The sequence below is a fragment of the Brassica rapa genome, chromosome A10, assembly GCF_000309985.2.
Source record: "Brassica rapa cultivar Chiifu-401-42 chromosome A10, CAAS_Brap_v3.01, whole genome shotgun sequence".
Lineage (NCBI taxonomy): Eukaryota > Viridiplantae > Streptophyta > Magnoliopsida > Brassicales > Brassicaceae > Brassica > Brassica rapa.
This window is the reverse complement of record NC_024804.2, coordinates 7,124,216-7,262,174: the sequence shown is the minus strand read 5'-3', so window position 1 is coordinate 7,262,174 and position 137,959 is coordinate 7,124,216. Positions and strand designations below refer to the sequence as shown.

The 137,959-nt window shown below is 34.7% G+C and overlaps 14 protein-coding genes, 2 long non-coding RNA genes, 3 other non-coding genes and 2 pseudogenes across 28 annotated transcripts; 8 read left to right on the top strand and 13 right to left on the bottom strand.

Moving 5' to 3' along the window:
• The first annotated feature begins 13,952 nt into the window (after window positions 1-13,952).
• LOC103864854 (ubiquinol-cytochrome-c reductase complex assembly factor 1) lies at window positions 13,953-15,759 on the top strand. Its single transcript, XM_009142621.3, has 7 exons — window positions 13,953-14,228; window positions 14,327-14,540; window positions 14,631-14,797; window positions 14,888-15,012; window positions 15,123-15,183; window positions 15,296-15,344; window positions 15,516-15,759. The coding sequence occupies exons 1-7, from the start codon at window positions 14,076-14,078 to the stop codon at window positions 15,581-15,583; spliced, it is 837 nt and encodes a 278-aa protein (XP_009140869.1). The 5' UTR covers window positions 13,953-14,075; the 3' UTR covers window positions 15,584-15,759.
• A 3,360-nt stretch (window positions 15,760-19,119) lies between these two features.
• LOC103864856 (oleosin 14.9 kDa) lies at window positions 19,120-19,980 on the bottom strand. Its single transcript, XM_009142623.3, has 2 exons — window positions 19,591-19,980; window positions 19,120-19,454 (listed from the first exon to the last, which is right to left on the bottom strand). The coding sequence occupies exons 1-2, from the start codon at window positions 19,905-19,907 to the stop codon at window positions 19,322-19,324; spliced, it is 450 nt and encodes a 149-aa protein (XP_009140871.1). The 5' UTR covers window positions 19,908-19,980; the 3' UTR covers window positions 19,120-19,321.
• Window positions 19,981-23,125: 3,145 nt separating this feature from the next.
• Window positions 23,126-24,168, top strand: LOC103864857 (ethylene-responsive transcription factor ERF105). The gene has a single exon (XM_009142625.3). The coding sequence runs from the start codon at window positions 23,292-23,294 to the stop codon at window positions 23,943-23,945; it is 654 nt and encodes a 217-aa protein (XP_009140873.1). The 5' UTR covers window positions 23,126-23,291; the 3' UTR covers window positions 23,946-24,168.
• Window positions 24,169-24,791: 623 nt separating this feature from the next.
• On the bottom strand, window positions 24,792-27,440 carry LOC103864858 (putative lipase ROG1). Of its 2 annotated transcripts, XM_009142626.2 has the most exons (10): window positions 26,987-27,424; window positions 26,836-26,903; window positions 26,683-26,753; window positions 26,398-26,607; window positions 26,105-26,268; window positions 25,940-25,995; window positions 25,806-25,858; window positions 25,615-25,726; window positions 25,294-25,391; window positions 24,792-25,116 (listed from the first exon to the last, which is right to left on the bottom strand). In XM_009142626.2, the coding sequence occupies exons 1-10, from the start codon at window positions 27,109-27,111 to the stop codon at window positions 25,045-25,047; spliced, it is 1,029 nt and encodes a 342-aa protein (XP_009140874.1). In that variant the 5' UTR covers window positions 27,112-27,424; the 3' UTR covers window positions 24,792-25,044. The 2 variants fall into 2 exon arrangements, with proteins under 2 accessions (XP_009140874.1, XP_033137963.1); XM_033282072.1 differs by lacking the exons at window positions 24,792-25,116; window positions 25,294-25,391 and adding an exon at window positions 25,480-25,511 and having other exon boundaries at window positions 26,987-27,440.
• A 19,336-nt stretch (window positions 27,441-46,776) lies between these two features.
• Window positions 46,777-52,682, bottom strand: LOC117128871. The gene is made up of 2 exons (XR_004452222.1): window positions 51,331-52,682; window positions 46,777-50,790 (listed from the first exon to the last, which is right to left on the bottom strand). It is a non-coding gene; the product is annotated as an uncharacterized LOC117128871 (long non-coding RNA).
• A 572-nt stretch (window positions 52,683-53,254) lies between these two features.
• On the top strand, window positions 53,255-58,751 carry LOC103864942 (annotated as a pseudogene).
• A 5,321-nt stretch (window positions 58,752-64,072) lies between these two features.
• On the bottom strand, window positions 64,073-64,165 carry LOC117129466. Its single transcript, XR_004453113.1, has one exon. It is a non-coding gene; the product is annotated as a small nucleolar RNA snoR31 (small nucleolar RNA).
• Window positions 64,166-64,241: 76 nt separating this feature from the next.
• Window positions 64,242-64,339, bottom strand: LOC117129377. Its single transcript, XR_004453026.1, has one exon. It is a non-coding gene; the product is annotated as a small nucleolar RNA R30/Z108 (small nucleolar RNA).
• An 81-nt stretch (window positions 64,340-64,420) lies between these two features.
• On the bottom strand, window positions 64,421-64,530 carry LOC117129455. Its single transcript, XR_004453104.1, has one exon. It is a non-coding gene; the product is annotated as a small nucleolar RNA Z107/R87 (small nucleolar RNA).
• A 97-nt stretch (window positions 64,531-64,627) lies between these two features.
• Window positions 64,628-66,603, top strand: LOC108871734. 2 transcript variants are annotated; one of them, XR_001958417.2, is made up of 3 exons: window positions 64,630-64,992; window positions 65,247-65,387; window positions 65,777-66,603. It is a non-coding gene; the product is annotated as an uncharacterized LOC108871734 (long non-coding RNA). The 2 variants fall into 2 exon arrangements; XR_004452221.1 differs by having other exon boundaries at window positions 64,628-64,992; window positions 65,247-66,603.
• A 2,716-nt stretch (window positions 66,604-69,319) lies between these two features.
• LOC103864859 (U6 snRNA phosphodiesterase) lies at window positions 69,320-71,628 on the top strand. Of its 2 annotated transcripts, none has more exons than XM_009142627.3 (6): window positions 69,320-69,577; window positions 69,678-69,770; window positions 70,664-70,910; window positions 70,996-71,092; window positions 71,185-71,250; window positions 71,355-71,628. In XM_009142627.3, exons 1-6 carry the CDS (start codon window positions 69,406-69,408, stop codon window positions 71,550-71,552), a joined length of 873 nt encoding a protein of 290 aa, XP_009140875.1. In that variant the 5' UTR covers window positions 69,320-69,405; the 3' UTR covers window positions 71,553-71,628. The 2 variants fall into 2 exon arrangements, with proteins under 2 accessions (XP_009140875.1, XP_009140876.1); XM_009142628.3 differs by having other exon boundaries at window positions 70,996-71,096; window positions 71,190-71,250; window positions 71,355-71,412.
• A 236-nt stretch (window positions 71,629-71,864) lies between these two features.
• On the bottom strand, window positions 71,865-74,341 carry LOC103864860. Its single transcript, XM_009142629.3, has 8 exons — window positions 73,875-74,341; window positions 73,655-73,794; window positions 73,484-73,583; window positions 73,318-73,416; window positions 72,884-73,231; window positions 72,688-72,780; window positions 72,402-72,608; window positions 71,865-72,327 (listed from the first exon to the last, which is right to left on the bottom strand). Exons 1-8 carry the CDS (start codon window positions 74,190-74,192, stop codon window positions 72,061-72,063), a joined length of 1,572 nt encoding a protein of 523 aa, XP_009140877.1. The 5' UTR covers window positions 74,193-74,341; the 3' UTR covers window positions 71,865-72,060.
• A 4,348-nt stretch (window positions 74,342-78,689) lies between these two features.
• Window positions 78,690-80,561, bottom strand: ZCHP2 (uncharacterized zinc finger protein At4g06634). The gene is given in 7 exon segments (NM_001301909.1): window positions 78,690-78,711; window positions 78,713-79,110; window positions 79,672-79,815; window positions 79,895-79,984; window positions 80,074-80,279; window positions 80,348-80,406; window positions 80,476-80,561. Coding segments are annotated over 7 exon segments (1,005 nt in total).
• A 4,140-nt stretch (window positions 80,562-84,701) lies between these two features.
• On the bottom strand, window positions 84,702-86,826 carry LOC103864862 (polyadenylate-binding protein 1). Its single transcript, XM_009142631.3, has 6 exons — window positions 86,388-86,826; window positions 86,193-86,295; window positions 85,846-85,913; window positions 85,420-85,611; window positions 85,219-85,334; window positions 84,702-85,095 (listed from the first exon to the last, which is right to left on the bottom strand). Exons 1-6 carry the CDS (start codon window positions 86,544-86,546, stop codon window positions 85,050-85,052), a joined length of 684 nt encoding a protein of 227 aa, XP_009140879.1. The 5' UTR covers window positions 86,547-86,826; the 3' UTR covers window positions 84,702-85,049.
• A 9,237-nt stretch (window positions 86,827-96,063) lies between these two features.
• Window positions 96,064-97,502, top strand: LOC103864943. Its single transcript, XM_033282873.1, has 6 exons — window positions 96,064-96,193; window positions 96,279-96,385; window positions 96,607-96,870; window positions 96,960-96,986; window positions 97,090-97,113; window positions 97,200-97,502. Exons 1-6 carry the CDS (start codon window positions 96,064-96,066, stop codon window positions 97,398-97,400), a joined length of 753 nt encoding a protein of 250 aa, XP_033138764.1. The 3' UTR covers window positions 97,401-97,502.
• Window positions 97,384-99,787, bottom strand: LOC103864864 (protein FRIGIDA). Its single transcript, XM_009142632.3, has 3 exons — window positions 98,704-99,787; window positions 98,311-98,483; window positions 97,384-98,216 (listed from the first exon to the last, which is right to left on the bottom strand). The coding sequence occupies exons 1-3, from the start codon at window positions 99,605-99,607 to the stop codon at window positions 97,563-97,565; spliced, it is 1,731 nt and encodes a 576-aa protein (XP_009140880.1). The 5' UTR covers window positions 99,608-99,787; the 3' UTR covers window positions 97,384-97,562.
• A 5,280-nt stretch (window positions 99,788-105,067) lies between these two features.
• Window positions 105,068-107,465, bottom strand: LOC103864865 (calcium-dependent mitochondrial ATP-magnesium/phosphate carrier protein 2). 2 transcript variants are annotated; one of them, XM_033281450.1, is made up of 5 exons: window positions 107,306-107,465; window positions 106,610-107,156; window positions 105,737-106,528; window positions 105,547-105,637; window positions 105,068-105,431 (listed from the first exon to the last, which is right to left on the bottom strand). In XM_033281450.1, the coding sequence occupies exons 2-5, from the start codon at window positions 107,046-107,048 to the stop codon at window positions 105,254-105,256; spliced, it is 1,500 nt and encodes a 499-aa protein (XP_033137341.1). In that variant the 5' UTR covers window positions 107,049-107,156; window positions 107,306-107,465; the 3' UTR covers window positions 105,068-105,253. The 2 variants fall into 2 exon arrangements, with proteins under 2 accessions (XP_033137341.1, XP_009140881.1); XM_009142633.3 differs by having other exon boundaries at window positions 106,610-107,464.
• A 4,435-nt stretch (window positions 107,466-111,900) lies between these two features.
• On the bottom strand, window positions 111,901-113,461 carry LOC103864866 (succinate dehydrogenase assembly factor 2, mitochondrial). Its single transcript, XM_009142634.3, has 5 exons — window positions 113,206-113,461; window positions 113,026-113,133; window positions 112,817-112,943; window positions 112,440-112,508; window positions 111,901-112,343 (listed from the first exon to the last, which is right to left on the bottom strand). The coding sequence occupies exons 1-5, from the start codon at window positions 113,379-113,381 to the stop codon at window positions 112,197-112,199; spliced, it is 627 nt and encodes a 208-aa protein (XP_009140882.2). The 5' UTR covers window positions 113,382-113,461; the 3' UTR covers window positions 111,901-112,196.
• A 4,275-nt stretch (window positions 113,462-117,736) lies between these two features.
• On the top strand, window positions 117,737-119,978 carry LOC103864867 (annotated as a pseudogene).
• A 106-nt stretch (window positions 119,979-120,084) lies between these two features.
• On the top strand, window positions 120,085-123,701 carry LOC103864869 (NADPH:adrenodoxin oxidoreductase, mitochondrial). 5 transcript variants are annotated; one of them, XM_033281968.1, is made up of 14 exons: window positions 120,085-120,309; window positions 120,390-120,500; window positions 120,589-120,693; window positions 120,785-120,898; window positions 121,125-121,190; window positions 121,297-121,413; window positions 121,522-121,631; window positions 121,721-121,794; window positions 122,226-122,287; window positions 122,432-122,636; window positions 122,785-122,845; window positions 122,919-122,986; window positions 123,052-123,188; window positions 123,262-123,634. In XM_033281968.1, the coding sequence occupies exons 2-14, from the start codon at window positions 120,393-120,395 to the stop codon at window positions 123,490-123,492; spliced, it is 1,458 nt and encodes a 485-aa protein (XP_033137859.1). In that variant the 5' UTR covers window positions 120,085-120,309; window positions 120,390-120,392; the 3' UTR covers window positions 123,493-123,634. The 5 variants fall into 5 exon arrangements, with proteins under 5 accessions (XP_033137859.1, XP_018514144.1, XP_033137858.1 ...); XM_018658628.2 differs by having other exon boundaries at window positions 120,254-120,309; window positions 121,142-121,190; window positions 123,262-123,648; XM_033281967.1 differs by having other exon boundaries at window positions 120,254-120,500; window positions 123,262-123,701.
• On the bottom strand, window positions 123,534-125,427 carry LOC103864868 (GDSL esterase/lipase At4g10955). 2 transcript variants are annotated; one of them, XR_004452398.1, is made up of 3 exons: window positions 125,081-125,427; window positions 123,721-124,868; window positions 123,534-123,648 (listed from the first exon to the last, which is right to left on the bottom strand). XR_004452398.1 is itself a non-coding variant. In XM_009142636.3 (2 exons), exons 1-2 carry the CDS (start codon window positions 125,239-125,241, stop codon window positions 123,836-123,838), a joined length of 1,194 nt encoding a protein of 397 aa, XP_009140884.1. In that variant the 5' UTR covers window positions 125,242-125,427; the 3' UTR covers window positions 123,714-123,835. The 2 variants fall into 2 exon arrangements, 1 of the variants encoding a protein (XP_009140884.1); XM_009142636.3 differs by lacking the exon at window positions 123,534-123,648 and having other exon boundaries at window positions 123,714-124,868.
• Between the last annotated feature and the right edge of the window lie 12,532 nt (window positions 125,428-137,959).

Here is a 137,959-nt window from a genome sequence, read left to right as displayed (position 1 = left end):
GGTGACGCAGAATATTTACTGAAATAATTTTACAAAATATATTATTTTAACAAAGGTTAATTATTTTACTACAATATTGAATTTTTAATTTGGTGAACCAGAAAAGCGTAGGAAAAGAAATGAATTGGACTTCTATCCTTAACCTTAAACTCAATTTAAAAACTAAATGAATAATAAAGTATAACTATAAAAGTGATAACAAAAATTTAGCGTATATCATTTAGTAAAAAGGATAGAATACGAAATCGAAATAAGGATCAAATACATAAGTCTGGTTATAAAGCGGCTATCAAATACACATATTAAGAAAATGTTTAAGTTCTCTATATTATTTTTAATTATAATTCCACATTATTTTTTATTTGATCGATACATAATGTAAAAATAAGGATTAAACTGATTTTTATATATAAAAAATGTAAAACTGATATTTATATTGAAACAAATTTTAAAATACGAAATACTTTTATGGAATGGAAAGAGGATAGTATTAGAGTCTTTTAGACCAAAAACTGGAAACTAAAACCCAAAAAATAAAAAATAAAAATCAATGAGATTTTACACCACCAACTCGAGAGAAAATGTGCAAAAAAATTAACTTGGAAGCTAATCTGTTAAAGATTTATATCAAATAAATAATTATTATACAATAACCAAAATATAAAAAAGACAATGTATGTCTAGATTTTAAATATTTAGATACAAAACTTATATTAATATAATTATTCATTTATAAAATGAAAATATTTTACAACCAATAAAATAAAAAATAAAAAAATTCATCTGCGTAGCGCGGATAATTACCTAGTACTATCTAAAAAACGTTCTGCTTTTCAGGAAACCTTGGACTTTTGCTTTGTCAAACAAGTAGTGACAACAAAACAACTGTTGGTCTTACTCACTCTCATGTGAATACCAGTTCCTCTCCTCGCAAATGCTCTTAACACAGATAAATATGAATCTTGGTTTAGGTCTCAGGCATAAGAACGTTGTATCGTATCCACTGATCATCATGCTTTGAAAATAGTTGTATATATTGATATTGGGTTAGATAGATATGGTATAACAGAACAGGTTTGATGAGTTAGCTTCTTATCGTCTTGAGAAAATTTTGGTAGCTCAGTTTACAGACATGAAGATTTCTGGAAACATGATTGGAAACCATTAGGCATTCAAGGGAAGATTTTAAATTGAGGAGCTTTCTCAGACGATGAGCAGAATGATAACTGAATAAACAAAGATCAACTCGAAGAAGAATGGAGGATGAAGCCACTGATAATTGGTTCATTTTGCTATGCCGTATTGCCAAAGCTTACAAGAGAGGAGGACACTAATAAACTCTTCTCTAAATTTGTTTTCATGTAAGAAACATTCTAAACTAATTTTCATCTATGGTTTTTATTTTTCTATTACAGCTCTATATATGGTTGCGAGGAGCTTTGCTCTATGGGAAGAGCCGAAGATATTTGTGATTAAATCTTTAAATTAGATATACAATCTTTATACAACAAACACCAAATATATTTTACATCTAAAATAAGATTTCACTTTTATTCATAAATTTAAGATAAACAATGATAAATTAAATATAATAAAACCAAAAATGTCAATTATAACACATTATTTCTCAAATAGTTTTTAAATATTTAATTAGAAAAAAAAGAACAAATTTATACGCATTGCAGGAATGAGAGTCTCATTGTTCTGAACATTTAAATAAAAATTGGAGTATTTAAAATTATACATTATATTTTTGATGAGATTTAGTAATTTATATCTAAAACTTCATTTAAGTTCTATGAAATATATATTATATACCCAAATAATATAATAAAGTTAATAGAAATGTCAAATTCAAAAAATAACAATTAATGTCTAAACACTAAAATCAAATATTTTTCCTATCTTAGAATAAATATATCTTAAAATAAGAAATCTACATAAGGAAACTTTTGTAAATTAATATCTCTATAAATTAATAAAATTTCAAAGTCCCAACATTATTAATTTATAGAGGTTTTACTGAACAATGTTGAATTTTAAATTTGGTGAACCAGAAAAGCGTAGGAAAAGAAATGAATTGGACTTCTATCCTTAACCTTAAACCTAATTTAAAAACTAAATGAATAATAAAGTATAACTATAAAATTGATAACAAAAATTTAGCGTATATCATTTAGTAAGAAGGATAGAATACGAAATGGAAATAAGGATCAAATACATAAGTCTGGTTATAAAGCGGCTATCAAATACACATATTAAGAAATTCTTAAGTTCTCTATATTATTTTTAGTTATAATTCCACATTATTTTTTATTTGATCGATACAAAAGGTAAAAATAAGGATTAAACTGATTTTTTATATATAAAAAATGTAAAACTGATATTTATATTGAAACAAATTTTAAAATACGAAATACTTTTATGGAATGGAAAGTGACTAGTATTAGCGTCTTTTAGACCACAAACTGGAACCTAAAATCCAAAAAAAAAATTAAAAACAATGAGATTTTACACAACCAACTCGAGAGAAAAGGTGCGAACAAATTAACTTGGAAGCTAATCTGTTAAAGATTAATATCAAATAAATAATTATTATACAATAACCAAAATATAAAAAAATACAATGTATGTCTCGAGTTGTAAGCCACGAACCAAAATATAATTATTAACTTGGAAGCCACGAACAATCAAACCGATGATGGGATTATTTGATGAGTTATTAAGTTCAAACTAAACTGAGATTGCCTCAAGAATAATTCTCTTTGAAACTCGAGAAGAGTCGAGTTGGTCATACAAGCTTTGGTTCTAACTGCTAAGAAGAATCGATCATACTAGCTCTGGTCTAATTATGATGCAGATGGCCGGTCTCATTCTCAAAGTTGGTAGCCAAGTTCATCAAAACGAAAGAGCAACTACATCATCAAATAAAGAATGCACAAACATTTATGTGACGAATTTTATCAAAAATATCACATAATATATTCTATGTAAAATATTTTTCAAAAGCCAATACTAATATTGGTGACGGAGAATATTTACTGAACTAATTTTACAAAATATATTATTTTACCAAAGGTTAATTATTTTACTACAATATTGAATTTTAAATTTGGTGAACCAGAAAAGCGTAGGAAAAGAAATGAATTGGTCTTATATCCTTAACCTTAAACTCAATTTAAAAACTAAATGAATAATAAAGTTAACTATAAAAGTGATAACAAAAATTTAGCGTATATCATTTAGTAAGCAGGATAGAATACGAAATCGAGATAAGGATCAAATACATAAGTCTGGTTATAAAGCGGCTATCAAATACACATATTAAGAAAATTCTTAAGTTCTCTATATTATTTTTAACTATATTATTTTTAATTATAATTCCACATTATTTTTTATTTGATCGATATATAACGTAAAAATAAGAATTAAACTGATTTTTTATATATAAAAAATGTAAAACTGATATTTATATTGAAACAAATTTTAAAATACGAAATACTTTTATGGAATGGAAAGAGGATAGTATTAGAGTCTTTTAGACCAAAAACTGGAACCTAAAACCCAAAAAATAAGAATTAAAAACAATGAGAATTTACACCACCAACTCGAGAGAAAAGGTGCGAAAAAATTAACTTGGAAGCTAATCTGTTAAAGATTAATATCAAACAAATAATTATTATACAATAACCAAAATGTAAAAAATACAATGTATGTCTAGATTTTAAATATTTAGATACAAAATTTATATTAATATAATTATTCATTTATAAAATGAAAATATTTTATAACCAATAAAATAAAAAAATAAAAAACAAATCCAGCTGCGTAGCGCGGGTAATTACCTGGTACTATCTAAAATACGTTCTGCTTTTCAGGAAACCTTGGACTTTCACTTTGTCAAACAAGTAGTGACAACACAACAACTGTTGGTCTTACTCACTCACATGTGAATACCAGTTCCTCTCCTCGCAAATGCTCTTAAAACAGATAAATATGAATCTTGGTTTAGGTCTCAGGCATAAAAACGTGGTGTCGTATCCACTGATCATCATGCTTTGAAAATAGTTGTATATATTGATATTGGGTTAGATATATCTGGTATAACAGAACAGGTTTGATGGGTTAGCTTCTTATCGTCTTGAGAAATTTTTGGTAGCTCAGTTTATAGACATGATGATTTCTGGAAACATGATTGGAAACCGTTAGGCATTCAAGGGGAGATTTTAAATTGAGGAGCTTTCTCAGACGATGAGCAGAATGATAACTGAATAAACAAAGATCAACTCGAAGAAGAATGGAGGATGAAGCCACTGATAATTGGTTCATTTTGCTATGCCGTATTGCCAAAGCTCACAAGAGAGGAGGACACTAATAAACTCTTCTCTAAATTTGTTCTCATGTAAGAAACATTCTAAACTAGTTTTCATCCATGGTTTTTATTTTTCTATTACAGCTCTCTATATGGTTGCGAGGAGCTTTGCTCTATGGGAAGAGCCGAAGATATTTGTGATTAAATCTTAAATTAGATATAAAATCTTTATACAACAAACACCAAATATATTTTACATCTAAAATAAGATTTCACTTTTATTCATAAATTTAAGATAAACAACGATAAATTAAATATAATAAAACCAAAAATGTCAATTATAACACATTATTTCTCAATGAATGCGACTAGGGCTTCTGTGGCGACTAATGCCGATTCTCCAGATCATAAGCTTCCATTGAAGTTTTGATCTTCATCTGATTGACACGGTCTTTGGCGTGTGGATCATCTGGCTAAGGACGTCCTCAACACATGTTTCATCTCGATCGATCTTACCTGGCGTATTTCTCACGGCAGCAAAGCTGATCTGCAATTTTGAGATTCTCTTTGGAGTCTCAACCTCTCCCTAATCAAGCGGATCTGTTCAACGTCGATCTCTCTTGGTCTGATCACCGTGCAATATCAGATCTCCACTTTCTTCACTTGATCTCCACGTTCATTGACGTGTGATTACTGATTCCGGTTCATTGATGTGTGATCGCTTGACTACATCTCTTCCCCTCTCCGCTCGGTCCTTTATATTCCGGTTCTCCGCTCTTTGACGGGTTGTTGAGTCAGTTTGAGGCTACTACTTTTTCGGTTCGATCATACGTTATGATCTGAATCTTTCTGTTTCTACCGATCGTATTGAAGCAGGAATATTATAGCTCGAACCCTCATATAGGGTCCTCGTACCGTTCAAAATCAACCCATATGGCTGATATTAAGGGCAAGGGAATCCTCTATGAGGATGATGATGAACCGATCAAGTTAACGGATCATGATATCTCTCAAAACATTAATGAATTCAAGCTGTCTCTGATCAGCAAGATCCTTAACCCGAAAAAACAAAGTGTGTAGAAACTTCTCCAGAAAATGCAGGTTCAATGGGGCATGGAGGAACGCATCACTGCTATTGATTTGGGAAATGGAAAGTTTCTACTCAACTTTACCACCGAAGATGAGCTAAACTCTGTTCTTCGACAGGGTCCGTTTCACTTCAACTTCTGTATGTTTGTGCTGGTTCGATGGGAACCCATTGTTCATGATGACTATCCTTGGATAATACCATTCTGAACTCGACTGATTGGTATACCCTTGCATCTATGGATTGAGAACAACCTGAGAGAAAGAGGTTCCCGGCTGGGACATGTTCATCAGGACACAATAGAGCTGATTGAAGGCAGAATGCTCCTAGATATTGACTCTCGACGACCACTAAAGTTTGCAAGGAAGGCTGAATCTCCTGAAGGAGATGAGGTTACGATTGAAATCAAGTACGAGATGTTGTTTAAGCATTGTTCTACTTGTGGCATGCTTACTCATGAGAAGGAGTATTGTCCTTCGCTTCAGCATCAAGGCGTCTTTGTGCGGGTTCAGCTGCAGGAGAACAGGCCACAGCAGTATTCGAAAGCGTTGGTTAAGAAGGAGCCTAATGTGTTTCACTCAAAAGCGCTGGTTGAACCATATCATAAGCCATCTAGCCATGCTACGTGAGGCATGACAATGAAGGACGAAACTATGACTTGGATAACCCTCGTGAGGCTTATAAGGGCCATGTGGACAGGGTTATTCGCCGGCGGGATGAACCGTCTTGGAGAAAGAAGTATGGGGGTGCGCGAGTGGAGGCAAAGCCCTACAATAGGTACAGTGGAGCAAGTTGGCGTGAGAAGAAGTCCCAGCCCATGTCCCGCCATTATGGGAACGTGGTACGTGATCGACTGGTGCTTGTATCGATGGATCGTGGTGATGGTTCCTATGGCCATCAAATGCGGAGTGTCTCTCCACTGCCGAGGGAAAGTGCAAAGCGTGTACAGGCTGATCGTGAAGCTTCTCCACCGCAGTCTCAAGCGCGCCCGAGTCCTGATCAGAGAAGCTTGGGTGTGGCTGCTGGTACAAGGTAATTAGCTAGTGCTATTGTTACGCCTTCCCGGGGCGATAGCTTAGATGGGAACGTAACAAAACGTTTAAAAGGGACTCCTCGGTCTCTAGCGTTTGATACTTTGACAGAGCAGGATCCAAAACCGACTACTGAGGATGATCAGGTGATTGAAGCGCTCAACGATATGGATATTACGGAGCAGCTAGATGGTGGTTTGATGGATTGTGAGATGCAAGATGATGATTTGATGGGATTGGAGCTCGCAGAAATGGAAGATAAGAAAAGTCATGATAGGGCTGATCACGTTGCTGATCAAAATCGCAGAAGTTGGCTGGTAGATCGTAAAGACATATCAAGCATGGTTACAAGTCGAGTGCTTCTTTGGGCATTCAGAAAAAGAAATTTGAGATTCTTCTTCGAGGATCTCCACAGAAGAGATTAAAGAGTGATGGTTCGTCTAATGGAGATGATGGTTATATTTATTTTCCTGGTAGGCTCGGTTATCCTTGGTGGTTTTCTGGGTTTAGTGTATATATATATATTATAAGTATGAGTGAATGGCGGGTGTCGTCGAAGTGATGTTTAAGATATTATTCACGTCTATGGAATGATAGGCCTTATCTATGTATTTTTATTAGTTATGGAATATATTTCCACTGCATACAAATGGTGTTGATTGCTCGTGATATTATTGATATATGTTGGGGTGCGAGACTAGGCTCACTGAGTAAACTAGTTACTCATGACTCATTTGTGATGTAGGTAACCAGTAGGCGGGAGACCTTACTCTAGGACGGGAAGGAACAACATTAGCCAGCGGTAGTTTTATTATCCTTGCAAAGTCGTTTTGATATTTCTTATGTATAAAATTTATTGACCGAAAACCTAGAGGTTAATTTATAACAAATTTTGTAAGATGCTTTTGAATGATATATAAATAATGTTTTTAAACTACGGGTCATATGATATTAGTTCTTGTCCGGACGAACTAACTATCGGTTATTGCTTTTTCGGGTTGAAAGGCCTAGAGTGATATCTGATAGGAGTGTTGGTGTTCTTTGGTTGTTGGTCTAAGGCGATCGGAAGTTTTCTGAGAACCTCGGATCAACCATCGAGGAACATCGACTGTGTCATTTCTGGTCATCTACGATCGGGGGTGTCACAGTTCGTCTCTTGTAACTCGTGTGTTTGGTGGAACTGGAGGCTCAAGACCCCACCACCATAGCTCGAGGAAACAGAAAACCGGCTCATCAAAGAGTGATGGTTCGATGGGGTCCAAAAACCCATCCCACCTTGATCAATAAGGATGCTCAGTTGGAACTGTAGAGGGATTGGAAACGACGTCACAGTTCGACGTCTTACGGAGATGTGTCAGAAGCATCGCCCAGGACTTGTGTTTCTTTCTGAGACGAAGAACAGAAGACTGCTATTGCAAAACATTCAGGCTGACTTAGGATTTGATCATTTGTTTACTGTTGAGCCACTTGGACTCAGCGGAGGTTTAGCTTGATTTTTTATGGATGAATTTCACGTTAATGTTTTATTTTCAAATAATCGTATGATTGACATTGAGGCAGTCATTGATGGAATAAAAGTCTATATGACGTTTGTTTATGGAGATCATGTACTAGAAAGACGAGATCAAGTTTGGGAACGTCTTACGCGTTTCTTAACAACAAGAAAAGGACCTTGGTTCATGATAGGAGATTTTAATGAAATAACATGTCATAATGAGAAAGTAGGAGGAAGACAACGCCCTGATAGTTCCTTTCTTCCTTTCAAGGAGATGCTTAATGATTGTGGTATGATAGAATTTCCTTTCACGGGAGATATGCTTTCTTGGGTGGGGAAGAGAGCAGGAGGATCAACAGTTCGATGTCGTTTAGACAGCGCAGTGGGAAATGCGGACTGGCATGAGAAGTTTCCCCACTCGACTGTAAAGTACATGAGACTATGGGGATTGGACCATCGTCCGATTCTTGCAGACATACTCATAAAGCCAACGAGAAGATCCAAAAAGTTTAAGTTTGATAAAAGATGGTTGGATAATGAGGAGCTACGGCAAGTTATCCTTGAGGGATGGAAATCTCCTGGTCTTCCTCCCAATGCGACTATTATGGAACATATTTCCAGCTGCAGGAGAGCCTTGAGTGAATGGCAGAAGTCAATTCAGCAAAATTAGTGGAAGAGCTTAAAGAAAAGGTGGAAGGCTTGTATGCAGATGATAATGCCACAACTGAGGGAATTGCAGCAGCCCTGAAGGAACTCTTAGATGCTCTTAAAGCGGAAGAGATGTTCTGGAAGCAGAAGAGTCGGGTGTTTTGGTTGAGAGAAGGAGATAGAAATACAAAAAAAATTCATGCCTTGACGAAGCAAAGAGGAGCAAGAAATAAGATCACACAGCTCTTGGATGAGAATGGAAACATTGTTGAGGATGAAGAAGGACTAGTAGCCATTAGCTACTAGTTACTTTAGGCAGATTTTTCAATCATCGAATCCGGAGGAAATTGAGGAGGCGCTGGCTCAAGTGCCAACGATAACTGGTGCTATGAATGACAACCTTACAGCTCCGGTCTCTGAATGGGAGGTCAAATTAGCGTTTTTTGCCATGCACCCAAATAAGGCACCAGGACCAGATGGGATGACTGCGCTTTTCTACCAGAAATTTTGGGATATAGTAAAGGAGGATTTAACTCTTATGGTTAATAAATTCCTTTTTGAGGGGACGGTGGCGAATGGACTGAATGACACAAATATATGTCTCATCCCAAAGATAACAAAGCCTAATGCAATGGCTCAGTTTAGACACATTAGCCTGTGCAACGTCAGCTACAAGATAATTTCTAAAGTCTTATGCCAGAGGTTAAAAAAAGTGCTACCAGGTTTGATATCGGAAACCCAGTCAGCCTTTGTTGCTGGGGGACAGATTTCAGATAATGTTATGATCGCTCAGGAAATGTTCCACGCTTTGCGAACGAAAACCAAGTGGATGAAACAAAAGGATGGCCATCAAGACAGACATGAGAAAAAAAGCATATGATAGGATGAAGTGGTCGTTTATTGAATTTGTCCTGCGCAAGATGGGTTTCTCAGAAACTTGGATCAACTGGGTCATGCGATGCATTACATCGGTGAAATATAAGGTTCTCATGAATGGAGAGCCAAGAGGGAATATTATTCCAGGTAGAGGACTACGTCAAGGAGATCCTTTGTCTCCTTTCATTTTTATTCTATGCACGGAAGCGCTCGCTAGCCTTCTTAATCATGCAGAGATCCAATGGAAGATAACAGGGATGCGTGTTACACGCACGTGACCGTCGGTATCCCTCCTTCTCTTTGCTGATGATAGCCTTTTCTTCTGTAAGGCGGAGCCCTATGAATGTGAAGAAGTAATGAAAGTAGTCAGGAAATATGGTATAGCATCTGGTCAACGTATCAACTTTGACAAATCGTCCTTACTCTTTGGTAAGCGGATTAATGCAAATACGAGACAAGAGATTAAAGATGCACTTGGGATACAGAATGAAGGAGGAATGGGAACATACTTAGGCATCCCCAAAGACATAAGAGGATCTAAATGCAAACTTTTTGCATTCCTGAAAGATAAGATGATGCATAGAGTGAATGGATGGACAGGTAGATGGCTCTCAAAAGGTGGAAAGGAAGTGCTGATTAAATCCAGTCTGCTCGCTCTTCCGACATACGTCATGTCGACTTTCCTGCTCCTATTGGAGATATGTGAAAATTTGGCCAGTGCCATCGCTCAGTTCTGGTGGAGCTCGAATCCACCAAAAAGAGGAATACACTGGGCGTAATGGGAAAAAGTCTGCCTACCCAGGGAGGAGGGTGAAATTGGCTTCCGATTGATTCATGAGTTTAATCTGGCGCTTTTGGCTAAACAACTAGGGAGACTAGTACAGTTTCCTGATTCTCTGGTGGCCCGAGTCTTACGGGGAAGGTATTTTAGATTGAGCTCTCCACTGAGAGTAAACGCTGCTAGCAGCCCATCCTATGTGTGGACTAGCATTTCTGCTGCAAGGAAATTGCTATTACTGGGAAATAGACAGAAGATATACTCAGGCTATGAGGTTAAGGTATGGGAGGATCCATGGATTCCATCGAACCCCGCGAGGCGAGCTGCCCCCATAGCTCCAGTGATGCATCCTAATATGAGAGTAAGCGATCTTATTGATCAAGGATTGAAGGATTGGGATGTGGGACTATTGGAGAACTATGTTCATCCTGAGGATATACCACTCATACGGAGTTTGTCCATAAGCTCAACTCATCGTCGTGATACTTTTTGCTGGAACTTTACAAGAAATGGCTAATACACGGTCAAATCTAGATATTGGGTGGCTCACAATTTATTAAAGTTAACGGAGGAAAATGAAGTTTTGGAGCCAAGTATTACAAAGCTCCAAGCTTTTGCGTGGAAATTGAAGGCTCCTACGAAGATATGTCATCTTATATGGCAGTTGTTAACTGGTCATGTGGCAGTAACGAGGAACTTAGTTAGACGTAATATGAGGTTTGACAATTATTGCCCAAGATGTGGAGAAGCAGAGGAGACCGTCTCACATGCAATCTTTGAATGCCCACCAGCTCTTCAAGTGTGGTCTTTATCATCAACTCCGACATGCCCAAATATTTTCCCGGTATTGAGCGTCTACACAAACATGGATTATCTATTCTGGAGGAAAAATAGTATCATTGAGCCAGAGCAAGATAGGGATCCTTATCCCTGGATAATATGGTTCATTTGGAAGGCTAGGAATGAAAAACTCTTCAAGGGAATAGATAGAGATCCTTTGGAACTAGTTAGACATGTTGAGAGTGAATGCCAAGCCTGGTTTGATGCTAATGAAGTGGTACAAGCAGTGACACAAGACATTATAAATGAGGAACCCCAAGCCGTAAGTTTGGGAAATATTTGCTTGTTAGATGGATCTTGGACATCTTCTGCTAACTTTAGTGGATGTGGATGGACATGGATGGATAGTTCTGGGAACACTCAACTTATGGGGACAAAAAACTTTCCTCGACGTGAATCAGCCTTGCATTCGGAGGTAGAAGCACTGCGGTGGGCGATGGAGAATATGCTGCAACATTCGACCTGCTAGAACTTTAGGATAGACTGTAAGGAACTAATTGCAATGGTAAAGGATCCTCAGGCGTGGCCAAGCTTTGCGACAGAATTGGAGAGAATAGAGACGCTACAGATATGCTTCCCGGATTTCAACATCACTCACGTTCCACGGGCGCACAATCAGACTGCTGATTTTTTAGCTAAGACTGCTATATCTTTCCGTAGGGAGTTACACTTTGTTGGTTATTCTATTCCGGTTTGGTTACCCAGACCACCTCAAGTTTGAGTAATAGAATGGCCTTTTGACGTCAAAAAAAACACACATTATTTCTCAAATAGTTTTTAAATATTTAATTAGAAAAAAAAAAAGAACAAATTTATACGCATTGCAGGAATGAGAGTCTCATTGTTCTGAACATTTAAATAAAATTGGAGTATTTAAAATTAAACATCATATTTTTGATGAGATTTAGTAATTTATATCTAAAACTTCATTTAAGTTCTATGAAATATATATTATATACCCAAATAATATAATAAAGTTAATAGAAATGACAAATTCAAAAAATAACAATTAATGTCTAAACACTAAAATCAAATACTTTTCCTATCTTAGAATAAATATATCTTAAAATAAGAAATCTACATAAGGAAACTTTTGTAAATTAATATCTCTATAAATTAATAAAATTTCAAAGTTCCAACATTATTAATTTATAGAGGTTTTACTGTACAATGTTGAATTTTAAATTTGGTGAACCAGAAAAGCGTAGGAAAAGAAATGAATTGGACTTCTATCCTTAGCCTTAAACTCAATTTAAAAACTAAATGAATAATAAAGTATAACTATAAAAGTGATAACAAAAATTTAGCGTATATCATTTAGTAAGAAGGATAGAATACGAAATGAAAATAAGGATCAAATACATAAGTCTGGTTATAAAGCGGCTATCAAATACACATATTAAGAAAATGCTTAAGTTCTCTATATTATTTTTAATTATAATTCCACATTATTTTTTATTTGATCGATACATAAGGTAAAAATAAGGATTAAACTGATTTTTTATATATCAAAAATGTAAAACTGATATTTATATTGAAACAAATTTTAAAATATGAAATATTTTTATGGAATGGAAAGAGGATAGTATTAGAGTCTTTTAGACCACAAACTGGAACCTAAAATCCAAAAAACAAAATTAAAAAACAATGAGATTTTACACCACCAACTCGAGAGAAAAGGTGCGAAAAAATTAACTTGGAAGCTAATATATTAAAGATTAATATCAAATAAATAATTATTATACAATAATCAAAATATAAATAATACAATGTATGTCTAGATTTTAAATATTTAGATACAAAATTTATATTAATATAATTATTCATTTATAAAATGAAAATATTTTATAACCAATAAAATAAAAAATAAAAAAAATCCAGCTGCGTAGCGCGGGTAATTACCTAGTACTATCTAAAGTATTTTCTGCTTTTCAGAAAACCTTGGACTTTCACTTTGTCAAACAAGTAGTGACAACAGAATAATTGTTGGTCTTACGCACTCGCATGTGAATACCTGTTCCTCTCCTCGCAAATGCTCTTAAAACAGATAAATATGAATCTTTGTGTAGGTCTCAGGCATAAGAATGTGGTGTTGTATCCACTGATCATCATGCTTTGAAAATAGTTGTATATATTGATATTGGGTTAGATAGATCTGGTTAACAGAACAGGTTTGATGGGTTCTTGAGAAATTTTTGGTAGCTCAGTTTATAAACATGAAGATTTCTGGAAACATGATTGGAAACCGTTAGGCATTCAAGGGGAGATTCTAAATTGAGGAGCTTTCTCAGACGATGAGCAGAATGATAACTGAATAAACAAAGATCAAATCGAAGAAGAATGGAGGATGAAGCCACTGATAATTGGTTGATTTTGCTATGTCGTATTGCAAGAGCTCACAAGAGAAGAGGACACTAATAAACTCTTCTCTAAATTTGGTCTCATGTAAGAAACATTCTAAACTAGTTTTCATCCATGGTTTTTATTTTTCTATTACTGCTCTCTATATGGTTGCGAGGAGCTTTGCTCTATGGGAAGAGCTGGAGATATTTGTGATTAAATTTTTAAATTAGATATAAAATCTTTATACAACAAACACTAAATATATTTTACATCTAAAATAAGATTTCATTTTTATTCATAAATTTAAGATAAACAACGACAAAATTAAATATAATAAAACCAAAAATATCAATTATAACACATTATTTCTCAAATAGTTTTTAAATATTTAATTAGAAAAAAAAAAGAACAAATTTATACGCATTGCAGGAATGAGAGTCTAATTGTTCTGAACATTTAAATAAAAATTGGAGTATTTAAAATCAGACATCATTAATTCAAACTTTTCCAATGATCTTCCCGACGAGGGCGTAAGTTAGCGTTAGTAATAATAAAAGGCTGAATAGTCGCTAACGTAGACGAGTAAAGATCCACACAAAAGTCGGCGACGGAGAGGGTTTTAGAGAAACGCTGCATCAACCCAATCCCCTCTCACTCGAGTCCAAATGTTTCCCAGATTAGGTCGAGCTGTCACTCAAATCTCAAAGCTCCGATCTTTCTCCTCAAATGCGTCGCCCTTTTTCTCGCGCTGTGGCTACGCGACTGTAGCTCAGGCGGATGATGCTCCGTCGCAGAATGATTTCCCCAGCAAATCTCCGGTAACATGTTTAATAGATGAATCTTGTGGTGTTTTAGATTCGTGCTTGTACTGGTTCTGGATGTTATGTGTCTGGTCTTTGATTAAACGTTTTGGCAGGTAAACTTGGATAAGCTGTTTTGGTCAAAGCCATGTTCACTGGCTCTTCCCAAAGACTCTCCTCTCAGAGTTGATGAGCCAGACTACCAAGGGGTTCGTCGCTTTATACTAAAGATGCTTTTGTTCTATAGCAAACAGAGCACTTCTATCCGTGGGGCAAACGTTATCTACAAGCGCATCATTGCTCAAGTCGACACACCTGCTATTTATGATGGTATCATTTGGTTTCTACCACAATTAAGATTATGTTTCTTCTTTCCTTGCTTTAATGCATTTGATCTTTGTGCTTTTGTCTCTGCTGCAGTGTTCAACTTGGAGAAAACCTTCAAAATAACATATTCCTTGCTTGTCCTTCATATGTGGCTTGTCTTACGCCGTTTGAAGCAAGAGGGAAAGGAAGGTGTTGATCTTGGTCAATATGTGTATGAGATCTACAATCATAATGTGGAAGTCAGGGTCTCTAAAGCCGGGGTTCGTCCTAGACTTGTTTTTTTTGCTATACACTAGTTTCCAAGATGAATCTCATCCTTAAAAATGAGATGTGTCTTGATCTAATTGCAGGTTAACTTGCTTCTCTTGACATGGATGAAGGAACTGGAGAGAATCTTTTTTGGAAATGTTGTTGCCTATGATGAGGCACTACTTCCAGATGCTAAACCAAATGATCTACAAATCAAGTTATGGAGGTAAAGCTTCTATAACGTTTATGCATTGAGTTCGGTAAAGATTACGCAGCAGCGAAATAGCTCGAGTTGAATTGTATATAACAGAACCTTAAATGGATTTGAATTTGTAGGAATGTATTTTCTGATGATGGAACAACAACACCTGATGAAACGGATTTGAAAGCAGCAAAGGCATGACGAGCTTCCCCCCTCTTCCTCTCTCACAAACACATAAACATACATACAGGTTTAGCCTTTTTGTACTAAACTGTTTGAGGTTTGAGACATCGCTTGTGTTTTACAGGCAATGGCAAGATATGTCCGGAGAGAAGTTGGTTCTCTTTCTCTAACAGGTGAATTACACTAACCTCCATTATCTTATAATGCTTTATAAGCTGGAACGTACAAAGTGTTTTAGATTTATAGTAACCTAAGAAGCTGGAGTTGGCATGACTGAATCTGTGACTCGCATTTGCAGTTGAAATAGACGTGTATAATGATCCGGGTTTTTTTTTTATGCACAGATAAAGAGTCCATATTCTCCGGCAACTTCTCCTTCACCCCCTTGGAGAACAAAGCCTCAGTGACTTGAAGGAACTGTGGCGCTTTGAGAATCAATCTTTCATCTGTTTTTTTTTTTTCTCTTCAATATTTTCTTATATCCAACAAGAGAAACCTACACAAGAGAATATGCTGGTTGGTAACAGCCGGATAATCACGAAAACATGGTGAAAGTTAAATAAGATTACTGCATTGCTTTTTCTAATATGCAAGATTGTAGTATTTAAAAGGGTTTTTAGTAATTAAACCCCTCAACTAAAGATGAATCGTAAAAAAAACCCTCAACTAAAAATCCTGTGAAATAAATCCTCAACTTTAGTTCCGTTAACATATGTTACCCTCCGTTTAAAAAACCGTGACGGAGGGTGACATATGTTAACGGTTTATAAGTTGAGGGTTTATAATGTTGAAAACTTAGTTGAGGGTTTTTTTTACGATTCAAAAATAGTTGAGGGGTTTTATCACTAAAAGTCATTAAAGGGTTTTTAAGTTATTTATTATTCATTTATACATTGTTTTAGATTGATTTGTAAGCCTTTAAAACTAATGTATATTATTAATACATTAATCTATTATAAAATTAATTTATACATTTTAAATTAATAATTTTCAACACGATTTACAACTTATTATAACTTCAAAATATTAAATTATTTGATATTTGGCAATAGTGATATAAAAAAAATGTGTGTTTATATCGTCATTTTCAAATATCAAATAATTGAAAGTTTCTAAGTTATATTAAATCTTAAGTAGTGTTGAGGATAATTCATCCATGAAGTTAATCTTTCTATTTGGAGTATGACGTACTTTTTCTTATTTTCATGATTTTCGTCATCAGACTCATACTTTCCTATTTTCCTATATTGTTCTTGATTTATTGTATTACTTTATGTTTCAAATATATTATTGATCAAGAAAATAAAAATATAATGTAGTTATTCAGAAATCAATGAGAATAAAAATAATCATGCATTATTTTGAAGGGGGGAGAAGTATGAACCGGATGACAGAAATCATGAAAAAAAGAAAAAGTGCGTCATACTCTAAATAGAAAGATTGACTTCATGGATGAATTATCTCAACACTACTTAAGACTTAATATAACTTAGAAACTTTCAATTATTTCATATTTGACAATCACGATATAAACACACAAATTTTTTTATATCACTATTTCCAAATATCAAATAATTTAATATTTCAAAGTTATAATAAGTTGTAAGTAGTGTTAAAAATTATTAATTTAAGATGTATAAATTAATATACAAATATATTAATGTATTAAAATTTATAAATTAGTTTTAAAGGCTTATAAATCTTAAAACAATGTATAAATGATAATAAATAATTTAATAATATTTAATGACTTTTAGTGATAAAACTCCTCAACTAAAGATGAATCGTGAAAAAAACCTTCAACTAAAAATCCAGTGAAATAAACCATCAACTTATAAACCGTTAACATATGTCACCCTCCGTCACGGTTTTTTAAACGGAGGGTAACATATGTTAACGGAACTAAAGTTGAGGGTTTATTTCACATGATTTTTAGTTGAGGATTTTTTTTACGATTCATCTTTAGTTGAGGGGTTTAATTACTAAAAACCCTATTTAAAAAGACCGATCGACCAATAATAATAGGTTAGGACAACAAATCAGTTATGTCAGTGAAATTAAAAGAAGGTACTGACTTGCAAGTGTAACGTGTATATAAAGAAACAAGCACAACTTATGAAGATTAAGATACAGAGGGATGCATATATGCAGCAGAAAGAGAATTGTAAATATTGAGAATATCAGAAATATGTCACCTTAATTCGTCTGTCTCTCAAGAATATCTCGTCTGTTCCCTAGAAAACTTTAATATAGATGTAATGATCATTTAGGTTTTGCTTTCTGTATAAAACCCTATTAATAATATCTTTTCATGATTAAAAGGAGCTAAGAGCAGCATTAACCGGATCTCTTATTGGGGGTTGTTAATGTTTTTAGGATTTAAAGAAAAAGATAAATACGTAAATAAACAAGGAACGTCGCTTAATTAAGAGGCAGAAGAAACGTCTCTAATGGGACACGTGTTGGTCATTGCTCGTGTCTGTTTCTCTCTCTCTCATTCCTCGACGATTCTGCCTCTTTGTCGTGATATCTCCTCGACGGAAACGTGAATCGGGCGAAAAGATTCGAACTTTTCGAAAATCTGAGACGGGAGAGATCGAGGGCGGCGATAGGTTCTGTGTATCGGGTCAACTTCCTGTTTGGTTCACTTTGAAGAGTCGCGATGAAGCTACAAAAGAGAGAGCTTCGGGTAGTGAAAGCGGGTTCGATGGTTATCCTGTTAAAGGTAATCACTTTTGCACTTTTGCATCATCCCAATTTGTTTAATTTTGATCTATATTGACTCTGGATTCTGGGGTCTCGTTGTCTTTATGATTCTCTGGTTCTGTTTTGTTGTGTTCAGTCTGAATAGTGAAGTTTGTTTATGTTGTGAGCACAGTGGAAGTAGTTACATTAAAAGGGTATGGTAGTGTCTCTGCATTGCTTATCTTTCTAATCTCTAGAGTTTTGTTGGTGTTTTTGCTTTAAGAATGATTCTCTGTATGAAGTGTGCACGGTGGTGTTTGCATTATTTTTCTGTAAGAACGAGTCTCTCAATGTGTAGCATGGTGTTGCAGAGTTTGGTTTTCTTGTGATTGGGAAAGATTGGCTCTCTCTTGTTGCTGTCCATAGTGATCGTTGGTTGCTCTCTGTTTCTTTCTACTTTAGTGCTCGCCTTAATCGCAACGAGAGGTATCTTTTTCTTCTCTCTTTAATTTTCTTCTCTTCTTTACAGTTTTGTTACAGTGTTCTCAGTTGTTTTGTGTTTTGATGAAGAAGGCATGGCTTGTGTTTCTGTTATGTTTCTTGGCTTTTTAAAGGATAAAGTGTACTGTGAAAAACTAAGACTTTTATGATAATCAGTGAGCTTGTTTGGAAGAGAAATTGATTGCTGTGTTTTTCCCTTCGGTGTGTGTGGATTTAGATAGGGTACCTATTTATGATAATCAGCTGCTTTTGGCATTTAGATAGGGTACCTATTTTTGGTCCATGAAACTAGACTTTGCAGGAAACAGCTATTCAGTCTCATCAACGATCTCTCGACTCTCTTTGATGTAGTGACTGGTAGGAAACCCATCAAAGACAGTAAGCCAAGCTCAGATTCTGGAAGCAAATCCAGCTGATGGTGTCCCTTTTCACACGTCTTGCTTCAAGTGCCCTCACTGCAAATCCATCCTTCAAGTCAGTTTCTTTCTTCCCCTTTCATCACTCTCTGTCTATGAATATGAATGAATGTTTGATAATAACTTGGATTGTCTACGTTGATGTTTTCATATGTTTGTTCTTCTTTCTTTGTTAAAAAAATTTCTTTTTAAGAACCCTTAAATAAGATACTCCCATTGGAGCACAAAATTGTTGGTGTTTCTTAACTAAGTTTCTTAAATAACATTTAATACTTAAAAATGATTAAGAGACCCAAAATGGGTTTTTGGATTAATGATGCTCTAAATAAAACCATACACATGCTAATGTATGACAAGGATAAAACATTACTTTGATACATTTTGTTTTGAAAAAGATAAAAAAAAGAACTAAGATGACAATGTTGACAACATACACTCATGTTATTATTACTCGTTACGTTACAACACAAGCAGTGAGAAAACGAAGAAAAGAGATCAAACGATGGATATGACAATTTGTGTGGAAATAGTTTTATCTGACATTAATTTTAAGAAGCTGCTTGTTGGTGTTGCTGATGGACTCCAATGTTGTGCTGCCCAGACTTGGTATCATACCCTCTACTTCCCACCTTCATTCGAGCACTCTCTATCTTCTGATCCGATCCAGACCCCGTCATGTGCCTAGAAACATTCACCGTATATATATTATTTCTCCAATATTCAAACTCTTTATATAAATAGGTGAAGAGAAAGGTATGATTTGAAAACGTAGGTCACAGTTTTGTGTGTTTACGTCATCTATATATTATATATTAACCTGTAGAGCCAAGAGAAGGCGGTTATGGCGGCTATACCAAAGCCACCGGAGGCAAGGAACCCAGTGATGATGAGAACCACGGTGATCACCGCTGGGACCAAGACAGGGCTAAATATAATAAGCAGAGGAGTGGCTACAGCGAGTGCTATCACTGTACCGGCGAGTGTTAAGCCTGAGAGGACTAGGAGGGATCCACCGGCTGCGACACCAGTCGCTACCTTCACCATCTGCGCCCCTGTCTTCGGATGGTCTCTGTCTAGGGTACTTCTACTGTCTCGGACTATTATGTCTTGATGGGTTCTTGTTTGATTCGCCATTGATTCTTGTTATGATCTCTCCGACACAAAAATAGAAGAAATCAGCAGAGGGAGATTAGATAGTAATATATTGGGCGTGAGCAATGATGATATATGAATAAGGGAGATGGGTAGAAAGCTGGTGAGTCCCCTTTGCTTGTCCGTTCCACGTGTTGAGAATGTTTTCATGCAGCCGTAGCATCTGTAAAAAGGGGGCTCCCTTTTGCGACACATAATATTTGTTTGTTTTGAAGTTGTTCGTCGTTGGAGTAAATAAGACCAAACGGAGCACAGAGGGACCGGGTCGTCGGTTATGGGCCTGATCTTTACCCTATGGGTTGACATCAACTAACCCTATGTACATCCAAACTTTTAACTCCTCCATTTTTCCTCTACATTAATTATTTGATTAATTTTCAAAAAAAATTTATCTAATTATATCTAATCATGTTTAATTAGCATAAACAAAATTAAAATGATTACCTAGTATTTTCAGTCGAGTAAAACCTAAATCCGACCCTTAATCCTTATCAGAGAGTCAAGATTTATATTTATGAGTTAGGATTAAAAGTCAGACTTAGGTTTAAATCGGCTGTAACTATTGGATAATCACATTAAACAAAACACATGTATTAATTAAATGTGATTATGCATAACTAAATAAAAATTGTGGAAGTTGATCAAATAATTAGTATAGAAAAAAAATTGAGGAGCTAATTTTTTTGGTGCAGATAGTACAGAGGGATCAATTGATATTGAACTCTTACCCTATAAATACATGTTTGGAATCAAGTCCAACTTAGTTAGTCCACAAAGAGTAGTTGTAATAGTTTGTTGCCTCTAAGAGTAAAGAGCTTAAAATTTAAAATTCGATTATTGATTGTAAACTTAAATAACTTGGAATATCCGGGATTGCTTCCAGAATGCCGTGTGAATATCTTTCAAACTATGTAAATCCCATATCAAAACCAAATAAAAGAAAAGGTTCCTGGGATGAGTACACCCGCTCAAAATATATCACTCACAACTACGACATCTGAAAAAGAAATAAAATTAGTATTCATGAAAAAGCTTATGGCCAGATGGTATGACAGCGTTGTTTTATCAACAGTCCTAGACTATTATCAAAGCCGATATCATTAACATGGTTGACGAGTTCTTACAGACGAGTTCCTACAGATGAGTTCTTTCGATGAGATGCTAAATTTAACAAATATTTCTCATTCCAAAAACAATGAGACCAAGTGTGGGGTATACGTTCATATCGAAGGTATTATGTTAGTGGCTGAAACTTAGACTCCCACAATTGATTTTAGAGATTCAGTCTACTTTTGTTTCAGGAAGATTGATTTCAGATAAAATTCTTATAGCTCAAGAAATGTTATATTGGCTTAGAACGATGTAAGTAAAAAAAATTGGCTATCAAAATGAATATGAGTAAAGCAAATTGTAGGTTAGAATGGCCATTTATACAAGGGTTGCTACCGAAAAGTGGGTTCTCTCCAAAATGGGTATCATGAAGGATGGAGTATATCTCATCGGTTAAGTACAAAATACTAATAAATAAACAACCAAAAAGACATATTATATCAAAGAGGATATTAAGAAAAGAAGATCATTTATCATCATATTTGTTTATTTTGGGTATGGAAGCACTGATTGTAAATATTCAAAAAGAGGAAAGAAAAAAATATTAAACATGCTTAAAGATAGCAGAGGAAGTCCGGTGATTTCCCACCTATTATTTACAGATTACCAGTAAAGAGTAATCTAAAAATATGAGTGATGAAATGTGACACACAATCTGCAATATGTAGAGTAGATGAGAAAACGATGAACCATGTCCTCTTTGAGTGCCTCCCAACGATTCAAATATGGACTCTCTCAAGGATTCTCACAAATCCAGAAAGGTTTCTTATGCAGTTGGCTTCACTAATATGAATTATTTGCTTTGGAGAATAACACCACATCAGTGATCATTATTTCGCTTGGATTCTATGATATATTTAGAAATGTCGTAATACCAAGGTATTTAACAGTATTGACAATGATCGTTCAGATATTTTGTGGTTACTAGAGACAAAAGCCATACTATGGAATAAAGTGCAAATGGCAATAGCCTAAACTAAAACACAAACATTAAACACTATGAAAGAGGAAATACAAAGTATACCACCTAGATTAAGAAAATAGTACTTGCAAATGAGTTTTGGAAGGATAAAGACAATTTCTCAAGATAAAGATGGTATAGTACACTAGCAGGGTTGAAGATTGAGATCGGACATGGGTCCCGAACTCAATATACAAAGACAGATAAATTTACACAGTGTTCGAAATCAATCAACTACGTAGTTACCAATTTGATTAGCACATTGTTGATAGTTTATGTTGATCACAAAAAAAATAACATTTTTTTTTTAATTTTGATTCAGATTTGGTTTTAATATTTAAGAAATATATTAATTTTTATTTATCATAAAAAATAGCAGAAAACTAAATTACATACATTTAATTATTTTACGTATAATGAGTATCTATTTTTAGCTATAAAATTAGCAATTTATATTTATATTTTATAGAAAAAAATTGTAGATTTTCTATTTTGACAATTTGAAATTAACGGATGTTTATTTCAAACTAAAGTTGACGAATATTAAATTTGAAATTGAAATTTATTTAATGTATTTAACATAAATAAAAATCAATATATTAAAATAGAATTTCTTCAAAAGGAACTGAGACACACAAAAGAACTTTGGGAGTGATTGGTTGGGTTGTAGGAAGTGACTTTAGTTTTAATTTCTATCTACAACCTTAAATACTACCAATCATGTTTTATCTTAGTTTTTAAAGGTACAACAAAAAAACTAAAAATACAGCAAAAACATACAAAAATGGTTGTAAAATTTTTATTTTCTAAAGCCTCATCTTTTTAGTTATAGGAAATTTTAAAACTACATCCCTTAAAGCTAAATCAAAAATTTCTACAAACTAAATTATAAAGTAAATTTTCTACGGTTATTACAGCCCAACCAATGATCTTTTTTATAAAAAAAAAGACCATTTTTATGTCTCTCGGATATGAACAATCCCTTTTATAAAAAAAAGACCATTTTTATGTCTCTCGGATATGAACAAGTTCGTAGATAGACACTAGCTGATGGGTCCCTCATAAAACAAAGGACAAAAACAATAAAGATAGTCCACTTGCCACACTCCAAAGCAACAGTGAAACTAAACAAGTCAATAAAATTGAAAAGGATCCTTCCTCTCTCCAACCAAAGAAGAAGCTAACTAGGAAACTTCTCAGTCTCACTTCCTTCTTCTATATAACCTCCCCAAATCTCAAATCCAAAACTCCACAACACAATCAAAACCATAAACCAACGACTCCAAGTCTCATATATGGCTTCTTCACAAGACCAATCAGCTTTGGACCTCATCACTCAACACCTCCTTACCGATTTCCCTTCCTTGGAGACTTTCGTCTCTAGCATCCATCAGAGCACCACCTCCACTCTTAGCCAACGCAAGCCATCTCTTGCCACCATTTCAGTTCCTACTACTGCACCGGTGGTTCAAGAGGATGATCATAGGCATTACAGGGGCGTGAGGCGTAGGCCGTGGGGTAAGTATGCGGCTGAGATCAGAGACCCAAACAAGAAAGGCGTTCGTGTCTGGTTAGGTACTTTTGACACGGCCGTGGAGGCTGCAAGAGGTTACGACAGGGCTGCTTTTAAACTAAGAGGAAGCAAAGCCATTCTTAACTTCCCACTAGAAGCAGGCAAGCACGAGGACTCTGGAGACAACAACACTGTGGCTTTGAAATCTAAGAGGAAGAGACCAGAAACACAGGATGAAAACCATGGCAGAAACCTGATCAGCCATAAAGCTGTGAAAAGGGAAGAGACGGAAGCTCAGGGTGAAGCTTGTCCGTTAACACCGTCAAGTTGGATGGGGTTTTGGGACGGAGTAGAGGGTATAGGGATGGGACTATTCTCTGTGCCTCCGTTATCTCCTTATCCATCGCTAGAACATTCTCAACTCGGAGTTAAGTAAGCTTATGGTGTCAAATTGGGAACAAACCAACATTAGGTGACATCTGCAACTTTGGATCATCGGAAAGCAAAACGCAAATAAGACAGTAATGACACAAAAAAAAACATGTTAATGTTAAGGATTGTACTCAAGATTCCTCATGGAGTGAATTAGTTTCTAGATTGGTGATTGTAAATGGTTTGCTATATTCATTCGTTCTTCTCAATGCAATTATCTCTACTAACGAGTACTTCGTACAAAATGATGGCCGCGAATTCAAGACTTGTGTGGTCATCTGAAAGGACAGACAACCATATGCAGATGCACCTCGCTTTGACCTTTCACCATAGAACAAAAGAAAATCTTAGCAGCTAACTAAATAGATGGCAGCACATTGGTTTGGTAATGACCGACCCACTGGTCCTACAAAGACAATAAAGCTACTTGGGAACCCTTTAGGCTAAGCTGAAATACATGCTGCACAACATCAAACCAAGTGAACTCTTGATAAACACAAGAGTTCCAAACTTTTTTTTGATCATTAAGCCTTGGTTCAAGGAAAGAAAAAAGATCCTTAAGCTTCTCTTTCTCTGCTTGACATCTGAAGTAGAACACTTAAGAATGAATGAATATTGCAGATCATTATCAGCGTCTTGGCTGCAGATACAGAATCCCCAAGAGGCCTAGACGCATTGAATTCGATATGATAATGAAAAACAAAGCCATTCCGCTGTGATGCTCCACCAGTGCATCTGCTTCCAGATGTACGTGTGATATGTTAACATCTGTTCTAACAACAATGATAAAATTACATAACCTTTTCTAAGTTCCAAATCAAAGGAAACAACCAATGGGGAATACTGAAGATCGGAGTTCAGAGGTTGATTATCAAGTGAGACAGTTGGAATTCTTAAAAAGAGAAGGAATATATAAGCACAAAACTTCCGTTCACGCTACTTTATACTTTCAGTGCATCACATCCATGAATACATGATACAATTGAAATGAACAAAATTTCCTTTGTTGGTAACATCATGTATCATGTGAACTGGTCATAACTGACGTCAATCAGTCCTTAGTTGTTGTGTCCAGACTCGTGGGTGATGAAAATTATACTGATTTAGGGATGGAAATGATCAATGATATGCTCTATGACATCTGCTCCTTCTATATGCATAGTTTCGCTTTTAACCTGCAAACGGCATAACACATACAATTAGATTTCATATTTATACAACAAGGCATGTGGACACTAATCTTATCTGGAAATGTAACGTTCAAGGTTACAAAAACGGAACGATAAACATCAAGAGAAGATGCATTTAAAACCCTTAGGAGGGAAATGTTATATCTTAGGAGAGTGAGAGACCTGTATAACACTATGAGCAGCGAATCTCTGCCTACTACTGTGAAAGCTAACATCAACTTTTTCCCATGAGACAGTGGAGAGTCCTTTGATCATTTCCTCTGCAAATTTGAAAAGGCACCACGTTATTAAAACATGAAAGTAAGAAAAGAGAAGCACTACACATGGGTAGACAGACCCACATACGAATTGTTTGTACTTCTTTTACCAGCTAATGAGATCTAAAACATAGAAAACAGAAATACAAATAAGATAGAGGAGCAGTGAGTAATAACTCTGCAACAGAACCAATAAATACCTAAACAGGTACCAGTGCAAGCTTACCTTCAATGTCGTTCGAATGAGTTTCGCCTTCTGGTACGTCCTCACCATCACATGACTTGCAGAGTTCTTCGTAAACAATATGAGGATACTTCTCGTCCAGAGAATCTTCCCACTGGTAAACCAAGAAAATAATTCACATATAAGAGACCCATCGCATCAAAATCCTGAACCAAATGGAGTAAGTCATATACCTTAGGCAACTCACTGTCACGTCTAATAGAAGCCGTCCTCCAGCCAACGATGTCTATTCAGGTCTAGTAAAGGAAAAGAAATGTGATGGCACATGATAAATAGGATATTACTAAAAGTAAACGAGACAGGATACGATCATGGCCCACATTTGAATAAACCACCCGCCTTTTGAAGGCACGCAGTGCAGACCTGCAATAGAGGAAAAACATGTTTAGTGAGAAGAGATTCCCAGACATGGTTAAGTGAACTAATAGCTTGTGACAAATGGGGGGGGAGGGCATAGAGTGCATTGGCATACATGAAATGACAATCACCGGTATCTTCCACCATGCGTCGAAGCAAGGGAGGTTTTCCCTCTTCTTCATCTTTCAAGAAAAGGTGACGTCCAGTTCTTTTAAATATCCAGTGGATAACGAGACCTGCAACTTTCTCGAAGGAAGAAACCCCAAATAGAAACGGAACCTGGAAGCAAATACCAAAATTGTGTATAAGATAGTCATGTCTTTATTGTTTGCTTTTTGCGTTCACCAGAATCAATGAAGTTTTGGCTTGTTTTCAATTCCAAAACAAATGAAGAAAGGGCAGAGTTACCTGTCTATTACCCATAGAACCCAAATGGGGTGTAGCAACAGTGATGAAGTTCACAGCCTCTAAGCCACATATAGTGCCTTGGGAAGGCCCTTGCAGATTAGGTGGCTTGTAAAGCTTCCCAATAGCATATCTTGCAGCAAGCCCTCCCAAAGAATGAGCAACAAAGGAGATTTTGCGGATGTTTGGCCTTGTTTCAACAATTTCAAGGACCTGACACATAGAAAGAGGACTTGGCTACTATGAATGAATGAAGGAAAGAGAATGTAAGGATGCTTGCTTGCTAACCTCAGATGCAAGACGCTCGCCCATTACATCCACACCATCTAGAGTAAGGGCAGACGCATTTTTCTCACTACCTGCTTAAAAACAAGAAGATAAAGATTAGGGTAAAGGAACCATCTCTAATGTATCAGCAGAGGAAGAGTTGTTAGTTGTTACAGTGAACAAAGAGTTTGTGAGGTAGCCTTTTAACGAATTGCTCAGCTCCAAACTTCCAATCGTCCGTACTGAATTTACCAAAAATCAGGAAATTAAGATTACAGATAATGAGGAAATTATGATTACGGTACAAGAATCAAGCAGTAACCACCTTCCCAAGATGCCATGGACCATAACGACGAGGTGATCGGCGGCGGAGTTCTTGCAACTCCAAACGTCGAGGCTCCCATCGACCACAGACTCCGCCGAGCAAACGCCCTCCTCCTGCTTCTCCATGTTTGCAATTCGAATTAGATCCGAGATCAGATCCAAAAATGGTTTGGGGATTGAATTAATAGAGGAGGATAGGGTTTGTGGTTTAGGAGTAGAAAAGACAGACTTGCCAGAGAAGGAAACGGACGAAAATGTAACGGGGAAGAAATGAATCTTGGTATGTCGGCTTCGAGACGGAGTTGCCGACTTCCGGGGTCCCAAAACAAAAAGACAATATCTCTCTCTACGGCTTCGCTTTGGTAAATTGAAATACAAGATAGTTGAATCTAAGGGAGAATTTGTGAAATGACAATTCGATAGTAGTATTGATTTTGACAGAATTAAATATTTAACAATCAAGATCTGATATTGGATTTACAAATAACCATGATGAGATGATATTAAGAACAACATGTAAAGTTCAAAAAAAAAAAACAACATAACATGTATGATCATTATTTACACGAACTATTATCTACACCTTCCACATAACATATTAAATAGAAACATTTACACTATAAGTTACATTTCATCTTATTTTTACACTTTAAGACACTTTTCACTACTAGGACACTTTTCTTTAACTACTCTTTGTTTCCTAACTACTCTAGTTACATTTTCACGCTTTTATTCACGAGACCCAAAAACTAATCCTTAGGGCAATTTCGTAAATATTTCGCTCCTCACTTTTTTTCCAGTTTCTTTAGATGGCAACGAAAGAGAAACCATTCGCCTACTTCCGACAACGAGATTTATTTTCTCACTCTCTCCACTAAAGAATCCTCCAAAACATCCGTAGACATTCTTAATCCTCTGCCACTGCAACTCGGGTTATTCGTATACTTCCGACAACAAAATCTTATCGAGAGATTACACTTTTAACACAAGCAATTCCCTTTTTTTTTTGTCAACAACACAAAGAAATTCCCACTCCTCTGTTTTCATTTTTCGAAACGCAGTTGTTGTGGAGGGTGATTACCCGGCGATGAAATGCTCCGATTTGGTCACAATCGGTTAAAAAATCGAAAATTTCAGAAAGTCTCATTTTGAATTTTAAAATGTTGAAATCATAATTTTCATGTTAGATTCATAAGTTTAAGGCATAAAATGTAAAGAAAACGTAGAAAATGATGATATATAGAATAAGGTAGCCATTAAAAGGTTGCAGGGAACTTGAAAGCTTTATGAGGAAGATGATGAAATTTACAATAATGCCACTCAGTAAGAAAATTCAAAAATAGTTACAAAGGTGTACAAAAAGCTGAAATAGTATAGCTTGTTTTTTTTTATGGAAGGTGTACATGTTCAAAGGTGTAAGTGTACATGTGGATTTTGTCAAAATGATGTACATGTGGATACAATGTTTTCTGTACATACTGTTGAAACACGTAGTTTGCACTAGCTTTGTAAATGTTTAAGTGGTCATTGTATCGTGAAGATGCTCATTTAGAAATCAAGAAAATAAACATATGGACATCATATTATACAATGTACATATGGACATCATATTATACAATGTACATATGGACATCATATGCATACCACTTTTCATATTTTATGTTTTTGATATTTTGTGTTTCGATTTTATACTTCTTAGTAGAGTAATATGCAAAATCATGTTGCTTTGTATATTTCAAACCATCTATATAATAGTATGCACATGTATACATGTACATAAGTACATGTAATTGTTGTACATGTGTATATATATATATGTGTGCATATATAAGCATAAACATATGTAATTATTGTACATGTGTACACTTATATATATGTACATGTGTACACATATATATGTACATATATATATGTACGTTCACATGTATGTCCATTAGTAAATCTTGATTATAATACTATCTAATTATTTTTAATTTGAAAATAATGTATTACAATTTTCATGGTATAATATGGTGATTTATTGACAATGTACATTCACATGTACATATATACACATTTACATGTATGACCCATAATAAATCTTGATATCAAGAATTTCTTGGATTTTAGCATCTTATTTTAGTCTATTTTGATCATTTTAACTTGAATTTAGGAGTGTATATTGCATTTATGTGTTTAATTATATAAAATAGGGTTAAAATGCACTTTTGGGATTTTGGGATTAAATAGAGAGGATATATACGCAATTCCATGAGTTTGGAGCCAAATTGCGATCAGAGCTAATTGTAAGGAACCATTCATGCAATTAGAAAGGGATTAAATATGCACATTTCGAAATTTGGGGTTAATTGATCAGGATTTATATGCAATTTTGAAAGCTTAAGGTCAAACTGAGAACAACTACAAAAGTAGAGGACCAAATGTGCAAACTGAAAACAATTCACCATTGTTGCTCCAGCTCCTCCTTGACGTGAAGATTGAAGCGAAGATGATTCCTGGCGGCCACCACGACGGATTCATGGCGAGGAACAAGCTTCACGACGGAGAATTAAACTTGGTTGTGGTTGTGAATCGAGAGACGGAGGAGACGCGGCGGAGATGGTTGCGTAGTGATGGCACAGTTCAAGAAACTCCGTGACATAAGAGGTACATAATTTTGGCATGGTGACCACGAGTGTCTTGTGGCAGGAAGCCACCATCGTCTTTCTTATTTGTTAATTTTTAGATCTTCAAATTTTATGTTCCATTTTTTTTTAAAAAGAAAACGATTAAAAATAAATTGAGCTAACTAGAAAAGAAACCAAACAAGCAACATCTAGTTTTGACTTGGTTAAAAGAAACTACCTCAGTAGCAACAACTGTCCCACAGTGTAATAAAAACTTATAAAGTGATTCTATATGTAAATGACTCTATTAAATAACCGTGTACGTTTCAATTTCATTGTGTTCAATAATAAATCCTTACTAATAAAAGGGACCTTTTGAAGCTCCATAGAGCGTCCACATCAGCAAAAAAAACTTCTCCCGAAAGATGACACGTGGCATAAAATATAGTTTTATATTTTAATATTACTAATTTTCAAAAATTATAAATAACATGTAAACATACAGCATAAAAAATAGAAAAACTACATTAAACATATGTAAGACTACCATTTTTCACTTAAAAAAAGACGGATTATCTTCATAATGTAACATTACCGTTTTATAAAAAAAAAACATTATATATAATTTCAAAAATAATAAATATATATAAACATACAACATAAAAAATGGAAATACTACATTAAACATATGTAAGATTACCATTTTACATTTTTATTTTAAAAAAATAATATGTAAACATTAAACATATGTAAGATTACCATCTTTCACTAAAAAAAGACGGCTTATCTGCATAATGTAACATTACTATTTTGTAAAAAAAAACATTATATATAATTTCGAAAATAATAAATAATATGTAAACATACATCATAAAAAATGGAAATACTACATTAAACATATGTATGATTACCATTTTACATTTAAAAATAAAAATAATATGTAAACATACAACATGAAAAAAATGGAAAAACTACATTAAACATATGTAAAATTACTATTTTTCACTAAAAAAAAACAGTTTATCTCCATAATGTAACATTACCATTTTATAAAAAAAAACATAAATATAACTATTTGACTATTTGTCCAAGTTTTTCTATAAAACATTGCCGTTTTACATTAAAAATGAAAAAATACATTAAGATTTAAACATCTATCTTAAAATATAAAATATAGATATTAATAAAATATAAAGTATAAGAAAGAGAAATACATAATATATAGAAAAATAAATAATAAGTAAATATTATAAATATATAAATATACGAATTATATATACAATAATAAGTAAATGCACAATTTTAAAAAAATGGAAAGAGTACATTAAATATTAAACATCTATCTTAAAATGTAAAATATAGATACTAAGTAAATAGAAAGTATAAGAAAAAGAAATACACAACTTAAAAACAATGGAAAAAATTATATTAAGATTTAAACATCTATCTTAAAATATAAAATATAGATATTACGCAAATAGAAAATATAACAAAAGGAAATACACAATTTAAAAAAAAATAAAAAAAAGTACATTAGTATTTAAACATCTATCTTAAAATGTAAATCTATCTTAAAATATAAAATTATTAGTAAATAGAAAGTATAAGAAATAGAATTACACAATATAAATAAAAATAAATAATAAGTAAATATATAATATAAGTAAATACCCAATTTAAAAAATGGAAAATTACATTAAGATTTAAAAATATATCTTAAAATTTAAAATATAGATATTACGTAAATAGAAAGTATAACAAATAGAAATATACTTTTTTTAAAAATGGAAAACGTACATTAAGATTTTAACATCTATCTTTAAAAGTAAAATAAAGATATTAAGTAAATAAAAAGTACAAGAAATGGAAATACATATACAGGAAAATAAATAATAAGTAAATATTTAAATCTATAATATATGAATTATATATATAATAATAAGTAAATACATAATTTTTCTAAAAAAAATGGAAAAAGTTCATTAAGCATTAAACATCTATCTTAAAATGTAAAATATATAATATAAGTAAATACACAATTTACAAAAAAAGGAAAAAGTACATTAAGATTTAAATATCTATTTTAAAATATAAAATATAGATATTACGTAAATAAAAAATATAAGAAATGGAAATAAACATTTAAAAAAAATAGAAAAAATACATTAAGATTTAAACATCTATCTTAAATGTACATATATCTTAAAATGGTAGTAAATTATATAAAAATGAAAATACCACATTAAACAAAACAAAAATTAAAATGTACTCCCTCCGTTTCAAAATAGATGATGTTTTAGAGAGTTTTTGATGTTTCAAAATAGATGATGTTTTCATATTTCAAGGTATCTTTTAACTTTATCAAAAACTGTGTAACCAATTATATTTTGTAGTATGTTTTGTGATTGGTTGAATAATTTTTAATTTATATTTTAGTGATACTTTTTAGATAAAAAACAAGTTTTTTAATATTTGTGTCCCAACCTAAAACTTCATGTATTTTGAAACAGAGGGAGTCAAGAAAGTCCATATAAAACTCATTATTCCATCAATATCAACCTCACACTATCAAGGAAAACTTCAAAGCACTCGAGCAAAAAAATGGTTCTACCATCAACTATTGCCGTCTCAAAAACCCTTAATGACTTTGAAGGAGATTTTTTATAACAACGAACTTTTTGTTAGGTGAATTCATTGTTGGGAAACCCACAACTTCCAAAAGCCAAACTTATTCATGGGAATTGAATTGCTTTTCATAGACTCAAAGGTATTCTTACAAATTTAAATTAATCTAATCCATCATTTTATTGTTAATATTCATACTAACTATTTCATGATCAAACTATTACAGTTAATAACCATTCAAGCATTTATCCCGAAACACTTCATTCCACGCCGAATCAGGTATTGGTTCATGTTGGTTTAGTATTGTTTTTGGTTTATTAACAGGTTTAGGATGGTCCTATTGTAAATATAATTGAAGTTAGTTTAGCATATATTATGCTTAAAATAACTTAAATTAAATAATAGTAATATTATGCTTAAAATATAATTTTAGAGAGTTTTCAAATATAGTTTATATAACATTATAGGTGATGAATTTAATTATTAAATTCGTTTATTACTTAAAACTAAGTTATTTTAAAAACATACTGAGTTATAAATATCAATGATGGATTGGTGAGTATAACATGAAGACAAAAATATAAATATTTGATTTTCAAGATAAGAAATTCAGCTTTTACTCAGTTACTCAATATATAATATCTTAAATTATTTTTTTAAAAAATATACATAATTTATATATATAGATTAATCTTCCAAACTTAAACTATTATATTATATATGAATAATGTTTTTAAATAAAAATAATTTCTGATTTAAAAAAGAAAATAAAAAACAACAAATGGTTATTTTCAAATAATGGATATAATTTACATTATACTATCATTTAACAAGTATTAGATACGTTTTGATATATCATTATTTTCTATTTCCAGAAAACAATAAATTGTTAAACATCAATATCATCTAGATTAAGTATACGAACAACACAAATTCAAATATCACAAAAATATTTACATAAACATTATAATACAATAATTTGATCAAAAAATACAATTAAAACAATATTTAAAATAATAGTTATATACTTAATATCTGAAAATCAAAGATATTTTTGCTAAAATTGTACTTACCTGGCCAAGGAGATCGACCATCTTTTTACGGATCGATTGATTGTTGAGCATGTGGTCGATCCGAAAATACTCTACAGTTTAATTTAATATCTAAAACATTTATGTTAACACTCAAGAGATAGTTTTGCTAAATATGATAATTAGATAGCCAACAAAATTACAAAAAATATTTAAATAGTAAAAAATATGTTAATTTAACATGTTAAAATTTAAAAATAAATTTTAATTATGACATGCATCTTAACATTTATATAAATATATATCATAACCTAAATATAAATAAATTAACAACTTAAATTAGAAAAAAATAAAAATCCCGGGCGTAGCCCGGGTTAATCCCTAGTCTATATATATAAAGTAGGGTTTGAATCCCTCCCAGCTATGCCACATGGGATGCCACATAGATAATTAAAGTTCTCTGAGGCGGACACGTGTCACAGGCATTAAACTCGGCGTTTCATTAATTCTGTGCGGGCTTCGATGGTGCAATAGAGTGTTTGGGCCGAATGTCTTGGTGCGGCCTGTGAAGATAAAGTTCTTCTATAACCCTAATACGAAGAGACGATGAATTGACGTCTTTCTGATATCTATCTCTGGCTGGCTAGCAGCCATTGTTTTCCGGAAGTTTGAGCAATGGGTTCATCTGTGATTACTTCGGATCCGATCACTTCATTGTCGCTAAGCTTCAAACAAGTTCCTCCAACAGCTGTTCCTGCTTTTCTCGACTCTGTTCTAAGCGCCACAAGCGTGTCTCCCTCCACCCTTTTCGAATCCCTCATCAACACATACTCCTCCTCAATTGTATAGATATTTCGTTCTTAATGATTTTGGGAAGCAATGAATATATCTTTCTCTTTGTTTACCTCTCTCTACCTTCTTGATCTTTGCACACAGTTCAATCGTTTTAATGATGTGATTCACATGAGACATGGTCAGGGCCATAACCATGGACTCCTTCAGATCTTACTCTCTCGGACATAACTTTCGAGCATCTCACAGTTTCAACGATTCTTGCTTGGCTCAACAACGGCGGCAGTGAAGATGGTGGTTCTTGCTTGGCTCAACTGCGGGGATTGGAGCATGGTTAATCGAGAGTGGTTCTGGTAGGACGACGAGTTTGGCTTAGAGCTCCGACGATGCGATGAAAAAGAACCACTGCTCCCAATACAATCAATAACAAGATCGAGAAGAACAATACGTATGTTGACCATATCGGTTCAAAATACTTGCTTTGATTTATGAAGATTTACTGGAATAGATAATTTACTCATTTGTTTTCAACCTTATATAAGCGACCTCTGATATTCCATTTCAGTGAGGCCGGAAAAGAAGACTATGAAGAGGTACAGCTCCTTCAGTGAGACCCCTGCGGTGAGCTTGCACGTTACCATGGTTGCAAAGCATTTTGATCATGCTTGGTGCCACTAAAGTATTGTCTTATTTACATTAAGTTAAGGTAAAATCTTAAAACCTAAAAACCACTTTATAGGAGACTGTGGGAACCGAAATTCGCACTGTCGATTTCCGTTTAAATAAGGAAACTAAGAAAACCCTAGTTTCCCAGAGGACCCGGATATCTGTTAATTACCACACGTCAAGCAATCAGAACACGAGAATAACAACGATAAAAATAAGAAATCGAAAAGAGAGCAAAGTAGATCTTATTCCGAATCTGCGTATGAGCGTTACAACAAGGTATAAGCCTGGGCTCGAGAGCTGTCGGCGAGATTCCTAGTTCTAGCAACCCTAAGACGGCTAAACCTAATTGAGTCGCAGCTCGAAATAACAAAAACGGAAAGTTGCCTAAATCGCTCTAAGTGCTAAGTTTGCTCTGAAAAAGTTCTCCCTTCTGCTCCTCGCCTAGGACTCCTTATATACTAGCTCCAAGGTCGGTTTACGCTTTTACTCTTCTGCCCTTAAGCCGTCATAGCATAAAAACGGAGATATTCCATTTTTCCCGATCTTCACAATTATCTTCAAAACTTCCGTATTTATCCGCGGAAACTTGACATTTATCCTTCCTCGCGGGCCAAGCGCGAACCATGCTGTGGTTCACGGGCTTTTGGTTAGGAAAAATCGTAGGATGGGCCTCGAGTCGTGTTTTAGGTCCCTTTGGGCCGTCTTCCGACTCGACACGTTTACTACGAGTTTTCCGCGGTTTCTAATCCGCGAAGTTTGATCGATGAATTAGAATGGCGGGAAACATAGACTGAGCTTGCTACGGTCTTCGGGAGATAGCATTCGAAGGTTTGACGAGAATGCAAGGACTGGTGTCGTATCGATGTTCGGAAAGGTTCAATCGCTACGTAGCGACCGAACTTTGGCTCGAGCTCGGTCGCTACGTAGCGACCGAGCGGGACGATCGCTCGGTCGCTACGTAGCGACCAAGCTTTGGCTCGAGCTCGGTCGCTACGTAGCGACCGAGCGGGACGATCGCTCGGTCGCTACGTAGCGACCGAGCTTTGGCTCGAGCTCGGTCGCTACGTAGCGACCGAGCGGGACGATCGCTCGGTCGCTGCGTAACGACCTGTTTCGAGCTTTCGTCGGACGTCTCGATTCTTTCTTCCGCCAAGCTTTTTCGTAAGGAAGAATCTATTTCGAAAAGTACTCTTCGGAGAAACTCTTATTTTCTTCCTCGAACGTTTTGAATGTTTAAATTTGTCGTAACCGTTTTTGACCCCAACAGTTAGCCCCCCAGCCCGTTAGAGTTGTGACTCTAGCGGGCGGATAGATGACTTTGACAAGGTTAAGTGTATTGGACGAAATTTACAGTTAAAACTCCGCGGAAAAAAGTTGTCGAGGCGACATTCCGAACCCATACTTCTATAAGTAGTGAGCTCTTGTCATTCATTTCTTCACACCTTTCCTCCTTCATTTTCTTCAAAACCTCTCTAGTTTCATAACTTTCCTTTCAACATGTCTTCCTCCCAAGGTGATAAGAAGGATTCCGACGTCGAGATGGGTGAGGCCACCTCTCTGGCTCCGGTTCCAACTTCTCCGGCGGAAGTGCCGGCTTGTGTTGCCGGTCATCTTTCTTTCCGAGAGAAACTAGTTCGTCGCCAAGCCGAGAAAGAATTGGCTCAGACTGGCTCCGAGTTCCCGTCTTCCTCCGCGCAGGTCGTTGCCCCGTGTCACGGGACCGGCTTCGCGGCTCTTCCCCCGCAAGTCCTACCTGCGGGATCTTCCACGACTCCGATCCTCGTCGAGGACAAAGAGAAGGCCGCTGACTCTATGCCTCCGCCTCCAGCCAGAAAAGAAATCGTTCTGGCATTGCGTGCTCCTAGCGCTGTCCAGGCTACTCAGCCTAAGAGTCGGAAGAGGAAACTGGCCAAGAGCGGTGACGGGGAGACTTCGCAGCGAGGTGGGTTGAGCCTAGCGTCGGGACTTCGCGGAAAGGTTTGTTTCTTGTTTGAATTCTCGATCGTCTGTCGTGCATTCTTTTCATGGACTTAGTCTTAAGAATTTTTTTTGTTCGCAGTTCATATCGTTGATCGATGGGATGATCAGCGAATGTGGTTCTGAGACCAGTCGTCTTTCCGGGGAGTTGGTGGAGCTTCAGGGCAGATGGTCCGAAACCGAGGCTATGTTGACGGCTGTCGAGGACTCTCACTCTGCGAAAGTGTCGAAGCTCGAGGTTGCGATAGGAGAGCTTGAGAGGGACCTCGGGAAGACGGCGAGTTCCTTGCTTAAGGAAAAGAAAACCAGGAAGGCCAAATCCTCGGAGGTGCGTCGACTCCAGCGTCAGATCGAGAGTGACGCTGGACTAGCGCGCCGCGGGATCCAAGAGGCTACGGATGCCCTTCGTGCGGAGTTTCAGGCTCGCTTGGCGAAGATTTCTGCTTCCCTGGGTTCCCTCGAGCGTATCCGGAGCAGGGATTTCGCTTTGGCGACGATTGAGGGCGGGATGGCCGTGGTTCGGTCGTTCCAAAGTGAGACTCCCCCGACCTTGGAGGCCGAAGAGGCCCGACTGTCCGGCTGCAAGGGAGATATGGCGGCCGAGGATGGCGATTTCGATCTCATCCTGGCCGACCTAAAATCCGCTTGCTTCCTTCCGACGTGTCCAGAAGACCCAGAGGGGAAAGATCCGATGGTCGGAGAGAACGGAAGCGACGCGGCTCCAGGCTCGGACGAGGCGGCGGGTGAAGAGGGAGCGTAAGTTCTGAGGGTGACTTGGGTTAGATCTCTTGCGAGAGATTTGTTTTTTTTTTTTTATGTCTTTATGCTTCGGCCTTGAACGGCCTTGTTTGTATTTCGGGACTGGCCGTGTGTGGCTTTGAATCCCTGCCGCTCCGCGGCTTTATGGTATGATAATCGGATAACGTTTTTTATGAATTTGTGAATAGTGGGGAGGAAGGTGATGAGTTGTCGTCTCATATCCTTCTTCGATTGTGAAATGTTTTATTCGAGACCTGTTTCGAGAGTTCTTCCGCGAGATGTGAACTCTGCGGGGGCGCTGAAGGTATCGAACGTAAACATAGAGGCGTGGTTTAAGAATCTCTTATCTTTTGATATCATGCCTTTGAGATGTTAGAGACCAGTGCGCTGGGTTTAGGGCAAGACCTAGGTTTACTTTCGGTTTAAGGATTGTGCGGTGACTAACCGGCTATCGTTTTTCCTGTCGCGATTTCTTCCTGATTCGTATCGATGTAAAGTCCGCGAAAAGTTCTCGGCTTATACGACTTGTTTGATACGAATCGAGCATCTCTCCGGAGACCGGAAGTGCTAGACCAAAATTTCGGATTTCTTTTATAGCGCTATTATCCTTGTGTCGGATGTAAGAGAGTCATCTCCATGAGATGGCTATGTCTGTTTAGGACGTTTGTGAGTTCGATGTGATCAGCATCGGACTTGGTGGCGTGTGCCGTTGTTTTGATTAATTTGCGCAAAATAAATGTTAATGTGTGCATATATGTGTCTTTTTGCGGAGATTTCGTTTGCTCGGAAGAAACCAATTTTGAGGCATCTTTTGCGACGTCTCGCGATGCTAAAGGTTCGATTCTCCCAAGCGGCCGACCAATTTCCGAAGACCTCGTTGCGATTTCGCGGGTGAGGATGTTTTGATAAGTCGAAAACACCAAAAGTGCGGTAAGAAGTTTTTCGATTTTTTGGGAGTATACGAGTATACGTACCCACTCCCCCCCTTTTTAATAAGGGAGGACAGCTGAATTTGCCTTTCGGCAAACTGCCTACGTACTCCTTGCGGAGATCAAGCCGTCTCGTAGTTCAGTGATTGCGAGTTGGTTCGTTTAGTGATAGTATTTTTTGAGATGCATCGCATTCCAGGTTCTAGGGATTTTTATGCCCTGCATGTTGGCTATTTCGTAAGAACCTGGTCGGACGACTTTTTCGATTTTATAGGGACCTTCCCAGTTTGCTCCGAGTTTTCCCGCGTTTCGTTCAGCGGTGTTTTGGAAGACTTTGCGAAGGACCAGATCTCCCTGATTGAACCTTCGGTTCCGTACGTTGGAGTTATAGTATCTTGCAGCGGCGTGCTGGTAGTTTTGAATTCGGATGAGCGCTCGATCCCGGCGTTCGTTAATGAGGTCGAGATCGTCCAAGAGCATAGCATTGTTGAGTTCCTCTCGTTCGGGTAAGAACCTTCTTCGAACACCGGGAAATTCTACTTCTGCGGGAATCATGCACTCCGCGCCGTATACCAAGGCGAAGGGAGTTTCTCCCGTTGCTCGCCTTGGGGTGGTACGGTGAGACCAGAGGACTCCCTCGAGTTCGTCGGCCCATCTACCTTTTTTGGCCTCCAAGCGTTTCTTCAGTCCGTCGAGAATGGTCTTGTTGATTGTTTCAGCCTGTCCGTTGCACTGCGGATATCTGGGAGTTGACTTGTTGAGTCGTATCTTCCACTTTTCGCAGAATGCCTCGAATCGGGTGGAAATAAATTGAGACCCGTTATCGGTTACGATTTCGTAAGGAACTCCATGCCTACAGATGATGTTTTTCCATACGAAATTCTCGACTTGGACGTCTTTTATACTCGCGTACGAGTCCGCCTCTACCCATTTTGAGAAGAAATCGGTAAGGACTAGAAGGAAACGCTTTTGCTTTGAATTATGCAGAGGTCCGACAATATCCATGGCCCAGCGCATAAAGGGATAAGGCGACGTGATGGAGGAAAGAACTTCGGCGGGTTGTCGGATAGTTGGCGCATGCCTTTGGCATTTTTCGCATTTTCGTGCGAATTTTTCGCAATCTCCGATCATTGTTGGCCAATAGTACCCGTGGCGTTTGATTTTCACGGCTAGTGATCTTCCGCCGGAATGGTTGCCGCATGAGCCGGAATGTATTTCCTCCATTACTTTCCTCGCCTTTTCTCCTTCCAGGCACGTCAGGAGCGGTCCGGAGAATCTCCACTTGTAGATTTCGCCGTCCACTGTTACGTAGCGTGCGGCCTGTGTTCGGATCTTGCGAGCTGACCATTTTTCGGCGGGCAGTTGCCCGTCGATAATGTAGTCTCGAATCGTCTGAAGCCATGGGGTATCACAACCGTAATCGGATTGCTCCGATGGTGGTGGTATCGTAATCTCTTCTTCCTCGTCGTCTTGACCCTCTATGAGATTGACAACGACTGGGGGTCCGATACTCGGATGTTCGATGAACTCGACCGGAATTACCCTTTTGAGTCCTGGATCGGAACTTGATGCTAAGGCCGCGAGGGCGTCCGCCTGGACATTCTCGGAACGGGGGATCCGGGTAAGGGCGAAACAGTCGAAGTCTTGAGCTAGACCTTGGACCAGTTTGAGGTACGCGTCCATCCGTTCGTCTCTGGCTTCATATTCTCCGCTGAATTGACTGGCCACTAACTGGGAGTCGCAGTAAGCGTGGAGATTGCGTATTTTTAAGCCGTGAGCCAAACGTAGACCTGCGATCAATGCTTCGTATTCGGCCTCGTTGTTTGAGGCATGGAATTCCAGTCTGAACGATTGTTCCAGGATCTCGCTTGTTGGAGATGTGAGACGGATCCCGATACCCGATCCTTGCTTGGATGAAGATCCGTCGACGTGGAGGAGCCAGGTGGAATTTGGTTCCTCGTTGGTTATTGCTCCCGTTGGAAGTTCGACCAAAAAGTCCGCGAGCACCTGTGATTTTGCGCTCGTCCTTGGTCGGTATTCGATGTCATACTCGCTCAACTCGACCGCCCACTTCGCCAATCGGCCTGATTGACTTGGGCTATGCAAAATTGTCCGTAAGGGAAAAGTCGTGAGGATAACAATCGTGTGGGATTGGAAATATGGTCGTAGTTTTCGGGCCGATGTTACGACCGCGCATGCCAATTTTTCCATCAACGGATACCTAGATTCGGCATCCAGCAAGGTTTTGCTTATGTAAAAAATAGGTTTCTGCTCCCCGCGTTCTTCCCTGATCAGGACTCCGCTTACGGCTGTTGCCGATACCGCGATGTACAAGAACAAAGGCTCTCCTTCCACGGGTTTTGCGAGGACTGGAGGAGTAGCTAAATAACGCTTCAGCTGTTGGAAGGCGTTTTCGCACTCTTCCGTCCATTCGAATTTTTTATTTCCTCGCAGGACGTCGTAGAAGGGCAGGCACTTATCTGTTGATCGTGAGATAAATCGGTTAAGTGCTGCGATTCTGCCGGTCAGTCTTTGGACTTCCCGTTTATTCTTCGGCGAAGCCATCTCGATTAGAGCGTTGATCTGTTTTGGATTTGCTTCGATACCGCGGTTGGTGACCAAGTAGCCGAGGAATTCTCCTGATGCCACGGCGAATCTGCATTTCGTCGGGTTGAGCTTCATGTTATGGGAGTTTAGTTGTGCGAAGCATTCTTCGAGATGTGACACGTGATCCCTTGCTTTGAGGGATTTGACAAGCATGTCGTCGATATAAACTTCCATCGTTTTTCCGAGTTGTTTGGAGAACATTCGGTTCACGAGTCGTTGGTAAGTTGCTCCAGCGTTTTTGAGGCCGAAGGGCATTACCTCATAGCAATAGGTTCCGCGATCGGTAATGAACGCAGTCTTCTCACGATCGTCGGGATTCATCCTAATTTGATTATAGCCTGAGAAAGCGTCCATGAAGGATAGGAGTTCGTTGCCCGCCGTTGCTTCTACCAATCGATCGATATGTGGTAGAGGGAAGCTATCCTTTGGACATGCCTTGTTTAGGTCGGTAAAATCTACGCAAACTCGCCACTTCCCGTTTTTCTTTTTGACTACTACGGGGTTGGCGAGCCAGTCGGGGTATCTTACTTCCGTTATCGACCCAACTTTAAGCAGTTTTTCGACCTCATCGTTTACTGCGGTAGCACGTTCGGGTCCCAGCTTCCGTCTTTTCTGTTTGACGGGTTTGAATGTTGGGTCGATGTTCAGCTCGTGACATGTTATGTTAATGTCGATTCCTGGCATATCTTCCGCAGCCCACGCGAAAGTATTAAGGTTCTTTTTAAGACAGGTTATGAGTTCTGTCTTTAAAGGCTCGTGGAGATTGGCTCCGATCTCGACGCAGCGTTCTGGGAAGGCTTCGTCGAGACAGATCGTTACCACGGGTTCACAAGTTGGCTCGCGTTTTTCATCTAGAGCTGCGAAGATACGAGATTGCCAGAAGAATTCCGCTGAATCCTGACTTCGCGTATCTTTGCTGGAGGTCTCTTTCTCCGCTTTCTTAGGAGTAATTTCGAGGATCGGTCTCTTTCGTTTTAGTTCCGCGGCGAAACAGACCTGAGAAACTCTTGGATTTCCCCAGATTACCTCGACTCCGTTAGGGGTCGGGAACTTGAGGCAAAGATGGTAGGTTGATGGGATTGCGCGCATGGTGTTCAGCCATGGCGTCCCCATGATAACGTTGTAAGATGCGGGGCGGTCGACGACTAGAAACTCTGTGATGTTTGTCACGGTTCCGGCTTTGACAGCGAGTCTAATCGATCCGTAGGCCATGGTCGTTTCCCCCGAAAGCCCTAGCAGTGGGCTTGGGCATTTTGCGATCTCGGATTGACTGATCCCCATCTTTTCAAGAGTGTCTTTGAAGATGATATCGGCCGAGCTTCCGGTATCGATTAGTACTCTAGCGACGTCGATATCTCGAATTGTCAACTCGATAACAAGGAGATCGTTCCGAGGTTTGGCTCGATCGACCGTTTCTCCCCCCCTGAATGAGATGACATTCGCGCACGTCGAACCTCGCATGTCTGTCCTGATCGTTGAGTGGTTTTTGCGGGTTAGATTGATCCGTAAGTCCCCCTCCTTCTAGCGCCAAACTGTGGGAACCGAAATTCGCACTGTCGATTTCCGTTTAAATAAGGAAACTAAGAAAACCCTAGTTTCCCAGAGGACCCGGATATCTGTTAATTACCACACGTCAAGCAATCAGAACACGAGAATAACAACGATAAAAATAAGAAATCGAAAAGAGAGCAAAGTAGATCTTATTCCGAATCTGCGTATGAGCGTTACAACAAGGTATAAGCCTGGGCTCGAGAGCTGTCGGCGAGATTCCTAGTTCTAGCAACCCTAAGACGGCTAAACCTAATTGAGTCGCAGCTCGAAATAACAAAAACGGAAAGTTGCCTAAATCGCTCTAAGTGCTAAGTTTGCTCTGAAAAAGTTCTCCCTTCTGCTCCTCGCCTAGGACTCCTTATATACTAGCTCCAAGGTCGGTTTACGCTTTTACTCTTCTGCCCTTAAGCCGTCATAGCATAAAAATGGAGATATTCCATTTTTCCCGATCTTCACAATTATCTTCAAAACTTCCGTATTTATCCGCGGAAACTTGACATTTATCCTTCCTCGCGGGCCAAGCGCGAACCATGCTGTGGTTCACGGGCTTTTGGTTAGGAAAAATCGTAGGATGGGCCTCGAGTCGTGTTTTAGGTCCCTTTGGGCCGTCTTCCGACTCGACACGTTTACTACGAGTTTTCCGCGGTTTCTAATCCGCGAAGTTTGATCGATGAATTAGAATAGCGGGAAACATAGACTGAGCTTGCTACGGTCTTCGGGAGATAGCATTCGAAGGTTTGACGAGAATGCAAGGACTGGTGTCGTATCGATGTTCGGAAAGGTTCAATCGCTACACAGCGACCGAACTTTGGCTCGAGCCCGGTCGCTATGTAGCGACCGAGCGAAACGAGTGCTCGGTCGCTACGTAGCGACCGAGCTTCGGCTTGAGCTCGGTCGCTACGTAGCGACCGAGCGGGACGATCGCTCGGTCGCTACGTAGCGACCGAGCTTTGGCTCGAGCTCGGTCGCTACGTAGCGACCGAGCGGGACGATCGCTCGGTCGCTACGTAGCGACCGAGCTTTGGCTCGAGCTCGGTCGCTACGTAGCGACCGAGCGGGACGATCGCTCGGTCGCTACGTAGCGACCGAGCTTTGGCTCGAGCTCGGTCGCTACGTAGCGACCGAGCGGGACGATCGCTCGGTCGCTACGTAGCGACCGAGCTTGGCTGAGCTCGGTCGCTACGTAGCGACCGAGCGGGACGATCGCTCGGTCGCTACGTAGCGACCGAGCTTTGGCTCGAGCTCGGTCGCTACGTAGCGACCGAGCGGGACGATCGCTCGGTCGCTACGTAGCGACCGAGCTTTGGCTCGAGCTCGGTCGCTACGTAGCGACCGAGCGGGACGATCGCTCGGTCGCTACGTAGCGACCGAGCTTGGCTGAGCTCGGTCGCTACGTAGCGACCGAGCGGGACGATCGCTCGGTCGCTACGTAGCGACCGAGCGGGACGGACGTTCAGTCGCTGCGTAACGACCTGTTTCGAGCTTTCGTCGGACGTCTCGATTCTTTCTTCCGCCAAGCTTTTTCGTAAGGAAGAATCTATTTCGAAAAGTACTCTTCGGAGAAACTCTTATTTTCTTCCTCGAACGTTTTGAATGTTTAAATTTGTCGTAACCGTTTTTGACCCCAACAGAGACTTGGTCAATTCTGATCATGACAGTTCTTGAAAGTTAATGACAGGAACAACTTAACACACTTACTGTATATATATGTCGACTTTGGCCCATGAACATTAGACTAGGAGTCTGACTTCTGTGAACCGTATTGCGATCTCTTGGGGAGAAATATGTGTGGTGGATTCTGTAACAACCAATGTTTGGTTAATATGTGATTCAATGGATGATAGTGTGTAATATATTTGGTTGGGGAGGTGATATTCAAATCCTCTAACGTGCTGTTAACTGATGATTTTTCAGAAAATATGGGACCTTAGGCTTGCAAGAGAAGGATCTCAGGTGGACAATACTCACGTTACAACTGCAGTAAGTATCTAATATTTCTTTAGCTACTTGGGATAATTGTGTCAGTAGTTTTAGTGGTATGTATTCAGTTAGGTTTGTTAAGGTGTACATATTTTAGATGATGAAACGTTCCAAAAAAGAAATGATGAATCGTTTAATATTTCTATTTCTTCATATTTATCTATGTGCAGTTTATACAAATTTGAAACACATGGCTATACAGCTCTTAAATACGTGCAGACAGACCATCTTCTTTTAAAGAGGGATCTCTACGGCTTTGGTGTTGTGCTCAACCAGATCATACCCGACGCCCGAACCAATGAGAGAAACAAACCTCACACTGAACCTGACGATTGATGGCTCCACAATAACTACGCAGTTGCAAGAGCATGGAGTTTGGGTAGACTTGCTGATCTTTGTTTTTAAAAAGAACGATAACCATTGGCCCAGCGGAAAACTTGATGAAGATTATCGAAAAAACTGAGTGAGATTGTTAGATGGCCAGTAAGGAAAGTAGTGAAGTAAGAAGCAAGAGTCAAGCCACATGACATGTGAGGAGTTAGTGTTGGAGTACAATTTTTGCGTTTTGAAGTTTTTTTTTCCAAGTTTCATACTATATATATATATATCAATTAAAGTCAATTTTTAGTGGTTCGTGCGAGTATTTGGTCTGACAAATATATCAAATTTTTAGTGGTTCGTGTGAGTATTTGCTAAAATTATAGAATAAAGGATAAGCTTCGTATAAATTCTAATACTTGAACATGTTATTTTGAATTGCATATGTACTTATTTTGTTATCTAAAAGAAACGAACAAATGTACACATGTATGCCATGAACTTTATAACTTCACACATGCATTAAATTTTCTCAACTCTCACACTCCCGAAATTTTAAAGTCTAAAACCGAGAAAAATAACTATGAAGTTGATGACTCTTTAGCTTTATGTTTTCCTGAAATATTAAACTAAAATAAAATGATCTAAAAATACAAGTACATTCAATATATACAAAACATAAAATAATCACTGTTTTGAGTATTAAACCTAACCAGAACAATAAAAAATCGAATTTACTTACTATGTATATAAAATATTGAGAAAACCTTAAGAAAATACATACCATTTCAATCATGAAATTTGTGTCATGCTAATGCAATTTTATAATCTCTAACAAGAATGATAAAAATAAAGAATTTTAGTTGGCATATGCGAAGATATAAAAATGTGTTTTCATTATAGAAAAAGCATAACAAGAAAGAAAAATAAAAACTAAAATAGTATGATGTCATAAAATATATTTGACAGCAAATAAAAGAACAAAAACAAGTTACAAAAGGAAGCAAACATCAAAGGTTAAGTAAATCGAATATAATATCTTTCTTCACTTAAAACTTTTTAAAAGACAACAATCATTTTAATATATATATATATATATATATATATATATATATATATATATATATATATATATATATATATATATCTTACAAATGCAACTAAAACACAATCATACAAAAAATTAAAATCTAGATCACAAGTAAGATATATCCCGCCCGTAGGGCGGGTCTATCCTAGTCTATATCTATAAAGGAGAACTTCCCTTCTCCTGATGCTGCCACGTCAGAAGGAAGGAGGAAGCAAATCGCGACACGTCAGCACTCAACAAAACCTCTTTCCCCGTATAGTCAAACAACTGTCTTCTCGGACAAGGCCTTTTTTGGAATAGCAAAGCCCAACGTTTACAAAACCCCAACCTAACTCAATATTTTCCAAGCACGTTCGGTCTATTCTTCTTAGGCCTTCTTTCTTTTTCTTTTTTTTCGTCTGTGCGACTATTCTTCTCCTGACTTTACCCTGCTCTTTTGACATTCCCTGTAATCCTCTGATTACAGCTTCAGGTTTTGGTAACGCTTTGCCTAGCCGATAAGAGGTCGTTCATCTTTACTTCTCACCATTAAATCAGTCCTTCAATCTCTCACACTACGATGAGTTAAATTACCTCCTTCCCAAGAGTTCAGATGAAATCTCTAAAGAAATATATATAAATACCGTCTAAGATATTTACTAATCACGCTGCTCAAACAGAATCTATTATCTTTTTTTTCTTACAATACGACGTTCAAAAATGATCGCTTACCAAACCTTTTTCTCTGATGTTAACACCGGTCGTCGTTTCAATACCGGCGTGACGCGTCTTCTGCGTTTCTGGAAAGCCCGTAACATCACCAAAGTAGGGTTTGTGTCCTGAAAATCCATCGTCCTTAGCTCTAGATACTTGTGATATTCAGTAGATAAATGATTGATTGTCATGTATGGAGCTAAATAGGCGTTTACATTAACTTATGTTGTTTGACCATGAACTCTATTAACGCTATATTAACACAAAGCTCCAACAATGGAATATTTCCATATTTGGAGTCATGTCGTTGTCAGGAGACTGTTTTCATGCGTCTGCTTCGTTCCTCTTTCACACATCACAATGATCACTCACCGTAGGTTGTGTGGCACTGACATCAGTTGCTCCTCAAATTCTTCAGAACATCTGATGGTGCGAGGGCTTAACGCATATGTCCCCAATTCTCCTCCCAAGTCTCTCGCCTAACTAATCCACTTTGCTATATGTACTCCTAATTCTTAGACTTTTGACGTTCCTAACGCCATTGCACCTCAGACTGCTGAGTACTGAGTTCTGCGGTGCTCAGGTATGGATACTGCTACCAATTCAGTCTCTATGTTATTAACTGTGTTTTTATGAGCTGTTGCTGTGACCGTGAGGTTTCCTCTTGAGATTGCATTGTATTTCAGTAGATGTACATGTAAATGAGACAAGCTATTAGCTACAATGGTGACAATAAGTTGATGGCGGATGTCAAACCACCTGAAAGAGACAAAAGGCTTGAATCTTTTGGTCTGACAATGGATTGATTGGTGGGTTTGACAAACGGCACGAGTGTTTCTATGGAAAATTTCTCAAAAAAAATTCGAGAACCAAAAACAAACCAAGAATCAAAAGCTCAGATGCCAAGACATTAGAAGCAACTGTTGTTGTAAAGCAAGGAAAATACATTGCCAATTTGGAAACTTGCAATCTATGCAAATGCAAGCAATAAGAATTTGACTTTTGATTCAAAATTAGTCGCATGAATGGGTGTAAGCAATTTTTTGGGTTGGGTTCTTCTATGAGATGCATTACTTTCAGCGAATCACTCTTCACTTTCTTTTTAAGCACAACACACACAAAAGACCATCGAGGGCCACCTAGCACCTACTCCGAACATTCTTGAACATCCAAAACGATTTACCCATCTCTTAAAGCCCCCCTGAACAAGTTTTTCGTTACATATCAATCATTTCCAAGAATACTATGTATGTATACTTTTAGCAAAACAATAAAAAAATATGATATATTAATTAATAGTTAAGAATTTAAAGAAGAAGAAAAAAATTAACGAACATACAGAAGAAAGAAAATTAACCAAATAGAAAACAACCACAAGTAAATTACCAATATAGCTCAACTACAAAGGTAAGAAAAAAAAAACACATTGTCCATAACATAGTTTCCCTTCCCCAATACTACATATCCATAAGCCGAGTACTACTGGCCAAAAAAAAAGAACAATAGTTTATCTACAATAAGCAACTACACAATTCTTTTTTTTAAAAAAAAAATACACAATTGATTTACAATATAAACATTAGTGTCTTATTATGGATATATACCAAGCAGCAATTAAACCAAAATAACAGAATTGTCAAAATAAATAATATATTCAAATATATAATTGTAGTTTTAAGTATTTTAATTACATATTTCATTTTAATTGTAATTAGCTCTTCTTTATATATATAGATTATGTATTCGTGAACATATGTTCAATAGTAAGATAAACGTAATCTATAAAAATAATAACAAAACATGCCCAGTAAATACTAAAATCATTTTTAAATTTAAAATAAGCTAAACATCTTAAAATATTCTTTAAATTGATTATATATATGTAATAATTTGATTAATAACCCGCCCGTAGGGCGGGCCAAATCCTAGTAAGTAGATAAAAATAAAACACCTCTGCAATAAATGGTATACTAGATATTGATCCGCCCTCGAGAAGGCAGGTATATATTTTGTTTTAAAAATTTATGTCTAATATAATTTATATGTTTGTGTGTTTGTATAATTATATTTTAGTATGATATGAATTTAATAGAATAGATTATTTTTGTAAGTATATTAAATAAATCAAGTTTCATATGTACTTGTGTCTTTCCTTGTATCATATATGTATTTGTTTGTAATCATATTTATGTTTTTTATCTGTGATCATATTATAGACTACATGTAAGGGTAAGAGTTCGGGTTCGATTCCGACTATTCAGATAATGGTCTTTAGATGAGAGATTAAAACCTATTTGGATATTTATAAATTTTAGTTCGAATTCAGTATGGATCATTACGGGTTCAGTTCAAATACGGGTACTCAATTAAATTATGTCAAAATATAGAAATACAAATATAACCGTCCTTTAAATTATGTAAAAATATTTTTGTTTTAATTTTTTGAAAATTTTAATTTGTAGTTGTATTTTTTTTAATCATATTATATTTAATTTAATATATTTTTGGTAGTTAAATTAATGTTAAACATAATATGATTACAAAAAAAACACAAATTTAAAAATTAAATTTTAAGAAAAATTAAAACAAAAATATACCCGCAAGAATCTAGTGCTTTTTAAAATAACCTGCAAAAAGTTATAATCACAAATTTTTGCATGTTTGATGTAAACTTAATAAAATTCTAAGGATATTGTTTATTAGTATAATTTTTATTGCAAGTTAATTTTCTTTCTAATAAAATGCTAAAATAAAAAAAAAATTTATTCTTCTTTAGATGACATCGTATTGGGTATCTTCATCGTTTGAAATTGTTTTTACTTGGTAGTTTTTTTTTGATGAAATGATATGGCATTAGTTGTATTAAAAATGGCGTGGGCTATAGAAAACTATTACATAAGACACGAAAGCTATGGAATTAAAGTAACTCAGCAGTTTTAGCTTTATAAGAAGTGGGTCCCGATTATTTAGGAGTTTATAGTGGAAGTTATGTAGCGTACAAAGTAGTTAGTGTTAATTGTGTTTTAATAATATTGATATATGAAAATAATTGTTGAACACTACTTTTATTAATGGGTCACACTGCTGTTTTAATAGAGTAGATTTTTCAATTGAATAACTTATTAAAACCCCGTTAAACTAAATGAGTTTATATGAATATTTATTTCTATTAAAAGTTCACTTATAAAAATTAAATGTCATTAATAACTCGTTCCACCACTAATTAATATTAATATAGTTAACTTTTTTTTGTTTGAAAAAATATTAGTTAACTTTATGAGTTAAATTTTAAAGTTTCATTTTATAGTAAACAAACTTAAGAAATATATTTCCACTGGTTTATATATATATATATATATATATTTATTTCTGTTTTAATATTATATATATTCAAAAATATTTAATATTTCTTATAATATATTTTTTAAGTTTCAGATAAATGTAGTTATATATTAAGTCAAGAAAGAGGGTTTTTAATATATACAGTATAATCTTGGTCTGTTGGAAGCTTGGGCCATTTTACACTCTTGTATTCGATAGATATAATTATGTAGTGTGTATTGTTTTTTTTTTTGAGTGGCATTTTTGTAAATATTTCCACCTTCCCTAAGAATATTTTAGAATTCTCTGCAACATTTCAATGGCCACCATACTTTCATAATCGATCAACTTTTAAGTTTTTCTTGTTGTTTATACCTTCAACTTGTAATCCATTACAAAATATCTGATTTCAACCTTTTAAAATGCAAAAAGTCAGTTACTTTAAATTTTCCGATTTCTTGTCTGATTATGACAAATCAACACAGTGAACCACCATGGAACGTATAATCGCCAGAGAATCGATCACCATGGACGCGTTTTGATCAGGTCTAAAATCTAAATCAATGAATCCGACATTGTTGTGATTGAAGAAACGTAACTGATTGTTATAGACAAAAAACGTGATTAGTCATTTAATATAAGCAGTTATAAAATAATCAGTTTTTTGGGAAAATAATAATTGGACTCTACTTTTATCAATGGGTCACACTGCTGGTTTAATAGAATAGATTCTATTAACTTCCTATCAACAAAATAATAAAGATCACCAATTCCATCTCTACTCTAAATATTAAAGCCTATCACAATCACATCCATAACCCCTAAATACTAAATACTAAATTCTAAACCCTATTCACCTAGGTTGCATGGAAACGGAAACAAATACGTTGAAACAAAACATTTCGAAACGTGAAAACGTGATTTTTGATTTTTTATGATTTGGAAACGTTTTAGAAACGTCTATAAATATATATATATATATATATATAACTGATTAATATTTGCATTCATTTTTATTATGTTTACTATATCTTAGAATACAAATAAACAATTATCCATTCTATTTAATCATACGAAAAAAATAAGTCATTATTAAACATCAAAATCATATAAAAAATTCAAAATAACAAAAACCAGTACTTAAATATTAAACAATTTAACTAAAATAAAAATCATAACAATAAATCATAACTAATTGGAAAGTTTTAGCGTTTCAAGAATAGAAACGCGAGTTTCCAAAACAAAAACGCAAGTTTCCACTAAGTTTTCAAACTGAGATTTTTAAGAAACGAGTTTTCAATGTGTTTCCGCAAGTTTCCGAAAGATTCTGATTCCGAAACGTTTCCGAAAAGTGAAACGTACCTTCAACCGAGTTTCCATGCAACATAGCTATTCACTAAAGCCAATATCAAAATACAAATCTTAAATCCAAATATAAACTTTAAACCCAAATAGAATGAAATAAAATAAATAGTATAATACATATTTACGAAATTATGAAATGTTTAGGCTTACACGTAAGAAGTTAATGATGGTCTCAATCTCAACTCCTACCTTCCCAATACTAAATACTAAATCCTAAACCCTAATCACTAAATTCTAAACCCAAATATAAATCTTAAATACAAAAATAAACCCTAAACTCAGATAGAATGGAACAAAATCAACAGTGTAGTACATATTGGTGAAATTATGAAATGTATATACTTGCATGTAAGAAGTTATGTTGACCCCAACCTCAACCCCCACCTTCCAATTACTAAACCCTAAACCCAAAATCACTAAACCATAAATCCAAATTTAAATCCTAATCAAGCTAAACCCTAATCAAGGAAGTATAAACCCAAATAAAAAATATATAATATGGTTTACTATATCCAAACTTTTACTTAGTAAATCTAAACCCTATGCAGGAACCTATAAATCCAATATAATCTATAAATTATTTTTCGATATTAAATATTTGAAAGCACATTTGATTGGTTAGCATGTTGCATATCTTATATTCCATATAGTCTAAGTAGTATAGTAAACGAATGTTCCAAATAATCAAATTTGTCCAACACTCGAAAAATAAATTTTATATTACAATCAATCACACAAAGAATGAAATCGTTTGGCCATATGATTTATTTTTCTCAGTCATTTACCACATAAAACGGTTTAGCTACCACATAATACAATAAAAATTGCACTTAATCAACATGAGATAGTCAATTTATCTTCGGTAATATTTGACTAATGAAAATTAGGTCAATATATGTTAAAAACCAGATTTCAATAGTTCATGTAGTGAATTTAAATTTTGTATTAGTTGATGTATGTTTTCGCACATGTAAAGTGTATATATTAATCAGGACTGTTGACCATATTGATGTGAGAATTGACCAATTTCATATTACCGGTTAATGAAAACTCTTATTCCATAATGTTTTGACTAACGGAAATTAGGTCAATGTATGTTAAAACTTAGTTTTTTAAGTTTATATATGAAAAGTTGAATTTTATATTAGTTGAAGTATATTTTTGGACATGTAACATAACCCATAATTGACGTATGAATTGGCCAATTATTACTATTCTCGCTTATTTGAAGCTCACTATTTCCTCGTTAGGAGTGTAAGCTTTATTATGCAAGTATTTGATAAAAAATGTTTTTTTCTCTAAAATTCATGAGCATGAATATTTATCGACTGCTTATCTATCTATTAATATAAAGAAGAAGATTATTCTCGTCTCCTCTTGCCACCTCATCAAATAGGGTAAGGAGGTGGCAACACCTGTCCCTTTAATTGATACTGTGCGTTTTGTTTCCGGGCTTACCTTAGAATTTTGTGGGCTTTCTGTTCAATCCCGTATTCCAGCCCCAAAGACACCGACGCTTATCGTGTTCACCCAAAATCGAAGCCGGATTTTAGGGTTCATGTTCTTCTTCCATCTCTGAAACCAACCGTGTTCTTCTTCATTCTTGTCTAGCTAAAGCAACAATGGTGTTTTTGGGAGGGTTATGTGAAACGAAGCTTCATGATGAATCTCTATATCTAGCAGTCTTCGTGTCCTTTCGTCTGTGTTCTTCTTCTTGGTACCGTTACGGATGCATTGATTCGTTGTCATTAAAGACAGTCTTATAACTTCTTCAACCCATCCCGAACACGATTCCTTATTCAGTGAATCTTCTTCTCTACAAGTCGGTGGATCTCCAACTATAAAAAAAGGTAAATTTGCATCCCATAAACGTCATCCTCAGAAATCCTAATAACCCTTGAAACTTTTTCCAATTTAGATTCAGTTCAGACATTGAAAACAAAATCCAGCAAGAAAATGTTGATCCCAACAGGTAATAGCAAGGAGTCTCAAGCTTCGTTGTCTCATACAACTCCAATTCAAAGGTTCTTTTTTTTCATAATCTCTCTCTCTTTTGCCTCTGGCTATAAGAAAGTGTTATATTGTGAACCGTGAATATGAGTTTTAGTTTACCTGAAGATATTCTATTGAGATGTTTATTTGGGGTTTGTGATCAGGTTTCAGGAGAGATTGATGGGTCCACTTGAAGCAAGCATGATTAAGCTGGAAGCAGTAAGAACAAAATATAGAAGTGTGACGGTAAATGTGACAATAAGGATGATGCAAAGCCTCCTGAGCCACCCAAAGATTTCTTTCATGTTAGAGCTAGAAGGGGTAAGTCAATAAATAGCCACAGCCTCACTGAAAGAGAACTAGCTCCTTAGAGAAACCAGTTTGTTTTATTTTTGTCCATTATTCTATTCAACTTTCCAATGTTGATGTTTGTGTTTGGTTATCAGGCAAGAAGAGAAAAGATTAGCTAGAGGATGACTTTATTTCTCGATATGGTACCTAGTTGCAACCAGATAACAGGAAAAGTAGTTATGCTTGATGAAATCATGGAATATGGGCAGTCCTTGCGGAGACAAGTCGAGGTATAACCCAGTATTCTGTGAAATAGTGCTTGAAAATTGGATTTAAACTCTCTTAATATATGAAACATTTGGTTTGTTTTTCTTAAGTTCTTGTCCATGAAGCTGGCTACTATAAATCCAAGGGTGGAGTTTAATCCTATTACTGCTTTATCCACATAGGTAAAATAAATATGCTTTTGAAGCTGTGATAATACAATCTTGCTATATATGTTTTGTATCAATAATGTGTTGCATATGGATGTATGTATGTATAGGTGATTCAACTGGGAGAGTCGTTAACGCAGTCTCTTTACGCAACCGCTTGCTCAGAGCAAACACTTCCATCAGGATACTATTCTCTTGCCAAGAACATGCCTAGATTCTCAGACACACAATTCCCCTCGAGCGATGGATTTGTTCAAGATAAGGTAATTGTCATAGATTCTGGAGATGTATTGAAAACCCCACATGCTCAAATATTCTTTTTGTGTTTTCTGTTTTTGATATTCATACACATGGGTTCTGGGAAAATGATCTTTAAAGAAAAGATTTAGAGCCTAGTAAACCATGTGTTGTTTTGTCTTCTTATTAAAACAGGTTTTCGGAGAGCTTTGGTTGAGGAAGCTATTCAATTAGATCATCGGTTAGTGGGAGAAATATGGATCAAATGCTGAGATGGACCACTTGGTCTCCAAAAAATCTCAATTAGACCCATCACTTTATTTATTTATTTTGCATTTAAATTTAAATAGAAATCTATGTTAAATAACTGAAAAACCTAAGGAGTTAAACATATTTACTAACCTAAGCCATTACTATCTAACCCAATATCCGACCCAGATCCAGACCCGAAATCCGACCCAATCTCCTTCTTCTTCCCCCATTTCTTCCCCATTCATAGTTCTTCCACCAAAATACAAAATCAAAAATTTTCTTCAACCATCCACTAATTTTCTCTTTCTTATCTCAAATCGATCAACCCATAGTCATGTTTAATCAATTATATTTTATCCTGAGTCAAATTTCATCTTTTCCATCCGATATCCAAAATAATGAAGAACGCAAAGTATTACTAGTACAACTAGTACAACTCAAACTAGGACAACTAGTACAACTCAAACTAGTATAACTTCTACAACTCGAATTAGTACAACTAGTACATATTGAGTATCTCCTATATATTATTTGAAAAATCATTTTCTTATGTATCATCACCATGTTCATTCTCACAAAAAAAGATGACATGGCTTTGAGAAATTATGAAATGATATCACTTAATTATGAGATGTATAATAATTTCATCTATTTATTGTTTTCGGCATATGAAGATGCTAGAAAAGAGAATGATGTAGAACCAATAAGACATATTGGTCTAATCTACCCCGCATGCATGTGTCAAATATATGAATAGTATATTTTTAATAATATTTGATTTGAAATTGATACGTTTACAAGTTGTACTAGTTATACTAGTTGTACGATTTTCGGAAAAAGATCATTTTCATCTTTTTGGTCTTGAGGCCAAAAAGCTAGAAGCAGAGCCAGAAAATTCTTCAAACATTGTTCTAAAAACGCGAGTCACCGGAAAGAAGAAAAAGATTGGGTTTGATGTATGATTTTTGTGTTTTTTTTTGCAAATAATTGTTTTAATCGTGATGAAATAACATAGTTGTACTAGTATTTGAGTTGTACCGTCTGTACATAGTTATACTAGTTTAATCTTTCCCGCTTGCATCTGTCAAAATACATGTATACATCATCCCTTTTTTTCAGTGTATGAAAGATATTAAAAATATGATGTTGAACAAATAATACATATTAGTCTAATCTTTCCCGCTTGCATCTGTCAAAATACATGTATAATTAGAACAACTAGAAGTCTAAAACATGTATAATTACTACAATTTTACAATTAATATGATTATATTTAATTTTTGTTTTCAACGTATGAATGATATTTTAGAAAGGGATGATGTATCACCAATGAAAATATTGGTTTAATCTTCGTGGATGTGTCAAAATATGTTAATAGTTTGTTTATATAATATTTGTTTTGATTATGATTTGTTTTACCATTTGTACTAGTTGTATTATATATGGAAGAAAATTATCTTCATGTTTTTGCTCCAGAAGCCGAATAAGACAACTGCCGAGCGAGAAAAGATTGCAGTTTAAGATCTGGAAGAGTATAGTCCAAAAGATAATGCATAAGCCATCACGAGTTTGAAAAAAATACATAAACATTAATATTTGGTATTTGGACTACAACAATAATAGTTTAACTGGTTTAACTACAGTAGTACTATTACTAGTTTAATTGTGGCAACACTTGATTTGTGTTTTTCTAGTGCTGGTTAGTAGGTTTCTCGCCTCAAAGTTCATTTTCTTGATATGGACATGAAAATATTACAAGAAATAGAGCAATTGTAATCACATACACAAGAAGAACATGGTGAAACTTGCATATTTTGATATAAAATATGATATACATATGTTTGTTGTATCTACAAATTTGATTTCAAATAGTTTTTGATTCTTATGTTTGCAAATTCGTACATTTCACTCAGTTTATTATTTAATTCTATTTTGTAATTTAATTTTTTTCCTACAAAAAAATAAATCTTCAAAAATTTATGAAGTTTTCAAAAAGTTATAAAATTTATAATCCCAATACCATCAGTTTTTTTAATATCTATTTTTTATAAATATTATTTAGTTTTACGTGTTGTATTTACGTACCTAACAAATTTTTCTCTTAATTTTATCCACTTTGATTTAATGTATTTCAACCGAAAGAAATAGATAACATGTTAAACTACACAAAAATATTTAGGAATAGTACAATTAGTACAACGACTTGATTTAATATTCAACCATAATGTTTAAAACATGATACACGTTTAAAATGTAATGCACAATATAAAATGAAATAACATAGTTGTACCCGTATTCGAGTTGTACCGGTTTGTACATAGTTGTACTAGTTTTTGAGTTATACCAGTTTGTACATAGTTATATTTTGACAGTAAAATCAAAAAAACTAGTTGTACGACATAAAATTTAAACTTACCTCAGTTGTACCACTTCATTATGTGTACATGTCTGTGCCCCAATAAAATGAAATCATAAATTTTGTTAAAATACATTTCATGTATTGTTTTCCAAAAATTATGTGGACAAAGAAGTTAACAAATTTTAAAAGTATAAGGTAGATCATGCAAACTTATGTGATTGTGTTAGATTTGCAAAAAAAAAAAAAAACCCCCCATGAAATATCATAAGGAACCTTTATAAATACTTTACAATTTAGCCACTTTATTGATTTTTTTCATATGACATACTCGAAGGAATATTTAAATTTCAGAACCTGAGTAGTTGTACTAGTTATATCAGTATTACTAGTCTGGTAAATATATTTCATAACTGTTTAAATACATTTCATGTATGTTTTCCATAAATTATGTAGACAAATAAGTTTTTTTTTTTTTTTTAACCAGGGGATGGGTTCGGATGGGTTCGGGCCTTAGGCCCTACTCCCCTCCCCTAGGCCCGGAGCCAGCCTGTGTCTGTACCTGGTTAAGGCCCTGGACACTCCTCCCACGGTGGATCGAACCCAGGAGCGCAACAGCACCAACGCCTGCGCTTAAACCAACCGGGCTGCCACATCCGTGGTATGTAGACAAATAAGTTAATAAACCTTAAAAGTATAAAGTAGATCATGTAAATTTATATGATGGTGTAAGAATTGCTAAAAACAAAACAAAAAAACAAAAAATCATTAAAAATAAGAAATCTATCTAAACAGTTACCAGTTTGGTCATTTGATTGTTTTTTTTCATATGGAAAATACCAAATTGATTTTGTCAATTTCTGAAATGTCAAAGTTTTACCAGTTGTGCCAGTAATTCCTGTTTAATATATAATAACAAAAATATACCAAATTTTTTATATGTTTAGTTTTAGGAGTTGTACCAATATTTTCACATTATAACTTTGTAAATATATTTTTGGTGTTTATTTTTCATAATAATATAGTCAATCTAATTAACAAACCTTAAAAGTATAAGGTATCTTATATAAAATTGATAGTGTAATTTAATAATTTAACAATAATTGAAGAACCTCAGAAAAAATAGATGAAATTTTATCATCATATGTAAAAAATGATTTAATAGTTGAGTTAATTATAGTAGCTGCAAATTGTACATGAATTATAACATTTATATACCAGTTGTACCAGTTATATTATTTTTTAATATGTATAGTTGTATGAGTTATACTAGTTGTACCTAGTCGAATGAAAGAATGAAATAATGAAAATCGTGTGGCTCTGAGTTATTTATGCGTCAGATTAAAGAGGGGGAGAGGATAGAGAATGAGAGATCTGTGAAAGCGTGTGGCGAAGATTAAAACATAGAAAAAAATGATCAATGGCTCTGGTTGGAGTTTCATTAATGGCACTTTTGTAAATATAACATTCATCTTTTTTTCTCTTAATCCGACGGTTCTGATTTATAGAAAGATTATAGAATCCAATGGTTCATATTATTCATTCATTAAGGGTAAAATGATAGTTCACAATCATTTGGTCTATAAAGATTTTTTTTGGATGTGTGAGACTTGTTTTTGGCTTTTTGGTCCATTTCAGATTTTAGTCCAAGAAATATATATGTATTCATTCGTCTTCTCTATCTCTCATCGTATAGCTTTAGAGCATCTTTGGTATATATATTTAATCTATGATTTCTAATGTCATTTGGATTCGTATTCACATCTTCGTTGGTCTGAAACCAGTTTTCAGATGCTTATCCATGTTCACTTCCATAAATATCTGTCTCTGTTTGTTGTGTTTGAGTATTGTATTTGATTTTTTATTAGTTTTTATTTGGAACACAATACCACTATAGGTTTTGACCATTCTACTTAGATCTGGATCCACTTCGCTGATAAAAATACACAAATACAAATTGAGAAAGCTTTAGAGCATTTAAAAGCCCCGTGTCAAGGACCCAACATGTTTGCCGGCAAGACCTATATCATTTGCGACGGATCTAACGGAAAAAGTTTTGAGAATTTTAATTCATTTGAGATAAAAGCGTATATCTTGATTATTTAAAAGCGTTATCTTGCCGTTTCAAGGCCGTAATTGTCATTGCTTCATGGACAAGAAGCCTCTCTAAAACCTGCAACATGAACTCAAAATTTCAGCGTGTTAAAGCAAATTTGGAAGTGTGCCGGCTATAGTAAGTAGAATCCATAACAGTTGACTTTTTATCATTCCAAATTTGACATAGAGTAGATAAAAGACTATTTGATCATATCGAAAATTTAGTTTTTTTTCATGTAGCTTGCTTTCTTGAATATAATTTCCAGTTATGATAATTCAAAAAATATGAGTACAAATAATCTTAGTTTGTTCATCATGAATAAAAAAACAAATTTTCATTCACCTACCATTATATATTTATATTATCGGTTCATTTTATATTTAAGATATATTTAAATACAAATGAACCAAAAAAATAAAAATTAAATTTAAAATATATAATTCAAGCAATAATGGGAAAAAAATCGTAGAAAGAAACATTGTCTCAAAAATAATCACAAGCATAATTATGTGTCTAAAAAACTATCATTTTATATTTATGGTTAAGTTTTGTTTGAGGCTAATCGCTTACTTATTTTAATGTTGTGTCTGAACTGATTTTCAGATTATGTTTAAGTTAGATTTTATGTATACTTGACTCATTTTGTAAAAGATATTTGCTTATTTAAAATGTATATGCATAAATAAACAACTTTAATAAAGATGAAAAAACTAGAACATTTAAGTAAGCTATTTTAAAATAAACCATATTAATCATCAAATTTAAAATGGAATAAGAATCTTAAAATTGTGTTGACCAATCCACTTTGATTCCGTCAAAATTCAATTGTTAATGTAATTAAATACATTAAATGATTGACTTTTTACCGGATGAAAATTACTTGATTAACAAAAATGACATTATTCGCGTTTAACTAAAAATAGTGCATTTGTGAGCTGGAATTTTTTTTGGCTTAAATTTAAATTTGAGAATTATTGTGTCAGTTTTTCCTTTATAAATATGAACTAGGTAATAACCCGCGCCTTGCGCGGGATGTGATTATTAGTTTCGTTATTTTTAATAAAAAGACATTAAATCTGTTTAATCTGGATATTGGTTCGGTTTTAAGTTTTTTTTTTGGTTTTTAATCTTCTAAAATATAACTATTATTTTAAATTAATATTCATTTTCGTTTATTCAGTTAAAATATTTGATTTTTTTGGTTTTTCCCGGTAGAAACCAAAAATTAATATTATATGTTTGTTTTCATATTATGAATTTTAGATAGTCGTCATGTCGAACCAATAGTTTCATATTATAGTTTTTAAACAGATAATAGTTTAAGAAAAAAAAACTATTAAGACAAATCATTTCACTACAATTTTGTCGGTAGTGAAAGAAACATTAAGAAAAAATATTTCAACTTTCAAAAAAATTAGATATTTCAGTTGTGGTGAATTCTTAGTTACAATTTAGTTACAATGTGCTCACATGTATGTATGTAAAAAGTATATACAAATAGTTGACAAATATATAAAGATATTGTTAATTAATATTAAATGACTTTTTTGTTCAAAATAATAAATGAAAAGTAAAAATAAAATTAATTTAAAATAAAAAAGGCTTTGCCATTAGTCATTTTTTCATATAAAGAAAATAAAATTGTATCTGTAAATAGGAGTGGACACAGATCAATTATCTGAGTATTTGGAAACATTCGTGTCGATTCGATCTTTAGCCACCTAGATTCGGTGACTCAGATATCCGAAATGTTTTGGAATTTTAAAGAATATCTGATTTGATCCGTAAATAAAATAAAATAAATTTTTTAAAATAATTGAAAATTTTAATAATAACATTTTATTACAAAAATACAACATTATTTAACTTTTTTAAATTCTAGTACCTAATATAATAAATTTAATTCATAAAATATTGTAAAACTGATATAAAGTATAATATATATAACATATATATATATATAATTCTTTACATATATGTATATAAATCCATATAACAGATCGAATTAGATATATGTTCCTAAATGGTATTTGTGATTTGCTTCTTTTTTGGATATTGTATTTTAGTATTTGATTTGTTTCGTAGAGTTACGGATATCCAGATTTTTTTGTTTAAATCAAAACGAATAACGAATCGAATCAAAATTTATGAATATTTTGCTTAACTTTATCCATAAACAATAAAATAATATATATATATATAGTTTGACTTTTGATTCATTATCTATTTTTATTCGAACCGAAAAATTCAGAGTTTTATTGGAACTATTTATGTGAGTTTTATATTTAAAAAAACGCAAAGTACATAGTGTGAACATATTTATGAATATAATGTGAACGCGTTAACATATTTATTATCAAATCATTGTGAGGCTGCCACGTGTCTATTATAGTGTGAATGCATTTATTACAATACTTCTCTTTTAATATATAAGGGATAAGCATTCTCAACTAAACACATATATGCCCACAACCAGATCAAATAATCCAGTTACAACACCATATAAGATAACAAACCAAAAATAAAAGCTCATCTTACAAACAAAATGGTTAGTTTGTAAAAGTTGTTCAGTATATTTTTCCAATACATCATCACCTCTTCTCTAGCAACTCCAACCAGCAAACTGCATTGTTTGCGAACCCCAATACACTCTATGTGTTCTTATATGCAAAAACGAAGTAAATCAGACAATATACCCTTCTATATACAAAACACAAATCCCTGAACAATAAAAATACAAAAAAAGTAACATAAATTTATAAAAGCTGACAATCCGCGCAATAGGTATATATTTGGAATAATAAGTATATTTTTTGTTTCCAAACCAATTTCATGTTTCCATGTTACTTCGTTTAAGTTAAAATATTACAAAACTACTAATTTGCAAGCTTATATCTAATACTCGCTTGACTGGTGTAGACAAGACTAAGAAATTAAAATGATTCAAGTCTTCTTTCATATCTACTATTGTATATGGTTACTAATCTTAAAAAGTCCAACAATTAGGAGATACTCGCAAGTCCACCCTTCCTATTAATATGTTAATTCATAATGCTTCTCAAATTTAAACCGTATGCTTTTTAAACATAAAAGAATACACAAAAATATTAACAAATTAAGGTAACCTTTTTTTTTTGTAAACTTAATTAGTCACACCATTTCTCGAACTCACTCACACCAGAATAAATTACTCTTTCATTTGGTCTAACAACAATGAACTTATCGTGAACAAAATTTTCGACGAAAATGTTTAGTGTTTATTGTTAGACGAATACTTTATTTTTGAAGACCATAAAATTAAATTAAATTTCATTAGAACAAAAAAATTCAAAATAACAGCAAGTTGTTGTATTCGAAACAAAATATAATAAATCATGAAAGATAGTTGAATGGTTGACACTGTATTATGAAGCTTCAAAGATTGACAACCAAAAAATAAAGGAAACCCCTAGTAGTGGGCTATAACGTAGAGATATCCACGTGCAATCTTCCACAAAAGATGGCTTGGCTCACTTTGAGTCAACTTAAAAGTGGTAAAGTCCAGAAAATGGAGATATTGTTTTCGTCGTCAAAACTCGGGAATTTCACTACTATTTGATTACAGTTGAAACCAAGGATCAAAGCATCACCTGTTGTCTCCAGCCAGAAACCAAGGTCTGCATTTATTTCCCTCTAGTGTCCAAAAGTGGTCGAACATTTGACCTCATGGCATATCTAGCTGTGCAGCTTCCATCTTGCTTTTTTCTTTGTCGGCAGCTTTGATAGCTCGGCTTGTAGACCTATTTATGTGTCCTAGCTCTGTATCAGTCCAAATGTTGTGCTGAAACTTAAATCCGAAATCCAAATTCTCTTCTAGAAGCTCATCCATATACAACATGAACTGTTCCTTTACCAGGGTCATGTTCTCGTTTTCTGCAGACATGAACTGATCGAATAGTCTGGTTCTTGTTCTCATTTGACATATGGTCTTCCACCAAGTAATTGCTGTCTGCAGGACCATTCTGCAGGAGGCTCATTTTTCTCTCTCAGTAGCTTGATCTCATGTGATGTAATCTGAGATTAGTCTTATAACTTATAAGTAGATTTCATCTTTCTTTTTGAAACTTCAATTGAAATTTATTTGCAAAACTATAAGTTTTTATTAGTTATAAATTTGTTATGTTGTGTCCATTCTTTAAATCAAGGTTGTAAAAATTGAATCGAATCTTTCATTAAAGTAGTCTCTTTAGTAAAAAAGACTGTTTAGTTTTACCTGGTCAAAACATATTTTATAAGTATTACGTTCAAGTACTAATTTCAATAGTCGACTTTATGCTCTTTTATAGAGAGAATATTATCAAGACTACGCAACGTTGATTTTGTGGGAAATACATAAATAAAAAGATGAAATATCAGATGCACATACTGGCATTCATTTCATCTCACAAGTACTAGTATATTGGATTATATCAGATTACAATTTGACACGGTAATCGTAACAAATAAACTTTGGAAAAATAGTTATCAATTATGAAATCTTAGAAAACAAAAAAAAAATACTTTCAATATTTTTCTTTTTTTTCTTTTTAATATTATATATTAATTTAATCAGCCCCAAAAATGGGGGATTGGAACAGTACACTTTGCCGGCGAACTGGGAAACGTCACGGCTAGGTTACAGACAAGAACAACTAGCCTAAAACCACAAAGAAACAAACAGAGAGGATATAAGGTTATGGGAAGAAGACATGAGGTAGCGAGCTTCCTCCTCCATCGATGAACACCGTGGCTTCAGATCCGGAACCCAAAGAAGCTTCGCGGGCTGGGTGCTCAAGACCAGCACCAGATCCGCCTCCTAGATCCTCGAAGAAGCCACCGACGGAGTGTCCCGCGGCCATAAAGCGTCGGATTCAAGATGAACCGACTCCAAACCCTAACGCCGTCGCCTGCAGTAGATTCGCTGTCTTGAAGGTCCGAGACCGTGCATGCTCCTCCACGCCTCAACCGCGGTGATGATGAGAAGCCGAGCCGACGAGAAACAGAGAACCGGGAACGCTTTCAATATTTTTCAAGTATAAAAATACGGAAATAAATTGATAAACATAAGTCGTATACACCGATGAAATTGATATAGCGGGGATTCAGAAGCTAAACTGTTATAGCATCAGATGCACATAGCATAAATCAGATCAAGTGTTGGATTAGATTAATTGATTCATCATTATCACCGTCTTTATGCATTGAATAAAGTAACAATTAAAAACCAAGCTTATCAAATAAAACAACGATTTGGGAATAAGGAGATGACTCAGTGGTGGCTAGTGATATTAGGTTCGATTCTGCCAGCAAATTTCTTCAGCTGAAATCAGAAGAGGGAGCGTTATATCCTCATCGCCATCTCCAATCCCCAAAACCAATTTATAGAGGAAAAACAAGTGACGGTAAAACTCAAATTCAAACAAGTGATGGAGAAAAAAAAGAGAGAAGGCTCAGTTCAGCGGGATTATCGACACAGAAACGATTCTCCAATTAAAAGAAGAAACGACTCATTCCGGTCTGTTGAGCTTGATATTTCCGAGTCATCACTGCCTTTCTCTGTCTCCAGAATCTTTATATATAAAGTTGATTTGTGTGATGCACACAAGCCTCCACGACACCAAAAGAGAGGGGGCTTTTTTTGACATGTGTCGGCTCGGGAGTGGATCGGTGTTTCTCACACTCTCCCTTCTCTGCGAACGCGTCGCTTACGTCTGTGTGTTTGTCCCACCAAATAGGTTGGGCTTTTGTGTGATTAATATAGGCCCAAATATGATTAGGTTATTTTTCTTCTTGGTCGTTCTTCTTCTTCCCTGCCTCTTGACAGAAAGTCGACAACGTAACGTCCCAAGAATATTTGCTCTGATATTTATTCTGAGTTTTCCTTTCATTAATCCTTTCATTTAATTCTCACTTATCTCTCGTCTTTTCAACTTCATTATTTTCAATCCTATAAATTGAGGACCATAACTTTGCTCTAGCAAACAATCCATTCCTTGGAACACAGCCTACAAAAATGGTGACTTCCCATCTCTTGCTTATTAAACTTTGGTGTTGCTATATTTTAAGAAAAAGATTTGTTACAGCGGTGCCTGTTAATTTATCGTAAATGGACATGCTTATCTGTGTAGATGTTACAGATTTTGACCTCTACAAATACTGGGCATTTTTTTTCCTACCCTGCTTGCTTTTACTTCATTGATGCTTATCTTTCTCCTGTGACATGTGTGGTTCCTAATGTTTTTCCTGCATTTTTTTTAATTTGTCGTACAGAGGCAATATTAGCTTTGTTCAGACTTCAGACAACAAATTACTTAGAAAGCTCATAACACCTTCTCTTCCACAATCCAATGACAAAACCAAAGCTCTCCAAATAACCCCTGAAATCCATTCATGGCATCAAAAGATCTACGGGTATTGCTTCTATCTTTCTATAAATATTTTAGTCATTTGGATTCTGTTTCGGCCAGTATGATATAATATGATATTGATTCTTTCTCGCCTTGAAATTTAAGTTCAAGTTCATGTTTCTTTATAAAGGTCAACATTATTTTTTTCTTTTCTACATTTCTGATACTCCACCTATATTATAGCGTAAGAGAATCCCTAAAATTGACGTTCCTAAAACTGATACCATGTAATTAAAAAATACTTCACCTATATTTGTTCTTATGAGGTGTCGTTTGTGGAGCTAATTTTTTTAATTGTATTTTGCATTGCGGTTAAGTGTATGTGAAGTATTTTTTAGGACTAATGATTAGTATGGTTGTAGCTTGATCAATGTGTTATTGTATTTCCTGCAGATGATGCTTTTCTCCATCTGATTCAGCCAATGAAATAAGCATATTGATCACAATAATGCTCTTTAGCTTCTATGACTATGAGCAAACACTAATGGTTGGTTTTTAATATGTCCACTTGAATTTCTCTTATCAGATGCATAAGACTGTGATAGTCTTTGAAAGTGGTCAAACCACATGAATTTTATGTTGATTTTGAGATGATTTTGTACTTTACTGCAACCTCCAACCACCTCAGTTACGGTGCGCACTGCTTACTGCAATGGGCGTCTCCTACAAGCCAAAGAACCTTGCCATTGCTTCCAGAAGATTCTTTGGCACTAACCCAAATCTAGCGAGCTAGGCCAAGATGGCTACAGCTACACAAGTTGTGCAAATCCCTAAACGCAACATGACCCATGAAACCAAGCTTAACTACGACTTAAAAACCCGTTTGTGATATGCAGGTCAACTTATATCCCGATCTGCATAGGACAAAAGGATGTGTCATGTCCTTCACCGCCCGGTTTCTACCAACCCAGGAAGAAAGCGTATGTTCTGTATGTGATATTGCAGTCATTGGCGTAGACGCATCTGGTCTGCTCGCTTTGCTCTCCGTTTCAAGTCCGGTGATCAATTCAGATTGGTAACTTTGAGAGTCTTATGTGGTTTTCTACCTCTGTGGATGAGGTTAAGTAAAAGTGACTTTAAATAAAGAAAAATATTGTTTTGACAAAGTTATACATATTCTGCAATTTGTAAATTGTGAATGATGTAGCTAGGACTATAATCTATTATTTTATATATAGTCATTGTAGGAGTTCGTTTATATATTTTTTAACTTACTTCAAGTATGTTTCCGGTATGTGAAAACATGAAATACTTACTGTATGAGTATAAAATTAATAAAACAGAGTTTTGAAATGAAATCATTACAGCAGAGTAGAGGAATGAGCATACATATAAATAACTGTATACACACTTGGTATTGCATAAATTAAATATACAAACATCTTTTATAAAGCGTAACTTATATAGATCGTAGATATAAGAGTATTACATAACTACGGTAGACAGAGACCCAAAAGCTTGCCTAAAAGAAACATAATCCCCACAAAATTTTGAAAAAACAAATAAAAACATAGAGGGCCATCAGTGTGATGTAATACTTGACTTATAGACTGCTAAATGTTTACTTAAGATTTGGTTTATTTATTTTTGTAACATTTTTTAATTGACCGCTAAAATCAGTTACAATCAAACCCAATTAATTATAATGTTTTAAAAGACATTTTAAAATGGAAAAGATTGTAGACTTGGGACGTTTTCGGTTTTGGTTCTCAATTCGTTCATGTAACAAAGTAATGAACCGGCTAATATCCGAGATAATTAAGATCCCGTTTGGTTTTATTTTTTTTTGGTTAGTTCAGGTTAAAAAGTCGCAAATTTTGAGTTTTCAGATTAAGTATTAGATTTTCAGGTTCTCGGATAAAATTTTAGATAATTCAGATAATTTTAAATTTTTGGATAAATTAAAATTATTCTGGTAACTCGGATATTTCAGATTATAAATAGTATTTTTGAATTATTTGATTATTTTAAAACTAAATATAGTTGATATTAATTTATAAGTTTATATATTATATTTTAGAAATTTGGGCACCGTACGATTCCAGTTCCTTGGTTCTTGGATAATTGATAAAATCCAAACCCAAAATGAACTTTTTTTTTGTTTGGTTATGTTTTTTGGTTTCGAATAAATGTGCACGTACCTACTCATGATATATGTTCGTTTAATTGGTTTTGTATTTGATTTCCGCTATGAACCAATTATATTCTAATCATGTTTAACATATTAATATAGACTAGATTTTGACCCGCGCAGGCGCGCGGGTGTATATTTTGAAAAATATGTTGATATTTGTTTTTCATGTAATTATTAGGATTTGGAAAAATGAATCCGAAGAACATAACCGATACCGATCCAAAGATATAGTACCAAACCCAAACATAAATTGATTAAATATTCTAATTATTCAAAATTTTGTTATTTAGAGAACCGAATCTGATCCGAACCGAAGTATTTAGGTATCCGAATTTATCTAAAAATAGATTTATATACTTATATGTATTAATTATTTTTAGATTTAACGTATATAAAACATCAAAAATGATACTTTTAAATTGGTTTAAATACTTGAAAATATATATAGATAGTCAAAAGTAAATATCTGAAATAGTTAAAGTATACTCAAATCACCAAAAATACTTAAAATAATTATTGATTTCGTATCCAAAATTTTAAATCAAGCCAATTGATATGTTAAGTTTAAGTATTATGACATATGTTATTCAAATTTATACGTAATATATTATTTTATTTATACATTTTGAGAAATTTAAAATATATAATGATTTAAGACTTTAAAAATAATTTAAATTAGTTATCCAAACTCAAACCAAACCCGCAAAGATCCAAATCGAACTCAAACCAAAATTTAGAAATATTCTAATAAGGCTGAAATCTTTGACCCCGAAAACCCAAAATACAAACCGATCAGAAGTAAACCCGTATGGGTATCCAAAAGCCCATCCCTAGTCATTATTATATATCGTATTTTATCATCATATAATTAATCGTATTTTATATGTACCATCATATAAGTAATCATATAATTAATAGTATTTTATACATACCATCATATAAATAATTACATATATTATATTTTTAAAACTTAATATGAAATATGAAAACCATAATTTGAGTTGGTATTTCAAATTGGGCTTTGTATTATATTTTTCTTATATATATTGACAATATTTTTTTATAATGGTTATTGAAAAATAGTTTAGTAAAAATCCATTTTTGACTATATGTATAGTTTTGAATCAATTTTTGATATAAATCAAATTTGAATTATTATTTTGATTTGAAATATGTATATAAAGTTTCAATTTAATTTTATGGTTAGTTTAGAAAAAAAATTTTTAGGGAATTAGATTGACCCATTTTGGTATATTTTAAAAGTGGCCTAGATAACTTTCAATTTTTTAAAAAAACATAAGCCCATTACTTTTTTTCTTAATACTACTATCTTTGTTTTCAAACAAAAATATTTTTTTTTAAAAGACTGCAATCAATGTTTCCAAACACTCCAAATTTTTAAAAGTCCTATTCAAGTCTCCAAACACTCCAATTTTGTACTTGAGTTTTAATAAGATAGATGCTACATAATATCCATTGAAAAACCTAAATATCGAATTTATATAAGAATTAAGATTCTAATAATATAACTATTTAATAATAGAAAAACCGGCGCGTAGCGCCGGAAAACCCCTAGTAATCAAATAAACTATAAAATAAACGAATCAATTAAAAACAGCGAAACAACCCTAGATTTTTAGATAGACGCAACTAAGGATGGTTATAGAATTAGGGCGATTGCTGTGTAAATATATAGTGTTCATAGTTAGGGTTTATCTAGTTCACTGTGGAGGCCCATTTTCAGCCCATTAGATTTATTCCCAGATGTTTTGGGTTTAAGTTCGGTTCGATTTAATAAGAATTGGTTTATCCCGGTTCTATTTGGAATGGAAATGGAATATTTATTTTTTTTGGCTCGACTTTGTTATTTTTCTTTTGATTGGCGGCGATGGACGCATTGAGAGCTTCTTACGGTGACTCTTCATCAGACTCCGATACTGATGAACTTTCTCCGGCTGCTGAAAATCACGGCGAGGTATCAACCTCTGGGAAACACGGGAAGGAGTCGATTTCTTTGCCTCCTCCGCCGCTTTCGCTTCTCGAATCCATTGGATCAACAGGTGATGATGATGCTCGCAGATTGTGTCAACTCTGACTGCTCATGAATCTAATTCATACATACGTATCACTCTCATCACGTTTTGAAAAAAAAAATCTCAGGTTCTTTGGATGTCTACTCAACGGAGACTGTGACTCGAGTAAGGAACTTTCCTCATGTCCATGGAAACTACGCTTTGCATGTTTACATCCCTGGTAATCATGAGTGCTTGTTTGTTTAGTTTAGTGTATGATGCTTACATGAAGTTATTGGTAGAAGAAAGCTAATGAACATGATTGATGGTCTTAAACTCAACCCTAGGAACATAGTCTCAGTTTCTTTCTTACTGTGCATCAGTCTCAGCTAGGTGCTTGTACTAGGCCTGGGCGTTATTGCTCATAAGTACCATTCGGTTTTTTACTAATTATCGGATCGGGTTCGGTTCGGTTCTTTCGGGTTCGGTTCGGATCGGATTTAACCAATGTTTAAAATCGTACAAAAATATATTTTTAAAAACTTCGAAAATTGACCAAATTTTTTTCAAAATATATAAATTATTTACAAATCTAATTAAAAATTAGTTAAACTATCTAAATTAACTAAAAAGTATTCAAAGTAACAAATAAAACAAACTACAAAAATATTTTGAATACTCTAAAATATTTAAATCACCTTAATATATATAAAAACATTAACATATTTAACTAATTTCGGATATCTTCAGATCCTAATTCGGATTTCGGTTCGGTTCGGGTTATAACCAAAGTCCAAAGTAGTAAGCTCATAAGTCCCATTCGGATATTTTTGTAAAACAGTTCGGATTCGGTTTCGGTTTTTCCGGTTCGGGTTAAGGTCGGTATTTCGTGTTGAGTTAAAAACGCCCAGGCCTACTTGTACAATCAGATAAAAGAAATACTTTTTTTTTTGTAAAATGCCACTCTATAAGAAAATAAAACTATATCAGATTATGTAGCCTACTGCAGTGACAATGATCTTCCATGAAAATTCTATTAATGCCTCTTGCTATCCTATCAGTATGAACTCTGTGTATCACTTTTCTTTCTTCCTTTACTCATGCTACTTATTTTTATTTTGGATGAAATTTTAGTTTTTATACCGCTATTGGCGAAGAAGGAGATTGCCTGTGTTTTAAAGAGGGTTGCATCACTTGTTCCCCATCTTCATTTGGTCGAAGCTGATATTCCACTCAACATTCTTTGCAACGATGACCAGAAGCTTGACCATGCTTTGGGGAGAGAGTTCCACATAAGCTTGGGAAGAAGCGTTCCTCTTCGTGTTCATCAGATTAACTCTCTGGTTTCTATGCTTAGGCAAAAACTTCAGTTACACAAGAGGTAAACAAACATCGTTTCTTGTGAACCAGTTTGATTGTATTCGATGCTTGGATTTATGAATTGTTTCCTCTTCTGTTTTCGATAGATATTGGATGGATTTTAATAAGTGGGAAGTCTTTGTGAATGACGACTCTACTCGTTCTTTCCTCTCTTTGGAAATCACCACTTCTGGACTATCCGAGGTATGCTGTACAACAAGAGTTACCTTGAATGTGTTAGCTTTTTGTATATATCGTGTTAGGTATTGTACTAACCCTCATATCTCTGCTTTTAGATAAGCAAGCAAATTGATGCTGTTAATGAAGTTTACAAGCTTCACAATCTTCCAGAGTTCTACAAGGTCCATTTCCTTACTTTACAGCTAGTTAGCTTGATTCATAGTCATCGGTTCATAGTCACCAACACTTAACCCACCCATCGGTTCTGCTTCACTTTGTCATATAGGATCCACGACCACATATCTCCTTGGTCTGGGCGTTGGGTGATATCAGAACTTCCCTAAAGGGAGCTGTTGATGGGGAACTGAAGAAGCTTAGAGCTGGTGGTTGCGTGCAAAATCGTATATTCACCTCTAAGTTTTCTGGGATCGAGTGTAAGATAGGAAACAAAACACACAAAATATGTAAACTCCCAGATGAATAATATCTCTGTATTACAATACCTATCAGTATCAGGTATGCATTTGTAACGACATAGACACATGAGTTTACTATTTTTATTTGGGTGGTCCAATAGTGTCCTTGTGCTTAGGAAAAGAGAGTTAATGAACAGTCTTTGTGCTTAGGAAAAGAGAGATATCTAACATGATGGTGAACATAATAGATTTTGCTGGTCCATCCGTAAGGGAGAATATGTATGTATCACTGAGACTATTTACGTATCTGTTTTAACACAAGCTTGTTAATGTACGATTCCATAAACGTCTCCGTCCGTTCTGCATTTTCCCCATTGCAATGAAAAAGAGAGTTTTTTTTTTGGTTATTTTGGGAAGATAATTAAATGAAATCAGACACTTGAGAACTCCACTTTAATCTCTCAAAGGGTTTTTTTTTTTCCTGTGTATGGACCCTTTTCTTCCAGGGAAGTTTCATCAAAACAATGATCCATGATATGCTAATACAACTGTTGAAACTATCAGAGAACTTAGCTACTAAAGACCAGGAATTGCCTCCAGGTTATACTTCTCTTCAGCTTTTTGAGTTTCACCTTCTCGGTTCTCCGCAGCTTTTGGTTTCTCCAACGCATCTAGGGTCTGGAGATACATATAGGAAGAACTCTGACTGATTTTGCTACTTGGATTGCTTATTTGACTAGCAAGAAACCGACGGATGAGTCCTCTCAGAAACGGAGCCAATGTATCAGGTTCATGTTCTAGGTAATACATGATTCCTCCCATACATCCACAGAATACAGCAACCTGATTTCATTAACGTTGTTCTATTGTTTAAAAGGGGAAGAAAGTTCGAAACAAGAATATTTGTTCAAGTATACCTCGGCGTTTTTAATATTGGGAAGAATGTGGCGGTTAACAAGTATCTCCCACAGAGAATCTCCAGCTCGGGGAAGAACATATAGAGCAAGCTCAGAGCGTCTTGGTTTTTTCTCTAGCATAACCGAAAGAGCAGCTACACCACCCGCAAACCAGTAAACGAGCTTGTGGTCCTTGGATGCAACTTTTCTATGGGCACATATGAAAGCCTAGTGCAAAATGGAAGGGTTTTAGGAAACTAACTGTGTGAAATGAAAGGAGACGATCAAAATGTCAAGACCAGCTAACCTGAAAAATCCCAACAAAAGCAGACAAGAAGGAAGTGGATCGAACTGAATCTCTGATTGCATTCCAAGATGTCCGGTAAGGAGAAGCCATGAACTGAAAGTGTAGTAGGATGGATGGCATCAGAAAGAAAGAAAGAAAAACAGACATTTATCTCTGACTAGAGCCTAAACCAATATGATTCTAAAAGACTCCTTACCTTTTGCAGGTGTAGGACGACATATGGGACAAATGTCAGGGAGAAGTATAATGGAAACGTTTTCTTGAATGTAGCTGACATTGCATTAGCATTTTGAGCCATACAGGAATTAGTGTGTGGATGAATCGCTGAACAAGGGATGATGGAAGCAAACTCTTGGACCATCACATCACTGGCTTCGTTTTTACTAGAAATATAGGCTGATAAGGAGGCTACATCGATTGGACCACCTCTGCAGCATTCTCTTACAGCCTGGTAGACAGGCCTTGCAACTGGACCTGTCTTCTGAATAAACTCTCTATATGACTTGGGCAAGGTTTCAGGACGCATTATAAACGCATACATAACCTGCACCCCCAACAGAATTAGCACAACTCAATCAGAATGAAAATAATAAATATGATAAGTAAAGCTTATCTGAACCTCAAAAATACCTGGGAACAAGCAAGAGAAAAAAGTAAAGAATCTCCATGTCTCCAATGGCTTCCCCAAAGATGGAATTTGTTCTTTGACTTTGCGGAATTGTAAGCCGCCTGTTGAGAACATAAAAGATCAAGACTCTCAAAGATAGACAGACCAGTGTAGTGATAATGATTCTACCTGGCCTAATCTAGCCAAGAGGTAGAGAGCAAGTGTGCGCCGCTGGTTGGAATCATCTAACGCGAGAACCGACAAACCGGCAATTGAACCTGCTAAAACTCTGCTCCACCCTTTTAATCAAACAGCAGAAGCATACAAGAAACGTGAGATACATACAAAACATAAACTTACGAATTCAATGGCGTCTCCTTCTTTCTCCACTTCCTCAAACAGCATCTGAGTGCGTGATAGGAGCCGGTAAAGCCACCAAAGAGTAAACCAATACGACATGCTTCTTCCCTAACAATCAAGTCTTTCTCTGACACAAGTTGCTGCAAAACCAAGGCATATATGAAGATTACAGCTTCTTGTTTTTAAGAAAAGCAAACATCAAATCGAGATTCTTGCTCACCTTGAGATCGAGCAGGGACGAGTAAGACTGCCCTCTGGCGAGCTTGAAGGCGCGGAGAAGGATTCCGATCCCTACTCTGACGCCGTAGGAGAGGAGGAAGCTCTGGCACAGATTGCCGATCGCATTGGCCACGCAGGAGACGTCTGCGTGATCGCACAGATCGCCGTGAGATCCACGCGCCGCCGAACGCTGTCTACGCTGAAGCTCCGCCATGGCCTCGCGTAGCCTCTCCTCCGCCTCACGGAGCCGGTGCTCAGCCTCGGCGCCGTCCAGGGACAAAGGAGAATCCAAAGACGGCTTGGAGAAGGACGATGGCATCTTTGAAATTTTAATCTTTTCAAATTCACCGAAGAAAGAAATGAATCAAACGTTGGGACTAGTGACGAAGAAGAATCAGGATAATGCCTTGACACGTCATCATTTATTTTCTTATCTTTTCACAAATGAAATATTACTCTACACGAACAAATGGTGAGTGATCAAGATGACTCAATTCAGTTATAATATTTTTTAAAAGAATAGTATATGACCTATTAAAAATTTGCCTAGATCTAACATAAGGTTCGCAGTGTAGATCATGCAGATCAAGCAGATCACGCAGATTAAGTAGATCAACTGTTGGACTAGTCCAACCAGATTTTAAATTTAACTTCTATATTAATTTAAGTAATTATATATACAAGTATGGGAAGATTACTCAAATAACACTAAATCATGTTTTTATTACTAGATTAGCTTATAATTTTTTTTTAATTACTAGACTGTTTTTTATACCCATAATGCCCTTATTTTCTTTGTTAACAAAAAAACATATTTACAAAAATGCCATTATTATTTTTTTGCCACGTCATAAAAAATTTGCCACGGACAAATAAGTTTGCCGATAAAAATCTGCCACACGAGATAACAGTTTTTTCTAGTCTCTGACAGATTTATTACATACCGCAAACTTATTAAAACAGACTTGATATCATTAAATACTTTCAGGAATAAGTCTACTATACGTTGCAATAGATTTATTTACGTTGGCAGGTTTTTTTCAGCTAACAACTTTTGTATAACAGATTTTTGTTGTATGATAGCAGGTTTTTAAAATGTGGAAGACTTTCTTGCAGCCAACAAAATTTTTCTCGTAGACTTTTGTATAGTTTGGCAGATTATTTTGTTTTTGAAGTAGCATACATATTTTCTTCGTTTATAAACGGCTAACTTTTCGAATAAGTATACTTTGTAGCAGACTTATAAATTAATAACATAACTAACTCTATATCATAGCACGTTTTTAAGTACGTTATGGCAGTTATATGTAGTAACAGACTTTTAACGTGGCTGATTAATTCTCTTCTTATAAAACTTCATTTCTCACTCCCTTTGCTGATTTATTATTTGTGGTGTCCTTTTATGCGAATTTCAGTGTTGGTAATTAAGAGTAACATCCTTTCATGGTGAACTGAAAGTGAGTAATATTGTGGAGTTCAATTTGATCTATCATAACACAATCTTTGAGCGGCACACTCTGAAAGATTCCTCAAACATTGTTGAACGAAGCTCACTACCATTAAAAACTTGCTGCTGTATGGTTCGTGTCAATTTTGCATACCTCCAAGTTCAAGACTTCCTCCTTCCCTGATGATCCTCCTGCTCCTCGTACTGCAACTTTTGCTTCTTCCTGGACTAGAGATAATTCAGGTTTTTGATTGGCGGATTCTAAATGAAGCTGCCAGCTGGTTCAAAGATCTAATAGCAGAATCAAAATCATCTCCAACATTCGTTGATTGCTCGCTCAAGAATCTAAACTCATACAAAAGTCAAGAAAAGTTACAATCTTGCAAATACCCAACAACAAAGTTTGAAACTTTCGGGATCGAAAAGCTCACATGAGTATCCATGTCGGGGAAAATGGCGGTGAGGTGATCGAGAAGAAAAGAGGAGGAGAAACGAGAGGGAGACAAGGAACAGAGTTTCTTTGAGAGGGGAGGAGAAGAAGTCTCAAACAGAGATCTCTTTCCGCCGCAAACAATCACAGACAACATGTTATATGCTTCCCTTCTTCTTCCATTTACTTAATCAACGAACAGTGTCACTAGCTTGGCTACGCTTACGTTGCGCCAAGAAAGTGCAAACAAGATCGAATCAAGGTGAAATCATGTTAAACTGAGGAATTTGAGAAATCGAGGGATTTAGGGTTCATGGGTTACAACTTAGGGGGCTGGGGAGTGAACTTTAAAGAAAAAAAAAATTTCCACTCCAAGTGTTTTAAATAAATGAAAATTTTACTTAAAAATTTTTTTTTTGTTTAATTCAGTTATTTGATAGGGTTATTTTAGACTTTTGCTGGTATTTTTTTCCTTTTCTCTTTTTGTGTGTTAATCTAGTCATTACACAAAAAATATGAGTTATTATAGGTAATTTCTCTATAAAATATGACAAAATCAATTTATTTAAATGGTTATTAGAAAACATATGAAATTTTTATGATTTTTATAAAATTACAATTTTAAACTTAATTAAAAACCAGCTTTTAAAATCGAACTAGATTATGATTTTAGCATGTTTGACCGGTTTTTGATTGGATTTACTGGTATAACTCAAATCCGGTTTTTAACACAACCAGAAACAAGTCAAAAAAATGAGTCACGGTCTGACCAGTTTGATCTACCGTTCCACTGCTCCGGTCCAATTTTCAAAACATTAATTACAGTTTATAATGATAAAAGCAATTTAAAAATATATTATATATTTAAATAATAAAAATAACAATAATATATATAATATACAAATATAATACGTAAATAACAATAAATATTTCACTAATGTTATGTTACTAAATCTTTAAAATTAAAAAATGAAAATATTAGTAATTAACCAAATATTTCTATTTTCCATTAACAAAAAATCTCATTGTCTACTTGTCTCTCATATGTGAAATTTTAATTATGTAAATGTATAATATTGTAGTTTAAATATGATTAGTATTAAATATAAAAAATTATAGAAGATTATTAAATATATTAATAATTGGTAATAAAATGATTTATTGGTCAAAAAAAGAAAAAAAGTGGGAGAATATCACCAAATAAGTGTCCGAATGGAGGAGCGGGACAAGTGCAGATTTCCTGCACATGCAGTTTTCTCGCACTACATTCACCATTCACCATTTTCTGTTTACAAAAGCAGTTCAAACGGAAGATCTGCATGTAATTCAATATTTTTTGTCTTTTTGAAGAAAAAGCAGGAGATCTGCATGCAGATCTCACCCGCCAACATTTGATGGTGTTGATCTGTTTTTTTTTTTGTTTAGTCAATAAATAACTTTGTTACAACACATAACTTTAAAAATATATTTATCTAGTTTTATGAATACAATATTTTTATTTTGTTTTATTTACAACTTTAACAATACAAAATTATCATTCTCTACTTATTAGTTTTTGTCATATAATTTTTAATTTTTATAAATAAGAAATAAAAGAAGTATAAGTATCTTATAAAATATTTACAGGCATTTCGGTCGATCCTATAACATCTAAGATATTTGTTTAGATATCTAAGTGCCATTTTATTGTTTTAATATATGATCTATAGTTTTAAACTGATTTTATCATTCATAAGTTATAATAAATTATTTGATCTGGTTCTCTCCTGCATGATCCACTTGATCTGCTTGATATGCACTTGTCCCGCCTGATCTGCACTTGTCCTGCTTGATCTGCATCATGATCTGCTTGATCTGTCCTGCTTGAACTGCTTTTACTATTCGAAGTAGTGGACAGAACTGCACGTGGGGGATCTGCTTTTTTTTCAGAAAATGCCAAATAAATTTTAAAAACAAAAAATGGTGAATGGGTGATTAAAGTGCAATTCTCCTGTAACAGTAGATGATTTGCATTTCTCCTGCCTCCCATTCATAACCTAAGTTAGATAATTATAAACAAGACAAAACAACACCGTTTTTGATTTTTTTTTTTAAATATGCCTCCTTCAGAGATTCAAACTTATTTATTATCGCGGAGCAAACACTTTAACTACTACAGTAAAGTAAAATTTTAAATATCAGTACAAATTTCAAAATAAAAATATTACTATACTTCTTCATCTTCTCTAGTTAAAACTTTGGTGATGATTATTTCTGATTTATATAAATACATTTACATGTTTTTATAATTATACATTTAAATACAAAAATTATTATGTAAATAATTATAGCAAGTACATTTTTAGGAAATTGTTGTAAATAATTTTAGAAAGATAAATATAGTTTTACATTTTAAGAAAAAGATTAAAAAAAAATATTATACATAATTGTTTTTTAATTTTGGAATTTTTCCTAAATTAATTATTTGTTTGTTATTAATTAATTATACTATGCATAAATATAAGAGTAGCATCGCATTGTAATTGTTTTACAAAACCAAGGGCCTAATAGTACTTGGGAATCCCTTGATTTAATAGCATAGATAGTTTAACAAGAAAAAAAACAGAGAAATAAACGTTCTGAAAATGTTGAGAATACAGTAACTGTACAGTGCATTAAAACTAGAAGATTGTCAAAGGGATGGAAACGAAAAAAGAGGAATGAAGAAATACAGCTACTCACTCAACTTTACCTTCGCATAAAGATATGGAAAGTAAGCAAAAATAGTAACCTATGGCTTTCAGACGAAGTAATACCTTAGTCTTCATCCTCGGTCTCTTCATCATCATCCTCTTCATTGTTTCCCCCAAACCTCCAGCCATCATCCACGTTCTCTCTATCTTCCTCCGTCTCCTCACTATCTTCTTCCTCTTCTTCTCTTTCTCCTTCATACGTTTCTTTTACCTGCCATGGTTTTTTGACCATCCTTGCTTTGGCCGGTGAAGAGGTTGAGCCTTTCTTTCCAGCTTTGGCTGGTGGTGTCCTCATGTTTGGCTTAGCTCTGCTCTGTTGTTTAATATGCGTCTGGCTTTTCCCGTTGCTAGCGTGCTTCCTGTAAAAATCTTGGTCACTGCCTTCTTCCAGCTCGTGCTTGTTCGGTGTGGGGTTCTCTGCGTTCTCTTCTGTTAAATGCCCTGGATGCTCTCTCTTCAAGTGGAGTTTAAGCTTGTACTCATGTATGTAAGCCTTCTCACACCCTTCGTAAGGGCATGCATACGGCCGTTCCGAAGATGCTGAGCCATAAACCGTTGCAGGTGTTTTGGGAGTCCTTGATACTTTCTCTGCCGGTGGCGTGTATTTAGGCGTCTCTCCAGCAGCATTCTGTCAATACGGTTGTAACAATTGAAAGAGAGAGAGAGAGAAATCAGTTCTAAGATGCTCAAAAAGACGAAAAAATAAGCCATACTTCAATGCTTACAAAGATGTACGCATGGAAGAATTTACGCATTTATTCTAGCTATGCATTGCAACGTCATTTTGAGTATGAACAGTCAACACTTCTGACACCGAAACATTGATCCTTCATAATAGAGACAGAACAGTTCTAAGACGCTAAGAAAGGGATAAATAAAGGTTGCATTTCTCTCGCTATTATCAACACGTGAACATTTCTAACACCAGAATCATTATCTTAAGAACTGCTAGTTTAACCCTATCTTTCTTAATAATAGTGGACAAAACAAGACGGTTACAGATAATATCAATTAGAGTTATATATGCACCAGAAAGGAAGATAGCATAGCAGAGTAACATCATGTTAACAGGCCACCTCTAGGACAGAGAAACTAAAGCAATTCTGATAGATTTTCAGGCTAAGGAAGGCTCTGTCTACGTGCACAAGGCACACATAATTCAAGGAAAAGAATATAAGAAATGAAAAACCTTTTCATGGTAGGCAGCAACATGGTTCTTAAGCTTGTATTCATGAGCATATCTTTTTCCACACCCAGAGTAGGGACAGATGTGATAGTTTTCTTGTGAATGCGTCTTCATGTGAGATCTGAGGTTAAAATCCAAGGAGAATGCCTGTTCCAATCATCTAAAGTTACTATAGTACATGCAAAAAAAAATGAGCTAATAAAAGAGAGTAAAAGGAATCTAGAACCTTGCCACAGCCTTCATAAGTGCAAACAAAGTCCCTAGCCCCAGTATGAATGAGCCAGTGTCTCTTCAGCTTGGAACTATCCAGAAATTTCTATTACAGAAGACAGACAGAAGAAGAGTGAATCAGTTAAGCAGGCCGAGGGAACACGTTTAAGGTTATTATTACAATAATAATACTACCTTGTCGCATCCAGGGTAATCACAAACATACTGCCTTTCACCATGGATGTGGGAATGCTTCCGCAAGGCACTAACATCAAAGAACATCTTCCCACAACCCTCGAAACTGCAGAGAAATAAAATCTCAGAAGTGGGTTCGGGCTCAGGGTCTGGGACCTCTGTGGTAGACTCTTTCTCTGTTTCTTTCAGTCTCCTCACCGTTTCCTCTGTTACCAACAAACCAAATACAATTCAGAGCAAGTAATATGCAGAAAACAAGAATAATCACTGTTACCTGTGACCCATTTGCGAAGAAAACACTTTCCACCTGTAGCAACAATATCTTGTGGAACCCTGAAGAAAAAGGACAATAATTTATCCTCGATTACATATATGTAAGGAGACGAGGAGAAGAGATTTTACCACTCCTTGACCCACTTAACAGCAGGAGCCTTGGATTTGAGGATTGGGCGTCTTTCGAAGGGACTTTGATAAGGATACTGCTCCATCCAAGGTTGAGTTTTGGAATTGGTGATAATTAGGGTTTGCAGTCTCCGTGGAAGAAAACGATAGACCTTCCTTCTTTCACCTATAATACTTCTTTTTTTTTTTTTTTTTGCCAATGGAGCCCCGATTCGATTCCTTCTCCTCTTTCCAACTCGAAAGATAGGTCAATCAAGGGTTACTTACTTCTCTCCGATTTGGAAATTGATTTTTTTCATAAACAGTTTTCTGCTAATATACAAAAAAAATAAATAAATAGCCTTTTCTTTACTCCAATTTTGTATTCAGATATTATGCTTTCATATTAATAAAATTTAAGTTTGTCGAAAAAAAAAAATAGCCTTTTCTTTACATCTTTAGAGAAATTGCACTATATAACATAAAAAAGCTTATTTTGACCCAAAAAACATATTTTACTAAGTATATTAAAAAGTTTTATCAAACATACGTAGTAATAAAAAAATTAAAAACATATTGTTCTTAAAGTAAAAAAAATAATTTTAGTTTAAAAAAAACTTATTTGGCATTTTCAGTATAAATATAAATACTTTTCATAAGTTATATCTTTTTATCAATTTTAATTTTTAGTATTAAATTTCATTAAACTTATATTATAAAAAATAAATTTTATTTATAGTGTATTTATGATTCCGTTTAGAGAAATTCCTTAGGATATTATTTTTTAAGTTTTTGTCACAAAAATATCACTCAACAAAGAAAATAACCAAAATAAGTTTTATTAAAAGATAAAAATGTATTTTACCATAAAATTAACTAATATAGACTTAAGGTTTAAGGTTAAGGGGTGGAGTTTTGAAGATATGCTTTCAAATTAAAAAAAAAATTAAAATTTTCAAAAGAAAAATGAGTCTATACATTTTTCTATACCTGTTTAGCCATTATTTTCTATCTTTTTCTCTTTTGTTTTCTTTATCTCTTTTTCTTTTGTTTCTGATTTGATCATGGAAGTACTTTGTTTCTTCCCTGAATAAATAACTAGCTTTTTTCTTGTGAATGATCTCATTCAATCATATAAACCCTAATTTTCTCAATGTTTTTGGTAAGAATCCAATATCTCTCATGTTTTTGATTCATTTTTATTTTGGAGTTTGATTTATCTCTCTTTCAGGAACTGGAAAAATCAATAAAATCATCTAGTGTTTCAGTGTCTTCCCAAAATGTTCAATTTATTTTATCCACTGAAATGTTTGTTTTTGTTTAAGTTCATACTTCAAATCAGTTTTTTTTTTCCTTGTTTCTGGTGACATATGACCACCAACTGTTGTTGGTTTTTGTTTAAAAGAGAGAAGGTGGAGAACTTTATTAGAGCCAATATGGAGGATAATACATAGGGCCGGGCATGAAACCCTTCATGGGTCTAAAAGGCCGCCTTGTTTAGAATTGTCTCATTCGAGGGACATTAGTTTTCTTTGAGGATACTTGAAAAACTGCATTTAAAAGCAAGTACGAAAATGATAAATCTTTAGCTATGGAAAAATGTAACTACAACACTTGACCACACCTTAATATGATGACCATGCAGTTATAACTCATTCAAAATAAGTGAATTCTGAACAGCATCTTTTTCCACGAATTCGACAAAGGAAAAATCTTTGGGTTGGCCAAACTTATTTAATTCATTGGTAAATCAGGTAAGTTGAAGTGATGACTCTTCAATGTTAACTGCAATCTCCTGTTTGACTTTCTCAATTTTGACTAGCCTCTCAATTTCATCTGAGTGAGAAACATACATCAAAGCCATTTTACGATATACTTTTGATATTTCATGAAACAGAGGAGGGAAGTCCAAAGGTCCACCCAGATATATAGATTTTGCAAGAGCATTCAACACCCTATTGCGTTTAACTACCACTTATACGAATCTGGAATAGTTTTATGTCTCCCCCAAACCCTTTTTCATAGTGGACACCGAATTTTCTAGTGCGTGAGCACATTTTATGTATTTTTATACTTTAACTCAATTGTCACCATCCCACCAGATGGCACATTCAGTTTCTCTGTCGCTTTTTCTGGTTTATCAACGTAACAATTGATATTGGCTCTGATATAGTCATTTGTCTGTGAGATATTAGGATCATAAGGAATCTCCTCAACCTTCCAACCTCCGATGCTATAGTGAACATTGTAAAGAAGATCTTGGGGATGTGGCGAATCCAGATCCAAATTCCATCAAGTTCAAAAAGCCCTCTAGAGGATTTGATGTTTATCTTTCAAACACCATTTCCCAATGATTATAGGACTAAGGTATTGTAACACCCCGACAGCCTATGGTTAATGAGCCTTCCATGTCCGCTCACTTGGCATGTGGGCCCTATTCCGTGCGACGAGCGGTGCGTTAATTTTTTGGAGGCTCGTTAGCATGTTTACTGACTCTGCAATCACGACATAACATTTTTCTGTGCTATGACCTCACTCGAATGATATCGCGAATTATTTTCCGGTAGGTCACTCATCCTTCTAGTACGTCAGCTCAATCACGCTTAACTCTGGAGTTCCAAACGGATGTGTGCCCGAAAAGGTAAGCTCACTTTGGTGACATAGGTAGTCAATCAATTCTCTTAAGCCTTTCCATATATACAAGAAATCATGATGTTACAATTCACATCCACTCACAAAGCGCAACGCCCCCGTTACACACCATGACATGTCTCAAGACCCCACTCGGGTCAGAACCGAGATGACTAACCAGCTCTGATATTTCTTGTAACATCTTGACTGCCAACGGCTAATTAGCCTCACACGCCCGCTCTCTCGGCCGTGGGCCCCATTCCGTGTGATGGAGGGGAGGTTAATATTTCAGAGGCTCCTTAGTCATGTTTACTGACCCTGCAATCACCACATGATATTTTCCCGTGCTTTGTCCTCACTCGCACGATATCGCGAATCACTTCCCGATATGTCACTCATCCTTCTACTACACCAACTCAAGCACACTTAACTCTGGATATTTAAATGGATGTATGCTTGAAAAGGTAAGCACACATTGGTAACATAGATAGCTAAATAGATTTTCTTATGTCTTTATACATATACTAGAAATTAGGATGTTCTAAGTTTATCTTTATCTTCTTCATATTGGAAGACAAACTGGAAACTATCTTTTGATAAAGCGATACCCCGAACTTTTCCATACATACACCATGCAATTGTCTTGTACTCAATCATCCTTGCCATAGACTGATAATTCAGGTTAAATAGGGACCAAAAAGACTTGTTTCATTCTTATCAATGATCCTAAACATCGGCTAACAGGAGGGTGAGAAATTCTTTTTCATCCAAGGACATAGCACATATCGCGTTGTGAAGCATATCAGGCATCAAATTGCTCAGCAGAATTTCAGTAGCAACGGAGGTACATCAAAAGTTCAACTTTTCGAAAAGCAGGTCAAGCGTAATTGAGGTGAATTTATCACTAATGATGCTGAATTCTGTAATTATCTTTTGAGAAATCATCGAAAAAGGAAAGATTGGCCGTCACGGCTTGAAAAGAAAGAAATAGATACACAGAAAAAGCAGAGCCGGCTAATAAGAAGAGCCATTGGAAAATTTTACTAAATAATTAATTTATTGTAATATTATTGTCAACTTACTATTATAAATATATAAATTTCAAAACAAATTAACTAAATTTATTAGTTTTGCTTGTATTTTTAATATTTTAAACTTAGATAACCATATTATTTAAATATTTGTCTAAATTCAAGTAATAAAATTTGGACCCTTGTTGTATAAGAAAAAAAATTGGGTCATGGGAAAGGTGCACTGTTTGCCCTCCCATTAAGCCAGCCCTGAAAAAAGGAAACGAAAGAAGTCAGCAGTTTTTTTATTCAACAAGGGAGTCGCAGTTTAGAAAAGGAAGAGATTACAGACGAGTGAGGATTTTATTTCCTTTCTTGATACCGTAGCTAGCTGCCGGAAAAAAATAGCTACTCAAAATGAGGAAAGTCGGAGAAATCTTAAAAGGAAAATCTATTTAGGCCGGAAGTCCCTCCAAAAGAGAATAACATTGGTCACATAACGGCTATCTTATTTTCACACTTCTTATAGCTCCTTTGATCTTGTTTGGAGTTTTTTCCTGTTTGCACCTATTGGTTGCTGTTGTGTTTTTTAATTTCTGCTGTTCCTTGAACTCTGAAGTTGATTATTATTAATGACAATAAAAGAGACTAAGCCACGAACTGAACTAAACAAAAAGTAAGGATAATCATAACTGAGTTATCAGTAACGTGGATGTCATTCTCAATGGAAAGCTTTATGAGTTTTGCCCAAAGATAAAAAAGAAAGGAACTCAAAATTAGCTCCTCTCATCAAATATAGTACATAAAATCTAAACATAAAGGTAGCCTTTGCCATAAAATTCTTCAACCCAATTCTGTTTAATCGAACAACTGTCTCCAATGAACCACCGGTTGATGATAATTGCCTTCCTGAAACAAAAGGCAGCTGCTACTTTTAACACCAATCTCCCTTGATCAGTATGGTCTGTAGCGCATTGGCCGTCTGAACCTAGGAACTCTCCTACACAAACCATAGATCAACATATCATTGATGAATATAGACACTGTATCAAAAATATGGAACCCCAACAGTTGCTAGTTTTTGTTTAAAAGAGAGGAGGTGGAGAAGTTTTCTGAAATGTACCCATACGCATATGGAGGATAATACATAGGGGCGGCCATGAATCCCCTCATGGGTCTAAAAGGCCGCCTTCCTCGGAACTGTCTCATTCCAGGGACGTTAGTTCTCTTTGCGGATACCTGAAAAAAAAAAGCATTTTAAACCAAGTATGACAATGACAAACCTATAGCTATGAGAAAATGTAACTACAACACTTCACCGCACCTTAATCTGACGACCATGCAGTTCTGACTCGTTCAATATAAGTGAATTCTGAACGGCATCTGCTTCCACAAATTCGACATAGGCAAAACCTTTGGGTTGGCCAAACTTATCTGTCAGAATCGTAACCCTGTTGACTGTTCCACATGACTGAAAATGCTGCTGGACTTCCTCTGGAGTGCAAGCATAGTCCACCTAACATATTCAAAGAATCATTTGAGGACTAAAGCTTTAGCAGATACAGATAAACGCAATGATGGAGAGTTAAGGTTCTGCAGTAGTCTTAAGAAAGTAAGTCGTTTAGCAATTTACAAACAACAACCAGCCTCCAAATTTCGTTGATGCCAAAAACAAAATAAACATTCTTTCGAAAAGATACAAAACATAAATGAAAAGAAAAACGTAAGAAATTAATAATGGAAGCCTCACATTGCCAACATATATTGAGCGGGAATCCACTTCTTCCTTCTCAGCCGAACTAATAGCATTTGATGGATCTTCATTCATATGATGCAACAACAAAAAAGGATACAACATTCAACAAATTAGCTAAAGGGTCTTCTTGCCTAGAGGACTAGAATCATTTAATTAGATCCCACTACCAAAGCATTATATTACAAATGATTTAAAAATTAAAAAAAAAAAAATTCATTAATTAGATAAAAGATTTCAATACAGAAACTAAGTAATATCATAATCAACAAGACATGCTCTAAACTTAATTTATCATAATCAAAGATTCTAAGCATCCCGCACAAGTAAAGATAAACACAAACCTTGGCCAGCACCCATATCTTTCTCAGCTTTGGCTTGCATTTCACGCAAAGCTCCAGCTTCTTCCTCGATCTCCTTGATTCGTTTCTTCATGTCCTCTAAATCCTATATCGAAACCATAACAAGAGACTTAAAACAATACAGTAGGAAGGGTCAATTGGATAAAAGTAAAGCTGGATCGAAAGAAAGCACAATACCCTAGAGGCAGAGCCTGGTTCAAGCTCCTCATCTCCTCCGGCTGCAGCGCCTTCTTCTCCTACGTATTCCTCGTACTCGTCTGTTTCCATCTCTCCTTCCTCCTCCTCCGGTATATCTCCACCGTACACCTCGTGCTCTTGCTCATCGCTTAGCGTCATCTTTATCTCTCTCTTTCTCACTCGGTGACTGTCGTAAAGCGAGAAAAAAACAAGTTTAGGGCTTGAAATCGGGAAAGAAAAGGGAACAAGACCTTTTTTCGTAATAACAGGTTTCCAAAAAAGGGTAATTGTGTAACTAACGAATCTTCAAGTGGACAGACACAAAGTACAAACCCGAAACTGTGTCGGTTGGATCTCACGATGGGCTTCTTTCGGGAAAAAGGAAAAAAACGTGACGTGTCATATGGGTCCCGATTATGATAACACAGATTAAAAAAAATGCAGATTAAACAGAAATGTAGATCACACAATAAATGCAGATCATGCAGATCAAACATAACAAATACATATCAATATAATATAATAAATTATTGTATTTAATTAAATATTTGTTTCTTTTCATAAAATTAAATGGATTTTTAACATAAAAACCCCTCAGGTATGTTTCATTTGGGTAAAAACCCCTCAATTAAAAACGTGACATAGAAACCCCCAAAGTCAGTTTTTTTAATGAATCAACCCCTCCGTCTATCTGACGTTAAAAGTTGTAATTTGTCGTTAAATCAGAAACGCATCGGTTCAATGAATTACCAAAAATGTCACAGCTTTCATATCTCTTTTTTATCTATTTCCAGAATTCCCAAATCTGGAAAATTTTAGGGTTCTTGTAAATTTTCTCCATTCTTCTCCGTCCAGGGAAGTAAACAAAACTATTTTGGTTCTTATGTTTTCTATTTAGATTCTTATGTTATCAACTTGTACGTGATTTGCTATTTCTTAGAGAAGAAAATTGATGGAGCTGAAGAAAGACTTTGATATGAAGAAAGATATTGCAGAGATAATTAGTGTCTTGGAGAGTATTAGAGCTAAGTTTTAGAAGTGTTGTTAGTTTCTTTTGGTCAAATTGTTATTCTTAGTTGTTGGTGGTGTACGATTCGTACCTTGTTTATGTCTTATGCTCAAGTTGTTTGTGTCATTTGGCCAAGTTGTTGTCGTAGAGATGTTGTTGGTCTCGGTTAAAGGTCATCAGACTCATCTTTTACTATTTACATTTTGTCATATATGATCTACAATCAAGTCACTAAATTATTAGAATATACACAAACATGAAAATTTCAACATAAATATAAAACTTATAAAAAGACAAAACACACGAACATGAAATTTCACACACTCATCTTTCACCCTTTTTTCCTTTTTCTTCGGGTTGCCACGATTCTTCACTGTCCCTTTTCAATTTCCACACAGAACACACGAACATATAAAGAGTCTATAAGCTTTTCTCGAATTCGCCTCTCTCACATCTCACAATTAAAACTCGGAAATCTCAGAATTTGAGAAATTAGGGTTCGTCATCTCCGTCTTGAGATAGTATAAGTCGTAAGCTTAGACTAATCTTAAACTACATGTTGTTCTAAGCTAATGTCGTGTACTCGTGTTGCTTAATTAAAATATCATGTACTAGTTTACAAGATAATCAAAACACATCGTATTGCTTAAACGGTTGAATTAACGGAGGGGCTCTTTCATTAAGATACACAACGTTAGGGGTTAATATATTGAATCATTAATTGAGGGGTTTCTACCCAAATGAAACATACTTGAGGGGTTTTTACATTAAAAACCCAAATTAAATATCTAAATAAAAATAAAACTTATTATATATAAGCAATAAATATCATGTTGACAAAAATAATAAAGAGTATTTTTGTTTTGTTCTTACTTTTTTTATCTTTATTTGATTTTTAGTTTTTTTCTTACCATTTGGTTCTGCTATAAAACTGACATTGTCAGGTTATATATATGTTATTGTATCAACCAAATCTTCATTTAAAATTTCAAAAATATAAAAATGCATAGATGTATATGTAAGAAAAAATATGTTTATGTTCTTATATATCTAAAAATATTATAGTTAAAAGTTAGAATAAAAAATATATATTTATGTTCTTATATATCTGATTTCTAATCATATAAACAAGATTATACAAAGCAAATGTAAAAGTTAGAATAAGAAATATATATTTATGTTTTAATAAATCTGATTTTTAATCATATAAACAAGACTGTACAAAAAAAATGTAAATGTATTTGATAACGAAACTTACTAAATTATCATATTTGTTTAAATACTTAAAAATAAAAATAAGAAAAATGAAATATCTAAACAAGTTCTTAAATACTGATAATAAATTTTAAATTACCAAATATTATACTAAGTTTAATAAAATAACGATTTATAAACAAGTATTAGTTTTCTAAAGTATATTACTTATTATCAAGAACAAGAATAATATGATCTATAGTATATATTCTTTTATATCAATGTAAATACTATACATGATTTTTAGTGAAATAATAAAAAGATGATATACATAAATCTCAGCACTTTTTTTTAGCTTTTGCAGATCAGTAAATTCATTTGTATTAGTAGTCTGCATGCAGTTTGAATTGCATAATAAGTAATCTGCATTTTATTGTTGAATGGCAAACAAATGCAGTACAATCTACATATTAGTTATCTTGCATCTTCTCTTGCATTTATTCTGCGTGCCATTCCAACCCTTAATCCCAACGAAGTGTGTTCTGAAAGTCGTTTCGAACTCCAAAATCAAAAAATCGTATCTCTATTAAATAAAGCAAACAGTCTTCTCCTGCCACGTCATCTTTCTCCTCCCACGGCTATTCTTTTTTTTTTTTTTGTCAAACCTTCCCACGGCTATTCCATTCTTGGTTTCTCACCAACCCCACGTAAGCTGGGTGGGTTAACGGTAACGCGGGAAAATCTGGCGCAGGATTTTCTCGAGGATTTTGGAGCTCGTGACCCTTATCCGGAGAAGATAGCGAGCCAGTTCGGAGATAAAGTTTTGGAGGAACCAAAACATTGAGCAAAGTGTAGCACTGGCTTTTCTCGAAATAATATAAACTAGAAGATAATCCGCGCGCATGCGCCTTGAGTTTTTATAATAATATTTGTTCATTAACTGATTCTAACATTTTGCAACACTACAATCTTTATCGATTGTAAAATTACGAATACAAATTGATATCTTAAATGTTTCATCGTTGTTGAAAAGTTAACGTATTACAACTCATTTTAATTATTTTTAAGACTTCATATAAAAAAATTAAGTTTTACGGCTCATACATATCACCAAAAACAAATAAGCAACGTTGATTGTATAATCACGAAAGGGGATTAGATTTTCTACTCTAGGTTTGTTTACTATTGACTCTCCATAAGTGATTTCATTTTCTACCTCTGTAAAGTTGTGTTTTCCTTTTCATCTCTGTTTCATTGATATGAATTTAGTTTCTTTTTATCTTCTTCTATGAATTTGGTGAATTATATAAGTATCAATTTAAAAAGATGGACAGCGGTAAAAATTAGTTCCACTCGAGATACATATCTAAGAATTAAAATTTTGAAGAAAATCACCGGCAAACTCTATTAACAAGTTAGTAGTCAAATCTAATATATTAAGTTGTTATAAAATATAAGTGCATATGTCTAGTATATATTCGTCAGTTCGGTCTAAAAATCATCTAATTCTATAACAACAAAACAAATTACTTATTTTATTAGTCTATTCTTTTGAAATTTAGTTACTTAAAAGTATACAGATAAAAATATTTATATAATACTTTACGATTCTAGTATATGTAAACTATGTATAAACTAAGAATTGTTTGATTTATTAAATGATAAACTAGAAAACTTATAATAAATATTTTAAATCTACCATTCTTACAATTATAATAGCTAGATACGGTATTAGGGAGAAACAAATATTAGACGAATGATCAAATCTCTCATTCTTTAAACAAACTCAAAATGAGGTGATTGGAATCTTATCATGATATTTCATTAAAAGTTTTTAGGAATAAAAATCAAGCCTAAATTATTTAATCTGAATGAAATAATATATTGTGCTTCCAATATTAAAAATCACTTTGATTTGAAGAATTGTGTTTTTGGGATTGTGATGATCAAATAAGATATTAGAAACCACCTATTTAAAAACTAATTTGTATGCATAAAAGTATATACATTAGAGTATGCACATAAATCAAAACCAATATTTTTTTGTTTATTTACAATCACGTTTTTCGTAAATAAATCAAAACAATCATTTTATTTACTTTATATGGAATAAATTAAACTTTAGTGATATTGACATAGATACATAGTATATTTTTGTAATAAAAATATTTATTATTGACACCTGAAAAACGAAAAAGTAGGAATGGTGAATAATAGGGGAGTCACTTAGTAAGGTGTGAGATGCTAACAAACCACTGACTCAGTTCATAGCACTGCAACTATGTAGGCCTGCTCTAGCATGAAATAAACACGGTGTCTAACACACCACACAGAACAATCATATGCCTATTGCACCATATAACGACAAACAATGCGATGATAGTACATATCTATTCTCTGCACCCCACATTCTCCTCATAAGGATATATGTATAGAACTCAATAGACATCGCTAGTACAGTAGTCCACACTGCACCCCGCAAATCTGTAAGGCGTCGTAAGTACAAACGTCTATGTACCCCCGCAAATCTCCACAAACAGGCATCGCTATCATAGACGTCATGTGCCCCGGAAAAAACTCCTCAAACATAGGCAGCGAGTACAGACGTCTCTGCACCCTTCAAATCTCTACACATGGACTCGCATATATATACATATATATAAGGTTCTTACATCAATCATTTCAATCAATCATTGAATCCTCTATTATCCTATTTACGGTTTAGCAATCCATAATAATAATAAACAAGCAAGACTCTCAAACAGACTCGATTCACAGAGATAAATCATGTTTCGAAAATAGACTTTCCACAATGGTAATACTAAACAAGTTCATGATTTAAATGAAATATCCCTCACATTAGCAATGAAGAGAAGTGGTATCTATGAACTTCAGCTGCTCAAATAGACTCCAAATCTGAAACCAAGGCGGAAATTCGAGTCAGAATGCCCTTTGACCGGTTAAAAACGGGTCTGGTCAAAGTCTAGGAAAAAATCAACCCGCTAGTCAAAAGTCAACCCTGGTCAACCCATGACCAAACATAATGTTGACCTAACCAACCGGTTAACCCTAACTGATTTCAAATCCAATTGAACAAGATCCTAATTTAATTGCAAACCGGTTTAATCCTAACCAAAATCAATTTCCACTAACCGACCAGTTTAATCCCTAACCAAAAATAATTAACAAACGAGAATTCAATTAACAAACAAATTGGCTTGACTGATCAACAAGTTGAATCGATGAGTCGACTCAGCCAAGTTGCCAAGTCAAACGGTGAGTCATCCGTTGTCGGCGGCGGCTTACCGAAAAATCACTTGTAGCGGCGGAGGAGGCATCCCGGCAGTAGAAAGACGACGGTGATGCGGCGGCGGCTTCCTGGCGGCCAGGAATGGCGGATCCGGCGTCGGTCTGCCAAGTCGCCAAGTCAAACGTTGAGTCATCCGTTGTCGGCGGCGGCTTACCGGAAAATCACTTGTAGCGGCGGAGGAGGTATCCCGGCGGTAGAAAGACGACGGTGATGCGGCGGCGGCTTCCTGGCGGCTGGGAATGGTGGATTCGGTGAGCGTCGGTCGGAGTCGGTCAGCGACTGTTTCGCGTGGTCATCACACATGGCAGCTCCGGCGGGCTGCGGCGGCGCGTGTGGCTCACGCACGGGTGGAGGCAAAAATTCTGGAAGCTCTAGCGGCTTCGTCCGGGCTCCAGTTGCAGCGTGGTCGGTGTCTACGGCTTCGTCTCGACGAGAAGAATACGTTGATGGCCTTTCATGCTCGAAATTATCAACAGTTAGGGAGATATTGTAGATTTACTAAAACGGCCGAAACTAAACTTAAAAATGCATGCGATTCTGGTGGTTACCTAGGGTGACAATCGGTGGTGATGAGCTTAGCTTGGTCACAGCGTGTGGTGGCTCCGGAAAAATACGGTGATGGCTCAGCCTCTGTAAAAGTTTCTCATTCTCATTACTCTCTCTCTCTAAACTTGATTCTTGGATGGTTTGGTGAAGACAAAAAAAAGTTGAGTGGAGTATTTATAGCAATTACCTTGGGCCATTCAAACTGGGCTTGGGCCTTGGCGGATTTGAATTTGTGTGCTTAGGTTTGGGTCATTATAACTCTCCCCCACTAACAAAGAATTTGACCTCAAATTCAATTCAAGAGCTGAATGTCTACTATCATCCCGAAAAAGCTCTGGGTAATTGATCATCATCTAGGGATCAGACTCCCAGGTCTCCTCCTGAATACCATCTCTGTCCCAACTAACTTTAACCAACATGGTGATCATACCATGAATCGCTTTCACTTGACGATCCAATATCTCTACTGACTGACACGGTGCACACAAATTTTTTCCAAGGTCATTGGGTGGCTGCTGCAAAATGAGCTCTGGCTCTATGACGACTTTCCTCAAAACCAACACATGAAACACGTCATGGAAGTCTGATAACTCTCCTGATAAATCCAGTCTGTAAGCAATCACTCCAATCCGCTCCAAAATAGGATATGGTCCCATATATATTGGTTTAAGCTTCTTTAGCTTCAGAGTCTTAGGTCCTCCCTGAAACATTCTCATTTTCAGGTATACCAGGTCTCCAACCTGGAACTCCAAATCTTTACGCTTCTTATCTGCATAACTCTTTTAACGGTCATGGGTTTCCTTAAGCTGAACCTTGAGCATCTCAACCTGCTCTATCATCTCCTGAACCATTGCTGGTTCTGTCTCATGTTGCTCCCCCACTTATGTCCAACAAAGCGGTGTGCAATAGGGCCTACGATAAAGAGCCTCATACGGTGCCATCATAACGCTCGAATGATAACTGTTGTTGTAGGCAAATTTGGCTAGAGGTAGATACTTTATACTACCTTCCCAATCTAAGACGCAAGCCTTGAGCATATCCTCTAAGGTCTGGATAGTACTCTCTGACTGACCGTATGTCTGCGGGTGATAAACCGTACTCATATGAATTTTTTTCCCAAGCGTCTTCTAGAAGGCTCTCCAATATTCAGATGTAAACTTTGCATCTCTATATGATAAATTGCTGACATGAACTCCATGCAGTTTCACAATCTCTCCGATGTAAGTATTCGCCAACTGATCAGCTATGTTTGTCTTCTTAATCGCTTGGAAATGGGCTGGCTTGGTAAGTCTATCCACAATTACCCATATAGCATTCTTTCCTTTTGAGGTGGTCGGCAATCCCATCACAAAATCCATAGTCACCATATCTCATTTCCACTATGGTAATGACAGGTTCTGCAATAACCTGTTAGGCACATGATGCTCTTCCTTAACTATTTGACACTGCGATACAAATGAAGCAACATCTCTCTTCATACCAAGCTAATGGTAATAATGCTTCAGATCCCTGTAAATCTTTGTATTCCCTGGATGGATAGAAAATTTGAGTGGTGTTCTTGTTGTAAGAGTTAGGATTTAGAGTTAAAGTTTAAGATTTAGGGTTTATGTTTTAGTGTTTTGGGTTTAGGATTTTGGATTTAGAATTTAGAATTTAGATTTTAGGGTTTAGGATTTGGGGTTTAAAGTTTATGTTTTAGGTTTAGGGTTTAGATTTTAGATTTTTAGAGTTTCAGATTTTGCAGACGTTCGTGTTGGTTTTTTTCAGCCATTTATTTTTTAATTTTATTACTTTTAAAACTAATTCTACATGACATTTTAGTTGACTATGAAATGTGAATTGAATTTAACCATTCACTTTAGAGGATGAACTTAAGTTTTGTTCTAATTTAAAAAGTTGAATCACTAACTTTTTCTTTACTGTTGTTACTTGTATTGTATTTGCAAGTAGCAAAACTCAAGGATTTGATATTGGACTTAAAAAAAATGAGTATTTGAAAAGTCGAGACAAGTAAATAACATATAAGAGATATAAGTCGAACAAGCATTTGTGCCCAGTGATTAGTGTTAATTTTGTTAGGGAAAATTGAAAATAACAAACTTATTATGGCATTGTGTAATATGTAGCATGATAGTGCTCGAGATAAGAAAACTCGCTTATTTAGCAATAGACAGAGAGAGTGTGTCTTGAATCATCTCTTCTCATACCCCCAAATGTGAAACAACAGTCTCTACAAGACTTCATCTAAAATCAATTTCTTTCTGAATTATTTTTAATGCGAATATTAAACTAATTACTGTAGTACCCTTAACCCTAATATTTAAATATCAATTGATTCTGTTTTTTTTTTCTTATTTTTTTTTCCTTTTCTTTCTTTCTTCTTTGCGTCAACAGTTCATTTTTCTCTTATCTTCTCGGCTACTCTTTCTGTTATCTTCTATCTTCTCTGCGATTTTCTTCTGTTTTCTCTGTAAACAGTGAAAGAGATATGCGGTAGATGATAAAAAAAATAGTTGGAGTTGATAGAGACAAAATCAATGACGATTTTTCTTCTTCTAGATCCGTTCAAAACGACAAGGCTCAACGTATGAACTTCAGATCTCCTTCTTCCCACACTTCAGATCTCCTTCTTTCCATACTTCAGATCTGTTCCTCTGATATAAGTTTTTATTGTTCTGAGTTTTTTATTTAGGATTGTAAAAGAAGATTCAGGATTTTTTATGATTAAGATTTTTCATGTTCTATATAGATATGAGTTTTTAATAATTTATGGTTCTTATTGTTCTCATTCTCATGTTTTTATTCATTTTATCTTCAGATCTGGATTCAGTATAAGTCGGTATTTCGCAATATAACTAGTAGAACTTAGTCGAACTCAGTATAACTAACTCATCAGTAATATTCAGTATTACTCCGTATTAGTAGTATAACCTGTATAACTTAGTAGAACTTGGTACAACTGCACTCAGTAATACTCATTAGTATTCAGTATAACTCAGTACAACTTAGTAGAACTTGGTATAATTGACACTCAAAATAACTCAGTATAACCAGTACAACTTAGTAGAACTTGGTAGCACTCAGTAATACTCAGTAACATTCAGTATAACTAGTATAACTAAACATCAGTATTATCCAGTAAAACAAAGTATAACTCAATATAAATAAGTAAAATTATACCGTATAATATAGTATCTGAGATATGAAAATTTAAAATTTTGAAAATTTTGAAAATTTTGAAAATTTGAAAATTTGAAAATTTGAATTTTTTTTAATTAAAGAAAAAGAAATTTTAAAATAGAAAAGGGTAAATCATATTTCAGTTTGCGCCCATGCAAAAAAAGTTTCATAGGGAGAGCGTTTAAGAGAGAGAAACCAGATCAGAGTTTGGGATCCGGTGTACGGTCGGCGCATGAACGTCCGTGCCGGCGCCGAAGCCCTTCCTTTTCCTTTCTGTTTGTTTCTTTTTGCTTCATCTGCGCCGTCCCCCCAAGATCGCTTTGTCTGAGCTCTGGTTCCGCAACCAACCGTCATCGGTGGCTCGGTGGTTGGAGTAACGACGCGATCGATGGGAGGCTCCAGATTAGATGGAGCGGCTTGCATGTTCAGGTACTTAGATGGATCCTTACGTCGTTGCCGATTCTAGCTTCCGGGAAGGGGAGACTCACTTAGCTCCGCCTTCGCCGGCTTTTGGTCACGGAGAGTGGAGGTTCGCAAAGCTCCACACTGCCGTCTTTGGATCCCTTAGTTTGTTTCGGGTTTTTTCATTCTTGTTTGGTTTCTGGATAGTGTTGGTTGTTATGCTTGCCTTCGCGGTTATGTTTGTGTTTAGCGGATGAGCTCTCAGAAGAAGATGATGCTCTCCGAAAAAGAGGACGACGGCAAGTGAAGAAAGAAGAGTTTGGTTTCGAGATCGCGTTGGGAGCGATGGAGTTCTCGGTCCGGTGTGATCCGGCGAAGTTGCAGAGTTAGTGTGGCCGTGTCGGCCGGCATACTGCTGCTAGGGTTTCCGCTTGGTTTGGGCTGTAGGTCTATTAGAAATGTTGTGGAAAATTGGTCCGTGTATTTTGGGCTCTTTTGTTTCTTTTCCTTGTATTGGTGACTTTGTAGTTGGGCCTAGCCTTTTATCAATCAAATCTTTAGATGGGAAAAAAAAATAGAAAGGTTCAAGGCAGCTGCAGCCTCCAACTTTGGTTCCGGTTGGACCTGGCTTGCATGTGAGTGTTTTTTTTTTTTTACTTTGCTTTTGCTTCTCCACGAAAATAAATAAATTGCTAATCCCAAAACATATTTCAACTGATGCAGACAAGGCGAATAGACTGGATGTTGCAAATGCCATAAATCCACTTCCAACGGAGGAAGACAAGAAGCTTGTAATAGTAAAAACTCCCAATGCAGTAAATCCGCTCGTATGGGATTATTCTGTAAGTGTCTAAAACATAGATGAATCTCAATCTTTGTTGTTTGCTGTGGATCTCATGTCACACTTTTTTGTCCATCTTTTTATGTGCAGCCACTTCTCGCCATTGATACATGGGAGGTATAATATAAGCTATTGATTTCCCTCCCTTAATTTCAACTAGAAATTGGTTTCTTAATCTCTGACGTAGTTTTTTTTTTTTTTGCCTCATTGTGCCAAATAGCACGCTTACTATCTGGATTTTGAGGTACCATCAAAATGCGAATTATTTCTTCACTAGATCTTGAAAGCAGTGGTTCTCAATGCTCTTCATGTTGTTGTGTTTCTGCGCAGAACCGAAGAGCTGAGTACATAAATATATTCATGGAAAAGCTCGTGTCATGGGAAACAGTAAGCACGAGGCTAGAATCTGCAATGGCTCGAGCAGCTCAAAGAGAACAAGAAGGAACATATACCGAAGATGAAGAGAATTCGGAGGATGAAGAGCCAGAGGTTTACTTAGATAGTGATGTTGATGTATCTGTGGTTGACTAAAATAACTAAGAATCAATCGTAACATTAGCATCTGAATGAAATGTCAATTTTACTGTATAAACTTTGCTATCAACCCTTAAATTTTTAAATAATTCTTTAAGACTGTTGCTGGAGAAACAAAAACCTTTGTTACATATTTTACATTCCTCTTATGTGGTCTTCTTATGAGTTACGAGGAGACCTGATTTTGGGCAAAGCCAAGTATCTTTCTACAGATGGTGAATGTCTGTAAACCCTTTGTAGACCATATGGTATTTGTTGTTGCCCATGAATTGGAGGGGTGTACTCTCCAGGAAGTCTCTGTCCTTGAACCGGAGAGTGCCGTCCTGGAAGGGGAAGGTAAGAATTTGGAGGCAGATGTTCATATGCAGGTACACTTCTTCCTAACCCACTAGATGGAGCTAAATATTCAGGGGATCTCCTGAGACTTGAACGATGAGGAAAACCTGATGATGGGCCGAGGTAACTACTGACAAGAGCTGATATTTCATTGTCTCTGTGACTAGGGAAGCTTCGGTCCGGGTAGGTAGAAGAATAAGATGAGGAAGCTGCTGGTGGCATTTCCATGTCTGACAACCTTGGACGTTTCATCTGTTGGTTATAGAATCTCTTCGTCAATGCCACTTCCTCCATTAAACTGATGGATCTTGCTTCCCCTTCCATCTGTTTGTCGAGTTGAATAATGTCTTTCTCCAACTTAATCATTTGCTCTTTGATCTGCCACCCTTGAACTTCTCTCTCTGGGTCTAAGTTGTGAGCCTCCAAACACTTCATCACTGATAACAACGCAGCTAAAAACTTTTGGTTGGCCTCTTTCTGTTAAGAGAACAAAACGCAAACAATGGTACGAATCAGAAGAGGAAAAAAAGAGTCAGTGAAGAGGTAGCTAATGTGTAAAGAAGGGACATGCAAATGCTATCGGTGCTTGAGCTTTCTGTTTTGCCCTCTCAAATGACTCCTTGCTCATCCTTAGGAATGAAGTTAGAAGCGAAGAAGCCGAAAACCTATCCTCTATCCCAAAGGTATAAATCATACCAAGAGCTTCAATATGCTTTCCACGCTTGATACTTGAATCAACTATACCTACAACCAATAGAATATTGTGTTAGGACCAGTTACTAAACCCTTTCATCGAACATTACTCAATGCAACAGAAGAGTCATATGATCTACTTCCAAGGCAATTGCACTCTAAAATACTCTTAAGCTCTTATAAGGAAGCAAAAATAAAGATGGGAACTGAATCCTGACCCATTCTGCCACAAAAGAAACTCCACTCATCGACTCAAGAAAAAAGATGATACCTGACATCATAGGGACAAGGAAAGGTGACCGTTTAAGAGCAGCAGCAATCTCAGCAGCACCACTCTTCCGTACCAGATCAAACAAATCCATACTCGAAAAGCTGGAAGGAATCCCAAAACAAGCAATTAGCAGAAGCAAACCCCTAGCGTCCATTGCCTCTGCCGCAGCTAACCTTCCTTCGCTCATCATCCTTTTCTTCCACGCAACAGCAGCCGCCTCGGCTTGATCCTTGATAGAAACTCTATCAAAGGGCTTCTTCGGATCAAGCATTAGAAGATAAGACTCCAGGATCAGAAGCGAAACCTGCCTCGCAGGGATCATATGGGAATCACTCGCATAAGCTTTGCGCCCTTGTAAGTAAAACTTGCCAATGCATTCCAACACGAAGTTAGCAGGCTCCTTGGCTAGCTTCAGAGCTGCAGGAAGCTCTTCAATCAGCTTAGCTCGGTCAGAGATATTCGAGTACATGTATCTACGCAGGCCTTTGCTGCACATCAACTCGCACAATCGCTCCACCTTCTCCGCTACTGTCTCACAAGTCTCCTTTGGCGGCGATTGTGTGGCAGCAACCGTTTCTCCGGAAGCATCGTTTCGTGGAGACTGCGATCGGGAGGAGGGAGACTCGGCGGTGATGCCTTTGCTCTTGAGACTGGAGTCAATGGCGTTCTTGATGTAATCCATGTGGCTTTGCAAGTCGTCGTAGTGGCGTTTGAAGGCGTCCACTGCAGCTGAAAACGCAGTTAAATCGTCGATCGATTTCAAAAATTGAGGATGGTTAGATTGTTCGATCGTGATTTCCGTGTTTGTAGGCACGGTTCCCCGTTGTATGGTCGGCGATGATGATTGATTTTCCCTCGTGGATGGATCATGGGCAGGGATCAGAGAACCATTACGAAAGGCCATGGGAATTGCGGAGAAGAAGAAGAAAGGTAGATGTGTGTTGTTTATAAATCCCTAGTTTTCTTAAGATGTCAGGAGAGATAAGGTATGTAGAACTAGAGCTGGGAATTTGGTCATTATCAGCGGGCCCGCCCCGTTTGACCTGCCGTGGTGTGGGTCGACCGATTCACAAATTTCGACATGCGGATACGCGGGCTGAGTCGATTTGAAGCGGGCCAGGCGCAGGTAGGGCTGGGTTGCGGGTCAAACCCGTCCCGCTGACCCGCCAATCCGCGGATTACAAAGTTTTTTTGTCAAAAAATCCAATCCGCACAATCCGTGAACAAATAAATTTGTACCCGCACCCGTCCCGCTTAATTTTGCGGTAATATCCGCGAGACCCGTGGATTATATTTTTGTTTTAAAAAATATTTATTTAATTAAATTTTTGTAAAATATAATATAAATAATATATTTATAACTAAAATTTTAAATATTTTAATATTTTGATTATTATTTTTTTAAATTCCCATATTTTCTTTAAAAAATATACATTTTTACTAAAAAAATATCTATATTTTTTAAAAAAAAATTTTAAAAAAATTGCGGATTGGCGGGTACCCGCATTTCAAAACCCACCAATCCGCATCCGCCCCGCATAAAATACTTCTGATCCGCACCCGCAAATTATTTTTCTAAATTGTTTGACCCGCACCCGCCCCGTGGCGGGTCAAATGGGCCGTGCCCCGTGGGTAAAGAATCATATTCCCAGGCCTAGGTGCAGGTCAGCTGAATTTGAGTCGCGGATATCCGCCGACCCGCAAAATAAAATACATTTGTTTTTCAATATTTTTTTATAAATAAAGAAATAATTATAAAAAATTATATAATTTAAAGGGCAATTTTCCTAAATAGACCATTTTCAAGTTTTGATCACAAAAATAGATCACAAAGAGGAAAATGACTAAAATGTTTTATTTAATAGGTAAAAGAGCCCTAATACCCTAGATATATATAAAAAGTAAAAAATAAAAAAATATAAATTTTTTTAGGTTTAGGATTATATGTTTTCAAATTGAAACTTTTTTATAATTTTTTTTAAAAAAAATCGAAATTATTTTGAAATTATTTCAAAAAATACTTTTTGAAACTATTTTTTAAATTTTTATTTTCTAATTTTTAATATTTATTTTTTATTTTATATAATTTTAATCTCAATCTCAAATCTCCACCCAAGTTTGGATTAGTTAATCCTAGGGGTATAAGTGTATATTTACTTTTTTAATGAAACATTTTGGTTATTTTGATCATTAGAGTATATATTTTTGACATAAACTCTTTAGTGTTGTCTTAGGGTATTTCCCTAATTTAAATTATAAATGTATAATTTTTATTTTTATTATAAAAAAGTAAAATATATAATAAAAATAATTATTTATTAAATTTAATATTATCTGCGGGCCCTGCGGGTTACCTGCAAATATCAGCGGAGCGGGTGCAGGTGTACAATTTTTCTTTTGTGGGTTATGCAGATCAGAAATTTGAATTAAAAAAATAGAATCGACCCCAGGTTGGCGGATCATGCGGGGCGGGTTGACCCACTAACCCAGCCCTACCTGCACCTGTAGAACCTTGATTTTAAAAATAGCAATCTTCGCTCGAAAGTCAAACACGGCCTGTTTAGTCCTTTGATGCTTTAATCATTTGTAGCAATGTAAAACAAAACTGATGTTGTGTCAATACGCAAGAGAAGCTATTGTGATATGAGATAAGCTTTAGCATTAAGTTGCGTATCCAACAAAACTGTGTTAGTGACATCCATCCTTTTACTCTGCTTCACAGCTGGATCTTGACACCCTTGGTTGGTTTGGCCATATGTCTACATGAGTGGTTTTCTGATCAGCCAAACCAACCAATCTGCGTCAAAATATGATGTGAGAGAATCGATTGATCATTTATACTCTTTGTTAGTTATAATATACTGTGTCAAGGATACTTATATATTGTCTGTCTTTGCCGTTTTCTGATAGTTTTGTATGTTTTTGTTCAATTTCCCGAAGAGTTGTTTCCTAAGTTGTTGAGTTTTTATGGATTTTGTGAAAGTTCTTTCGTAAAAATATATTGACAATATATTTTTACGAAAAAAGTTTTGTGAAATTTTTTTGAAGTTAGTTGTATGGAAAATTATTTTGTAAAAGTTGTTTTGTTTTGTTTTTCAAAAGATATTCTGTAAGAACTTTTCAAAGTTAGTGTAAATGTGAGATATATTTATGATATATAAGAAAAAAAGAGAGTAAAAGTTAATATTACTAGAGTACACTTAAATTATATATACTCATTGAATCTATTTTATATTGATTTACTTATCCATCCATAAGACGGGCTAACCCCTAGACATTTTAATATATATAAATAAAAATGTTCAGATTAACCATTTCACAAAATGTAGATATATAAGAAAATAATGATTTTTGATTAAATTTTTATGATTTTCTAAAAAAAATTGTATACATTTTTGAAAATTTTAGTAATAAAATTTATAATTTAAAAATATATAATTAAATTATATTTCGAAATTTATAGTGCCATATTTTAATATATTTATTTTAATGATGATTTATGAGTTATTCTCATAATCTAAAAAATTTTCCAAAAATATAAATTGACATTAAATGTAATATATGAGATATTACCATATTTTCAAAAGTTTACCAAAAACATAAATTAACATTAAATGAAATTGTTCATGTCATATTAAGCTATAAGTCATGTCATCAATTTCAATAGTTATGTCATATTTGTTTTGTGAAATTAATTGTAGAATTGACATGTGGCAAAATTACTTTGCAAATATAGTCTAGGGGAGAAGGTACGAGCTCTTATAGTACGAGGAAGAATAACGAGCTTTCTAAGCACGAAAACTCGGGGAAGAGTATTCCCAACTTTTGACCCAAAAATATAAAAATAAAAGAGTATTCCCAACTTCTATCCTTTTATTTAGCTTCCGCTCTCTATCAAAACGTAACTGAAGTTTGTTCAGCCAGGAATTGGAATCTATAGAGAGCTTTCTACAATGAGAAAAAACTAGATTTTGACCCGCGTTTTCAAAGCGCGAATTTATTTTTGTTTTTTTTTTCAATTGAAAAATATTTAGTAAATATCATATTTTCATATATTTGTATTTTATTTTATAAAAGACTTAAACTTTTTATATTTATTTATTGTATTTCATTTTAAATGACTATTTATGTTTAAAAAATTAATCTTTATTTTTTTAATGAATTAAGTTGGTATAACTCTGATAAATTAATTTTATCATGGGGTTAATATTTTAATTAAAAAATTATATACTTTTAATAAAGATTTATATTTTTCAATAAAAAAATTCAATTATTTTTATGAATGCTTAAATTATATTAAGAAAAGAAAAAAATAATAATTAAGAATAGTTGAAAAAAAATATTTGAATTTGGACTCAATGACCCAAAGGAAAAAAAAATGAGAATTAAATCTGATTTTTTAATAGGCCCAAATGGCTCAAGAGAGATTTGATGTGGACTGGATCCAAAATTAATGACCCAACTAGATTTTGATCCGCGCTAGCGCGGATATTTTTTTGTTATATATCCGTTTGATAAAATTTGAATAAATTTAAAACTTTTTATTAGGAATAAATGATTTTAAAATTTCTCTATTATAATGTTTGAATTTTAAATAGTATTTTCATATCCAATCCAGACATATAGTCTGTTGTGAACAGCCACAAATTAATCAAGAAGACAGTAGAGGACAAAACATATTGAAGCAAATACCCGTTTAGGGTTTCTTATTATTGTGTGAATGAATAATCTTACAAACCTTTAGACCCATATTTATAACAACCTCAAAACCTAATTTTCTTTATCCTTTAGGAATACATACTTATCTAGAAAAAGTAAATTTTCCAAATCGTCCGACCCACGAGTGATGGACTTTTACTGATGCACACAGATTTAAGACACACAGATGCAACATAGTCAAACCGATAGATTCAATAAATCTGTATATAGTCCTATTTTGAATTTAATAAAACAAAATATGATAAAAATACGGTAAAAGCCAAAACACACTATTAATCCGCTATCATTTTTCAGGTTTTCAGGTACTTCTAATCTTTGTCAAAACTTAAATATATGAACCGACCTATCCATGCTACATACTCAAATATTACATGTATTTTACATGTATTTGAATTATGATTCCAAACTGATCCTAACATGAAAGAATCCATCTAAACCTGAATTAAAAAAAATCAAATATCTATTTGGGTCCAAATGTTTAGAATCCAAATAACCAAGATAGAAAGGAACCGATCCGAATACTTGAGTACCCAAACCTATTTTCTCATTATATTTTGTGTGTATTTTATAAGTTTTACATTTGTTAAATTGATATGGTTTAAGAGTTATTTGATAGATTTTTTTAACTAATTCAATAGAACATATTTGTAAGATTTCTCATAGTTTTTAAACTTTATTAATAATTTTTTTATCATAATACATTCTATAAAAATTAAGTTAACATAATATAAATATAATTTTATTTTAACATATGATTTGCGATTTATCAAATTTAATTTTGTAAATATTTGAAACTATATAAGATGTCATGATACAATCTAAACTATTAAAACTGAAGTACAAATAAATTTTAACCCTAAGTTTTCCTCAATAATTACCATCCAATGCCACTTACTTTATAAATAGCAATTTCCATAAAAATAGTTAAACAATTCCCTAATATTTAGCTACCTAATAAATTTAGAAGATATGCAATCATTCATTTATTTTAAAAATCAAAATAAAAAAATCAATTTTGCAATCCATAAAAAACTATAAAATAAATTAAATGATCAGATTAGTTTATTGGTTTATTAAAAATTAAATTAATCAAAATCGTTTAAAATTTTTAGAATAATAAAACTAACTCAGTTATATTTAATTAATTAGCATCTTCTAATTTAATTAGTACAATAATATGTATTTAATTTTTAAACGTTTACAAAAATTAAAAACAAATACCCGTGCGCAGGCACGGGTCAAGATCTAGTGTTTAATGATATTATTAGTACATGTATAAAATATGGAATATTATTTTAGCTTTAATATGATTGTGATCTTAGTGATATTAATATCCCACACATATCACAATGATTGTTATCCCACGAAATTAGGAGTGTTTGTTAATTTTTATGGTAACACAATTAATATCTCACGAGCATCACAATTTTTCATAGGTAGTTAAAGTTATTAATTATGTATAATTAGAGTGATTAATTGTAGGACCAAAAAATATAAGTGTAACCAAAATGTCCAAACAACTTTCATAGGTATATTTATTAAAACTCTTTCCCTTTTAATAGTATTGATATAGATTTGTTATTAATATTACTTAATTACCCTTAATGAAACATGCAATGTTAGTGAAAGAAAGGACATGCAAAGATAATTATGACAATAGGATCCTGCTTTAATAGTATAGATGTTTAAAGAAACAACAACAATAAAGTATATTAATCTCATTACAAATGATGATTAGAAGAATCAAACATGTTAAAAACAACCTAGTTTTAACTAGGTTCTCTTTTTTTATTATTATTTCCACTCTTTCGTCAATATCAAAATGAAGTCATTAATCAAGTTCAAGACTCTTTTTCATTGCTTCGTAGACCATATACGTAATGCTTGCAGCAGGAACAACCTTTAGAAGATTCGGTAGAAGCCCTTTGTAGAGTGCTTTGTACCCTTCTTCACTTACTGTCCTCCTGAATACTCCAGACATTGACGTCCTTGTTCGCTCCGCTTGCATTCTGCTAGACAGAAACATATATAAAATATATGAAAAAAAACAGTTCAAAACGCACGCGAGAACTGATCTATGTTTCTCTATGCAGGAAAAGCAAAGAGGCATTGGAATCGATTTACCTTGTTCTAACAACCTGTAAAGGATAAACACAGGTTGCTCCAAGAGCTCCTGAGATGGTTCCACATCCTAGTTGAATGAGCGGACCTGGTTCTGAAGTCCAAACCCAAGCCAAGATTAATGAGTCTACGCGTTCAAGCCTGAATGTGAAAAAAAATATAGCATATTTCACATGGCAATAAGGAGATTTACCGGCGTCCTCTTGAAGAATATATGTCCTGGACAAATCCTTTAATTTCTCATATGCAGCAAGATCGATACCGGCATAAGGAATAATCCCGAGAAGTGAAGGGAAAAGACCTTTGTAGAAGGCACGTGGACCCTCATGAACCAATATGTCTTTAGTGAGCGTTCCAATCCGGGGACAAGCAGCACCTGCTTGGCTAGTGCATGTCTGCAACCGCGTTTTGACAAGGTCCAGAGGGTATATAGAGGCTTGAGCCACTGCACCAGCCATACCTCCAGCGAAAAGTCTAGCGGTAGTGCCGATATCCGCTTTGTCTTCACCCATGTTTTCACCAATAGCGTTCTTGAAAAGCTCATAGGCATAGAACTTGATGGCACTCTCTGGTGCCACCTTCACAATATTCAACCCGTTACCTCTAAAGAAACCCCGAACCCCACCCTGATTCCATATCGCCTTTACGGCATCTCGGATTTTAGCATCGGTTTTCTGAATTTGCAAAAGGACTTTTAAGCGATCGAGAGGTGCAGTCGCAGTCCTAGAAGCAGCACCGGCTATGCCACCTGCAATGAAGTAGTTGCTTCTCTTAACATGTTTGCTCATTCCTTCCGGGATAACGGCTTGTTCTCCAATGTCTACAAGACACACTCTTTCCCAGTGATGGTAAATGTTTTCGATGGTGGCTTCGTGAGGATACAACAAAAGAAAATCCCTCCATTCTTCAAACAGTATGATTCCATCATTGTCCTTGTCAACGTGCTCCACAAAGCGAGCGAGCTCCTCATCATTTATCTCAATTCCTGCAATATACAAGCTGTTGTGGCTTATAGGACGAAAAGGTTTGCACTTTACACTCCAAAATCAAGAAGAGAAGACTATACCGGCCTTAACGAGAGAATCCCAGAGTCCCTCGGGAGAAATGCAACCATTGTGCTCAACATCAATAGCTTGAAAAATTCGATAGAGCTCGAGTTCCTTATCATCCATGTAGCGACGAAACTCGTGATAATCCACACGCCCATCTCGATTCGCATCGCAAACCCTAAACAGCTCCTTGGCGTACTTGTACCCGCTTGGGATTTGAAGCGCGACCAGCCCTTTCTCGATCTGCGCGCAATCCAAGTACCCAGCATTCTCAGAGTCGAAGAAGTTGAATAGGCTCCGGATCCGCACGTCCCGTTCCTCCCTCGTCTCGCGGAGAGCTAGAAGAACGTGATCCATCGAAACGGGTCCGGGTTTCTTGAACGGGTTGCAGGAGCCCTGTTTGGATTTCATTTGCGTCGGTAATCCAACGTGCTCCACGCCATGGTGACTCGACATGATCGATCAGATTGAAATCAACAACTTGGAGGGAAGATTGATCATATATACCCAGATCTACTACGAATGTAATGATCTACGATCTCCAAAACGCTTACCATTTAAAACCTGTAACGCAGAGGGATGATTGATTATTCGATTCACTCCAATAATAAGATGATATTCAGTGAGATCAGGCAGATAGATGTAAAATCCAATGAAGAACTATAAGAGATATTGACTCAAAAGCACAATGGTGGATTTGTGCTGATGCTTACAGGTGACGCTGAGGGAAAGAGAGGTGGAAATGGGAAAAGGCCAATCTCTCCAACGGTGTGGAGTCGAGATTCGCATTGGATATTCGATTTTATGTGATCATTGTAACTTTTTTTTGTTTATTCATTTTTCCATTTTAAAAATGAATCTTTTTTTGGGAAACCAAAAGTTTAATTTCCCTTTTATATTCCATTCATGTACCCTTTCTTTTATTACTATAGATAGATGATATAATAATATCTTTTAGTGATGGTTGACGGGTCCAAAGATACTAGATTTATCTTGACACACCTCCCGGAGCTTTTGCATTTAAATCGGTTCAAATTGTTGAAAAATCCCACGTTTCACACAATGGTTGACATTGGTATGAATGTATCTTCTTCTCCTCAATTAAAAGAAAAGTATATTATAAATTTAACTTTATATTTATTTGATAGAGATAAATTTCCATAAAAAATACTATTAGGAGGAGGTATTCTTTTCTATTGAATTTGAAGGGACAAATCATTTTTTCTAATAATCCAAATAGTTCTAATATAAATTATTGATGAAAATCCACTTTTCCAATTAGGAGAGTTTTAATAGGATTTATACAAATATTAGATCTAATAACCTAGGATTTGTTAGAACTTTTACAAACACCATATCCAATAAGTTAGGATTTGACAAAAAAAAACTGAAATTTTATAAAATCTCTACGAAATTATTAATATGATTAACATATATATAACAATTAATGTTTATGAATAATAAAGATTTGATAACAATTTTTGCATCCTTCCTCATTTTTGTTTAATTTTATATCATTAATTGAAATTAAACAATCACATTAACCATATAATGAAAATAGATTTTTTTTTCTTATATGTTATATTTTGACATTTTTAAAACGAGTTTAAATAAAAAAATGTTAAAAATCCCTTTGAAAATTTTGTGACCAATGGCTTAATTATTTTTGTTATAACAAGATACAAATGATCGTACAATCGTATTAATATAAATTTTTATTTAATAGATATTCATATTAAATAATGAATATATATTAATACACTTTAAATAACTATGCACCATTTAAAAATACATAAATATGTTAATTTAAAATTTGCATTGCAAGAGTATTGAGACTTTAATATTTTAATTTTGAAATTTGCCTAGAACCGATATGAACCATCATAATTTTCTTAAATGGGTCTAGAACAGTTTTTGATGATTAACTAAATAGACCACGTACATAGTAAAATGTGTTTTGGTTTAAAAATTGTTGCATACCAAAAATTAATATGAACCATCATCATTTTCGTCTAAACTTTTGTCACAGTAAAAGAATAAGGTTGGAAAAAAAGTCAGAATCCATAAAAACCGAACCAAGGCCGATCCAAAGAATAATACTGAACTTTAACCAAAATTGGTTAGATATCCGAATGGATTCAAAATTTTGGTATTTAGAGAACCGGAACCGAACCCAATCCAAACATAATATTTTAGCTATCCAAATATATATGAACAAGATTGATATACTTAAATATATTAATTATTTTTAAATTTAATATCTAAAAGAATATACAAAATATATAAGACGTTTTTAAGTTGTCCAAAATACTTGGAAATATATACACATAGTTATAAGTACATGTTTAAAATATCTAAATAATACTTATAATACCTAAAATACTTAAAATATCTATTATATCCAAATAGTTAAGCTAAACCAATTTTTATGTTAAGTTTAAGTATTTTGGTATATATTATTCAAATTTATATGTTATATATTATTTTTATTTTTAGATTTTGAAAAATTTAAAGTATATATGAACTTTCATTTTTGAAAAAAAAATTAAATAGGTTATCCGAATTTCCAAACTCGAATCAAATCCGCAAAAAAAAAGCCGAACCAAATCCGAAAAAATCCGAACTAAACCCTCAAGGATCCGAATCGAACCAAACGGTACTTAAATGTACACCTCTAATCAAATGTAAAAAAGTTATTGATGAGAAAATGTATATTATTTATAATAATTAAATATAATATATTTTTTTAAAAGTAATAATCCCGCGCAGGGCGCGGGTTATCATCTAGTTGAATACTATAAAGCATGTGACTGCTTTACTACTGCTCTAAAAAATTCTAACTTGTGGAACACATATTTTGCAGTAATAGATATTTACATTACTGCTGTGCACAAAAAAATAAAAATAAAGATATCTAATATATTAAAACAGAAGTCATGACTTTTTTTCATGTGTGATTTTTTTAGTTTGGACCATTCCTAGAAAATATCATATTTTACATAAGTTCATTATTATACCTTTTAATATCTTTTATCTTTTTATTTGAAATACAAATAGATATATTTAAAATGTTCTAACAAAATCTTTTTGAAATCTTCTTAGAATCTTTGTAAATTTACTTTTGAAAATTTGTTAGTTTTAATTTAAATTATCATAAAATATAATTAGAAATTAAAATTGAATATAGTTTTGGTTTATAAACGAAAATTTAAATAAAATGAAATTAATTAATTTCAAAAATACATTTACTAATAATTTTTAAAGATTTTGTTAGAAATAAATATTTATTTCTATTTTAATTTTTTCAAATTTGTTTTCTAATAAAATAAAAATCATGATTTTTTGATGAATGATATTTTTATTTGGACCATCATTTAAATTTTCTATTAAATGTATATCACTAATGCTAATATATATAATATTGTTAACTACTTTAATCATAATATTTTTTAATTTTTTAAAACATTTTTAAAATTCTAACAAATCTCTTAAAAAAGATTATAATATGATCTTAATTATCATAAATTGAATATAAATGTTTTCAACTAATTTTGTAATTAGTAATGAAATGTTACTAAAAGAATAATATTATATCCTATTTTATCAATTTTATAATAATATCTATCATTTTAAATAAAAACGTTATATTGAACAAAATATGATAAAATTATTTTAAATTGATAAGTTAACATATTTTATTTTCATAAATATAAAATATTTATGCTAAAAATATAATATGTTGGTTGAACGGGTTAATATTAGTAAACTATATAATACATGTATAAAAATTTATCTTATCTTAAACTTTTTAATATACAGTAATTTATTATATAAAATTAATAAACATTAAAAAATTACTAAAAAATCTAGCGGTTTGAATAACGGATCATGTTATAATAAACTAAATACAAAATTATTTTCATATATGTTGTTTCATGCATTAAAAATTTAGTTTAATAATCAAACGCAAATTCAATAGGAAAAATATATAATAAGCAACATATATATGTGATGATTTTAATTTACAGCGTTGACAAAAAAAAATTACAGCATGAAAGTTAAAAATTATTATGTTTGGCATAATTATACAAACATTTAAATATGTGAGTAACATTAAAAATATATAATAATTATGTAAAAAAAATATCTATATATATAAATGTGAAAATATATTCCCGCACGGTTGTGCGGGTGAAAATCTAGTTTACATTACAGGACCAAACCACCAAAACAATGGACATCATGAAAATACAGCCTAGGATGAAAGATTGCACTCATCACGTGTATTAATTATTTTCTAAAATTAAGGTTCAAAGTAGAAATCCACGTAGTATTTATAAACCCAAGTAAACTATGCAGATTTTTAAATCCATGTAATATTTATAAATCCAAGTAAAATATACAGATTTTTATTTTTTTCGGATTAGTATTTACAAATCCGGAGGTTTTTCCTCGAATTTGAGTCTTTGTATTTTTAACAAAAAAATCCAAAAAAAAACCCATTCAAATCCATTATAAAATCAAATTTATTAGTAAATCCCTACGATTAAATAACACTTGATTTGATATATAATTTACGAATCACTAAATCAATAACACATAATTTTAATACATATTTTAAAATCATAGAACTAATAACACCAGATTTAATTTGGATTTTCAAATCCATTAAAATGCAACAACCAATAACTCTCACTTAATGACTCGGCTGAATCTGTAGTGTTATTATGTTTTTTTTTTTAAAAAATTTTAAAAGGCTTCTATAAATCTGTAGTATTATTGATATACTTATTAAAAAAATAGTTATGAAATTTCCGAACCATTCAAAAAACAATCTAAAAACAAACCAAACCACCAACGGTTCCTACAAAGGGACATAATACAATTACCTGACAGATCCGAAGACGATCTCTGTATCAGGAACCAAACCAAATACCCGAATATCCTAGCTTATGCTAGATCGAGTCATTTTGGCGCAAGAAAAGTCCCTATTTTACTGTCCAACACTCGCCATAAGTTGAAACTAGCTTCTGATCCGCGCGGGTATTTGTTCTTCATAACTATATGTTTTTCACTTATATAAACATTCATGTTAATGATTCACAGGTTATTGAATTTTGGCATTAGTATATCTTGTTCAATTTATTTAGCATCCATATATAAACTATACCGTTGTATTATTCTTTTATTGTACTTTTATTGATTTGACTTGATAAATTAAGACTCTAAAGTGTAAAATATTAGAGTATTAAGTATAACTGTATGTGCTTTATTAAATTATACTATAAATATTGTGATTAAAATTAGATGTAAAGTTATAATTTTATAGTTTTTTTTAACAAATACATTATTTAGACAGGCCCATATCCAGAAAACACAAAACGAATTCAACAAACGCAATCCCTTGATACCTGTATTTATATATCAAGAACTTCGACAAGCAAGACATCCTGTAATTCACTCTCTCAACCTTACTTCTGAGACGCAGCATAATACGCTCTCACGCTTTATTCATACAATAGTAAAAGGTAAAGATACTTTTTAAATAAACGTATTTTCTTTTTGGAAATTTGTTACTTTCGTAAGCAGTGTTTTTATTTTATTTTACTGGTTCCCTGAGATCGGAGCATCACGGCCTCTCTTGAAATCATCCCAGCCTTTGACCCAAGGCTGTCCAGCTTCTGCACGCGTCTCTGGTGCTGCATGCTTGTTCAGATTCGTCATGACTTTCTTGTGCAACGCCAAGAATACCTTTATTCATTACAACCAAATGATTGATTTAAGTCATTGGCTACTTACTTATGCTTTCTAAGACATTGGAGAATATATCATGAGGGTTGAGCTTACCGGATTTGAGCTCACTATCTCCGGAGGTTGTTCCTGACCAGTTAACCATTTCCAAAGATCAGGGTTTTCCTGCACAGAGCCAAAACCACTATTATCAAAAAAAAGTTATGTTCAAGAAAAGTATTTGAGGCCACTATGAATCAAATCGTGTTTTCATCATCTGCTCTTAGCAAATCCATACTCTTGTGTATGTTCTCTACAATAATATTAATACAGGGAAATTATTTAACAATTGACAACATCATTTTGAGATTATAATTAAGATCACGTAAGAAGTTACAGAAACTCCTATAACATGTTTCTCAAAATAATATGCACAAGAGAACTAACTATATATGGAATCTGAGATGTGAAATATCGTGATGATAAAGACATACCAAATCGAGGACATGAATAAGGGATTTGACGGTGTTCTCGTCCATGGAATTGACATTCTCTTCAACCCAGTTCCCCAAAACAAGATCAAGTTCCAGAAACCCTCGTTGCTTGCTCCTATACAACAATCTATATTCACACGCATAACCAAAAAAAAACTCAATCACCTATACATTCATTTATTCCAAATCTAAAAAAAAATTAAGAATACCTGTTAATCGTTATCCTCTTCTTCTCTTCGCTAGAGAGATCTATATCAAAGTTCTGTGCACTCGACGTGTTCCCGCAGAAGAATCTCGGCGCAAAATCAACCCCATTTCTATAAAAGATCAAAGAAAGATAAATATTCGGAATCCATTTTTGTTAATCGGTGCAAGAAATATTAGAATACCGGAAAATAGGATGTGAACGGGCAGCAGCGGCTGGAATCACGGATCTCCTGTTAACCACCGCGGTAGAGCGGATGATACGGTGGATGTTAGTTAGAGCTTTTCGGTTGGCCATTTTGTTTCTGTTTTCTATTGTAGAGGCAAAGTTAATTTTGCAGTGAAGTACAGATGGATTCATAATGGGCCCTACACTTGCCGTGGCCCTCTCTTGACCACACTGGATGGCAACTAACTTTTTTATTCTTTTTGATGAAAAGTTTTTATTTACGATGAACAATTTTTTTTTTGGGTCATTTTGATGTACATTTATATGAGACCAATCAAATTAAGAATATAGCTATAGTTTGGGAGTCGTATCTTTTTATTCCGTAAATAATCATTGAAGTTCTCTGTAGCACGTGAGTGTTTATATGCCACACACAACAACATATACCATCCTATTTATAATATATATATATATCATAGATATCTCAAACAGAAATTCAACAATATAGAAGAATTTAATTTTCTTTATATTATTTACTTGTAGTGTTTAATGGAATAAACATAATGTGTAATATAAAAGAGTATAGTTGTTCATAGTACAAATGGTTTACCATGATATAGTATATGAAAAAGCAAATTTAGTTGATATAGTATAAATTAAAACAATTTATTATTCCATATGTGATGGCCATATAATATAGTATGTAGAAGTATATTAGAAGGAAGGAAGGAAGGAAGGAAGGAAGGAAGGAAGGAAGGAAGGAAGGAAGGAAGGGAGGGAGGGAGGGAGGGAGGGAGGGAGGGAGAGAAGGGGAGGGAGGAAAAGAAAAAAAAAGGTATAATTACAATTTTATTCCATATTTTATAAATAAAATATAATACAACAATCTATTATTTGAACATCTTATATATTAAAACAGAAGTCACGACCTTGATTCATGTGTGATTTTTTTAAAAATGGACCTAATGGACCTATTCATAGAAATTCATACTATATTTTAATTCAGATTAATAATAAATATAATTTTTAAAATATTTTAATCATAGTATCTTTTGATATCTTTTCATTTTAAATATAAATATATTTATTTTAAAATTCTAACAAATCTGTTTAAAAAGATTTTTACAAGATCTTCATTTTCGAAATTATATTTAAATATTTTCACTAATTTTGAAATTAGTTTAAAATATTATTATACATTAATATATTCAGTTATATAAAATGAAAAATAAAAAAATCTATAATATTTTAGTTATTATATAATCATAATCAATCATATTAAATTTAAATTATTATATTGAGCTAAATATAATAAAATTGTATTAAATTTATATATTTATATATTTTATTTTCGTAATTATAAAATATTTCTGTTCGAAAATAAAATCTAATATGTTGGTAAGATGGGTTAACATTATCAAACTATATAATACATGTATAAAAATTAACATGCATTTCTTTAAAATTAATAATATAAAATCTTTGTAACTACTTTAATCATAATATATTTTCATTTTAAATATAATATATATTTATATATTATATTTTAAAAATTCTAATAAATCTGTGTAATATTTAAACAATAACTTAATGTATTTTAAGTTATCGTTTAGAAATGAAAATAAATAAATTATATCCTATTTTGTCTATTTTTATAGTCATGATCATGGTAAAATATAATTATTATACTAAAATAAATATGATAAAATTATATTCAATTGATAAATTTATAAATTTTATTTTCATAAATTTAAACTATTTATTTAAAATATAATATGATGATAGAACGGTTTAAAATTAACAAATTATATAATACATGTCTAAAAATTAACATATCTTACACTTTTATATATACAATAATAAATTATCTAAAATGAATAAGCATAAAAATATTGGTAAAAAGAAATCCAGTTTTGAAATACGGGTCAGAATTTAGCATAAATTAAATACAAAATATTTTTTAAATATATTTTCTCATGAATATATTAATTTGCTTAATAACTAAATGCAAATACAATAAGATAAATATATAATAAGAAGTGGCAAATACATAAGGTTTAAACAATTAATTAATTATAACATGTAAATTATAAAATTATTATATTTGAAATAGTTATATAAATATTTAAGTATATGATTAACATTAAAAATATATACTACTTATGTTCTAAAACAATAATTTATGTATGGAAAAGTGAAAATAAACACCCGTGCGGTTGCACGGGTCAAAATCTAGTTATATATTGGAGAAAGAAAAGATGAGAGAGAAAGAAAGAAAAAAAGATACATAGAAAGAAAGAAAGAATAGAGATGGAGATTGAAAAATTAAATAGAGGAAAAAATATAACAAATACATATTGTATAATTTTAATTCTATTCTAGGTCTCGTAAATAGAATAGACAAACATTATATTATAACTGTATATGTACAATTTATAAATATATGTTAGTTTTACAAAATTCAAAACATTTCATATACAGAAAAAATCTATGATTTTTATAGTTATTTAAGAAACTCGAATAAGTAATTTTTAAACTTATAAAGTTAATTAAAAAAAAAGGTGAAAGTAAGAAAGGACAATATATAAATTATTTCATAAATATCATAGCCTAGTTAATGCTATGGTTTTGTGAGAATATCTACCAAGACCAGACGATGATCTGATCTCCATAACTCATGTACTTTACAGCAGAGTGAGAAAACTTTTCATGCTAATCCTCATTTCCAATATCTCGGTCTAGTCGGCATCTGAAAATAGTTTTTTCTACTTGTTTTCGTATCCATGATAACATATTTCCAGTAGGTAGAAACTCTAACATACCATAATCACTTAGCATCTATTTGAATGGTAGAAACGAGCTATCAGGTCGCCGTCTGCTCCCTTCCTTTACATTATGATCAGTGATTTTATTAAAATTTTCAATCATAAACTCAAGCCGATAAGTTCCCAAAAAAAATGTTTATGTGGGTGTATTTTTTTCTTTTAATTAAATAAATTGAAATATATTTTAAACTCATTGATAAAGACATATTTTAAAATATCAAATAGATTTTCTTATATTAACATTTTATTAAGACATAAAAATTAAAAGATGATGGAGTTATGTTTGAACAATCATAATTTTTCGTTCACACTTTTTGGAAACGATACAAATGGAAATTAATATATAAATATATATATTAATTATGAAATATTTGATACAAGAGAACTTGGAAATAAATAATTTAATAGTTTTGACATCAATATTTTAAATACTTTAAAAACTCAAAATATGATTGAATATATTTTAGGACCAAAGATAGGTTGACTAATTTTTGATACATTTATAAAACTTTCTATTGCAATATATGAATATCTATTCTATTAAAACAGCAGTGTGACCCATTGATAAAAGTTATGTCCAACAATTATTTTCAACAATACATACTTAAAAAAAATTAGCCATATATTTTCTAACTGCATCTATTTAATAAAAAACCACGATCTTCTCTCTAATCTAAACAGTTACGTTTCCTTCTATAACAAAACAGTTGGATTTATGGATTTATGATGCACAAAAATAAAACACATTCCAACCACATGTTTCTTTCGTATCTGGATTTCTTCTCAATTCATGCTATCAAAGGATCATGCTTGCTCGCCGTACAGATGACAATCACAAGCTTGATGTGGAGACAATCAATCTGTCGTCATGGTCTTAAGTTCGTCACCGTTGGCAAGCTGAGAGGATTTGGATCTCTTACACTGTCTCTTTTCCAGTTGAAGCGATGGTGGCTGAAGCGTTGATGATGGCTGAAGCGTCGAGGGTGCGGTGGAAGAGGAGGACGACAGCTTAGTTTTAGGTTTACTTAGGTTTTTTTAGTCGGCTGTTTTTTTTGTGTATTTTGTATTTATATATTTATGTATATTTATATGTATATATATGTGTATATAAATAAATATTGAAATCGGTTTAATAAACCTAATTAATTTATAAACCAATTTTAGTTTCATAAACCAAAACAATATTGGTAAACCAATTTCAATATGTATTATAAAAATGTCTCATTAATAATATTAATCTTTATTTTTTTTAAAAAATATTTATTATTTATTAACGGGTTAACAAGAACCACTTACTTTTTTCTTATCGAACGAAATAATCTTAAACACATATCAGGCCGAATGATCAATTTGAATTCAAACATTTCAAAAACACTAGCATCATATTAAAACTCAGATCCAAATATTTGTAAAGATTTATTCCAGATTAGAGAAAGTGATTTGTCGGTTACTTTTCATGATCGATTAATAAAATAGATAATCAATGTTTTGAAAATTGTACTAAACATTGATTTGGCATTGTAAATAAGTCAATGATCAGGTCGGTCCACTCAATTAAACCAAATTTAAATTTTTAATAAAATTTTAATCCCACCCTTTGAAAGGACATGTCAAAATAGGTCAATAGTCATGATTATGTTATAGAATTAAAAAATACAAATATAAAAATTAAATATAAAACAAACATATACCCGCCCTTTAAAGGGCGGGTCAAAATCTAGTTTATCTTTTATAAAATGAGTTAACATCGCACCGATTCGTATTCATAACAATTATAGGAGTATTGTTGTTTTTTTCACAGTAATGTCCTATTTTGTAAATTAAAATCTCCAATCTAACAAAATCACACTTCTCGTCTCCGCGGTGTCCATCGTCTGGCATCACCTTCGCAGCGTGCTCTGAAATAGCCGTTTCCGGCAAGTAAATATAGTACATTTCTTCACGCAGTTTCCCCAGCTATAAGATCATATAAACCAATATGTTTAGCAGTACCAACAACAGTGTATCGATCTCAGTATCAGACGAGGAGTCCAACGAGAACCGGATCCGCGCTCGTACCCGTAGAAAACGTAAGAAACCGGGTCACCGAACCACCTTCGAGCTTCCACGCTACTTTCTCAGGATTTTTCTTAGGTACTGGATCGTCCTCGTTTTCCTTCTCGCCGTCGGATTGCTTCTCTTCGAATCAACGAGGATCATCACCAAATCTGCCAAGCTCAAAAGGTCTCCAGATTCGATCCCAAACAAGAAAAATGAAGGAAATTTGAATAGATTGGATCCTACTACAAAGGTTATCGGTGGTGTTAGGCAACGTAAGCTCTCTCTCTCTCTCTCTCACTCACTTTGAATCTGCCATTGATAGGTTTGTGTGTGTCAGGTTGTTTGAAGCTTCTGCCTCCTGAAGAGCTTGAGCATCTTGATATCTTAGAGCGTAAAGATTCAAGCTCCCCTGTTAAGAAACTTGTGTACCTAACCGGTACAGATTCAAGCTCTCCGGTTCGTGTGAATGGGACCACGCGTTTTAATTTATTCACTGGGAACCAGACTTTTACTGAGAGAGAGAATAGTTTTCAGGTCATCACTTGGTAACTCTAACAACTTGGGTTTCCCCATTGCTGAGTATTGTCTTGTGCAATTAGGTGAGTGAGACTGTTTCGGTGCATTGTGGGTTTTTCAATGAGAATGGAGGGTTTCGGATTAAGGATGAGGATAAGAAGTTTATGCAAAGTTGTCGAGTTGTTGTCTCCACATGTGCCTTTGGTGGTGGAGATAACCTTTACCAACCTATTGGAATGTCTAAGGCATCAACTCAAAAGGTTTTTGTCACTCTCTCATATCCACTGCTCTTGAACTCTTTTTGATCACTTCTTTGTCTGCTTCATTTGTTTTTGGATTCAGGTTTGCTACGTTGCATTCTGGGATGATGTTACACTCGCAGCGCAGGAGGCAGAGGATCAAAGGATTGGCGAGAATGGTTACATTGGAAAATGGCGAATTGTGGTCGTTAAGGATCTGCCTTTTGTGGACCAGAGGCTTAATGGCAAAATCCCAAAGGTACTTGATACTTGAGAGGCACACATGTCCTTCTCTTTTACCGCTGAGCTATTTTTAACTGGATTTTTGCTGATGTGTTCACGGTACTCTTCCTTTGGAGGCACCAAATTTGACTCTCCCTTTTATAAAAATTTGAAGCACACATTCGATATGAGTGTGTTTTCATGAAGGTCTACATGTTGTTGTTGTTAGATGTTGTCTCATCGCCTTTTCCCGGAGGCCAAGTACTCGATTTAGGTAGACTCCAAGTCCCAGTTTAGAAGGGATCCACTAGGAGTATTAGATGCTCTTCTTTGGAGGACAAACTCGGTGCTTGCAATCTCAGAACATGGAGCTCGAAGCAGCGTATATGACGAGGCAAAGGCTGTCGTCAAGAAACACAAAGCTACACCGGAAGAAGTTGAAGTGCAGATAAATCAGTACCGGCATGACAAGTTACCTGAGGATAAAAGATTCAACGGGAAAAAAGGTGAGTTCATCATGTCTTCTTACGATCTATGTTTGCAGCAACAAAATTCTTAAAAACTCTTTTGAGGATGTTGTGTGTGTTTAAACTTACAGCTTTGTGTGAAGCCTCTGTGATTGTGAGGGAACACACTCCTTCAACGAATCTTTTCATGTGCCTCTGGTTCAATGAAGTTGTACGCTACACGTCGCGTGATCAGTTGAGTTTCCCATACGTTTTTTGGCGGTTGAAAGTTCTCAAGAAGGTCAATATGTTCCCTGTGTGTACACGTAAAGATCTCGTCAATAGCATGGGCCATGTACGCAAGGCCAAACCCTTAGTTTAGTAGTAGCCTGTAAACTTGCCCCAACTTTGTAATTCATTTTATCATCATTTTTTGTTTAGCCAGTCGATATAGAAACTGAAATCATTTTTCTTTTAATTATACTTTTATGTAATTCTCAATGGTCTCTGTTTCATAGCTCTCCGAAATTTTCAAGTGTGCTTCGTAAATTACGATTGTGACTTTACAAATTAATAAAAGCAGCTTAGTTGGGAAAAAGAGAGAAATGGGTCGAGGATGGTTATTTCGTGACAAAAAAAAAAAGGAAACGATGGTGAAAGACGCCCCTTCGGCCAAGAGTATTCGTTGTAATGAAAACCTGCCTAGTTTGAAGACTCTTTCTAGGCCAGAGTCTCTCCTCTTATTCTTCTTGTCCAGCCCAGCCCCCAAGGTATGAACGACGCTCAAAGTTTGTAACAGAATCCGGCGGCGGTAAATCAAAATCTCTCACAGGTACGATCAATTAAGCCTTTTTCTTTAAACGCCGAATCTAAGTGGCCCCAGCAAGTAAATCTTTTACTCTTTTCACTTAGTCAATGAGTATGTTTCTAGCACGTCGTTTGGTAACAAGATGCTTCTCCTCCCGTCCTCTCCACGTCTGCATCGTTGGCAGCGGACCTGCTGGTTTCTACACTGCCGACAAGGTTCTTCATTCCTCTCTTTTGATTTGATTAATGCTAACTGTGATTTTAAGTCATCAATTAAATAAACTCTTTGTGATTTGATAATCAGTTATTGAAGGCACATGAAGGAGCACGTATTGATATAATCGATCGATTGCCCACACCTTATGGACTTGTTCGGTCCGGTGTTGCCCCTGATCATCCTGAAACTAAGGTACTCTACTTGAATCTCATTTCATTGGCTGAATCGAATCTTGTTTCTTTAGAACATTCGGTCAGAAACATTGCTATCTTTGTTTCTATAGATTGCCATTAATCAGTTTTCTCGCGTGGCACAACACGAGCGTTGCGCTTTTTACGGGAATGTAAAGCTTGGTTCCGACTTATCACTTTCTGAGCTGCGGGATTTGTATCACGTGGTAAGTTCTCGTTAAACTATCTTCTTATGTGATGTACATTGATCTGTCTGTTAGATTAACAATAGTTTATGGCTGTTGTTCACTATGCACTTTAAACAAGTTTTATCTGTTTACTATACTCTCTATACTCCATGAGCCCTATTTCATTTTATTCTCCCTTGCTCTCATTAGTCATAACGTCTAAATTCAGCAACAAGTTGACTGAGAACCTTCAACTTACTATTATAAGCATTGTCTGTTCAGGTTGTACTTGCATATGGTGCTGAAAGTGACAAAAATCTTGGCATTCCAGGTGAGGTATGCCCGTTAAAGTGTTTCATGTGCCTGTCTTTAACTAGGTTCTAGCATAAGTTACTGGGTTTTGGTTGCTCATACTTGTTGCTGATATACTTTGATAGAGTTTGGGTGGTGTGTTCTCCGCAAGAGAATTCGTCTGGTGGTATAATGGGCATCCCGACTACAGTAGTTTGAAACCTGACTTGCAAAGCTCTGACACTGCTGTTATTCTTGGCCAGGTACTCTAATATAATATATGGTTTGATAATTCTTTCTTTTGTACCAAATGTATCCGAGTAAATGCATTTCTCAGGATCTCTCTGACATATGAATCATTCAAATTTAAGGGTAATGTAGCTCTAGATGTTGCTCGGATTCTCTTAAGACCGACAACAGAATTGGCGTCGACTGATATAGCTACTCATGCTTTATCTGCGCTGGAAGAAAGTTCTATAAGGTCCACCAGTTAGATACTGTTGCATTCCATCTTTCTTATAGTCGAGACAACCAACTATAGTTCATAATACAAAGCCGTAACGTCTACAGGAAGGTGTATCTTGTTGGAAGACGGGGGCCAGTTCAAGCAGCATTGACTGCTAAAGAGCTTCGAGAAATTCTAGGTATGTTACATATCTAAACCATCGCATAGTGGGCTTTAGATTGTGTTTGTCGATAAATCCCCTAAAGAAAAAATCAAAGAGGAATTAACTTTGGGACCAAATCGTGTGAATGGGGAACAATCTGTAACTATATGATTTTAACTGTGGTATGGTGTGTGTGCTGCTGCTGCTGAGCCTGCTTTTATGAGCGTGTTTGAGTAGAACTGTGGAAGTGTGGTTGCATGAAACAATCTCTTTAATTTTTGATAGATGGGTTCGGAGATTTACCGGTCTCTCCAAGTTGCATCAAAATTATATATTTAGGATAGAAACAGACCTCAGGTTCCATTGATTTTTCTTACATTTAGTTAAAACTACTCTATCATTCTGCTCCATATTTAATGGTGTGCAATATCTTGTAATGTCTTTTGTTGCATCTCTCTACAATGCAGGGATTAAGAACTTGCACATTCGAATAAAGGAAACTGACTTGAGTGTAACTCCTGCTGATGAGGTACCTATTTTAAACCGTCTTTTTGCGTTTAAGAGGAACTGTAATATTACTTCTATGCCTACTTTCATTGGAATCCACAAAAGTTGGTTCAATCCTTTGTGGTATATCGACCCGGATGTTTATCCCTTTTTTTTTCTTCCAAAGGAAGAAATGAAAAGCAGTAGAGCCAGGAAGAGGATCTATGAATTACTGTCAAAGGCTGCTGCAGCAGAAAAAGGAACATCCGAAGGAGACTGTGGTCAACGAGAGCTTCACTTTGTTTTCTTCCGCCAACCTGAGCGGTTCTTAGAGTCAGATGAAAGCAAGGGTCATGTTTCTGGTGTAAACTTGGAGAAAACCATTCTTGAAAGTAAGTGCACCTCAAGTTGAAACTATATCATCATGTCCTGATTCTTTATAGCTCAGCTGTCTAAAAGCAGTAGAAATGGGTAAGTGATTGCTGAGGATACAATAGTGTAAACACTTGATCCACCATGTCTCTTGGTACTTACTTGTAGGTGTTGGAAGCGGAAAGCAAATTGCAGTTGGTACAGGAGAGTTTGAAGATATTAACTGCAGGTAGTAAAAGATCATTTTTGATGAAAGATTCTCAGTGAACAAATTTGAATGAAAGCATGTTCGATTTTTGCAGTATGGTGCTGAAAGCCATTGGTTACAAGTCGGTTCCAGTCAACGGTTTACCCTTCCATCACAAGAAAGGTGGGTCTGATATGAGAAAGGAAAAAAAACGATGTGTTCTTCTGATTTTTTTGTCTTCTTTGAAGGTATTGTCCCGAATGTAAGAGGTCGAGTGGTTAGTGGAGACATTTCAGAGACAGAGCCAGGTTTATATGTATGTGGATGGCTCAAAAGAGGACCAGTAGGCATAATTGCCACAAACCTTTACTGCGCAGAAGAAACAGTAAGCAACACCAAACTTGTCCACTGATGTTCTTAATCTATAAGATTGGGATTTAAGAAAAAATGTGTGGCAGGTTGGTAGCATAAGCCAAGACATTGAAGAAGAAGGTGTTGGTAAAGGCGAAAAAGAAGGAAGCAAGGGACTGATGCAGTTGCTTGAGAAGAAAGAGGTGAAGAAGATAGACTTTAGTGGTTGGGAGAAGATTGATGCCAAAGAAAAACAAATGGGTATTGACAGAAATAAACCAAGAGAAAAATTAGTCACATGGGAGGATCTTTTAGCAGCAGCATCAGCAGACAGCTAGGATTTCTTAGCATTGATTTGCTGATTTATTCAATTATATTATTTTTTTGTCAACAAAATGAATAAGCGACTTACAACAACCATATGATGGTTATTGGCACAAGTATTGGCAACAAAAGCCAGTCGGTCGGTGCATTTTAACTTGTTTTTTCTTTCTGTGGCCCCCGTATGATTGTTATTGGCACAATTATTGACAAAATGTTGCAGATCAATTACAACTGGTCTTTCTTACACTTATGCTAATTACATTTCCTGGAAAAAATGTTCTTAGGTCAAACCGTAAAGATAGCAAAAGGGAACAAAAGTGTTTATTGAACGATGAAGATGGTTCTGTTGCTTGATGTTTACTTGACACTGTATAATGACTGGAGTTGCTGAGTGATCAGCCTGCTGCTGTGAATAGCTGATTGAAGCTCTAGATTCTCCGACCACCATTGTTCTAACCCATGCGCCTCGAGAAACTTCTGTTTCCCTTTTGACATCACGAAAAGCTTTGCTGCTGCTTGAGGAATAGTGTTCTTCACAACAGGACTCTGGTTCTCCTTGTCGTTGTTCACTTCTCCCTTGTCGTTCACTCCATCCTGGTCTGTGTAGTGGCAGCAGATATAGTCACTGTCGTTCACATACAAATGAGGCACCCATTTTCTCAAATCCACAGAAGATTTCTGATTCTGTCCGTAGAAACTCGGTACCCAGTTCCTAAACCCTCCTGAAACACTCCCAGGAGCAACCTCTTCTTCACAACCATTTGGTACCAAAGGCTCGTTTTTGGGAGGAAGCATCGACATGAGTCGTTTCCAAGCAACACCAGCTTTTTCACCAATGTTTCTTAAGCTCATAGCTAAAGATATAGAAGGTGGGTTGAACAAATGCGCATCAACGAACAGCCCATCTTTAGCCAATGCCTTGCCAACTTGTAAAGCAAAACCTGCTCCTAAAGAGTGACCGACAACACAGACATTACTGCTACCATATCTCTTCGCTACTGACTCCAGCGCTTCGAGAGCAACGTTAAACCTCACAGAGCCTTTAAGACTCTCCCAAGCTAAAAACCGGAGATCGTCTTGGATATCACGTCTCATGGTAAGGCTCTTGAGTATCGTTCCTCTTAGCGCAAGTACTGCTTTTGGTGCACCGCTCGGTCTGATGACGACTAAGTCAGCCATTGCAGCAGATCTGTCCCATTCAAGAAGAGCTCCAAATATGGATCCGTCTCTCTCATCAATCAGCGTTTGCGTTAACTTGTACTTGAAAGGAATCCACCATTTGGGTGCGAGAGCGTTTTGCTCGTCTCGGTTCTCTTGTCTGTCGAGTTCAAGTAAGTACGCTGCTTGAATAAAACATGCCATTACTGTCCTCTTATAGTTTGGATCCTTCCTACAGATACAGAAAATCGACACAAGATCTGTTAATTAAAAACAGAAACCAACTCTGAGTCCAGATCCGAAGAACAGAAACAGGGTTTTGCTGTAATGTCTCTCTCAGAAACTTGAAAGAAAAGAAAAAAACACAAACCAAATTGTCTAAAAATCTACAGAAGAATCCAAAAAAACAGAAATAGTAAGAAAACAGAGCGAGAGGAATCATACCAACTGGAATTGATTAGATCTCTCCAGTTTGGAGAAGATACGTTCCTCGGTCCAGAAACGTGAAACGCGTAAGGATGATGATCAGCGTCATCTTCCTTCGCCGCCACGGATTCAGATTCCTTAGTCTCTTCTTCCACCGACGCACAATTCGACATCAACATTGTAAAAAAAAATATGCTCTTTGTTTCCTCTTCTTCTAAGCAAACTACAGATTCAGATAACTCTCTTCTCAGTTCTCAGTGAGAAACGGATTCGAGTGGAAAACAAAATTTTAATTTCTTAGATTGTGATTAATATGAAATAAATGATTTGAAACGCCTGAGATTTGCGGATCTATCAAACGGTCATCTCCTTTTTGTTGTCGGCTTATGTGTAAATACCATTTATACCCTCAACCTTTTTGTCGTGGAAGGTCTTTGCTTCAGGGGTATAACCATAAATTAGTCCACGTTGGAGTTGCGGTAGCCAGAAATGCAAGCGCGTATTTGTGCTGTGAAAGATTTCACCTTTCAGTACTTCTTACTAATCCTATGATACCAAGAAAGCTTTTTCTTAATCAAATGTTTATACTCGTTGCTTATACATACAGTTTGTCGTGTATTCAAATATATATTATACTATTTTTTTTTTCTTTAAAAAGTAAACAAGAGGAAATAATAATAATGTTTATACTTTGTTGTTTACACGAATCGAATATCGCGGTTTTTGGAAGTATTTATGATCCGATCTGTTTCGTCTAAATAACTAATTATCCAATTCGATTTGATCTGTAGCTATCCGGATATGCGGTGTGTCAGATATCCAGAAAATTTTAAAATTTTAACCGGATATCTGATTCATATATATAATTTTAAATATATATATATATGCATATAATGGATCGGATATCCATTCTTAAAAATATTAATATTTGTGATTTGCTTTGTTCTTACGAATAGTGCATATCAGTATTTTTCTTGGTTTCATAAAGATAGGGATATCCAGATTTTGGATTCGAATCGAAACAGTTAACAAATTAAATCACAATTAACATATATTTTGCCCCTAAAAAAGAGGACATGAGCAAATGATTTTATACAAGTTAAAGACGAGTCCATTTATAGCATAAACATTACACATACATTTTTTTATTGAAGGTGAAAAAAATATGTGGAGTGGGTGATATCATTTATGAGATTATGAAATGTATATATCTCATAAAGTGTATTATGGTGGATAATCATTATTCTTAACACTCGTCTTTGATTATCCATTTTGCATCAGGTATTGTCTCACTAATAACTTATCATGAAAAAATAATAGGATAAAAATATGAGAAAAGGAAAGGAATACAATAACATAATTTATCCCTGAAAATGTTAAACATAACTCCCTTCATATATCACGTAGCATATATATTTTGATCATATGCACTTGTTTTTGAAATGTTGTAATGGAAAGCATTTTAGTGGAACAAATCAGCTGGACAGTAACATAAACGAATATAATTTGTAAGTCACTGCACCAAATAAAACTTACCTCCAAAGGATTACCGAAACTGGGAATCGACCATATCACATCCTACTTAACGACCCCTCCAAAATGAGACAAAGTCTTTGAAATCTCTCTTAGCATGTGTTCAAAGGAAAATCTTCTCCAAGAAAATGTCTTACATAAATAGCATATGTTTTGATCTTTCTCTTCTCGATAATATTATTGGAAAGGAAGTACAAGACATGATCATATGTTGAGAAGGTTCCATTTCTTCAAGATTTTTTTTCACGTCTTGATATCTTATTGTTCCATTGCCAAAAAAGGTTTTCACTAATTTCATGTTTCCGGCTTGCTTGTAATTTGTTGGATAATTTTTTGCAGTCTAATCCTGATAACAGCGTGTGTTCCCTAATACCATAGAGGATGAGACATCAATTTACCGCAAACCAAGATTCTTTTTCCTTCAAAAAACATGTCATTCAAAGCATGAGCATCCACATGCCTATAAGCTTGTAATTTCCATCATTTGGCATGTGGAATATGTGTTTGAATTGTGGAGGCTTCTCAAACCTATTCCTCTTTATTCTATTGAGCAGAGAGCTAAATCCTCTAGATTTTCAAAGATTCAGCGATAAAACACTTTTTCGATATTTCTATTCTTATTTTTATACTCTGTCAGAGGGAAGTACATGGACATAGGTTGTATTTATGTCGGTTCATCCTCGGAATCCTGCAACAAGCAAACAGTTGGAATAAGTTCTATCTAGTTATACCAGTAGTACAAAAATAAAAAGACTAGTTTTAGCTATTTCTACCCCAAAACCAGCTAAGACATCATCAAAATATGTCCAATTACTTAATTATGATCACTCACCAACATTTCTTCCTATCAATACCGAAGTAGTGATCCTTATTTCTACCAATGTGTTTGGCAAACTACGAGGAGAGTGAGGTAGAACTACTAACTGTTGTGTCCTTACTGTAGCTTATGGTTCAGCTGCTACTTCCTTCATCCTTATCTCTTTCTTCTACATTCATATGGATTTTATCAACAATCCGAGTCCATGACGCCGAGCTCTTCTAAGATTCTCTCTCTCTCCTTTTTCTCTTTCACTTGAGTTCACATATTCTTCAAATTCTTCTGTTTTTGTACTTCTTCAACTGGGTGTTTTATTCTTTACAAGAGTTCAAAGTTTCTTCTTCTTTCACAAGAGTTTTCTGTCTCTACTTCTCGAGCTTCTTCTTTAGAAGAATTTTTCTCCGTCACACGCTTCGCTTTCTTCTTTCTCGTCCACCTTTCCTTATCTATCTTCTCTTCTCTGCCATAGTTAAGGACACACTGATTACCTACACTATATACATGAGTCGAGAGAGACACCACGCTACCCCAAATTGACTTCAAAATACACGACTTGACGAGAGATAACATTTCCCTAAATCAAAATCAAAATCAATATGAGTGAAGAAACTTACTACTGAAACCAAAGATATGATCGCAGCTCAACAATCAAACTCAATATCTCAAACTCAAGAACTCTTTATTGCCTTTAGAAAGTCTCAAAAACTAAAAGCTCACAACACGTTAAGTTCTATCACATCATGATAGCTCCTTATATAACAACTCATAGTTTCCTAAACTCATTAGGATAAACTTAACTAGATAACTACACACCAAGATACTCATATCCTAATCTCATTAGGATAACAACAAGATAACTTCAAGCTTAAGTTAGGTCAACATTCTCCCCCTTAAGCTTGATGTGTTCTTCCTTTACTTCTTGAACGCCAATGAAGTCTCTCATTTCTTTGAACTTGCATCTCCCAAGTGCCTTAGTCAAGATATCAGCCTTCTGCTCCTTACCAGCTACATGTTTCACGGTCACGAGCCCATCCTCTACACACTCTCTAATAAAATGGAACCGTTTATGTATATGCTTGCTCCTACCATGAAACACATGATTCTTAGTCAAGGCTATAGCGGATTTATTGTCAATCAATATCATAGCTCTGTTAGACTCGTCCATAATCTCTCCTAGAAGCTCTTGAAGCCAAATAGCTTGCTTCGCTGCCTCCGTCGCAGCCATGAACTCAGCCTCGCAAGAAGACAGAGCCACGATCTCCTGCTTCATTGAACACCAAGAAACAGGGCACTCGTTAAAGTAGAAGATAAAACCGGTTGTGCTTCTTCCGTCATTAGGATCCACATTGTAGCTGCTATCACTGTATCCTATAAGCCCTTTCTTGTTCTCTTTTCTATAAATCAGACCAAGAGAACAACTTCCTCGAACGTATCTCAGCACTTGCTTTAACGCTACTGAGTGTGAGACCTTAGGATTGTGCATATATCTGCTCAGAACCCCTACACTGTAGGCAAGATCAGGACGTGTATGAATCAAATACCTAAGACACCCAATGTTCTTCCTAAACTCTGTCTCGTTGACGTCTTCTTCTTCTTCTGCCTTAGATAGTTTTACGCCTGAGTCCATCGGAATTTGGACTGCATTACACTCATTCATCCCTGCCTCTTCTAAGATTTTTAACGCATATCGTTCTTGCTTCAAAACAATGCCAAGCTCAGACTGGATCACTTCGATTCCTAAGTAGTAGGTAAGCTTGCCAAGATTAGTCATTTCAAATTTTGCCGCCATCTCTGTTTTAAACTCTCGTATAATCTCCACACAAGATCCAGTTACCAAAAGATCATCTACGTAAACAGCAACTAATAACTCACGCCCATTCGTTCTTTTCTTGAAAAGCGACGGCTCCTTAGAACACTTGCTGAAGTTTAACTCTTTAAGAATACCTTTCAGTTTGATGTTCCAAGCTCTTGGAGCTTGTTTCAAACCATAGAGAGCTTTATGAAGCTTGTACACCTTATCTTCGCTTCCTTTTGTCTTGAAACCATCAGGTTGAGACACATATACTTCTTCAGCCAAATCTCCATGCAAGAATGCTGTCTTCACATCTAGATGGTGAACTTCCCATCCATTGGATGCCGCCAATGCAAGTATAACTCGGACAGTCTCTATCCTTGCGACAGGGGCAAACACTTCTTCGTAGTCAATACCATGTCGTTGTACGTAGCCTTTAGCTACAAGTCTTGCCTTGTATTTACTTATACTTCCATCCGCATTGCGCTTTATTTTAAAAACCCACTTCAATCCAATAGCTTTACATCCATGAGGAAGCTCAACCAGTGTCCATGTCTTGTTCTTTTTTATAGAAGCTATCTCATCTTCACAAGCTTCTCTCCAAACTTTCTCATGCTTCGCCTCGTTCCAGTCCCATGGTTCCTCATTGATAAGTAAAAGAAGTCTCTCAGTCTCTACCACTTCTATTTTTAGGACGTAATCATCCAAGTAACCTGGCCGTGTGACAACTCTTGTTGATCTTCTAGGTATTGGGCTATCACTTTCTTCATCTCCATCGTCACTATCTTCTTCATCTTTTTCAGGTTCACTATTTCCAGTCTCAGATTCAGCGACTGTTACCTCTTTATGAGTTGGTAACATGATCTCACACGTTACTCCAGATGATTTTCTCTCAATTTTATCCCAACTCCAAACCTTGCTTTCATCGAAAACAACATCGCGACTGACTACGACCTTGCGACTCCTTGGATCATATAATCTGTATGCCTTTGTGCCTGGTTCAACCCCGAGATGTACTAGCTCTCTAGACCTATCATCCAGCTTCTTAAGGAGATGAGTGTCACGTTTAGCATAACATACACAACCAAATATACGTAGGTGCCCCACGTTGGGCTTCTTCTTCTTGAGACACTCATATGGACATTGATCCTTCAGCGTACGAGTAGCGACCCTATTAATCAGGTAGGTGGAGTGTCTCACAGCTTCTCCCCATAAGTAGTGTGGCACATTCATAGCTTTCATGATACTTCTGGTCATCTCCATTAGTGTCCTGTTACGTCTCTCAACTACGCCATTCTGTTGTGGAGAATATGGCGCGGTCATATGCCGTTTAATCCCATGCGTGTCACAAAACTCTTTGAACTCTCGAGACATGAACTCTCCACCTCTGTCAGTACGTAACGTTTGAATGGTAGCTCCGGTTTCTCTTTCAACGATTTGCTTGAACTTCTTGAAGTGCTCAAGAGCCTCACTCTTTTCACTCAGCAAAATTGACCACATGTATCTTGAATGATCATCAATCAAAACAAAGATATATTTACTTCCTCCGGCTGTTGATGGTAAGATTGGTCCACAGAGATCACCATGAAGTAACTCTAGGACTTTTGTGGCACGGTAGGAGCTAACTTTAGGAAAAGGCGCTCTTGTTTGCTTTCCCATAAGACAGGAGGCACATGTTTCTTTCTCTATACTGATCTTTGGTATACCAGTGATCAACTCCTTGTTTATCATTGCCTTCATGACATCCACACCAACGTGTCCAAGCCTTCCGTGCCATAGAGCCGAGTCACTAACCTTCTCAAGTTGGAGACACTCTGTTCCTTCAACCTCCATTGTGATCTTGTATAAGCGATTTTTTGATCTTACTGATTTGAGTAACACGTTTCCCTCTCGATCACGGAGTGTTAGGTACTCCTCTCTCATCTTAACCTCACAGCCAGACTCTGTTGCTTGACCAAGACTGATTATGTTACTCTTCAGTTCAGGTATATAATACACATCGGCCAAGACCTTCCGCTTTCTGTCTCTAGTAATGAACAAGATCGACCCCTTGCCTCTGATGTCAATCCTTGAGTCATCTCCAAAGCGCACCTTTCCAGTAATAGACTCATCCAGACTTGTGAAATATTCTCGATTCCCAGTCATATGATTACTAGCTCCATTGTCTAGATACCAAATATTATCCGCACCAGATTGTGTCTCAAACTTACTTGGTACTACCTTCTCTTCGTTAAGATAGATCAGCTCATGAACCATCAGGTCTTCAGCCTCATGTGTGTTGTCATTCTCAGTTTCCTGCGCTTCCTGTAGTTTAAGTACTCGTTCAGGGCAGTCATAGACGTAATGTCCTGTTTTATCACAGCGGAAGCAAACAACTCTGGATGCATCTCTCCCTTGCGTCCAATCACCTGCTTGTCTCCAGTTAGTTCGACCATTATATCGTCCTCTTCCACGTCCTCTGTTGTTATAGCGACCACCTTGGCCTCTTCCTCTGCCATAACCTTCTTGTTGTCCTCTAGGATCAGTATTAGTGTATAGAAGTTTCCCTTGATCATCTTGTTGATCATCATCCTGAACTCGTTCTTCATAAGCCTTTAACCTTCCCACAATATCCTCAAAGCCTGTAGTGTTGAGGTCAAGCACTTGCTCAAGCGCTGCTACAATATGTATGTATTTCCTCTTTGGAAGACTGCTGAGGAATTTTTTTACCAGCTTCGGTTCATCAAGAATCTCGCCTAACGCTGCTGATTTTGAGGATATCTCAGAAATTTTACCAGAGAACTCATCTATGGTTTCTGTGTCCTTCATCTTCATCCTATTGAACTCATCCATAAGCGTCTGTAACCTTGCCTCTCGGACCCTATCAGCTCCTACGTTCCTTGCTTTAATCGCATCCCAAATTTCCTTTGCGGTTGCTAACGTACCAACTTGAAGAACCAAACTTTCAGGGATAGATTGAAACAAGAAGGCTCGAGCCATATCACTTTTGTCTCCATCATCACCACCTGGATCGATTGCTTCCCAAACCTTATGCACTTTGAGTAGAACGTTCATACGCATACTCCAAACCGTGTAGTTGGTGGTGGTGAGCATCGGACACTTGATAGCCGAGGAACCATTCTCTTTAGATTTGAAAGGAGTTATCGACAGATCCGCCATGTGTTATCTTCTCTTCTCGAACGTTTTTTTGATTTCAATATTAAAGCTCTGATACCAATTATTGAAACCAAAGATATGATCGCAGCTCAACAATCAAACTCAATATCTCAAACTCAAGAACTCTTTATTGCCTTTAGAAAGTCTCAAAAACTAAAAGCTCACAACACGTTAAGTTCTATCACATCATGATAGCTCCTTATATAACAACTCATAGTTTCCTAAACTCATTAGGATAAACTTAACTAGATAACTACACACCAAGATACTCATATCCTAATCTCATTAGGATAACAACAAGATAACTTCAAGCTTAAGTTAGGTCAACACTTACCTCGTTTGTTTCTTTCTCGTATCAGTTTCTCCCAATTCTTCCTAGTTTGGTGAGTCTCCTTTCTTGACGACATTTTGATTTCAGACAAAGAGTGAAAGAGAGCCAAATATCATTCTCTTTAATTTGGAGACTGATTTTAGGGGTTGGTTCATGACTTCGTCCGATGGCGGTAGTTGGATAAGTAGATTTTGTCTTGATTTCTTTTACAGAAACAATTATAACTTTATTAATCCCTTATATACTAAAGCACAAGTCACCTTATCAATCAAATTCTGCCACATAATATATGAAAGAAACATATAAAGAAACATATAAAGAAAGCCTTTCTTTAAAAATTTGAAATGCTGGGTATATTTAGCAAGCTCCTGCACACTACATTTAACCATGCCCAACTTCTCCATAAGGTGCTATGATCGTAACTCATAAGTCCTATCAAGATCCATATAAACTCTAATGAGCAAAGGAGATTTGGATAGAAAGTAAAGAATAAATATAAAGATAAGGGTGGTGATTGGTTCGACTTTGGCTGTAAAAATTTAGCTGTAAAACTTTAGCTCTATGTAAGTCGATTGTAACCTTTTATTGTAGTTAAATTTGTTGTAGCTGTAAGGTATATGCTGTATATATTTTAAAATAAAATATGTAAACTAGGTGATGTATATATGAAATATATTATTTTTATTAATTAAAATAATTTATATTAATATTTTTAATAATTACCAAAGTTTACTATTATTTAAAATGTGATATGCAAATAATATTTATGTTATATAAATATTTCAGTAATTTAAAAATACCCAAAATTAAATTAAAATAGTTATAAATGGTTTTATTATGATTATTTTATTTCTTTCATATTATATATAGTTATTTTCATTTCAGAAATTCTAGAGCCTATAAAAGGGGATGTAGGTTTTCTGCCTAAAACACAAAAAAATAAAATTTGCTTTATTTTTTTTGTTGTAGCTAAAAAAATAAAGTTAAAGCATGATTGGTAAAAGTTAATAGAAATTTGACGTAGACTTTAATTTTTAAAATAAAGTACAACATCATTTGTAAAGTTTAGTGATTTTAAAAAATAAAGCTAAAGTAGGGAGATAAAGCTCAACCAATAATCCCTAATGTATACCTCCCGAGCTGAATTGGATGTTTACCAATTTGACATCTGAACTTTGGTGCTTCATTAACAATTTGTGTATCAGATAAATTAAGATATTTTTTTCAAAAAATATCAGATTTTTAGGTATTAAATGTTTGAGTAGCATTAAAGATAGGATGTTTATTATGTACACATAGAATAAAGTTGCGAAGTGGCTATGATGATAGCAGAATGATTTTACTTTCATTAGAAATCCAACGATTATGATGGTAGGACAATGGTATTTTCTAAGTATAGCAAAAATGCTGTCAAAAAAATATAGCAGAAATCACACTGTGAAATCTATATATATTAGTACTAAATTGGCATATCAATAGAATATATAACATATCCAAAAGGGTTAAAGTTGAAAAAGTTACCTTTTATTACAACAACATAAATCGACTATATTTTTTCACTTTAAAAACCTTATCTGATGATTCTAACTTGTGTTTATATCATCCATCATCTTCTTCTCTATATTTTACATATTAACTTACGGAGACCAAACATGTGTATGTGTATGTGTAGATATAGATGGTCAGTAGAATAAATATTTGCTTCGAACCGTCTTCTTGCTCATGATGGGCGCCTCCCCTGTGACACCCCCGATCGTAGATGACCAGAAATGACACGGTCGATTTTCCTCGATGGTCGATCTGACGTTCTCAGAATACTTCCGATCGCCTTAAACCAACAATCAAAGAACACCAACGCTCCTATCGGATACCACTGTAGGCTTTTCAACCCGAGAAAGCAATACCTGATAGTTAGTTCGTCCGGACAAGGACTAATATCATATGGAACCCGTACTTTAAAAAAAACATTATTTATATATCATTCAAAATCATCTTACAAAATTTGTTATAAATTAACCTCGAAGTTTTGGATCAACAAATCTTATACATAAGAAATATCAAAATGACTTTGCAAGGATAATAAAACTACCACTGGCTAATGATGTTCCATCCCGTCCTAGAGTAAGGTCTCCCGTCTACTGGTTACCTGCATCACAAATGAGTCATGAGTAACTAGTTTACTCAGTGAACCTAGTCCCGCACCCCAACGTATATTAATAATATCTCAAGCAATCAACTTCATTTGTATGCAGTGGAAATATATTCCATATCTGGATATTTATATATAAGGAATATTCTTCCATCATTGTGAATCTAATCATATACCTCACTTCCTGTTTCCGTCTCTCATATCATATTTATATATATATACCAGACCCGAGAAACCACAAAGGCTAAACGAGTCTAGCGAGTTAGCATCACCATCATCGCCATCAGATATTCGAAAATTGAACATCTAACGCTGCATGCAGTTACACGACCTCCAGGGTGCGACCCCATCATCGTGTCTTCGTGACCTTGTTCCATATCGCAGGACCAATTCACAGTAATCATCATTTATACGAGAATATTTTGGAAGACAGGTTTATAATAAGACTTCACATGATTAATACTTCCATACTTAATTATATTTAATACTATACATATGTAATAGTACTTGAGAACAAGTACTAAGGTTTGGAATAAGCCTCTATGATCATTCAAAAATATTTAATAAGTGTTTACACTAAGTAAACACCTTACCAATTCAATATTGATCAAGAGACAAAGCCTATCAATCATCTACAATCAGTACGTTCAATCAAGAAATATTCATTCACTACTCATCAATCATCTATCTAGATTCACCTTTGATTCCATGAGATTGGCTAGGGAAGACTAGACTCGAGCTCAACTAATAACACTCCATTTCACTCCTGATTCAGAATGTGTGGATACAAGATCAGTCAGGTTGATTCCAACAGAAACTCTACTCAGCTTAGTTCAAAGCAGTTCAGTTCGGTTGAAGGATAATTCATTTCAGCTAAGCCTTTAAAAAAATATCTAAGGGACATAACTGAACCAAGATCAATCCACACACAGGTTTAAAAACTAATCTGGACAGGAAACTTAACAAATCATTCCACTTGTTCCAAACAAAACTTCTCTGAACTAGTAGCTATGGCTTACCGATTTCCTCAAGCTTTAAGATGAACTTGGTTGATATAAACTTCAATCTGAACACACGTCTAACCTGATCAGCACAAGATACCCATGATAGGTTCAAGATCAGAAACAGACCAAATCGTTTTGGTTACCTAACAAGAATTGAAGCTCAAGCAAAACTGATCTCATCAAACCCATATGTTCTTACCGATAAAATCCAAGGCTAAAGAACTTGGGTGATTCTCAACTTCAGGACACCAAATATTCAGCTCTTAACCACACCAATACTCATTGATTAAATTCAGAAGAGGGTGAGAAATGGTCGTCCAAGCTCACTTCTCTTCTCTTATTTTTTTCTGAATTTTTCATGTATTTTCCTCACAGATTTTTCTCTCTTTCTTTCTCTCTTTCTCTCTGAATTTTTCTTTCTTGTTTCTGAGATGAATGAGCTCAACCAGGAAGAGGACAAGGTAATAAATGACATGGAAAACAGCAGGAGAAGAGTCAGCAAGAAAGGACAAAAGTTTCAGATCAATATGAGACATGTGGTGAGCTGAATCACACTTTCCTTCCCATGAAGTAATGTCATTTCCTTTCCATGAAGAAACTTCAAGCAGGTGTGCAACTCACATGACTTTAATGTAGCAAGCAAGCTGGAAGGTGCAAGTCACATATTCAGGTCAGGAAGGAAGCAAGCAGCCAGGCAGCACATGACATGCACATGACTCGCAAGCAGCTGAAAGTATTCAAGACCAGTTTTCGATAAAATGTTTCTCGTCCATCGGTTCTCGTCCAGCTTAGATAAAACTCGACCATAATAATTAACACTTGGTCAGAACTATTAAGAGTAGGTATTTTGGCCTCGAGACAGTCCCATCAAGAATAATTCACCGGGTCGATTTTTATTTTTAATTCTGGTACAACCAACTCCAAACTTGTCGAGCGGGATTTTTCTCGACCAAAATTATATACGCTTGTGAGGGTTATTACATCCCCTCTCCTTGAAAATTTCCATTTCACAAGATTTCCGTTCCACGAAGAGCTTATAAGCGTCGGGAAATGCATAGGCCAATTTGATGTCTCTTACAGGTGAACTTGGTGCTTTAGCACTGCTGCTTTATTTACAGTGACATAAGAACAAATTATGATTCCAAATTTGGTCAAAACTATTCAGCTATCATACTCAAAAATAGACCACAAAGTATGCGGATGATGAAACCATTACCAGGTTAAATATGCAGACAGAACTATCGTTGGATCTTGTGTGCCATGGCTTGTGGCTTAAACATTAGAATTTTCATCCAGGTCTAACAAACTCAATGCTACGTGGTGCCATGGCTTGTGTCTCGAGATGAGAAAACGCAGGAATTTAATAACGAAAGATATAACAAAGATGATACCTTGTTTAAACGTATAGATTTTCCATGAAGCTTATTCATGTTAATAATTTTAAGGGAAAACTGTTTTTTTAGAGCAAAAAAATGGTAACTATGTCCCTTTAGACTAATCTATATTTTGTGTCATATTTTCCTATAACACCCTTTAATATTTTTGAAAATAAATTTAATAAATAGTTTTACAAACAAAAAAAATTTAGAAAAATAAGAACTTTTGATAAAATACCTATATGAACTTGGTGATATTTTTTCCAGTTATAAAAAAGTTAAAATTATAAATTTCATATTATGTTCTAAATAAAGTAGAAATGACATTCTACGAAGTAGAAAACGAAATCCACTTTTTTCATTGAATCTACAATGTTTAGAATACGTGATCTACGTAAATAGGAGTATTCTAAAAATATTTAGAATACACATTCCGCGCTTAACCTATCGTTCTAAAATCTTTAGAAATCAAAATCTACACATTAATATAAATCTAAAACACGTAGAAACCGACTTCTACAGATTTACTATAAATCTAAAACATGTAGAAATCAAAATCTAAACATTACTATAGTTCTAAAAAACTGTAGAAACCGATTTCTACATATTAGTTGTATTCTACGGATAAGAAATCAGTTCCTAAAAATATGGAAACAAAATATTTGGGAATATTCACTTTTATATTTTTTAAAAAAAAATCGATTTTTTAAAAAAAAAATAAAAAAACGAAAAAGGAACA

Excerpts from the sequence above, each read along its gene's own strand:
- LOC103864854 (XM_009142621.3), top strand. The coding sequence starts at position 14,076 with ATGTTTCCCAGATTAGGTCGAGCTGTCACTCAAATCTCAAAGCTCCGA. Across the intron at positions 14,541-14,630 it reads CACACCTGCTATTTATGATG|TGTTCAACTTGGAGAAAACC; the intron begins GTATCATTTGGT and ends TCTCTGCTGCAG. Across the intron at positions 15,013-15,122 it reads CTACAAATCAAGTTATGGAG|GAATGTATTTTCTGATGATG; the intron begins GTAAAGCTTCTA and ends TTGAATTTGTAG.
- LOC103864856 (XM_009142623.3), bottom strand. The coding sequence starts at position 19,907 with ATGGCGAATCAAACAAGAACCCATCAAGACATAATAGTCCGAGACAGT. Across the intron at positions 19,455-19,590 it reads GCCTTCTCTTGGCTCTACAG|GCACATGACGGGGTCTGGAT; the intron begins GTTAATATATAA and ends GAATGTTTCTAG.
- LOC103864857 (XM_009142625.3), top strand. The coding sequence starts at position 23,292 with ATGGCTTCTTCACAAGACCAATCAGCTTTGGACCTCATCACTCAACAC.
- LOC103864858 (XM_009142626.2), bottom strand. The coding sequence starts at position 27,111 with ATGGAGAAGCAGGAGGAGGGCGTTTGCTCGGCGGAGTCTGTGGTCGAT. Across the intron at positions 25,727-25,805 it reads GTGACAGTGAGTTGCCTAAG|TGGGAAGATTCTCTGGACGA; the intron begins GTATATGACTTA and ends TTGGTTTACCAG. Across the intron at positions 25,392-25,614 it reads TCATTCGAACGACATTGAAG|AGGAAATGATCAAAGGACTC; the intron begins GTAAGCTTGCAC and ends TCAAATTTGCAG.
- LOC103864859 (XM_009142627.3), top strand. The coding sequence starts at position 69,406 with ATGGACGCATTGAGAGCTTCTTACGGTGACTCTTCATCAGACTCCGAT. Across the intron at positions 70,911-70,995 it reads AAACTTCAGTTACACAAGAG|ATATTGGATGGATTTTAATA; the intron begins GTAAACAAACAT and ends TGTTTTCGATAG. Across the intron at positions 71,093-71,184 it reads CCACTTCTGGACTATCCGAG|ATAAGCAAGCAAATTGATGC; the intron begins GTATGCTGTACA and ends CTCTGCTTTTAG.
- LOC103864860 (XM_009142629.3), bottom strand. The coding sequence starts at position 74,192 with ATGCCATCGTCCTTCTCCAAGCCGTCTTTGGATTCTCCTTTGTCCCTG. Across the intron at positions 73,417-73,483 it reads TCTTGGCTAGATTAGGCCAG|GCGGCTTACAATTCCGCAAA; the intron begins GTAGAATCATTA and ends TGTTCTCAACAG. Across the intron at positions 72,609-72,687 it reads CTTTTGTTGGGATTTTTCAG|GCTTTCATATGTGCCCATAG; the intron begins GTTAGCTGGTCT and ends ATTTTGCACTAG.
- LOC103864862 (XM_009142631.3), bottom strand. The coding sequence starts at position 86,546 with ATGACGCTAAGCGATGAGCAAGAGCACGAGGTGTACGGTGGAGATATA. Across the intron at positions 86,296-86,387 it reads AACCAGGCTCTGCCTCTAGG|GATTTAGAGGACATGAAGAA; the intron begins GTATTGTGCTTT and ends GTTTCGATATAG. Across the intron at positions 85,612-85,845 it reads GCTCAATATATGTTGGCAAT|GTGGACTATGCTTGCACTCC; the intron begins GTGAGGCTTCCA and ends TGAATATGTTAG.
- LOC103864943 (XM_033282873.1), top strand. The coding sequence starts at position 96,064 with ATGGATCCTTACGTCGTTGCCGATTCTAGCTTCCGGGAAGGGGAGACT. Across the intron at positions 96,194-96,278 it reads TGCCGTCTTTGGATCCCTTA|CGGATGAGCTCTCAGAAGAA; the intron begins GTTTGTTTCGGG and ends GTTTGTGTTTAG. Across the intron at positions 96,987-97,089 it reads TCGCCATTGATACATGGGAG|CACGCTTACTATCTGGATTT; the intron begins GTATAATATAAG and ends TGTGCCAAATAG.
- LOC103864864 (XM_009142632.3), bottom strand. The coding sequence starts at position 99,607 with ATGGCCTTTCGTAATGGTTCTCTGATCCCTGCCCATGATCCATCCACG. Across the intron at positions 98,484-98,703 it reads CCTTGTCCCTATGATGTCAG|GTATAGTTGATTCAAGTATC; the intron begins GTATCATCTTTT and ends TATTGGTTGTAG. Across the intron at positions 98,217-98,310 it reads CTCAAGCACCGATAGCATTT|AAAGAGGCCAACCAAAAGTT; the intron begins GCATGTCCCTTC and ends TTCTCTTAACAG.
- LOC103864865 (XM_033281450.1), bottom strand. The coding sequence starts at position 107,048 with ATGTCGAGTCACCATGGCGTGGAGCACGTTGGATTACCGACGCAAATG. Across the intron at positions 106,529-106,609 it reads GGATTCTCTCGTTAAGGCCG|GAATTGAGATAAATGATGAG; the intron begins GTATAGTCTTCT and ends TGTATATTGCAG. Across the intron at positions 105,432-105,546 it reads TTACAGGTTGTTAGAACAAG|AATGCAAGCGGAGCGAACAA; the intron begins GTAAATCGATTC and ends TCTGTCTAGCAG.
- LOC103864866 (XM_009142634.3), bottom strand. The coding sequence starts at position 113,381 with ATGAATCCATCTGTACTTCACTGCAAAATTAACTTTGCCTCTACAATA. Across the intron at positions 112,944-113,025 it reads AAGAGGATAACGATTAACAG|ATTGTTGTATAGGAGCAAGC; the intron begins GTATTCTTAATT and ends GTGTGAATATAG. Across the intron at positions 112,344-112,439 it reads AGATAGTGAGCTCAAATCCG|GTATTCTTGGCGTTGCACAA; the intron begins GTAAGCTCAACC and ends TAATGAATAAAG.
- LOC103864869 (XM_033281967.1), top strand. The coding sequence starts at position 120,393 with ATGAGTATGTTTCTAGCACGTCGTTTGGTAACAAGATGCTTCTCCTCC. Across the intron at positions 121,191-121,296 it reads CAAAAATCTTGGCATTCCAG|AGTTTGGGTGGTGTGTTCTC; the intron begins GTGAGGTATGCC and ends ATACTTTGATAG. Across the intron at positions 121,632-121,720 it reads CTGGAAGAAAGTTCTATAAG|GAAGGTGTATCTTGTTGGAA; the intron begins GTCCACCAGTTA and ends TAACGTCTACAG.
- LOC103864868 (XM_009142636.3), bottom strand. The coding sequence starts at position 125,241 with ATGTTGATGTCGAATTGTGCGTCGGTGGAAGAAGAGACTAAGGAATCT. Across the intron at positions 124,869-125,080 it reads GATCTAATCAATTCCAGTTG|GAAGGATCCAAACTATAAGA; the intron begins GTATGATTCCTC and ends CTGTATCTGTAG.